Source organism: Alosa sapidissima, chromosome 6 (genome assembly GCF_018492685.1).
Source record: "Alosa sapidissima isolate fAloSap1 chromosome 6, fAloSap1.pri, whole genome shotgun sequence".
NCBI lineage: Eukaryota > Metazoa > Chordata > Actinopteri > Clupeiformes > Clupeidae > Alosa > Alosa sapidissima.
Window position 1 is genome coordinate 12639180 of NC_055962.1, and position 144179 is coordinate 12783358.

At 42.3% G+C, this 144179-nt stretch overlaps 6 protein-coding genes, 3 long non-coding RNA genes and 1 other non-coding gene across 13 annotated transcripts in view; 3 read left to right on the top strand and 7 right to left on the bottom strand.

The window, feature by feature from the left end:
- Window positions 1–5621: 5621 nt before the first annotated feature.
- LOC121711954 lies at window positions 5622–14537 on the top strand. The gene is made up of 3 exons (XR_006032490.1): window positions 5622–5632; window positions 13180–13182; window positions 14444–14537. It is a non-coding gene; the product is annotated as an uncharacterized LOC121711954 (long non-coding RNA).
- Window positions 14538–17579: 3042 nt separating this feature from the next.
- Window positions 17580–21490, top strand: LOC121711952 (mannose-specific lectin-like). Its single transcript, XM_042095851.1, has 3 exons — window positions 17580–17644; window positions 20944–21041; window positions 21134–21490. The coding sequence occupies exons 2-3, from the start codon at window positions 20952–20954 to the stop codon at window positions 21380–21382; spliced, it is 339 nt and encodes a 112-aa protein (XP_041951785.1). The 5' UTR covers window positions 17580–17644; window positions 20944–20951; the 3' UTR covers window positions 21383–21490.
- On the bottom strand, window positions 18087–24573 carry LOC121711953. Its single transcript, XR_006032489.1, has 3 exons — window positions 24562–24573; window positions 24418–24419; window positions 18087–18221 (listed from the first exon to the last, which is right to left on the bottom strand). It is a non-coding gene; the product is annotated as an uncharacterized LOC121711953 (long non-coding RNA).
- Window positions 24574–39426: 14853 nt separating this feature from the next.
- Window positions 39427–54930, bottom strand: blk (BLK proto-oncogene, Src family tyrosine kinase). Of its 3 annotated transcripts, XM_042095698.1 has the most exons (16): window positions 54755–54930; window positions 54084–54143; window positions 53640–53691; window positions 52031–52138; window positions 51722–51811; window positions 51545–51590; window positions 51074–51167; window positions 50442–50540; window positions 49798–49901; window positions 48862–49011; window positions 47491–47643; window positions 46412–46591; window positions 45435–45511; window positions 43062–43212; window positions 41692–41823; window positions 39427–41351 (listed from the first exon to the last, which is right to left on the bottom strand). In XM_042095698.1, exons 5-16 carry the CDS (start codon window positions 51797–51799, stop codon window positions 41149–41151), a joined length of 1467 nt encoding a protein of 488 aa, XP_041951632.1. In that variant the 5' UTR covers window positions 51800–51811; window positions 52031–52138; window positions 53640–53691; window positions 54084–54143; window positions 54755–54930; the 3' UTR covers window positions 39427–41148. The 3 variants fall into 3 exon arrangements, with proteins under 3 accessions (XP_041951632.1, XP_041951635.1, XP_041951634.1); XM_042095701.1 differs by lacking the exon at window positions 53640–53691 and having other exon boundaries at window positions 51557–51590; window positions 54755–54928; XM_042095700.1 differs by lacking the exons at window positions 53640–53691; window positions 54084–54143.
- A 20373-nt stretch (window positions 54931–75303) lies between these two features.
- Window positions 75304–82236, bottom strand: LOC121711974 (retinitis pigmentosa 1-like 1 protein). The gene has a single exon (XM_042095874.1). It carries the CDS (start codon window positions 82234–82236, stop codon window positions 75304–75306), a length of 6933 nt encoding a protein of 2310 aa, XP_041951808.1.
- A 3296-nt stretch (window positions 82237–85532) lies between these two features.
- On the bottom strand, window positions 85533–95581 carry LOC121711975 (retinitis pigmentosa 1-like 1 protein). The gene is made up of 4 exons (XM_042095875.1): window positions 95120–95581; window positions 90330–90507; window positions 88761–89816; window positions 85533–85591 (listed from the first exon to the last, which is right to left on the bottom strand). Exons 1-4 carry the CDS (start codon window positions 95579–95581, stop codon window positions 85533–85535), a joined length of 1755 nt encoding a protein of 584 aa, XP_041951809.1.
- Window positions 95582–107821: 12240 nt separating this feature from the next.
- On the top strand, window positions 107822–111659 carry LOC121711836. The gene is made up of 3 exons (XR_006032460.1): window positions 107822–107921; window positions 108167–108344; window positions 110986–111659. It is a non-coding gene; the product is annotated as an uncharacterized LOC121711836 (long non-coding RNA).
- trnal-cag lies at window positions 109074–109156 on the bottom strand. Its single transcript has one exon. It is a non-coding gene; the product is annotated as a tRNA-Leu (tRNA).
- Window positions 111660–120741: 9082 nt separating the features above from the next.
- On the bottom strand, window positions 120742–124886 carry sox7 (SRY-box transcription factor 7). Its single transcript, XM_042095912.1, has 2 exons — window positions 124245–124886; window positions 120742–122788 (listed from the first exon to the last, which is right to left on the bottom strand). Exons 1-2 carry the CDS (start codon window positions 124474–124476, stop codon window positions 121767–121769), a joined length of 1254 nt encoding a protein of 417 aa, XP_041951846.1. The 5' UTR covers window positions 124477–124886; the 3' UTR covers window positions 120742–121766.
- Window positions 124887–129191: 4305 nt separating this feature from the next.
- pinx1 (PIN2 (TERF1) interacting telomerase inhibitor 1) overlaps window positions 129192–144179 on the bottom strand; it is a 35941-nt gene continuing 20953 nt past the window's right edge. For both annotated transcript variants that reach the window (XM_042095779.1, XM_042095778.1), the window contains one exon: window positions 129192–130550. In XM_042095779.1, coding sequence (XP_041951713.1) covers window positions 129750–130550 — 801 coding nt within the window. In that variant the 3' untranslated portion in view covers window positions 129192–129749. The remainder of the gene's footprint in view (window positions 130551–144179) is intronic.

Below are 144179 nucleotides of genomic sequence, written 5' to 3' on the forward strand. Positions count from 1 at the left end.
GCACACTTCAGGTGTAACATGTGACTGAACATGTGACTGATAGACATAATATTGATGCTTTTTGTTTTTTTACAGTGTTAATTAAGTAACTCCTAGTGTGTTTAGTGTGTGAGGCTGTTCCTCAACAGCAATAGTGATTCTTCTTACAAAGTGAAATGTTGATTATGTGATAGCAATACCAGCAGTAACTATTTTAATACTCCTTGTTTAGTCACATATGTAACATGCAGCAAATATTATTTTTGTTTCTTTGAATGCTCCTAGAACATTTCAGATGAAGACTACTAAATGTAAATGTAATCAGATTTCTAGGCCAAGTACTCTATACTTGTGTATACAAGGAATTTGGTCTCTGCATTTATCCCATCTGTGAATTAGTGAACACACAGAGCACACAGTGAACACACAGTGAGGTGAAGCACACACTAACCGGGAGCAGTGAGCTGCCTTGCTACAACGGCGCTTGGGGAGCAGCGAAGGGTTAGGTGCTTTCCTACTGGTCAGGGATCAAACCCTTCGGTTCCAAGCCAGAAGCCCTAACCAGTAGGCCAAGAATGCCCCTACTATCTTTGAGTCCACTAGCACTTAGATGTGACTGGTTCTGGGGCAGGAGCTGTGGCTGGTGTCCTTAACCACTTTTGGCCTTAGTGACCCACAGTCATTTCCTGATCCGATTTCACATCTCTCTCTCTCTCCCACCCACTTCCACAGCAAAAAGGCTGGGAAAGCCCCCACCTCGCCCATAGTAAAAGAAAAAAAAAAAAAAAAAAAAAAAAAAAAAAAAAAAAAAAAATTCTGTGATTCTAGTGGCTCAGACTAGAGGACATATACTGTATCTGCATCTTCCTATTTTAATTTCATGATCCAGCTCTATGACCCGTTGCTCACTGCGGTCCTCTGATGAGCGCTTGCTATGCCGACCTTCCAGAAGCACTAAGATGTCACAGTCAAGACTTTTTCACTCTGTGATTCCTCATTGATTGAATAATTTAATGCACTTCATTCTAGTGATAGATTTGGGATCTTCAAAAAACTTTGAAAGACTTATCGGTTTAAATTATTTTTTAACGTATTAAATTTCACTTGCAGAGTTGTGATTTGTATGTTTATGGTTACTGTTATTATATTCAGTGTATTGATAATAGTGGTATTTTTGGTATTTTTCAGGCTATTTGATTTCACTATAAACTATCATTTCTAATGTGCATGTATTGTTTATTAGTGTCATTGTAACTCACTTGGGACAAAAGCGTCATAACCATAAACATAAACAAAATCATAGAACTAAAGGTTACTACCCTGTGTACGAAGCTGAACTCCTAGCTGAACACATGTTGAAACCATAGGCTATTGAGGAATACATAACCACTGGTCAACATTAATAGCTGACCATTAATAGGATCCTTCTGTGTGAAATCACCCACATTCTAATGTTTCCAGATGGCCATCTCCGAACGTTCTGATCTCTACAATACAGCAGAAGTGTGATGAATACAAGCCAAGTTTCCCCCTCTACTTTTGATTTGACTTAATATATGGCTGTGTCTCAAACCGCCTACTTGAACACTTCAAATACTTAGTTAAAGTATAAGCTTATAATGCAGATATTGGGACAATACTAACCATCGAAAAGTGGGCACAACGCAAGTAAGCGCTCAGTGCACACTAGCAGTGTACTGACGCATGTATGCCGTTTGAGACACAGCATATGATTTCAGCATATCAGGCAAGCACATTACTCTAGATCTGAATCAATGTGACATGATGTGACCAAGAGAAAATACAAGGTTGTCACTTTTCTTATGCTCTGGCCAGCGAGTCAGATGCACCTCATTACCGGTAAAAAGAATAAAGTTCTTAACTCTAGCATCTCTTGATGTGAATCACACACATTAAGTGCTGACCTTAAAAAAGACTAAAGGAAAGTTACAGGGCAGCAGAAATAACAATTCTCATTTCACTGGAATATCTTGCCCCACATAGAGTGCATGGTGCAATGTGTGGTCTCAAAGTGGATTCCCTGCAATAATGTTGTCTAATTGGGTCACACTTTTCTATTCATGTATTCTCACAGATAAGCATTTCCCCTCAGATGCACTGGAGCCTCTTGGAGATCACAACACAGGGAATCAGAGCTACATACAGTATAATCAGGGGCCTTGTCATATGGACAGCGTTTGCTGACCACATGCATTCATGTCCTTCCGTCATGGATAAAAATATCAAAAGGATAAAAGTAGATTATGAGTAAATTACACGCACAAGACCATAGCAAGCCAAACAGGCAATGAAAACCTCCCTTTTTGTCTGTTTATTACGTGTTCATTTGTGTGCTGTGTGGGCTCTTTGTTTGTTGACCGACTGAGATAAAGTGGAGTCATTAATAAACGTGGCAGAGAAGAGCACTTAGGGTAACGATGCATTAGTGGAGTGATGCTTAAACAACACGAGGTGGAACATCAGCACAAACCGAGCCAATTCGTCACTATACCCTGATTTCAGAGAATAGATGGCGATATAGATCAGACCATGACATCCTGTAAGTTGGAGTTAGCCAATAGCAACTAATTCTCAAACAGATCTGACCCTGTCAGGTAAACCACTGGTCCAGCAGATCTTAGCCCAACCCAACTCAGAAGGGGGGAAGGCCTAGTTGAGGGGTAGAAAAAAAGAGACAGGGGGGTAGGAAGGAAGAGAGCGGAAACAGAGAAAATCAAAAGGCAAGCAGATGATTCGCCCACATTTCAAATGAGGAGTGTGCATATCATCGTAAATGACGCATACAGTTAAGCCCATAATTACTCATAGGAAAGGTTTGATATTATTATTTGACCAAGAAAACAGACATTTTGTATTTATTTATACAGCTCTGGAAAAAAATGACAAGACCACTGCACATTTTTCAGATGTCATCCTACGGTTGCTGAGTGTCAACCCATTCAAATGTCAATCAGCAATCGTAGGATGACATCCAAAAAATGTGCAGTGGTCTCTTCATTTTTTCCAGAGCTGTATATATATACAGTGCATATGGAAAGTATTCATGGCACTTCACTTTTTCCACATTTTTTTATGTTTCAGACTCATCTTAAAATCTACACACAATACTCCACAAAAAGTGTTTGGAGTGTTTTGTAAATTTATAAAAAAAACAAAAGACTAAATAAAATATGCCATTTACAGAACCTTTGTTCTGACACTTGTAATTGAGCTCTGGTGCATCCTACTTCTATCAATGGTCCTTGAGACGCTTCTACAACTTGTGTCACACCGGCACTGGGCCCAGTTTCCCGATAACGACGGAGACATGCTCTTACGAGGGTTTTCTACGATTCATCTTACGATCGTTCGTTTGGTTTTTCCGACTGTTTCCCGAACATGCTCGTAGCATGAACGCGCGTGCACTGCTCTTAACATGCTCTTAAGGGGAGCTGTCCACGTTAATAGTTCTGAAATATCCTCTGATTTGACGGTGATGTCAGGTGACTGCACGTCACAGCTATAGGCCTACCATTTAAACTTCGGATCTACACATTAATTCACATCAATACGAAAATAGAAACACTTTGACATCTGCATGTAAGCATTCCAAGTAGGTTATATACCACACAGAGACATAAATAATTGTAATTATTTTAAGATTAGATTGTTGCACCATGCAATAATTTTTCGCGGTGTCAAGAACACGTCTGAAGATAAGAAAGAAGTCGAGTAAGAAAGAGAGGAAATGTGTAGGCTTAGATTTTGATGCAGTAGGCTACAGACTAAACCACATGTTGCTTTCTCTGCTTTAGGCCTAATAAAATATAGCCTTCACTTAGCAAAGATAATGTATAACTATTCTGGCAACGTCTCGTTTAATAACTTGCATTTTTGTCCGCTTTTCATCACATTATTATGACCATTAAATGTAGGCTATTTTGCACACTAAAATCTGATTCATCACAGGTAAACACAATAAAGAATGGGAACGTAAGTTGGATTATGTATTCTAAGTTGTAATTCCTCTGTATGTCCTGTTGGTGACCTCAGTGAGAAGTACTGTTAAGACGCTCTTAGCCGGTAACGAGTACTCTGGAGCACTCGTAGATCTACGAGTGTTTTCACGACGCTCTTAAGCTACGATGGTTTCGGGAAACAGTCGGCAAATCTTAAGATGTTCGTAAGAGGGACTTTACGACGCTCTTAGGCTTAAGATGCTTTCGGGGAAGTGGGCCCTGGGCTCTCCCTCGGCCACGCCCCCTCATGCCACTCCAGCACCTGACTCTCCCTCGGCCACGCCCCCTCATGCCACTCCAGCACCTGACTCTCCTAATGCCACACCCCCGCTTTCCCCAGTCACATGGAATCTCACACTCACCTGCCTATTAGCTCTACTCACCTGCAAGCAATCACCGCATCATTAACTCTCCTACAAAGGTTTCCCGCATTCTCCAGTCTGTGTCTGGCCTCGTTGATCTTGGACTCAAGGACTTATGCTGTGCTCCTCTGTTTCCTGCCGCTTCCAGTTTGCGTGAGCGCTTTTGTTAGAATTTGTTCATATTTCCTTGGATCCTCTGTTTTCCCTTTTTTGGACTATCTTCTGAGCTTTTGAAAGACTGAATCTTTTGAGTGTTTAATCCTGTATTCGGCTAAATTATCCTCTGAACCAATAAAGGAACCTGTTTATCTAAGGATCTGTTTTTACCAGTCTGAGTCCGTGACAACTTGATTTGAGTCCACACGTGCCTAAATTAATTCACTGGACATTATTAGTAAAGGCACACATCTTTTTATATAAGGTCTCACAGTTGCAGAGGTGGAAAAAGTACGAAAATATTGTACTCCTCAAGTAAAAGTACCAATACTTTGATGAAATATTACTCAAGTACAAGTTAAAATACCGATCTGAAAATGTACTCAAGTAAAAGTAAAAAGTAGTTAATTTAAAATGTACTTTAAGTAAAAGTTACTTAGTTACTTTTTTTTTTTTTTTTTTTTGGGGGGGGCGTTACCAGAACAACCAGTTTTACCAGAGACTAAATGAGGAAATCTAATGAGGAGATACAGCACTCAAAAAATCCTCCATAGTATATAAGTAAGTATAAGTATTTATACACTTTTGATCCCGTGAGGGAAATTTGGTCTCTGCATTTATCCCAATCTGTGAATTAGTGAAACAGACACAGCACACACTAATCCCAGTGCAGTGAGCTGCCTGCATCAACAGCAGCGCTCGGGGAGTAGTGAGGGGTTAGGTGCCTTGCTCAAGGGCACTTCAGCCGTGCCTACTGGTCGGGGTTGTGCTAAACAGTAGGCCATGGCTGCCCCCAATAATGCATAGGGTTAGTTTGTAACTAACTCCTCGCAATATTTCTGACCAGGGAGTCCGAAGGATAGTCAATTCCAAGAGCTAAGGACCACTCGGAGAAAGCTCCAGAAAGAACTGAAGGCAGCCAATTCAATTAAACAGTTTTGGAAGTAACTAAAGATCAGGATTCACAAGAGGGACCCCTGGAATTTGCTTAGAACAATGGGCCAAAATCATACCTGATACTGCGACTAATACGTTTTATCATACAGGAAATGTCTTGAAGCTGTCATTACAAACAAAGGCTTTCCCACAAAGTATTGAAGAAATTTCAGTAGGCACGTTCAATACTTTTTCATTCCACTTTATTACTCTTATGTTTGGATTTTTTATGTGTGTTAATGTGTGTGGTGAAAATTTCGAATAGACTGACTGGAAGTTTAGGCTAATTACTGAAAAAAAAAAAATTAAGCGTTCAATACTTATTTCCACCATATATTTGTTTTACCTGAATATTTTTACCGAAATTTAAAGTTTGACTAACTGGATTTTGTATACAAAACATGAAAACTGTCTAAGGTCACTCTCACTCTCCCTTGCTAAAGAGCCGCCTGCACGATTCATAAGATAGTTGTCTATCTTTAGTTTATTAGTTGAGCATCGCTAGTAGTAGACCGCTAATTGTTGTGCTGCTGGTGCAATGTCTTTCTCCAAGAAAGCCAAGTCAGGTTACCAAAAACAAAGGGCAAAACAGGAAAAAGAGAGACATCAAAATGAGGGGAAATAGCCTAATTTTGCAAAATGTGATGACGGCACACAAACTTAAGCAAAAACGTTTAGTATAGGCCTACACTTGTGGTGATAGCCTACAGTTCACTAGTTCGCCCTTCTATATGATTGCTTCAGCTAGACTAGAATGTATGGGAGAAGTGCGTGTTTGGCAAGGTAGCTGTCCGTGGTCCTGGAGTGCCTGGAGCGGACATCGCGATAGAGCGATGACCGCTTGCACCCCCCTGTGTAAGGAGGATGAGTAACGGGGCAATTGGTGAAATGGAGGAGTAGGGGGAGGAGGGGGGATGATTTCGCTAACGTCGGAGCGTGTGACGTATGGAAAAGGAGGTCGGCTTAAATAGGCCTACCCTGCGGCGGCAGTGGGTGAGTTAATTGCTGTCAATCATCCCGAAGGCTCCACCCGAACTTTGTTTATAAAACATCATTTCACTAGTTCGCCCTTCTATATGATTGCTTCAGCTAGACTAGAATGTATTGGAGAAGTGCGTGTTTGGCAAGGTAGCTGTCCGTGAACCTGGAGTGCCTGGAGCGGACATCGCGATAGAGCGATGACCGCTTGCACCCCAAAAGATCACAGAGAAAGCCGCTACCAACTACATAAGTGCTTGCTGAGCGAGTCGTAAATCCGCTAGACTGGAGCGGATATAAGACTGGTAGGCATCCGAGGACCAACGGCCCAGTATTTTAATTTGTTGCTCCGATAAGCCGTTGAGCGCAGCTGTTGTGGCAGCTCCTATCCTGAAGGAGTGTGCAGAGTAGCGATCCGCGGGAAAACCAGATTCGACTAGAATGTTTTTTAAGAGTGTTTGGAATCTGTGGCGAGTGATGGGTAGCCCTTCGTCTGACACGAAGAGCGGGCTAGTAGACGAAGCTTGAGCTGACCGGTATGAGATGTAGTGAGACAGGTATTGGAAAGGCTGAAGATCTGAGGCGGAGTTAAAAATGAATATGGAGTGTCCTTTTCGGAACTGATCGGTTTTACTCTGTTTGATGGTAAATCGAATGGTGTCTTGGTCTAGCTGCTCTAGATCTGCGATGCACGGGTGGACATCGGGAATGAAGAGAGACGAAGGGCATGTAAACTCGCTACATCTCAGCAGCCCAAAAAAGGCCAGTATAAACATAACGGAGATAGTGAAATCGGAATGTGGTGATATGAACCCTTTGAGAAGGGTAGCAAGGCAGGTGGCGAGAATGCTTGAGGTAATGGGAAGGCGGGAGTCTTGGGGGACTGGCTGTTGCCTACGGATACCTTTGATTAACAAGCCTATCCTGGTGTCGGAGAAGGAAGGGCATTCGGAGCCGTGGAGGAGTTTGTAGACGAAATGAATGCCAGCTAGGTAGACTCTAATGGAAGAGACTTTGATCCCGAGTGAAGTGTGGGCGTAGGTGATAAATGATGATATGGTGACTGCATCGAAACTGGGAAATGGTAGTGAGTGCTTTGCATGGAACTGTTTGAAGCACGACCAAGCAGTCCAGTAGGACTGCATGGTCCTGGGTGCGAGGGCTTGGAGGGCTAGGTCGGCCGTGATGGGCTGAAGATAGCTGAGGGGGTGGTTTATAGGAAGATGGTCTCCGAAAAGCTGGGGAGTGGAGTAGGGTACGGGTCCGCCTCTGGAGCCAAGCTTCTGAATCTCTGGAAATTAAGACGAGAAAGAGAGTCAGCAATTTCATTGTGGCAACCGGGGACGTGCGCGGCTCTTATAATGAACTGGTAGCTGGCTGCTATCCAGATTAGACGCCTAATAAGAGGGGAGAGCGCAGGCGATTTTGAGTGCGAGTTATTTATGACGTGCACTACGGCTTCGTTGTCGCTGTGGATTAGCACGCTCTTGGAGGTCCACTCCTTCCCCCAGAGTAGGGCCGCAATGACTACGGGGTAGAGTTCGAACACGGCTGACGATTCGTTTTCCGTTATTAGCTCTCTGAACTCTAGTGGCCAAGGGGATGCAAACCAGCGCCCTTTGAAAAAGCCTCCGAAGCCTATTGAGGGGGCTGCGTCTGTGTACAACTGGAGGTCTTCTGGAGATGATTGGCAGTCGTCGTAGAACATGCACAGACCATTCCATTCGTCTAAAAACATCCTCCAGAGTTTGAGATCGGCCAGGCACTGGGCATCTAGATATACTACGTCTTCGAGAGATGGGGTTGCTGAGGCACAGTTTAGGAGATGCGAGATGAAAGGGCGGCCCTGGGGAATGATTCGCATGGCGAAATTGAGGTGGCCTAGAAGGGAGAGAACTTCTTGTTTGGTGTGAGATGGTGAGGTTATAAACTCGTTCAACAATAAAGAGATTCTGTCTTTTTTCTCTTTGGGGAGAGATGAAGAGAATTCTTCGGTATCTAAAATGATGCCGAGGAATTCGAGTCTGGATAAGGGACCGCACGTCTTCTCTTCTGAGAGTGGGACTCCCAGTTTGTTGAATACGTCAATTAGCGTAGAGATGCCTAGGGCCGGTGGGTAGGAATGGGGGATAACTACTAGAAAGTCATCCAGAAGATGAACGAGAAATGGGAGCTTATAGTTATTTAGGAGAATCCAGCACAGGGCTTCTGATAGCGTATCAAAAATTTTGGGACTGCTGCGGCAGCCGAAGGTGAGGCGAACTGCAAAATAGTATCTCCTATGCCATTTGACTCCGAAGAGGTGCCAGAATTCGAGATCAATGGGCATGACTTTGAAGGCTGAGGTGATGTCTGCTTTAGCTAGCCAGCAACGTCTACCTGCCTTTTTGATCAGAGCGATAGCGTCGTCGACAGAGTGGTAGTGCAGCGAGAACTCTTCTAGTGGAATCAGACTGTTAATGCTGGGAGTGGTACTATTGTGCGGAGCTGAGAGGTCGATGATAAGTCTCTTTTTCCCTGAGTATTTGCGCGTAGCTACGCCTATGGGGTTGATCCTGTAGACTGGGAATGGAGGCTTGGTGAACGGACCGATCATAAAACCAGATTCGACCTCTTTGCTTAGGAGTGAGGTGACTACCTCCGGATCTTTGACGGCAGATTGTAGGTTTTTACAAACGAAAGACTCTGTAGGTCTTGCTAAAACACCTGGATGGAACCCATGCTTCAACCCCAAAGTCAAATAGTCGCAAAATTCCCTATTTGGATTGGACTGAAGTTCTGAATGGAGAGCAGAAACAATGATTGGAGTAGAGAGATACTTTTTAAACTTTTTATTTATGTTCTTGAGTGCGGAACAGACTGACTTGGCATGGGCGCCTGCGCAGTAGCTGCAAACATGGAGGTAACGGCAGGAGGATTGGCGACACTGAGCGAAGTTAAATTTTCGGCAGATTTCTCGACCTTTCCAGGAATGCTCGTCCTCTTCCCTGGCTTCTCCTGCCGTAGCATCGGGGATGCGGGGAACATAGGATGAGGATTTAGGGGCTGTGGAGCTGGTGCTGGGGAGTTGATGGTCGGGGTTGACTAGTGGACACTCGGCCGCGCCGTGACTGGGGCTATTGCAGAGGGGACAAGATGGCTTAAGTCCTAGAAAAACGCGGTTATGGAGCTCCATATCGAGCGCGCCCCAGTAGGGGTTTTGGTTCCAGAGGCCGACTCTGGCAGCGCATTTAGCTGAAAACAGGCGGTGATAAGTGTAGAAATGAGCTCCCCCGTAGGATACGGCTAGACCGGCGATGATGGCCAGGTAGTCGTTCAGCTCTTTGCGTCGGCTGGGGAACGCGAAACAGATGACCTCCGTGTAGTAAGTAAACGCTACGGTGAACTCGGGAAATGACAGGGTTTTTGATGCTGGGCCAGAATTTTTAAGAGAAAAAACCAGTTCGCCGCAGACTAGATCCCGGTTATGAGAGGGAATAGGAAGGGAGGGAAGAATGGTAGAAAGGTCTACGTCTGCACCTGACAAGATGAGGTTCCTGGTGGACGCTGTGACGGGTGGTGGTTCGAATGCTGCAGCGTGAGGAGGCGGGGGCAGGGCCTGTGCTGTGGCTAAAGAATAGTTATGCAGCCGGAACGGGACGTCGTGGTCCGAAGCACTCGCTGAGTGCTGATGATGACCCGCTGCTGCGGGCTGGTCTAGCGCGGGGCCGGGGAAGAAATGGGAAGGGAGAAAAGGAGGGAGGGAGGGAGCGGTCGCTGACGCGACCGGAAGTGGAGCAACCTGTGACCGGGTCGCGGGAAGTGGGACGGGGAGGGAGAGAGGGTTAGGGGGGAATAGCGACGCTGTCGCTATCGGCGCCGGCTGAGACCAGGTGCTCGCTAACTCGTAAGGGAGATGGGGAGCTAGCGAGGTGAATCTTCTAACTGACGCTTGTTTAGTTGAGGCGTGCAGTACAGACGTGGCTCCCGGAATGGAAAGGGAAGGGGGGAGGGAGGGAGCAGTCGTCGGAACGACTGGAGGTGGGGCAGCCCTGGACCGAGTCCTGGCTAGGGGAGGTGGATGGGGGAGGGAAAGAAGGGGTGGGGGGAGTAGCGACGCTGTCGCTACCGGGGCCGTTTGGAGAAGTGGGGTTGGACCCGGAAATACGGCGGAGATGCGGCGGGAAGAAAGTCGGCAGGAATGGGCCTGAGCCGCTGACGTGGCAGTGGCTGTGGCTGAAGCAGCGGAATGATGCGCTCTGAAGCGTGTGGTGCCGGAAGGTTCTGTCGGCGAGCCCGGTTCGCGGGGTGGCTGGTGGTGTGTGCTTCGTCCAGCTGAATGGCCGGCGGAAAGAACCGCGCCGGGATGCCAGAAAGAGCAGCCTGCTTCCTGGTCCGGGGAGGAAAACAAAGTGAGGGAGCGGGAGGGCGAACGGACCGGGCTATCCGACCTATGGAACGCGATGCCGCGGGAATGGAGAGTGCTGCGGATGCGAGCCACTGTCCAGTGGGTAGGGTCATCGCCTTGCTGGCGCTGGGTCCTGGTGCTGCCGCGAGTTGAGGCTGCTGAGCGGGAAATACTGCCCCGCACGGGGGCAGGAAAGGAGCACCTCCTGCGACCCTGTGTCCTGGGTTCCCTACGCTGGCGGCGAGGGGAACGATAAGGATTATTTTCGCCCGGCGGAGGGCCCTGGGTGTCGGGTGTTGGCGGGACGAAGTTGTCCTCCAGATCGCTGGAAGAGGCGTGGATTTCTAGTTCCATGTTTGTCTTTGGCAAACGATACGCGGACTGGTTGATTTCGCTAACGTCGGAGCGTGTGACGTATGGAAAAGGAGGTCGGCTTAAATAGGCCTACCCTGCGGCGGCCTAAATGTGAGTATGGGACCGCCAGCGAGTGCAAGAGAGTGAGTGATGTCTCAATCCAGTTTCGTGTATTTAAAACGCAATTGTATAAGTGACTAGGCTATTAGGCTACGGGAGGAAGTGTAGTGGTTGCAGGGTGAAGATGTTTTTCACGGGTGTGGTTAAAGGTGTGAAAACGGTAATAATACAGTAGGCCTATGTACAAAATAATATGCCTGACGTTTTCGTGGTGTAGCTGAGGCCAGAGAGATATACAGGTAGCCTACGTGGAATGAGGAAGCCTACGGTAGAATGAACGGGAGAAAGAGCGATAGGTTGGCCATATGTTCGAATTTAGGCCGGACATATGGATTTTAAAAGCCCTGTCCAGCGTCCGGCGTAGCCTCAAGCCGGACGCTCATTTGTTCTCCTTTTTGGAGTTGCGCTTGGCATCTAAAATCGTTGCTCGAACGCAGCATCGTTTCACAAACTATGGACGCGAGGACTGCTGGCTTATTAAAATATGTAAATAGCTTAGTCTAACTTTGAAAAAATATTGAAGGGAATCCAGTCCAGTGCACATGCCTTTGGCAAGTAGCCTAGGCTACTACAGACACAGGTGAAGAACAGTCAGCCTCAGCAGTAAGCAAAACCAAATATGTACAGCCAGCTTCTAAAGCAAGCAGCCCAGACCCTAAAATTGGGCATTTATAGCTTTGAAGGTAATTCACACACAATTATTTTTCTTTCGCCAAAATATATTTGGTAACTTCTGTAGACATCCAAAATGGGGTGGGGGTTAAAATTAGTAGGAAAAAAAAAACTATTGCATAAACAGCAGGGCTTGAAAACGAAATTATTTTTCAAACGTTCCGTTCCGAACGGTTCAGGTAGGCCTATGTTTAACGTTTTCGTTCTTGCATGCGTTCCGCCACCAACATATCGGTCCTGAACCGGTTCGGAACGCAAAATATCGTTCGTTCTTAAAGTTCCGGCAGTGTTTGGCGGGCCTATCAAGTCTATTTTTGTGAACTTTACCTTAGAATAGACGTACTCTCCCCTTGATTTAGCCTATACCGTAGCTATGCCCAAAAATAATAAGTCACAGGCGGCATCCAAAAACATTCAGATGGGCTATCCATCCCATAGCCTACAGACTTACTGTAAGCCTAACCTATGCCTATAAATAATTTCTTATCAAAAATATTTCTGGATACGTGCTAAACTCCTTACCTGGTTTTATCCATATGGATTTCTTCAAAGTCTTGCGCTATAATTTCCAACCTGTCTGTTGCTGACAAGGCCTATCTCAAATTTTCCGTTTAACTCTTCTACATAGAATAGGCTATAATTGCGCAAACATTTCAAATCCCGACTTTAAAACGACAAGGCGTGGACAGGCAAAATAGGCTATTATGCATAGGCTACAAACAATTTCCAAATAAGTTTCAGTAGCCTACGCTACGAGCTGGCCTAAGATCCGAAGTGGCAGACGGATAGGTAGGCCTAGTTGGCTACATAGCGGCTTGTTAGCTCACATTAACAGTGTAGATGCGGGCTTGTTTTTCGCACAACCGGAAATAGTCTCCCTGACATAGGATATGCTTTTGTGAAATTTTATAAAATATATAGAGAACGAAAAAAAAACGTTATTAACCGGTTTTGTGGATTTCAGAATAACGTTTCTGTTCCGGAACAGTTGAAGACCATTTTGTTTTCGTTTCCGTTTCTGCTCCTCGTAAAATTCCGAAAAATTCCGTTCGTTTTCGGTTTTCGTTTTCGTTCCTTGAACCGGTTCGGAGCCCTGATAAACAGTCATATATATCTTTTTGCCGTGGTATAGTCTTAAGTTTCATTTAGATGTCTTGAAAAGGTCTTAAAAGTCTTTAAATTTGCACTTGAAAAATGTGCAGATACCCTGAGAAAGACAGTTGGTTAGCTAGCTCATTTAAAATATCCTAAACTTTTTTTGACCCTGCCTCTTAAAAAAATCAAGAATCGCTAGGAACCGGAATCGAAATAAGAAATCGGAATTGGAATCGGAATCGTTCAAATTCAAACGATACCCAACCCTAGTAATTTCAGTCAACTATGATGATGTCCATGTTCAGTAGCCTATATTTTTCATTTAGTCAAGCAGTGACATGTGGTTTAATGCATGGGGTAACATGACGTGAGACAGGCAGAAGATGAGCCTAGTAGTCTATCCCGGAATCGGTGGGCTTGTGTGTGTGTGTGGGGGGGCGGGGTCGGTCCAGTGGTGGGCCGGTCCAGGAGAAAATTGCCAGGGCCAGATTTTGTTCCCAGTCCGACCCTGGAGTGAGGTTTTACCAACGTTCCACAAGCACAGCTAAGCTAGCTGGCTTCCGTTACACTCACCCCCTTAAACCTCACTCCTGATCCGGGTCACGGCACAATGTAACCTGTGTTGTGTTGAACCCTGCGAGATTCAGCCCTGCACATGCCCGGACTCGAACCCACGAACAGCAGCAGCTCGGATTGGGAGTCGAGCGTGCTGACAATTGAGCTAAAAGCCCAGGCTACTAGCTCGCATGCCAGCAGCACTCGAGGAGTCGGGGACTGAGGTTTTACCAACGTTCCACAAGCACAGCTAAGCTAGCTGGCATCCGTTACACGTAGACCTGCAAGACAGGGTTGTTTGAAGACACAGATCTGGGGAAAGATACAAGAACATTTCTGCAGCATTGAAAGTGCCCAAGACCACAGTAGCCTCCGTCATTCTCAAATGGAAAAGTTTGGAACAACCAACAGCCTTCCTAGATCTGGCCGCTCAGCCAAAACTGAGTAATCTGGGACAAAGGGCCTTGTTTAGACAGGTACCCAATGGTCACTATGAATGAGATCCAGAGTTCCTTTGAGAAGATGAGAGAAGCGTAACTGGTTTCTAATTGTGTGTGAATCACCTTCACAGCATTAGGCTGTGGACTGCTTGCTTTTGTGCTACTGGCTGAGGCTGACTGTTCTTCACCTGTCTGTAGGCTTGCCAAAACGTGTAGCCTACTGGACTGGCTCCCCCTGATTTCTTTCAATACTTTTCAAATGTAGACTATTTAACCTATCATTTTAATACTTCATATAATTTAATCAATAATTCAAATAATAATTTTATTTGTCCAGTTATTTAAATAGTCATTTAAATATGCATTTTCTTTCTTCCAAAATGTAGCCAGTCGCTGGCATTCAAAAAACGGAATATGTGGTTATATTTCACAACTTTTGCAAAGTACCCTGACTTGGAAAGGCTGGCAAGCAAGCCACAGACAGATCAGGGGATTCACTTTCCTGTAAGGCCAGCAACACATGCTAGATGGATGCAAAAAACAGAACAACATTAGGCTACTAGACCTGCTCAGATTATTTGCTGACATCAAACCAAGGAACAAAGATAAGTTTACCCGACTGTTCATTCTCATGAAGTTTCTTCTTCCGTTTCTCATGTCCTGAAGGGTAATTCATCAGTTTCATCTTTTTACTGTAGGTTATGAGACACTGTCACTATCACTGTATAGGCCTACTTGTCGTTAGGTTGATTCAAGGGGAGATGGGGAGGGGGCCTTGATTAACTTGCGGGGCCCTATGCAACTTGCGTATAGGCTACTGTGTGTATAGGACGATCCGGCCCTGTTTGGTCCCCCTCACTTTGAAAATATCTCCTGTGCCCCTGTTGTCCTGTATCAGAACAGGCCCACGAAGTTCAAGTCAGATGGCCTTTCATATAGCGTTCCTTGGGGAGTATTGTTTTGTCCAGACCAGGACAGTCTGGCCTCTTTTAATTTGCTTTGCAAACGCAGACTCTGCAAACTTATTTTAACATCATGCAAGGTGGCCATCATGTCAACTATAACTTCATATGAATGTTCTTCATTGTTTTAGATTGTAATTTTCTTTTATATTGTAATTTTGTGGTTGGACATTGTATATTTGCACCCGCATTATTAAATTAATACACAGGATTAGATGTTAAAATCTCTTGTGCCAAAATCCAAGGTAAAAACACATTCAGAAGCCCCTACTCAAATTAACTTTAAAAAGCACGCTACCCACAAATCTGCCAAAAAATGGTCACAAACACAAGACAAATGGCCCATCCCATCCAGCAGTATATAGTATGCGGCATGTCATTGGGGTTATCAAGTGGGCACCCTTATTCACCAATGTTTCGTTAAGTTAGGCCCACGACACCTCATGAAGGCTTAACAGTGAAACCAGCGTCCTGGAGACACTCCCCTCCATGCTGCCACCATATTACCACATTGAAATATCCAATACCCAAAATACTCTTAACCAGCCTAGGCATGGTCTAGGTTGGCTAGGTTGGTCCGTCCCGTTGATGTGGACTGAACCATAACCATAAAAACCCTAGCCAACCACCATCATCCTAGGCACAGCCCATCACAAACACAAAACAAATTAGCCAGTTAGCTTACGCCCCATGTTGCCACCATATTACCACAGTAAACATCCAAATACCCTTAACCAACCTAGGGATGGTCTAGGTTGGTCCGTCCCGTTGATGTGGACTGAACCATAACCATAAAAACCCTAGCCAGCCACCATCAACCTAGGTACAGCCCATCACAAACACAAAACAAATGTAAATTTTTTTGCAATTTGTAAATTTGCAGCCGCAAATTGTTTTGCACTTCTTGGCCACCGTAGGATGCGGTGCAAGCGAACATTAACGATAAAATCCATACAATTGGAGTGTCCTGACTGCAACCGACGTGAGCACATGATGCAACACTACGTTCTGAGAAAACTTTTGTCGGACGCCCCGTTTCTAAATTCTTTCTGTCGCTCATGTTGCTCTGCTATTTTGAATGAGAAACATGAGGCAATAAAGCTCAAGAGTCCCATCCACTGCCGATTACGGAAGTAAGAATTCAATACAATTCTCTATTGACAACTGGAGTATAAGCCATATAACAGTCCATGGTAGACTTGCAACCAGCTATGACATGACTAAGAGAATGTACATGCTCATATAGACACCAAAAGTTCATGGGGCATCAAGCTTGTTTTGAGAAAAAATCTTTTATTCGCGATTTAAAGATGGAAGAGTACTACATTACCCATAATCCTAACATGTAAAAGCCGGTAAAACCAGAGCCTTTGTTTGGTAAAGATCACCGTTGCTAGGGATGCTCCGATCAGTGTTTTTGGGGCCGATACCGATTACCGATCACAGGATATAGGCATAGAAAGAAAGTGCAGAGCTCTACACTAACTTTTTTCCAGGAGCACTTGGCCCAAGTTAGCAAATTTAGAAGCAAAGATGAAAATTTAGGCGCACAGTCCTGTACTTAACTTACAAATAATGTAACATTACACTGCAGCCAACAGTTAAACATGCCAATGCACCAGTTGCAAAGATTAAGAATGACTGACAACATTTACAGGAAACAACATTTAAAGAATATTTTGTTTTAATAATATCATGCATTGTCATATTTGTATTTAGCCTGTTTATCAAGTATCGGGCAAAATGTAATTTGTAATATTTCACAAATTTTGCAAAGTACTATGACTTGGAAAGGCTGCCAAACAAGCCACAGACAGATCAGCGGATTCGCTTCCCTGTTAGGCCAGCAATACACGTGATGGATGCAAAATGCAGAACAACTTAAAAGTCCACTGTGTAACGGTTTCTGTTGTTTGTTAACAAAATCAACATTTCCCATTCATAAATGTGGCCCCATTCATTATTCATTTAATTGTTCAAAGCATACCTATTGGCTTAGAAATCCTGATTTTTAGATAGCTGAGGCAAAGATTATAAATGGCGGAGCAAGATATTTCATCATTAGCCACTTCCGGGAACCCTGATCGCACAAGGGGGAGGGGGGGGGGGGTCAAAATTCCCCTTGATACCTCACTGATGATGCGTAAAGCAACATGCTTGACCCTAGGTACTGAGGGGACCACATGAAACCTCCAGGACTTGTGCCACTAAATCAAAAATTATTGAAAAGATTGTGGCAGCATCAGCTACATCTGACTTTCTCCAACTTTTGCACATCTCCATAGAACTTTTTATTTATTATTTTGTATTATTTATTATTTACCCATGTCCTTGATGTGATGTGTATGCATGTGACAATAAACTTCCTTGTATCCTTATACTGTACATTGCCAAGTCCAACACCCGGTCCCACACATGCTGGAGAAGACAATAGACAACAGACAATAAACAGAATTTCTTTGTGTTCATTCTATTCTACCAACAAAGTATTTTGTGAATGTCTTCCACACCCCCATCACAGTCTCAGCCCTCCCTTTAAACCCCTCCTATACTTTTAAAAGGACCTACAGTACATTGGCTGTGGATTCCACATTCAGAGGCTGAAGCTTACAGGGACCATTGAACTCCTGTGAGTATCCATAATCAAATGTAACTTAAAAAATATGTCTGGTTGCTTACAATAGTATAGTGCATAACTTTAAAAGTCACAAGGGTTCTGTTTATAAATAGCAAATTAAGCTCAACCGTTTGGTAGAGGACACTTTAAGTCACCATATCTTACCAAAAAATCCAACTGTTTTGCATTTAAACATATGGAGCCATATCTACCAATTGAGTACTATGTTAATAACAAAATATTTGCTCAGTACCCCTGTACTGTCAATTTATGGTTAGAGGTCAGGTCTGTATAAATAATACTATAGAAAACATGACAAAGTGTATGAAATGTATACTACTACTGTAAACACAGCATATATGTTTAAAAAGCATGCATAAGCATGAATATCAAATAAGCTGAATTGCACTTGCTATGCAATTCAATAGATTTTGGTCTGTACTATAAAGGGAAAACTGATTCAACTATATAAACCATATATTTTCTGAAAGCTTAGACCCTCAGGATGTGATCTAACATGACATGAGACATGTCCCAACCTCCTCACTAGTATGCTGCCCATGCATAATACATTGGGTATTGGTAAATACTAGTGTATGGCAGAGGTGTGGACTCGAGTCACGGTGAGAAAGGAAAAGGGATGAACATCACTGAACATGCTCTCGTTTGTCGTCTGACTTGGATCATGTGATATTGTGATGGATCCTCTGATCCCTTTGATGTGGTTTGATCTATGGGTTCGATAGCCTAAACAATTTAATTTGCTCTACGGAGCTAACCAAAACTATCACAGAATCATCATCAATGACTGATGGCATTTCAAACTTACACGCATATCAGCGTTATCAAGCTTAAATAAAGCATAAATATCAAGAAATGTGAAGGTAAATAAATGTTTATACACCTGGTATTGAGCAGGCTAGGCCTTGATGGCATCAAGATGTTCATTAATGGTAGCCTTGTTATTGTAGGCTAACTCCTGCGGGCATATTCAGTATATATCCATTCAGTATATAAACTATCAAACTATGGCATAAAATGTAGGCTATCTGAAGGCTACTTGGACAGGAGTAACATATAGTTTGGAATTATGGTGGCGGATCCTGATGTGCACAATATGAGCGCTCGCAGGGGGTGAAATCACAGTTTCATTTGCAGTTTTCTATCGCTCATTTGCACGTCAAGTCAATCATAATATGATTAGTGTGTGGAGAGTGGGGCTGTATATTCTGTACAGCAGCATGTGCTTTCTGCTGAGAAGGTCTCAACAACAGAGGTTAGAAGGAAGAGGAGGGGGGCGGGGATTAGCTGCACGTCTCCCTAACAGGGCTGGTTTTAGCCTATAGCCTACATAACATTTTGAATGACGTAACAGCTTAGAATGGCTTAGTGCAGCCAGCAGCATATTTGGGGACATTGAGCACTATGGCTCCAGGCATCCCAAAGTGCTTGGAGGAGAATGCACTGTAGTTTCATGGACTTGCCAGGGACCAGTTGGGGCAGTTTTATGTCTCTGTTGCTGAGAAAGTTTTGATCTTCAAAAGGTCAAAATCGTCAAACATCTTGTAGGGGCTGTTTTTAAAGAGTAGGCTAGAGAAATTATCTGTGCTGTGGCGAGTGAGACAAGGTACTCATGTGTTGCGTGATATCTCATAGCAGAGATTTTTTAAAAAATAAATATTTTATTCTCAATGATCCCTTCTTTTTAAAAACACCAATTTGACTTGTCTTATGCAAATCTTTCTTTTTCATTTTCTACCCTGAACATGGGCAAAATGCACCATTGAGATCAATATGTTTTATATAGAGTTACCACAGTGCCACCTGTGGTTGTATAGAGTAACCTGTGGTAAGCCATATGGGCCATGGTCATTTGTTTTAGACCTAAGTGCGTGGGCCCTGGTTGAATTGACGTGAAATGACCCATATTGTTTAGGTGGTTTAATTAGTTTTCCCTTCATGGTACAGCCCAAAATGTATCAGCCATACACTTATTTACCAATTTACCAATACACAATGTGTTATGCATGGGCAGCATACTGATGAGGAGGGCAGGACATGTTTTATGTCATGTTAGATCACATCCTGACAGTATAAGCTTTCAGAAAATATATGGTTGAACCAGTTTTTCTAAATGGCACAGACCCAAAGGTATCAGCCATGTACCCAATTTACTCATACACTATGTATTATGAACGGGCAGCAAAGTAAAGGGGAGGGTGAGAAAGGTCAAAACCTATGTTAGATCACATCCTGAAGGTGCTTTCAGAAAATATATGGTTTAGGTGGTTGAATCAGTTTTCCCTAAATGGTACAGCCCAAAAAGATATTAGCCATAAATTAATACTATTTACCAATACCCAATGTATTATGCATGGGCAGCATACTAATAAGGAGGGTGGGACATGTGTTATGGCATGTTAGATCACATCCTGAGAGTCTAAGCTTTCAGAAAATATTTGTTTTATATAGTTGAATCAGTTTTCCCTTCATGGTACAGACCAAAATGTATTATGTGTACAAACTGTATATATCCATAAAATCATTCATTTCAATGGGAAATTTACTTAACCCTTTAACTGGCACACTATGTTAAAAGTGATGAAAAAATTATGTTTTTGTTTTATCTTGCTCTATTAGGCTGTAGTATGAAAAATCTGGGATTTATTATTTCAAAGGACCCCCCTCAATTTCTTTGAACCTCTACCAAATGGTTGAGGCGCCAGTTTAAAAGTCAGTTATCTGACTTTGACATGAGATACTGTGTTCTACTGAAAGAAAAAAGACCCCCCCCCCCCCCCCCCCAACAAAAGTGGCATTTTCTTGTAGCCTTGGTCCCAGAAAAATAATTAACAAAAAATAAACTCATTCCCACTGTACCTGGCTGGTAGACCACTTAAGAATGTTTTTTTTTAGGTATCCTTGCTGAATTTAGCCTTGAAGTTGTACAAAAGTTAACATAGAGGTTTATTCTGTGCAAAAGTGCCGCACACTAGCACCAAACAGCAGAGCTTTCATTACAATTAGACCTGTTGCACAGCAATTTGAAATCTTCAACTGACAAGCATTCAGTCTATCTCTAAAGTGGCACCAACATAAATAGAGCATATCATAGTCGTCATTACTGTTGATAAAGATTTAATGAATAGCCTCTTATATTATTATTGTTGTGGTTCAGTTGATTTGAAATGCATTTGCAAAGAGGTTTCATCCGAATTACACCTGGTTTGAGCTAGTGTCTTATTTGGGAATTATTGATTCTACTGTATTTTTTTAAAATAGCCCTGAGGTAATTGTGTTCCTTGAAACAGTGAGCATCATGAGCAGGAACTTTCTGTCCACCAATGATGAGCTCCGTAAGGGTGACTTCCTGATTTCTAACAACCAACAATACAAGGCTATCTTTCAGGTATAAATTTCAAATATTGTGTTAACTTCAATCTGCTAATGTAATGCAAGACGGGTGTTTCCTTCACAAAGGGATATTTTCTTTGTCTGTAGGAAGATGGCAACTTCGTCATCTATGGCTGGCGTCCAATCTGGTCCTCAAAAACAGATGGTAATCAAGAGGCACACCGCCTTGTTATGCAGCAAGACTGCAACTTTGTCATGTACACAAAGGGTGACAAACCTTGTTGGTCAACTAGCTCTTATAATGCGTGTGAAGATTGTCGTTGCCGTGTATTTTTGCGTGATGATGGTGTCCTGGAAGTTGATCGGAATGGAGAGAAGAAGTGGACTTCACATTAGAAGTAGTGCACAAGATGTGAGAGAAGAAAGTGAATGTAAATGTGATAATGAATATGATGCTTTATTGTCTATTGACTTCAAATAAAGCTACAATTAAATAAAGTTCAAATAAAGCTACAATTAAATCTACATCCATTCTAAGTTTGTTCTATTAATATACTGCAATATGAAACAAACTGTTTTTATTAGGTGCAGCCTATACTGCATGGTTAAGACCATCACGGCAGAGCCTTTTATAATACTACATTGTTAGTCAAATCAACTCAGAAGGTTAATTGTCATACATTTAAAAATCTTCAGAATTGTCCTGTTAAAGTTCAGTAGGAAAGGGCAAGATTTAGTATTCAACACGTATACAATCAGCACCATTCAAAGTACCTTGAAAGCAATAAAAGAAGGTTCAATCAAAAGTGTAACATTTTCAGTGTTCAAGTATAGATTTAGAATAGTAATTTCAACTCACGCTCAACTGTTTACGCTAATTCAACTAGTTTTTTAACAAAAAGAGTTGGTGTTTTTGTTGGGCTTGTTTTTTTGTGCGGTAGCTTCTTTTGGATTGCTCAATTTCAGCTGCCTCTCCCTTGCCTTTACCCATGCTTCCCCTCTGTCTAGAATTCAGAAGTTTCTCTTTGCCAAGTCAGCATGATGGGGTAGCTCAGATTTAAAGAGCTCACAAAACCTTCGGGAGTGTATCTATGTTCCCGGGGAACATAGGGATGACCCCAAACCTTTAGGTTTTGGGCTTGTCAGAGACCCGTTTGCTTGTGTTTCTCGTGAGATCTGGCAATTCTGTACCCCAGTCACCAAGCGACCATTCAGTTCAATGGAAAACCTGGGGAGATGTCAATCTTCAGGCAAACTGAACAGATTTATCACAGCTGAGAGCTGAATGAGATGAGTTGAAGATCAATAGGCCTTTATCACGGCAGCCGAAGTAGGAAGTGAACAGCCCTGCTCCTGTGTGAGCACAGGTGTTTCTAATTAAGTGAACAGCCCTGCTTCAGCTGCCGTGATAAAGGCCTATTACGAGAATGAAATTTCAAGTACAAGAGACCGGAGTATTTCATCTTGTTCTGTGATATTAACATAGAAGGTATGCAACTTTGGCCTGCAGATGTTATTTAACAAGCCCATTTACAAACCTATAATTACTCTGGAGAATAGAATGCTCTGTTTTAGCAGATGTTTAGCGCCCCCTCATGGTTTTTTGACATCCACATGAATAGCTAGATGTACAGCATAGCGTTATAAAATATGATCGCTGCTCAGTCCTGTACATCCTCTCCCACTTTTCACGCTTGTCAATTTGTCTCCATCTCCTACTCCACCCCCTACTTTTGCAACTTTTGTGTATGCTTGTATGTGCGTGCCTGTGTGTGTGTGTGTGTGTGTGTTTCTAATAGTTAATAGTGTGGATGTGTATGTGTGTGTGTGTGTGTGTGTGCATGTGTGTGTGTGTATGTCAATTTGTCTCCATCTCCTATAGAGCCTGACCAGTATGGGATTTTGAAGGCTGATAACCTACTGAATTCGATATTTGAGTTATTCAAAAACTGATAACCGATATATCGGCCGATAGTCATTTTTAATACATTTTTTAACATGTAAAAATGTTCTCCCATAACAAGGTTCTAATTAAGGTGGGGCATTACATATTTGAATAGGCCTAACTATCTAGATTCCTAATGAAAGGCTCTTCATATACAGTAATTTATTTGTATAAGAATAAAATAGTACTTTGTTCTGTGATAACCACATTGCCATAAACTACATTGTGAGCAGTTTATACTTGCAGTGCCTGTTCAAACATGCTATTCCTGTAGAAAACCCATAGACCAATTTCATGCCTGCAGGTAGGCATGTTTTAAAAATAAGATGATATGGAAAAGCTTCATCAGCTAAGCATTCAATAATGAACACTGAATATTATATTATAATACTTTAGCCATTAATAAATGTGCAGTGAGCAGAATTTGTGACGTGACATTTTTTACAGATCAAAATGATAAGCCTAAAAGCAATTTTGGGTTAAGGCTATAAAATGACTTTATGATAGAGAAAACAAAGCATTTTGTGGAATGATGCATCATATGAAATTTGCAACGATGTGACTTAAAAACAGTCTCTGGTAGGCAGCATAAGTGACATCTCGCTCCCTGTCTGACAATCGTTGTCTGTAGCTGTGTGGTCCTTAAATTCGGGACCATTAATATATCGCTCATTTTAATTTGGGACCTTGCAGTCAAAATTGTCATTTGTTTATTCAAAGTCTCAAGTCTAAAATAGCCTGGGCTAAATTGTCAGTTTATTTCACATCAATTTTTCGAGGTTTTGAATAGACACTGCCCATGTTTGTTGGCGTGTCGGAATCATTTTATGCAAGCAAACTGCATACACAAAGCCTTAATTGTTGATGGCAGACATGATAATCATCCAAACCTTCTGCATTTTGACCCGTGATGATTCGGTGCTGCCAAAACTCTGCTACCCCCTCAGTCTCCAATGTGTGCTACTTTTACTGATATATTTAACGATACATTAGGCCTACTAATCCAAGCAACGTCAAACTTGGCACTGCATGTATTCTAGTGAGTGTTTGGGAATGAAAGCTTAGTTGCTCACATTTATTTCGTGTAGACTTTTTGTGGTCTTAATGCAACATTTTACAAAGGAGCTGACAGGGCCACCAAGGACTGTGAGGGAGTCAACAGCAGAATACCCTAATTAGTAAGCATAAATGTCCTAGCCGGTGTTTAGGATGCATCGTAGACAGGTGTCCTATATCATTCATCAGCAAACCATCACATTAGTGAACATTAGTGTTTTGGCTAACTAACTTAGCTCCTGTCAGTATGGTCAAAACACAATGGGATGACAGTCGAAAGAGACAATTACTGTGCTGTTATCAATTTGCTCGGTATAACCGCGTTTATGTTTCACAACTACTGTACACCAACAAAAAAACTAGTCTCCATCACCAGGGGCGTAGATTTGCGTGGGGACCGAAGGACGTGTCCACACCAATGTCACATTACGACTGAAATGCAGGGGCGTGCAGAGACCTTGTGCAGAAGGGGCAGGGGCTCAAATTTTAAAAAAGGGCACATGGAACAACATTTTCAGAAAACGTGTTAACTTTATTTAAAACTTAATTTTGATTACAACCCAATAGAGAATACATAGGCTACATGCAAATTATATCGACATAAAACACTGCCTTTTGCTGCCTCCCGCAGCTCCTTCTCCCTCTGCTTTCGCTTCCTGTCTTTAGTGGGCATCTTTGCACTGCAGAATATAATATCATGTTTTATAGAACATAATGCATACGAAAGCTAGAAAAGATACACACAATTTGAATGGTGTAAACTGGAACTTAAGTTTTACATTCCCTTTAATCATCTGAACTTGAGCTGGACATTTTTTTTTTTTTTCATTTAAATTCTAGCATTATGCTATTTCAATGATGATGGTGGGACAGACTATTATATGGTTTAGCAATTTGCAAAGTAGTCTAATGTACTGATAAACATTTTATAATTTTTCATATTTATTCATTATGTATCAAGAAGAATGGGTGTAAATAGCAGACACACTCTTAAAATGACACATTGCTGTGTATGCTCAGGGATGCACACTGCAATTATGTGGAGATAGGCTAATTGTGTGGCTGTCTGGGTGGGTTAAAAAGTTAAAATTGGATCAGAAATAGCTGAAATTTGTCTTTAACCTTTCACCCAGCCACACAAGTGCTGTGTTGAAATTGACACAAAAATGTGTTGTCCCTGAGCACACACAGCAATGTGTCATTTTAACACATCACTTCTTAGAGTAGAGAATTGTCCTGTTAAAGTTCAGTAGGAAAGGATTAGGGCAAGATTTAGTATTCAACACGTATACAATCAGCACCATTCAAAGTACCTTGAAAGCAATAAAAGAAGGTTCAATCAAAAGTGTAAAATTTTCAGTGTTAAAGTATAGATTTAAAATAGTAATTTCAACTCACGCTCAACTGTTTACGCTAATTCAACTAGTTTTTTAACAAAAAGAGTTGGTGTTTTTGTTGGGCTTGTTTTTTTGTGCGGTAGCTTCTTTTGGATTGCTCAATTTCAGCTGCCTCTCCCTTGCCTTTACCCATGCTTCCCCTCTGTCTAGAATTCAGAAGTTTCTCTTTGCCAAGTCAGCATGATGGGGTAGCTCAGATTTAAAGAGCTCACATTTTTCTCATTTTTCTCTGTAACACATTTCTCATTTCTCTCCTTGGTTCTGAAAATTCAATAGGAGTGCATGTACTGTAGGCCTACTGTAGTCAGGGCACAGACAGATAGGTCTTTTCAGTTTTCATTAGGCTATTGTCTACACAGAGATCATAGGCTATAAGGCTACATCTTATTGTCCAAAACACAGATGCCCTGTACAAGAAGGGCCAAAGTCACTTGCTGAGAAGACTGAGGTCTTTTGGTGTGTGCAGGTCATTATTAAGGACTTTTTATGACACAGTTGTGGCATCAGCTATTTTTTATGCTGTAGTCTGTTGGGGTAGTGGGTTTTCTGAGAGGGACAGGAAGAGAATAAATAAGCTGGTGAAAAGGGCCGGCTCTGTCCTGGGCTGCCAACTAGAGCCTGTTGAGGTGGTTGGGGAGAGGAGGATGTTGGACAAATTGGCATCCATCATGGCCAATTCCTCTCATCCGCTCCATGGGACAGTGGCTGCGCAAAGCACCCATCATGTAATAAGGAGCGTTTTCGCAGGTCTTTTATTCCATCTGCCATCAGAATGTATAACACTATTGTCATGAAAGTTTGTAATGTTAATGTAGTGTCTGAACTTCATTATTAATATGTGCATTTTCCACTGTACATGTGATGTGAAGCTTTTTTTATTCACTATATTGGTTCACTCTGCCTCAAAGTATTGGTGAAACCCTAAGGCGTGTTGCAATCACTGTGTGATTTTTTGTTTTTTAGGTGTGCTTGTATGCTGGGCATACTGTATACAACTTTCTTACTCTCTATTTAAATACTACTGGGCTGTTGTGACAAGTACATTTCCCAGCTGTGGGATCAATAAAGTCTTATCTTATCTTATCTTATCTTATCTTATTGATTAAATTCAAAGCTAATTTTAAAGGGACACCAGGCAACGTTTTCGTGTTAATTAATCATCTTCGTAAGTCGGTATATGGTTAAATGACACATGATTACAGGGCGAATGAAGGGTCTCTCGCCCGTCCCTACTGCCTGTAGGAAGAATATCCCACTTGCAAGTTCGGTGTATCCTACCCGCCGACCGAAGCAGGATCAGTTTACAGCACAGAGGCAGGCTAACGAAATGCTAGAGATTGTTGCAAACGTGTGTATAATGGCAGAGCCGGCGAAGAAGCAGCGAAAACCCTTGACGGAAGATGCAAAGAAAAGGAAAAGAGCTTCAGACCGAGCGAGGGGGAGTTTCGTAGAGAAAAAGCATCAGGCTTGCCTGGTGTCCCTTTAATAGCCTAGAAATCTAGACGCACCCTAGCGGCAGCAAATATGTCATTGCCTAGTCTGGCTTGTCAGGCTATAATTTTAATGTTTATCACAGTGAACTACCACCATTAGCAAGCTGGTGTCTTGCAGATTCACGTGCTGTGCGTGTGGCCACCGAGTGAAATGACGCGTAGGCCTAATGTAGCCTACTGTAAACAGAACGACGTGTGGAGTTGGGTTAGTTAAACAACTACAGTAGCCTATGTCGTCGGCTTATGACGATTTAGAAAAGGTTTGCCTACTCTGTTTTATGAACTAGGTCTACTAACCTAAGCAACTATAAAATAGTAACCTAAACAGAATATGTTATGAACGTTCAGCCTTAGATTTTCGAAGCCAGGTTATTGAAATGGATGGACCATGACATGGTTAAAACGGGTTTGATAGCCTAGGCTACTTCATTAAACATGAAACAACTTTAAACATTTTATTCTCTATCTCTAAGCTGAATACTATTGCATGTTCAGATAGGCTAACTGCCAAGTGACCTTACCGTGCTCCCAAACGTCTTCTGCAGCACTGTGCCTGCGTGCACCTTCTGAGAGTTCACTGAATGTATTGGTGGCCGTGAGGCATTTCTAATTTCACAAACTATTAATGAGACATTTTAGCGAATATTCACGTTGGAACTAGCGGAAGTATTACAATATTTAAAAAGTAAAAAACGGGTCTTGTCAAAAGGGCACGTGGACATCAAAGGGGCAAAAGGGCAGGTGCTAGAGTCCCTGTAGCCCCCCTTCTCTGCACATGCCTGCTGAAATGTCCCCACCAATATTCAGGTTGAAATGGGGAAAAAAGCACTTACATGCGCTACACAAAGAGTTAAATAATGTCTCACTTCAGTGCTGCGGATCATCTCTTACAGATCTTGTAATGTGAAGTAGCCTATAATAGTCCAGTGGACAGCCCATAGAGCCCCATTGTGGACCCGGAAATGTTGAGTACACCAAAGTTTTATGATGGAAATACATAGTATGGGTTCCCAGCATGCAGAAACTGCCGGATGCTAATTTGAATATGTTGGGCAATTTGTGTAATTGAGCTCATTAGCATAAATTAGCATAATAGTATATTGATCATATTATAAGAGCTGCTTGGCCAAAATTGACAATGTTAGTATGTTTTTAGGGGTTACTGGAGATGCTGAGTCCATATCTGACATTATCAAGATTCAAAATCACTATTTAAACTTGGTTTGATCACATTTTTACTCTCATTAAGCTGATTTTGCTGAGTTTTTTGGTATTTTTGGAGGATAGGTCTGTAGCGATATACAGTAGGGCTGTAACGATACACCAACCTAACAATTCGATTCGTATCACGATTTTTGACCCACGGTTTGATACAAACCTCGATTTTTCTTTTTTTGGAGGCGGGGGGCTAGACATTTCAATAGCCTACCTTAGAACACCAGAGGATTACAATATAATATATCTGTATTATTTTATATCCTGATAAAAAAAGAGAGAATACTGACTGTCTGATGACTGTATGATAGCACACTTTATGCATATTAGCCTATAGTTTAGGCCTACTATTTCTATTACAACTCTACCACATTCAGCTGTCTGGTTGATGCCTGGAAATATTGTAAACAAAGTAGCATAGTTGGCTAGCTTATCGTAGTCTACTGATTGGACTGTTCAGTTTCCTCATGTGTGTTTAAGGTAATACTGTTCTCCTTGGGACAAGCCTTTTGGGAAACATTGGTATTGAGATGATCATTCAGTTCTCCCAGAATCCCCAGCACGAAACATCGTGGGAATCTCAAGCACAGTCCAGCACGCTGGCGTTGTACAGCTCCCCCAACAAGCCATTGCCATCCTCGGCGCGGGCGTTCCCACATTCAGTCCAGCAATTAGTATCTGGCACTGCCACACAGCAGGTGGGGTGCACACACCGCAAGAGCCCTACTCACCCTGGGGAACCACAACCACCAGCTGCCCAATGCGGAGCGTGCTAGCAGTCACCTGGTCTGTCGCCTCTCGTCCCCAGCTCCCTTCAGAGAACGCCCTCAGATCGCACTTTCGCAGTGTGCACCACTGCAACGTTCCTCCAACACCTGGCGGGGCCTAGCCTCCACTGCCACAGACTCCCCGGCGCTGAGCACCGTAACTGGCACTGCACCTCCGATGCTCCACTCTGTCGTCTCGCCAGTCGGGGCAGCAGACTCCAGCTCCATCACAGCCGGACCACGCTGCGCAATCAGGCTACAGCTACCGACGTTGGTGTCCCTCCTCTGCTGCCTTGTCGCAGAGCTGTCCTCCGCTGTTCCAGCCGCTCCACTCCGCCATGATCACGCCAAGGCCTAGACCTTCTCTCTGGCTCGTGGCATCAGATTTCACACAACAAACTTTTTTTCCCCCTTATTTTTCTAAAGAGCACCGGCGAACAGGCCCGACTCGAACAGGCTCCGCCAACCGTCCGTCCTCAAGGCACCATCTCCTTTCCGCTCAACCTCTGCTCTGCTCCGCAGCCAGGGCCACCGCCAACTCCAGCCTAAAGCCGCCCGGCAGGGGCAGGGGCTCCAGGTCTTCTCTCGGTGAAGTCAGCGCCCAGGCCAGCGTCACTACCTTATTTTCCAAGGCCGCTCTCCCAGTCGCGTGAAGTCCTTCTCCGCCATGGCCACTGCATCAAAACCCTCTTCAGGCAAGCATTTCTCCCGTAGCTAGGCCCAGGCGATGGCTGGTCTCCTCCTGCGGCTTCTACTGAAGGCCTCTGTAAGCTTTTTAGTACCCCTTACAAGGGTTCTCTTCGGATCCTTTTGCTTGGGCCTCCACCTAGCGGTAAGGATACAAGGATACAAGGATAGGATACAAGGAAGTTTATTGTCACATGCATATAGTTACTGGAAGTAAGAAATGCAGTGAAATTATGTCTGGTGTCAGCCTATTTGTGCATTAATGGGGGGGGGGGGTAAAAAGTGCAGTAGAAGAGGGGTTTAGTAGATTAAGTGGCAAGGGCTGCATAAAAAAGGTGGGGGAGGATTGGGATTGGGTGGGGGGCACCAACAAGGAGCACCCAAGAGCAACAGGGGCAAGGAAAAACTCCCTTACCAAGGAAGAAACCTTGGGCAGATCCACGGCTCAAGGGGCTAACCCAACTGCCAGGGGTCTTGGTGTGTGTGTTGGGGGGATGACAGGGGAGATGGGATAGTGTGCTGTGTATGTGGGGAGAGGGCAGTGTGCAATATGTGTGTTGGAGAAGCTTCCTCATGAGACAATGTGCTGTGTATTGGGGGGGGGGGGGGGCAGTGTGCTGTAAGTATGTTGGGGATGTGTGTTGGAGAAGCTTCCTGATGAAATAATGTGCTGTGTATGTAGGGGGGGGGGGGGGGGGGTGCAGGGACTTACTATTGCAAGCAGAGTACTGTATGTAATGTATGTGAGTGATGACAGTGAAGATGTGTGTGTGGGCGGGAGGGGAGTGGAGCAGTGACTGTGTGTGTGTGTGTGAAGTGTGTGTGTGTGGGTAGGTGGGGGCAGTGTGCTGTAAGTATGTAGAGGATGTGTGTTGGAGAAGATCCTGAAGACAATGTGCTGTGTATGTGGGGGGGGGGGGGCAGTGTGCAGCAAGTATGTAGAGGAGGCTTACTGTAGCAAGCAGTGTGCTGTATGTATGTGAAGTGATGACAGTGATGATGTAAGTGTGTGTGTTGGGGATGGGGGTGGGGGGGGGGGGGGGGGGGGGGGCAGAAAGGCTAGGCAATCAAGGACATGGGTAGATGGAGGAGAAATCAAAAATAATAAATAAAAAGTGTGCAAAAGTTGGAGAAAGTCAGATATGTGTGTGTGTGTGTGTGTGTGTTTTGACGTGTGATGAAATAAGAAAATAAATAAAAGGTCTGTAGCATAGGGAGAGGGATGTAAAAGTGCTAAAAGTCTTGTAGGTGTGTGTGGGTGTGTGTGTGTGCGTGGGGGGGGGGGGGTCATGAGTGCTGAGGAGTGAATGAGTGCAAAGTCAGTATAGTGTGAGTTCAGAGTTGGGAAATGTTTGAGAGTAAGCATGGACGGATTATGAACTTTTGGGCCCCTGGGCCCAGATGTATTAAGGGCCCCCCATTAATTGTTGCATATGTTTGGGGGTCCTCCCTCAGAAATGTTTTAATTTGTTTGATGTGATTTCCTGTATTCTGGTGCATTTTGGGGATGGCCAATACTAAATTCAATCAGATTCATAGCCTACATCCTGATGTGTTGATATTGAGGCAATGATTTCATGCAAAGGCTTGGGCTTCAGGGCCCCCTGACCCCTTGGGCCCCTGGGCCGGGCCCGGTAGGCCCGTGCAGTAATTCATCCCTGGTGGTGAGGTCTCCCACTCCCGGCTCCTCCAGCACTGAAGACACTGTCTCCTACAGAATGCAACTTGCTCCTCCATGGAAAACGTGCCCATCTACAGGTGCTGCTTTGGAAAGCAGCAGACCGTCCTGATCCACCGGCTGTGGATATCACCGCGTTTGGAGGGAGTTAGAAGACAGGTATGAAGAAAGGAGAGGAACTTGCCCACCCTCGATTCAAGTCCTGTTGCTCCTCCTCATTTGTTAGATGTTATCAGCTGTAACTGCAAAGCTGGGTTAAAACTGTGTTATGTATCTGGAAAGTGCAGCTGTAGGCCTGGCCTGTACTAATTATTGTTTCTGCAAAGGCAGTGATGTTGTGGCAATATATTTACACAGCAAAAAGAGCAGAAGGACAGGGATGAAGAGTCTGGAGAAGATGGCGTCAGGACAACGGATGAGGACAGTGAGGAGTAGTAGAGGCTAGTTCTTCCCTTTGTTACTCAATTGTGAGTCACAGCAGAGGGCCAGTGAATAGCTATTTCCCAAATTATTGTGGAATTCAGAAAAACATTTTTGTCCTTCAAAAATCCGTCTAAATCGCCCCCCAAAACTCAGCAAAATCAGCTTAATGAGAGTAAAAACGTGACCAAACCAAGTTTAAATAGTGATTTTGAATCTTGAAAATGTCAGATATAGACTTAGCATCTCCAGTAACCCCAAAAAACATACTAACATTGTCCATTTTGGCCAAGCAGCTCTTATAATATGATCAATATAGGTGATTGTGCTAATTTATGCTAATTAGCTCAATTACACAAATTGCCCAACATCATAAAACTTTGGTGTACTCAACATTTCCGGGTTCACCTTTCTGTCCACTGGACTAAGGGTAAATCGCGCTGATTTGAAGTTACCTAATACCATGAGCCGCAGTGTCCTGCTCAGCGCTTCAGCTTCACTTCACTACAAGGCATATGAAATGCGTCCAAATTCACCCATTCTTCTCTGTTGAACTCCTGGAGAAGTAGGCTACTCATCACACGTCACACGATAGAGCCTTTTCTCAGCTTTTAAACGGTGCTAGCTAGCCACTATTTTCTGTGATAAACAGTTCGCGAGAAAAATAACTTAATAATAATAATAATAAGATTTAATAATTATTCTCTGCGCCCATCTCCACATCCATTTATCTCGGTGGAATATCGTAGGCCTACACACTCTTCACGCAACACATGACAAACCATATATCAGAATAAATAGCAGACCTTAGGCCTACTGAACACAAAGGTGTAATGCCCGTGTAGGCTATTAGACGTTTCAGAGTAATCCGGTTTTGAAATAAATTGTAGCAAAATTCAACATGGTCTTTCGGCTTTAAGCATTTCTTAAAACTGAGCATTTCTTAAAACTGAGCTGTGCTTACATCGCCTAGATATCTGTAATTATTAGAATCAGAGAATATACAGGCAGCTCACAGTTAAGAGTTTGTGAATGTAGCCTTAATGATTTCTTTTCACAAAAAGCTAAGCATGCATACACGTTTCTTAAAACTGAGCTGTGCTTAAATGGGTCAATGCATGATTTCATAACAGACCAAATAGAAAATAAATGTTAAATGTTAAACATAGCCTACATATCTGTACATATTAAAATCAGATTATGTAGGATACACAGTATAGTTAGATCAAGTTGGACAGTACATTTTAATCATGGATAGTAGTTGGACAGTAGCACATTTTAATCATTTCATCTACAGTATAGGGGAGACCGGGGCTGGTTGGAACACTTTTCACTCTCGGTTATATTTCTCCGTCTTACAATGCGTTGAAATGGTCAAATTGTGATTAACTGAAAGCTTGGGATCTCAGCTACAAAATGTATACATTCAATGTCAACAAATGATCCCTTGTTTTGAGTTATTTATGATTAAAGTGGTGTTGTGCATGTGTGCCAACCTGCCCCATGCACGGGGTTGGTTGGCACATGTAGTCGGGGTTGGTTGGAACACCTATGTTATAGTCCTTTGCAGTACTCCTTTTGGTTTTGTTTGAAGTGCTCATCTATATCACTGCCTGTAGGGCTTTGCTGATGTCTTTCCTGTGTTTTTCTTCAGTAGGGCCCACCGTCAAGATCAATTTGCTCCCTACCGATTTTTTTTAACTTCAAATGTTTAAATTTGTCTGAAAATGTCTGAAATGCTTCCAAATGTAAAACTATGTTCAGTAATTACAATAACAATGTTAAAATAAAGATTGATGATGTTTTTATGCATAAAATACAAAGTTTATAGATTTGTCACAAAATAGCCATAGGGAATGTAGGCCTATGTGCCAACCAACCCCAAAATCAGTGTGCCAACCTGCCCCGCCCACATTAGGTCAAACTTTTTTGCACAAATGCTGTTAGCCTGCTAATATCAGTCACCTCAGGTTTTCAAACTTCATTTTAAATTATAGATGAGTCCCCTAGCAATCAATTATAATCAATCTTTTTTTTATATCCCTAACTATTACCCTTCTAGGATGTATTTAGTGGGAGGTGCATATTCTAAGTTTTGATTAAAAAGTTGTTCTCACCTAAAGGGTTAATAACCTGGAGACCAGTTACATACGTGAGTTTACTCTACTCAATAAGGCTGTCAATTTAGTGTTGGAATTTTGTTGCAGCTCCCTCTAGTAGCCTGGATATTAACAGTGTTTCAACCTGCCCCTGTTCCAACCAGCCCCGGTCTCCCCTAGTGGCTGGTGAAAGAGTTGAGTGGCTTTTTTTCGGGGGCGGGTGGGGGTAGTGGGTGTCCCCACCAAAGTTCAGACCAAACCTACGCCCTTGTCCATCACTCAACTTATGCAAACGTTAACATTATTTTACCTATGGATATAACATTAAGCTGGTGAAAGATTAGTAGGCTAGCCTACCTGCAATAAAAACCAAGCATGTTCGATAAACATTGACTTCGGTTCATCGGTTTATTTCGACTTCAAGAAGAAATAGGAATCGCATTTCACTTGAAAATCATCCTACTATGAATACACAAGTCACAATTCTGTGAAACCATAAGCTATCTATTGTGGTTTCGGAAGTGAAGTGGAGTAATGAATGTGTCTTGCAGCAGAGCCATATACAGCTCTGTCATTGCTGCGCCATCTGGTGGACAAACTATGTAATGCCAATACTGGAAATAAAATGTGAGTGTGTGTACACGTGTACATGTGTGTGTGTGTGTGTGTGTGTGTGTGTATGCGTGCATGTGTGTTTATGTGTGTTTTTGTGTGGGAGAGTGTGTAAGACAGTTCTTGTAGCTTCTCTCATAATCCTCTACCAGCAACCCTTCGCTCAACACCACCATCTTCAGGCCGATGAGTGTACAGTCACTAAATGTACACATAAATTCATAGTAGTGTTAATTTTGTCACCTATTTTTAATTTAGTCTTAGTCTTAGTCTTGTGACGAAATGTCCTTTTTAGTCTTTGTCATATTTAGTCATTCAAATATCATTTTTATTAGTCAAGTTTTAGTCGACTAAAAGTCTCGTCATTTTAGTCTAGTTTTCGTCAAAAGAAAACTAAAGGTATCTTAGTCTTAGTCAGTTTTAGTCAACACATTTTAGTCTTTTTTTATATAACAAATTATTTCTGATTACCATTTGAGTCAAATAGTGTTTCACACATCTCAATTTTCCAACAATATTGTGTGTCCACAGGGCTACTCGTCTGTTATAATTACTCATTCTGATTTTTTGTCAGTCAGTATGTTTACATGCACAGGTAAGTCGAGCTACAGTTATAGCTCGGCTGGGATTTGACCATAGACAGTAAAAGATTTGACTGGACCACTGTCATATTCGTAGACCAGTGTTTCTCAAAGTGTGGTCCGGGAATCACTGGTGGTCCACAAGCTATCCCAAGTGGTCCGCGAGCAGACGTGGTAAAATATAATATAGATGAGTTGTTTGCAATATTGAACCAACTTGTATGTAAAAACAGTTCTGCAACACTGTCTATGTAAGATATGCCAGTTTAAATCCACACAATAAGCAAAGTGCAAAGACAATAAGCAAGGTGGTTCAGTGAGTAGGTCTATAGTGTAGACTAATTATAGGCTACTGTTGAAGTAGGTCTAATCTTTTTTTTTTTAGCTAGGGTTAGTTAAGTGGTCCTGAAACTGAAAAAGTTTGAGAAACACTGTCGTAGACCAAAGTATTAATGTTTTACTCCGCCTCGCTAGATGGCGATATGCGCCCAAACACAACACATTCCCCAAACAGACTCTCCATCTTAGCCATAGCTAACTTGCTAGCGAACTTTCCATATTAGCTTACTTGCTAGCAAACTTTGCATCATCAGTCTAACTAGTTAAATAGTTGACATTACATGATGAACATTTTCGTATGGACATTCTGGTGGATGTTAATTTGTATGAGAGAAGCTTCAACTTCTGGGTATGTAGCATTGTGGCATAAAGCTTAGGTAGTTAGTTTGCTAACTCTGGCAGAAATCTCCAGTGTTCTTGTTCCATGTAGTTTCGTGTTGCAGCCACAGGGTTGCAGCAACAGCACGTAGACTAGCCTACAGGAAAGCTGTTGCGTGTGAACTCATTTGGAATATTTTGAAAACGTAACAGCTAGATATTCTGTCTTCTCATTTTGTAGACGAAAATGAAGAGAGATTTTATCTTAGTTTTTATTTCATGCAAAACATTTTAGTCTTTAGTGTTTCAGGACATTACTGCCGTCTCGTCATCGTCTCGTCTTAGTCATGAAAAAAAAGGTTGTTGACGAACATATTTCCTCTCGTCTCGTCTGACGAAATTAACACTAATTCATAGATAGATAGATAGATAGATAGATAGATACTTTATTGATCCCCATGGGGAAATTCAAGGGTCTCAGTAGCAATTCATTTAGCCGTCACTTTGACATCAAATAATGTTACATCTGAAGTGTTTTAAGCCTTTCTATGAACTTTTTCTATTTTCGGAGAAATACAACATTGTGTGTAGAGCATCATAACTCACTTTACGGCTGAGTAATAAATGTTTTTTTTTTTTTCGAAAACAATGCTAAAATTATGTATTGAGCATGCGACTGCACGTCAATTTTCTAAGCACAGCTACCAGAAGACTTACTGTGTTTTAGTCCATTGCTTAACATAAGATGTTTCTCACTCACCTGGACTGAAGATGTGCAAAACCGAAGTCGACCAACAGGAAAGGAGTTCAAATTGACTTCACTTGACTCTATCGAAGTCTATGGGGTGGCTCTGTCCATTTCTTTTACGGTCCATGGGCATTTTAGGCAGCTGAAAAATTTAAAAACATTTAAAACGAGACATTGAGAACTTTGAAAAAGCACTGGTAGTTTACTTACAAGACGATTTATACAGACAGTATCTTCACGAAGTTTAGCGTTTGCAACCATCTTGAATTTAGTACCGAGTAGTCAACGAGTAAGAATGAACAGGTATGATAAGGGATCAGATTCCAAAAATAATTCAGTGGAAATGCATGGATTCCAGTTTCTTCCAGTAGCAGCAACTGGAATGGCTGCAAACGCTAAACTTCGTTTAAGATACTGTCTGTATAAATCGTCTTGTAAGTAAACTACCAGTGCTTTTTCAAAGTTCTCAATGTCTCGTTTTAAATGTCAGGGCCCTCGGAAGTCTACCAATGAAGTGTGGAGAGACATTGAGCCTCGTAAATGGGTGTAAAACAGTGATTTATTTGCATGGCTAGCCCGATGCCGAAGCACCACTATTGAAAAAGCTGTTGGTAGCATCGGCTAACTAGCGCCAGATTTTGGAGTGCAGGGGACAAGCCGAGATGGGCTATGAGACATACGTTCACACTCGGTATCATGTTTCAATACACTTTAGGTCAATATCACACCGGAATTCTCCTTTAAGAAATGCTTGTAGGTGTCAATGGTCACGTTAGATATTATTTCAACAGAGGCACAGCGATTTTCCCCAGAAAGTAATTTTGACAGCTGTGGTACAAAATTGTGCATTGGCCAGGAGCACTGACTAAAGCAGTTATGCCACTGGCTAGATGCCAACAATCCATGGTGGCTTTGTTAACGGAAATAGGTAAAAAAACAACGAAAAACATTTTTTGTATGTGTGCCTAATACCCTCTTTTCAAACTCGTCATTTTCTCTGACTTTCTGCGGAAACTCTATATCATGCACCGCCCATTGAGGGGAATCTGGCCTCCCTCTGTCAACGTGAGGTCACTGCATGCATTCCTGTAAGCCCTCCTTTGATGCTACCACCTTCTCTGCTTCCTGAGTAGGCAACAGAGACACCAGAGAGAAGCTGAAGAATGTGTGTCAGCTCAAACGGACGCCCGTCGGCGGCATGCATGGAATGCTGACTCACCCACTTCCTGTTTCCTCTGAATGGGGGGCCCTCACAGATAGGCATGCGACTCCGGCCCAAACCCAGTCCAGATCTCAGGCGGAGCTGGAGCATATCTAGCGGAAGCGGGCAGGCGGCGGGCCATGTCCGGCCCAGCATCGGAGACTATCTAGCGGGAAGAGCGCCAGTGGCACAGGAAACCTCTGCATCAGCTCATGGGGTGTTGGTGCCACTTAGACGTCCTTATCTTAAAGTCATGTGCCAACCCCTGGGGTAAATTACTGTAGGGGAGACAGCAGAGGCTGGGGGGGGGGGGGGGGGGGTGGTAAACAGTTTCTTGTCTTTCTTTCTTTCTCTCCCATGAGCCTAAACTGAAAAAAGTGAATGACACAGTCTGGCCTTTGACGAAGGGTTAGAACTTCATGAGACTGGAAAAAAGCTCCCTTTTGGGCCTTTTCTGCAGACAATGCTCTGTTTACCAGTCGAGAGAAAAAAACACCTTCAGTATGAAGAGCTGATTCAGTTTTAAAGATTTTATTATAGGTTGGTCGTTGGGGTGATGATTTTGTGCACAAGACTAACTAAATAACATTGAATCCAGTTCCAAATAGGTGTTTAAATAGCAAGCTAATTTGTAGTTGGGTGATTACAATGTCAGTAAGTGACAGCAACTGTAATGATCAGTAAGTTGTGAGCAGCCCCAAGCCTGATAATAGGGAACATATTGTATCTACTGAACATCAAAGTGAAACTAGCTAACAGGAAACTTTCCTCTTAACGGATACATTGTGGAAGGACTTCTAATCACATAGGGTTGCGGTTTTTACCTCAAGATAAAAGCCTTTTCTGATGTTCCAGTGAAGACTGTCAAGACATCTTGATAAAGCCTCTGATGCCTCAGATGGTATCATCTCTTACTAACATTGTCCTAACTGACAGCTGATACTTATACTTAACTTTTATTCTGGCAAAATCCTTTCACAGAGGTAAGTAAAAAAATAATCCAGTTTTGAATATATACCAGTATATTAATGATGGGGACAAGACCGCCTATGCCGAGTCCGAGTCAAGACCGAGTCTTTGAAGGGTCGAGACCGAGTCGAAACCGAGTCTGTTGGTTTTCAAATACAGTCGAGTCCGAGTCAAGACCGAGTCTTTGAGGAAGCAAGTCCGAGTTGACACCGAGTCGAGACCAAGACCATAAAAACATGTCAGTTTTCATATTCCTGATTTAATATCACCCCAGTTAATGATCAACAGTTAGGCCTACAGACAGTATCTTTGCATTGCACCATGGGATGTCATTTTCAAATAATGCCCATCAACATTGCATTTTATTATTGTTGTTGTTATGTGTTGTGTGTTTTTTTTATATGAACATACAAAAATCCGTTGGTCTCGAGGACTCGGTCTGAAATTACGAGTTCTTCTCCTCCCAACTGTGGCCCGAGACTGAGTCTTTGAAGGAACAAGTCCGAGACGAGTCCGAGAAAGCAGAAATCGGTCTCCAGACTGGACTTGAGTACTACATCACTACAGTATATACTGTATATAATATTCACACAGCTCCATGCAGCTTTTCTAATCATGACTGTCTAAAGTTTGAATGTCACATGCAGAAGCCTGCTGAGTCCAACTCAAATGTGAGCTTTTGAAGTTTTTCGTAAGTTAACCATGCAAAGGTGTCAGCCATATCCCTACACCAACCCACAGCTACCTTATTTATTTAACACTTCCTGTCAAGTTGAGGCAACGTTTAGCCTTCCACATTCCTATTTTCTGTGGGCTATTTTAACCACCTTTATCTACTTTGTAATGTGTTAATTTCAGTATAAGTTCATTGTGTAAACAGTCATATATTTATACTTTTATGCAGAAACTCTGAAGTTAATATGAAATAACAATTTATCGTGCACATCCATGATACATCACATACACATACAGATACTTAAATATGCATGATTTATATTTACAATAATAACTTTAAGCAAAAGGCACATCTGTATACTATTGCAGTAACATTACTCCATACCAGACATGTTTTGGCACAGTTTTGGCACATTGTGTCATCTGTCCCCTGTCTGAACACTGGTGTCTGTTTTGAGAGTCTTTGTGCAAACAGTGCATCTGGGGCAACATGGTACCTCTACGCCAGCACCAGAGTTGTGCGCACCAATCAAATCGTCTGGACGGGCTTTATAAGATGATGGACAGACGAGCAACGGCCCCTAGTCATTCACGTCACCTGAGCGTGCTTTTGGCTGATTTTGTTGCCCTTGGCTTTAAATTGAATTCTCACTTGAGGAACAAATCTGCCCTGTTATAAAATATCCAGATGACACAAGTATAGAGCATCTTTTGTGGTTAAGGTTAACACTGTGGTTAAAGATGCAGCCAACAGTCCATCCTTTCTCTGTATTCCATTTTTACTGATAGCCAGTGTTCTCCCCTAGCATCCCCTACATCCAATATTCCATACAGTCATTTCTACAAAGTCTAGTATGTTCTCTCCATAGAATTCTCCAACAGACTTCTGTGTGGAATTTTTCCAGAGTCTCATGGCAGAACCTGTTCATTACTAGCCTGAAAAGCCAGCCCGAACTTAGCCACGGCCACAAAATTTGAGGTCAGGAATATCGGTCTGGAATTGTTTCATTGACAAGCCTCTGAATACTTGAGAATCGTGCGGACCAATCAAATCGCCCGTGCGGCATTAGGGTAAGCTTTATACAATGATGGACAGATGATGAGCAACGGTGCGTATTCATTACTGCGACCTTAGCGCGTTTCGGTTGAATTTGTTTACAGCAAAAAGCTTGTCACTAGAGAAGCTACATGTTTATGACACTATTGTGTCGCTTGTACAAGATATTAACGGCGCAATAACTTCAGAAAACAAACAGAAAACAGTGATTAAGACATTTGTCAGAAGAAGGATGTTCTGACTGTTCTCTGCAGGATTTCACGATAGGCTATTTCGTTGCTCTGATTGGTTAGGTCTATCTAATTGTGTGCAGAGGCTTTTTTCCCCTGTATCGGTTGGTATATGACCCATAATCACGTCCCAATGCTTTGGGTCCAGACTCAAATTCTGAATAGAATTTTGAGTATGGCTACGTCAGGCTAGTTCATTACAGTATCAAGCATCTTTAAACAGAGTAAATCCAGTACAGTGATTCGGTCTGCATAGTCTGTCCCAATGAAGACTGTCCAGCTTGGGCTTTCTCAGAAGAGTCTCACAGCAGAGTCTGTCCCTAAGACAGTTTCTCAGTTCACAGACTCCATCTCATCAAAGCCTCAAGCCTCATCATGGTGGGTGCCAATGGTCATGTTGAACACTATTTCATCTTTCGGCAGATTCTCTGAGACTCTGTGGTGTTTCTCTGTAAGATCAGAGACATTAGGTCGTGCCTTAGTCTCCACCAGGTCTCTACTTTGCCTCGCCCAGATCTTTCTTTGTCTCTGTTTGGGCCCACATATGTCCCTGTTCAGTCTCTTCTTTGTCTATTTCAAGTGTTGATGTTGTGCCTGGAAGCTCTATCCATTGTCTCTGTCAAGGCCTCTGCTTTGTCTTCTCCTCTGTCTCTCTCTCCTCTGACAACCTTCAGGTTAGGGTTGCATCTCGTACTGTCCCTCGGTGGCGATGAAGAAGTCGCTGAGCAGGTCCTGCAGGTGCTCGAACGTGGGCCGGTCCTCCGGCCTCTCCGTCCAGCATTTCTGCATCACCTCGTACAGCTCCTGCGGGCAGCCCTCTGGACACGGCATCCGGTAGCTCTTATCCAGGTTGCGGATCACTTCTGGATTCGTCATGCCTGGACATAAATGCACAAGTCAAATGGTCAAGTCTCCTGCTGGGGAATTTTGGCCATTTGATATTGGTGACCCGAGTATTCAGACGTGATAACAAACATTCTCAATGTATGACAGCAGACTGTGTCTTCATATACAATATGTTGCTTAAAGGAGCATGCCAACTTTTTGGGAAAGAAACTTATTTGCCCTCTACCTCACAGGAAGTGGGTTAGACCAGTTAGCCTATAGTTAAAAGGGAGCTATAGGCTAACTGCTCTAACCCACTTTCAGTTAATTATTATGCTAAGCTGGTTATTGCACGCATCATTGTCTTAGCTTGGAGATGAATGTTGGCGCTACCTGGGTAGGGGATCCTCCCATACGTGACTATCTCTGTCAGGAGAATACCAAAGGACCAGACATCTGACTTGATGCTGAATGTCCCAAAGTTTATTGCTTCAGGGGCAGTCCATTTAATGGGAAACTTTGCTCCTGTGAATTAGGAGAAAGAAAGATGGAGAGTGATCATAATGAGAGGCATGTGAGAACAGTTCTCTTCACAGCTTGGATGAAATGATAAAAGTTAGTTGACATGACAGCAAAAACAGGAAACAAATGTGATAGACCAGGCCTCTATGATCAGATTACGTCCTAATCATCCCTTCACGTAGCTCAAATTACATGATTTTACCGATACAAACTCCAGATGGTTGTGTGTACTGTGTCGAGCTCCCTACAGGATTACCCGTTCAATTCTTGAATTTCGAACATCCCATCAATAGGATGCTATGTCAGCAATGGCAGATTTTAAAATTCTTAAACAATGTGACACGAGTGGGAGTGGGGTTTTTAAAGGATATCCCCACAGCTGTAATTTGGCCGTATTACGAGGCCGAAGGCCACTACAGCCTTGGGGATATCCTTTACCAACTCCACGACCACGAGTGTCATATTGCTTCCACGAGTGTCATATTGCTTTTGTACAACAGTTTTAAGATACAAAATTGTGTTTTCTATCATTTATTTAAATTTTTGTTCGTTCATCCTCTACCCACAAAAATAGTTCTAATCTTTAGCCTTTTTGTTAACCGTTGCCAAGCAACATGACACCATTCAAGAGATGTACTGTACGTTGCTTGAATGTGACCTCGAAAAAAATTATCCAACATGGTGGATCTAACTCTAAAATGGTAGTATTTCTGTATTAACAAATACATTCAGGGTTTGTGCCCTTATATTTTGTAAAAGTTAGCGAGAAACAAGCACTACTAAATCTAAAAATACAGGTTTTGTAACTAAGAAATACATCAGAGCTCATTTACGACCTATCTGACAGCCACCTACTTTGCGTTTTTCTCTTTTAAAGGTGACATTATGAAATAGCTGTTTTCTCTCTATGAATCAATGGAATGTTTGTGTTGGATAATTCAATGCAATATGTGGAGTGATTACTAACAGTAAATAAAGTGGGGTTGTGCTGGGATACCCCTACACATGATGACTCATGGAATGCCTCTCGATCCAATCGAAATTAATAAATAGTTTGACCGGATCTAACTGTGGTATAATATGTAATATCCAATGGGCCCAGATGTTCTTTAGATCATTCAGCATTCCTACTGAAAGCATTCTAAACACACCGGTAGGACAGTTAGAAGCAATCTCAGTGCAGATTATAACCATAATGATGTCTGCAAAACACTATTTGCATACACTATTGCATACTCTACCTTCTTTGGCTGTGTACTCTGTTTCGATGATTCTTGCTAAGCCAAAGTCAGCAATCTTGCAAAGTAACGTCTCAGACACCAGAATGTTGGCAGCCCGCAGATCTCTGTGAATGTAGTTTTTTCTTTCTATGTAGGCCATCCCCTCTGCAATCTGTTCCCACAAAGAACAAGATGAGAGAGAGTCAGAGAACGAGAGAGAGAGAGAGAGAGAGAGCGAGCGAAAGGGCAATCATCATTTGTTTGTAAGAGTAGTGTTGCAATTTCTTTTTTTCAAATTCCTTATGAAACAAAATGAAGAAAAAATTACAGCTGTAGCAATCAATAGATTCCCAGATATACGTAAATGACTCTTAAATATCTTTTGTAATGATAAATAGAGTTTTTAAATAGAAATGTTTTCTGAGGTTATATGTCTTCTGTTGAAGCAAAATTCAAGACATTACTGTAACAGTTTATAATCTAAATTTAACAACACCACTTCTAAAAGCTGTGATGACACATTCATATCAATTCATATCATTCATATTCAAAATTCAAGACATTACTGTAACAGTTTATAATCTAAATTTAACAACACCACTTCTAAAAGCTGTGATAACACATTCATATCGACATATTGACACATTCATATTTACGGTAGCCTAACAAAATTAGGTTAAGTTCATGAAATTGAAAACAATGGAGCATTTTTTTCACTTCTCACAACTAGACAATGGACAGTAGCAGATAACAGTGTCATCAGCAGGGAAGACATGGACAACACATTGGGGTAAGAAAGCCCAAACTGAAATCTACGGACATACACAGCAATGTAGTAATCAAGGCTAAGTCCCTCCTTCACCTTGTCCTTCTCAAACCTACTAATCAATCGACTTGGGTTCTCACTACTGTGTGAGAAGATACTGTAAGTGTGTCACAAGAGGAATGATTACTGATTCAGACAGTTTTTGCTATCAACTTCATTCTCACATCGGTATTGTTAATTTACCACTGGAAAGCTGGGTTTCCCCTTCTGTGAGCATGGAGGGTTTAACTCTAAACAACTGAATTATGTTAACTTTAACCGTTTGTTTAGGATGACTGTGAGCATTACTAGCGTGACACACTCATGGTGTGAATATAAGATGTGAAAGCACAACTTCAAGAAACATTTCCCAAATTATATTGGTATTTTAGTGTGAATAGCACTGTCAAAAACATAAAAACATATTGAAAACACTAAAACAGTTGAGCTACTCTTTAAAGTATTTATTTTTGAGTTAAAAATAATACTTATTAGCTACTTTTTTCAAGTTAGTTTGACTTTTCAGTTTAACAGTAGCACACAGCACATGTAAATGGGGCCTGTTTAAAAATACATTTTACATTTCTGTTCTGATGGAGGATTAAACAGGATGCGGATGGTGTTGGGGAGGGAGGGGGGGGGTCTATGATGGAAAAAACGATGTCACGTCCTGTCCGGATGTTAATGATCAACAGTGGAGTGAGGTTTGAAGAAGCAGAAGTGCACAGCGCGACCACAAAACCACTAAAGGCAGGGCTGACATTTTCCACACGATGCAAGGCTTTTCACACACCACGGCGGTCTTAAAACAGTGATATGGACGGATGCCTATAAATAGAACTGTAATTTGTTTCTGAACTTAACATTTCAAAATTAGTCTTTTATGTGGAGCTGGAGAAATATTGTGAATGAATTAATCATTTTGATGAATGAGGCGAATTTGGTGCTGCATTTAAAGGACAATATAGATGGAGTGACAATAATATATATATTTCTAAATTGCACAAAGGTCAAAATTGCACTAGCAGCCAAGATTGTCATGGATACCTTTCTAGGTTCTATACAATTAGATTAGATTTTAGTTCATGTGTATGCATCATATTTCATGCATGTATTTTAAACAGAGGAGGTAAAAACATTTCAACAGATACAAATACTTTGTGTCCTGGAATATATTGAGACAAAAAACGACGTCTAGACGTCTGAAGAAGGGTGATTACCCGAAACGTCACGGAAAAATAAAAACAAAGAAAACCCTGGTTGAAGCGGACTTTTTCTCTTTTTTGTCTGGTCATTTGTTTGTCCTGCTCCCAGGTCAGACATTTGGATGTGCGGACTTTAAAACTTACTCTCTGGACTATATTGAGAACAGTGTGATAATATAACAGTGGTTCTGATGACATACACATTCATAACTCACTCTGAATATCAAAGGCCTAATGAATTCCAATACTAAATGACTTCACATAGGCCCTGAAGTAAAGCTAAATCAACATTGAGATTTATTCAAAAAGCGACATGCTGAGGCTTTCTCAATAACAAATCCTCATCAGGGATTTGGCTCTGCAGATGAGTACTTTGTGTCTTACCTGTGCTGACATGTCAATCAGTTTGGGCAGTTTCAGTTGTTTCCCATCTTCTGTTTTTAAGAAGTCCAACAGACTTCCTGCAAGTGACAGAGAAAGATTATTAAACGATTGAGGGAGAAGGAAGTAACCAAACAAATTGATACGTTTCAGATACATATTTTTGAGGGAGAAGGAAGTAACCAAACAAATTGATACGTTTCAGATACATATTTTGATTTTGATCATACTCTTTCAATGTTTTGGGGAATTACTTGATTACTGTACACTACAGTACAACACTCCTATTCCCCAAGAGACCAATGTATCAAAATGCATCTTTTGCTGTGGGCAAGGTAGCCTAAGATTACGGACTAAATTAAAACAAGTCTTTGCCCGCTTCATTCAACCATTCATGTAATGAGTATGCAGAAGAGCTTGGAATAAGAGGCATAGAAAACCAAATGAAGACCTAAGGGTCAGAACATTTTTTGTCTCAGCCAAGTATGAAATAGTAATGAAGAAAAAACACTCAAAAAGAGAAGTGTGTGGATTCTTTTCTCAGAAAGTGCCTGAAGTAATATTAACTCTTAGAAGGCATATCTGACATCAGTGTGTTTACTGTATAAGTCCTACTCTTTGGGTATAGTTTCCAGTTAAGTGACAATAGACCTCTGAAGTTTGCCTACAAAAAGGACCCAAAAGCTGCCATCTTTGTTAATAGATGGAGATTTGGATCTTCTTATATTGGCAAAGATGGCAGTTTGGCGTCCATTTTGCAGGCGAACTTCAGAGGTCTATTTTGGTATTTTGATGCAGGTGCATTATATCATTGCTGAGTAAAAATTATCTGCTTACACCTTCAGGAATAATAATAGTAATTGTGGTAATCAGTCTGACTGACGAATCATCTCCATTTTCTCTAACTTTCTGATTTAAATGTATGCACCATGGTTTCCTCAGAGTGTGTGTGTGTCTGTATGTGTGTGTGGTTGTCTCACCGTTGCACATGAACTCTGTGACGATGAGGATGGGCTCCTGGGTGACAACAGCATGGAGGCGCACAAGCCGTTCATGCTGCAGCTGCTTCATCAGGTTCGCCTCCTGTAGGAATGCCTCAGGTTCCATACTGCCCTCCTTCAGCGTCTTGATGGCCACCTTCAGGTTGTTCTTGTAGTAGCCTTTATACACACACACAAACACACACACGCTCATGATCAGGACGGTGTCTATGCGAAAGACTCATTGTTATCTCATATAAGTATAAGTAAGTGTACAGGTATATATATTTTTTTGATCCCGTGAGGGAAATTTGGTCTCTGCATTTAACCCAATCGGTGAATTAGTGAAACACAAACAGCACACAGTGAACACACAGTGAGGTGAAGCACACACTAATCCCGGCGCAGTGAGCTGCCTGCTACAACGGCGGCGCTCGGGGAGCAATGAGGGGTTAGGTGCCTTGCTCAAGGGCACTTCAGCCGCGGCCCACTGGTCGGGGCTCAAACCGGCAACCCTCCGGTTACAAGTCCAGAGTGCTAACCAGTGGGCCACGGCTGCCACTATCTCATTATTGCTTATGTATACTGTCCTAATCCTGATGGATTAAATAATTTGTTTGTAAATATCATTGTGCCTTGCTAAGTCTTTCTGGTTGAAATGTTTAGCATTTGTGTGTGTGTGTGTGCACGTGCGCACGCTGAAGTGCAGTATTTTAAAATGTCTGTAATTTTGTTTCTTTTTATTTGCTTCATGAAAGAAACAAGCCATTAATAGACAACAGAAAAAGAGTCCTCTTTCATGTCATCGCTGACCGATAAAAGCATCTATTATTGGATAAGCCAGTGAACTTGGCAAACAAACTCTCCCACTTCTCTTCAACTTTGAACCATATCACTATTGAATATTTTGAGGCATCATTTGGGTGGGAGTCTGTAACCAAGAGAGAGATCATCCCACCCAGCCTCAAAGGCACTAAAGATGCAGCCTGTCCGCATTGCCAAAGAGCCAAGCTAATTTCTATGGCAATGAGAGCGCATGCTCAACCGTACTGACGGCACCCCAACACAGAGCCTCTTACCCATCCAGACTTCTCCAAACTGGCCTGCTCCCAACTTCTTCACCAACTTGAGTGTCTCCCGCGGGATCTCCCACTCGTCTTTACCCCAGGGCTGCTGAGGAACCGTTGCCTTGCAGGGGTTACCCAGGCGCTGACACAGCCCATCTGCACTTCCTGAACACGCACAAACACACACACATTAAACTTCCTTACGAAGAAAAACAATAAGTGGAATATTGCACAATACCAAGACAAAAGATTTGTTGAAAGGTTTGTTTTGGAACTCGTATTCTTAATTATTGTGTACAATGTTGTTGTTTAAGTGTATGTTATCAAAAGATTATATATCTATATAATGGCATGTTTAGGACTGGGGTCAAAGAGTTGAAGCAATGTAAATGTCCATAAGAAATATTGTGTTCTAAACGCACTTTAGTGCCCACTGATTATACAGCCAGGTACAGTGTGGTTATATTTTAAAACAACCATGTTATATCACATTAGCAATCTACTGCTGAAAAACACTAGACGGTAGAGGTAGTACAAGAAAAGAGAACTGATTTCCATAGATAGATAGATAGAGATAGATAGATAGATACTTTATAGATCCCCAAGGGGAAATTCAAGAGTTAGAAATTAAGCAACTTCAGTTAGCCTACACCACCACCATGTACTAAAAACCGCAACATGGAAAGTCAGAGACCATACTGGCAAGAAAAAAATAACAGTCTGAGATATTACACCATACAAGCTGACCTTGGCCTGTCTACTATACAGCGCATGTACTATATTTCCGGTGAGGGAAAATTACCTCATGCTTACTGCAAGGTGTTTGTTGGTATGACCCACAAACCTGATTATGCTGCCTTCAGCAGCCCCCCCCCTCGGAGACACGGTGTCTCCTGTCACCGCAGGAAGCTTGCTGTGTTCTGAAATGGTGGGTGGAGGGTCGTGCTCAACAGAAATAAAGTGAGGGCATGCACTGACCCATCCATACAGTATATAGCACACATGATCTTACTCATGGTAGTAATGTATCATATTGATTTATCCCAGTTATTAAATCCCGACCATGCAAATTTTTCCTTTTAAAACCTGTTTAATCACCAGTACAAGGGCCCATCTGGCCCGAAACATCTGTGGGGTTGAGTGAGTGAGTGCAGTTGAGAACTGTATTTAGATTTCCTGAAGGATTCCTGAAGCAGCCAGTCTAACTGAGATTGAGGTGATAAGCATGGTATTCCTATTCCGTTTTTTTTTTTTTTTTTCGCTTAGATAAACCCAGCAACCAAATGTATAAATGAAATTGTGAGCGTACTATTTGTTTCACTCATGTGAGCATGAATGCTGTAAACCCAACGATTACTTTTTTTTACATCAGTCTGGACTTACTAGAATAATGCTTGATGAGTTCTGGCAGGGTAGGGAAGGTCAGAGAGGGGGAGATGTAGAAACCTCCAATGTCCAGGCTTCGGATCTTGTAGTGCTTCACTACGTCCCCATGTTCTTGCGAAGAATCTCGGACGGAGAGTGAGAAGGCCCCTGGGGGGGACATTGTTGTATTAATAAAAATCATTGTTATATTGTAATCATCGATAATATTTTTTTATCATTATTATTATTAGTGGTAGTAGTCTTAGTAGTTGTAGAGGTACAGTAGTAGTAGTAGTACTTTTTCAAGCAGTCGGTTAAATACAAATTATAAACAGCTACATTTACTAAGTATATCACACAGTTCTTCCTGAATGACGAGAAAGCTCTTTGGTGTGCCATCTGCAGAGATGCTGCAGGTGGTTGCGAAGTTTTCAGCAATGATTTGCTATTTTTAATCTGACTGCCTGCCACACATGCATTCTCAAGCCTGCTGTGCAAGGGGAGTTGCTTTCAGTGGGTTAGATGTTAGGGTCTGCAGAGATCTGCAGTGGGTTATATACATCAGGCTCTGCAGAGATTAAATAACTGTAGTGGTTATGATCTTCAACCCACTGCCATCTCTCATAGTAGGGAGGGTGAATTGAAATGTGTGCACAGGTACTTATAATCTGATGAGGGCAATTGGTGGCAAGAAGAGGTTAAGAGATCCGCTGCACATTGAAGAAACTTCAGACATTTAATTCTCTTTTGGTCTTGGAATCTTACTATGTTCTGACAAAATAAACTGATTTGAAAAGCAAAACAAATAAATAAGCACAAATAACAGACATTTAAATAATAATAACAGACAGTAAACTATTGAATAAAACATGGCATCGCTTATGTAGTACAGTATACTGGGGGATGTATTGGTATTATTCAACAGTGAGAGCAGGAACGCCTTATGCCACTGACCTTTAGTTGTCTCGCTCTCACGGACTAAAAAGGAGCCGACTTTATTTCCCGGCGCTAGAAGAAGACGTTCTGTGTCTCTGCGACTCAAGTCTTTAAAAAACCACCTGCAAGAAAGACACATTTGCCATCTTTAATTTATTATTTTACCTATAAGGGAATCACAGGATTAATCAACTATTAAGCTAGTATAGTAAGATACCCTAAGATATAAGTATTTGTACCTGAGATCTATTCTGTACATGTACATATTTATTTCAGTAATTTTCTAGAGAATAATTGTACATTACACATCATTAGTGTTGAGGGCAATTCCGCTCACAACTGTCACATCCATAACGCCAACACAATGCCATGGTATTTAGTTGGCGTTATGGATGTGACAGTTTTGCGTGGAAGTGCAGTTGAACAACCAACTATGAAGATTATTGCTATTCATCTGAATTTAGGCCTTTCAAATGTATGAACATTATATTTCTCTATGCATATACAAAAAATACATTCACTGTTATGTTAATGTCATGGTGTTGATGCGTACATACATTTTTACTAGATATTCTGTGCCACTGCACTGTGCATTAAAATGTTGTAACACACACCAACCCCTGGTCTATACTGTATGTATTCATGCACATATACATACGCACCTTTCCACCTCCAAGGTGTGCACTCTGGCCACATATGTGCTTGGGATATAGCCCTCTTCCCCAGTGACCAGAGACTTGGCCACCCACCAGTCACCTTTGCTGTAATGCAGTTCAAAACAGATTGTGAAATACAGACTGTACATTTAAATGTCAACATGAAGTAGTTAGCTGGGTGGACCTCTTTGGGGTGCCTGTACTGACACCTTCTTTGTAACACTACTGAACCTAAGACGGATTGTGAAATGTTTCCACTTAAATGTGGAATCGTTAACATGGAGAAGTTAACTGTACATTACTTTGGGGCTTCTGTACACATGTGTACGGTAAAATGCTGGCGCTGCTTTGTAAACAGGCAAATCTTAACTTGATGACTACATCCTTTCCGTGGAAAATAAATAGCACTGTAAAACAAGAGTAGTGTGCTCAACATAACCCAAAGACTTAAACATAAACTATTTATTCACACAATCTAACATAATTTAATTGAAGCAGCAAGATCTGGGAACTGGATTCTGTTGAGTGTACTTACCTTTTTTTACAGTTACAAATACAGTATTCTATTTTGCTTTAAAAATGACAGTCTTTTTCTGTACATCGAAGGACAGCAACACTGAGAATGCCATTATACTCACTCTTGAATAACCTTGAGTCGGTCACCCTTCTTAAATGACAGGTCAGTGTCATTTGTTGGTTTAAAGTCATATTGAGCAATAACTACATCAACATCTGCAATCAGAAGATGGCGGAAACAGACATTTCGTAAAATCAGTTCATTAGTGATGCGGAAGTAGAGAGATTAAAACAATACATTCAATTAGGTATTTTGCAAGATTGTGTTTGCAAGACAGCATCTCAATTTTGATCAGACAGTGCTACTTTATGCCTCTTTCTGTTTCTTCACACATACACACAACACCCACGAACACACACACAAACGCACACACACCTAAACACACGCACACACAGACACACACACACACACACACACACAACCACACACACTCAAACACACAACTTTGTGAGTGTGTGATGAACGCCTAAGCACAGAAGAGATCACGGCGATAAGTCTGTGTGACAGAGGCACATAGGGAGGGATGCCTTACCAAACGCCTTACCTGCATCTGCACTGTGCTTGAATCCACCAGTTTCCTGTTTTTGAAAAATTTGAATGCACATAATGTGAATTTTTTTCTTAAATGAAAGACTTTGATGACATCTAAATGCAATGTGAGTTGTAATGTAAAGATGATAAATAACATAGACAGTGTAGCATATCTTACATGGGATCTGTTGCCTGCTGTTCCCTTTGGTCCTTTGTCCTCTTTCTGTTTTTTCTGACCACTGCATGCACAACCCATTCTCAAAAAAACCTTTTAAGAGATGGAAAGATAGGTAGATAAATGCAGAAGCTATAGACATTCATGTACCAGTTAAGGTAAAAATCCTAAAACAAACCAAATTTCTTCGACTGATAACATCATAACACTGTCTTTGCTATAAGCAGAACAAACCTGAATTATGCTGTTTCATGTTGTATAAGGCAGTGATGGTGGTTTGGACAGACAGCTGTAAATGGACTTGGTGCTTACCTGCCACTTGGTTTGGTGCCCACTGAGATGTAAGGTGGGATCAGTGTCTGCTTCCCCGTCACAGAGGTCCTGGCCACTTCACATCGCCCTTTTGGGTTCTCACCATGGCTGTAAGAGAATGAAAGTAATCTGTATGAGTACGCCTGTGTGGTCATGTCTGTGTGTGTGTGTGTGTGTGTGTGTGTGTGTGTGTGTGTGTGTGTGTGTGTGTGTGTGTGTGTGTGTGTGTGTGTGTTGTGTGTGAGTGTGTGTGTGTATGTGTACTGTATGTGTATTTGCATTTTCCATGACATCACAAACACACACTTGTGTGCTCAGTTCTTCGAAAAAGAATATGGAACCACCTCGATAACTGTGTACATAGTCAGCAAAACACACTGCTCTGAAACCAAAAAAAGGGAACTGCACCCATCCTATCACTCTTGGTGCATCACAGCTACAAACTGGTAGCCTTGCCTCATCCAGACCATGCCTACTCAATCTCTGTTATCTCTGTTTACAGTCAATCTGTATGGGACAGAGGGAAATGGCCAGTTTGCAATATGAGTGCACATGACGTGTTTTGTTTGTTGTTTAGACCGTGCCCAAAGTAAATTTGAACATGCATACTTTTTTTTTTTTTAGCAAATATAGCCTTTTGTCCACACTTAAATGCCGTTTTTTCAACACCAAAAAGAATATTTTTCGAAGTTTCTCTCTTTGGTGTATACATTTGAAAATGTTAGGTTTCTATTTCGGCTATTGGTTTCCCCATGCTACACTGTAAAATGCCGTTAATTTACCCCCATATTTCAATATTAGTTACCTGTTCTTTCAAAAAAACAGCACTTAAATGTAAATTAAACGGAAATGTGTTAAATTACTGTACATTTCATTTATTGTTATTTAAGTATAGTATAAGTATAAGTATATATACTCTTTTGATCCCGTGAGGGAAATTTGGTCTCTGCATTTATCCCAATCCGTAAAATTAGCGAAACACACTCAGCACACACTAATCCCGGCACAGTGAGCTGTCTCAGTGAGGGGTTAGGTGCCTTGCTCAAGGGCACTTCAGCCGTTCCTACTGGTCGGGGTTCAAACCGGCAACCCTCCGGTTCCAAGTCCGAAGCGCTAACCAGTAGGCCACGGCTGCCCTATTTAACAAACCTATAAGGTTTTCATTAAATTAACCGTTATTTCCTGTTAACCCAGTCCAATAACATGATCGTCCAGTATTTTTTGCATTCTGGGAAGGCATTTGAGCCCATCACACCGTCACACGTTGCAGGTGGCAAATTTGAGCTTTTGAGCTGTGTTCTATTCAAGATATAATGTTGAACTGGAGTTTTTGCTTGCAGCTATTGCTTATGTCGTGCTTGCTTTGTAGACTTAACGGTGCAGTCAGCGATTGAGCAGGAAGTCGCGTTTGTTTATGTTTATATTTAACACTTTTGTCCAAAACAACATTCATTATATTTTAAACAAGGACCAAACAAAACACACTTTTCAGTATTGCCAGAGAAACTCCACACAGGGTGTCATTTTTGTTTGGGGATAGGCTGCCCCCACTTTGTTTGTAAAGTAAAGTAAACCAGATGCTGTCTTTATCAACTGTCATGGAAATCACCTTGTATTCAAGAGTTATCATTCCAAGTGTAAGGGAGTCCCCAGAAAGAGCTCTGTAAATATACCAAGAAGTTTTATCACTACTTGATATCCTTAATCAATCAACAACCAGCAATCAGTCTTCCTTTCGACTGTTGTTAATGACAGACAAAATGTCTTTTGGACAACCACCAGCACTGCCTGGAAGGCACTAGGGTTAGGGTTAGGGTTAGGGATGGCAGCTCTGCCTTGAAGTTGATGGTGGGGGCCCAAAAAACCATCAAGCTTAATAACACCACCAAAAAGCATCTTCTTTGGCAAAACAGTTTATCCAAACTTATTTTGAGGTAGACGCATCAACATTTTAGTTACATTTTGTTTCACATTAAACATTGAAACATATCTCTCATAACATTTCTCTCTTTTAAAGCACAATAATGCCCAGGAGTTGAGACTACGGCCCTACCTTATTCTCCTGCTATCGCATCAGGTCCTGTTTAATTAACCTTCCCGCGTTAATACGCACCTACAATATTAAAAAGAATGACATTAAAAACCACAGTTGAATCTGAAAAATTAATTAAGGTCAGTATTACTTGAGGTCATTAATTGCAAAGCTTTCATGACCCGAAACACACGCCCATTTGATGTATGGAATGGAAAACTTAAAAAGAACCAGTCAAGAACGTAGACTTTTTAGAGCAGAGAAGAGAGACACGCAAATAGCACGTGTCTAAACACACCATACAAGGCAATAGAATAGGCAAACATTGAATAACAAAGCCTATGGTCTTGTAGGGTGTCATTATAATCACAGAAGTATATTCCAATAGCTGTGGCATGAGGTCAAAGGGGTCAACCTTCAACAGAAGTAGCTTACAATAAGCACTCAAGTCAACTTTACAAACTAACATAGAAATAATCTTATACTTGTCACTCTTCACAGAATGAATTATGTGTCTGTGTCTTACTGTCTTTGCCAAATATATCATGTGTCTGTGAGCGGTGGTCAGTATTTTATCAGTTACATTTGTGGGTCAGTATTTCAACACAAAATACATTTGTGGGCAGCTAATGCTAATGAGAGAGATAGAAGCGACTGCATGTTTTGTATAGTCTATAAGTAATGTTACATACCTAACTTCTTTACGTCTTCTTTGAATGACTTGACTTGAGTAATCCAGTGTTTGAAGAGCCTACACTACCCTTTCATAGAGTCTCTTTCACTTCCTTGATCGTGCTCTCTCTATCTTTCTTTCTCTCCTTCCTCCCTCTCTTTATTTCTGTCTCTCTCTTCCTCTATCAACCCTCTCTCTCTTTCACCCTGTATCTTTCACTTTATCTTGCTCTCCTCCCTCTTCCCTGTCCTTATTTCTGTCTGTCTCTCCTCTTTGATTCTTTCATTCTTTCTCTCACTTCCTCCATCTTCCCTGTTTCTCTCTTCTTCGTTCTCTTTCTCTCTCTCTCTCTCTCTCTCTCTCTCTTTCTAACACACTAGGCTTAGGAGGGATGTCCTGGGAGACCACATTAGTGGATAGCAGATAAATAGACAGCGTTTGCTTCTGTTTATTTAGTGGAGCCCTGCCCTCTCTTTTCCCTTGCCATATTACAGTAGAGAACACCAAAGGCACCAGAGTGCCCATTCAAAACTAGACTTCAATACGTGGTGCCACAAACCCTAGGGAAATAAAATATAACCATGTTTTTTTTGCATCTGAAAGGTTACTGCCTTGTCATTTTTTTGCTGTGAATAACCTGCTCATTTTTGATGCACTGTATGTTTGTGAGAGTGTGTTAGTGTGTGAGTGTTTTTGTGTGTGTGTGTGTGTGTGTGTGTGAGTGTGTGTGGGAGGGTGCATGTTTGTGTGTGTGGTTCTATGTGCTTAAGGCTGTGTTCTCTGAATAGAAGACACTGAAAATATCATTATTGTCATGAAGTTAGAAAAGCTAGAACACTGAATTAGACAAAACGCAAATACACATTTGCACAGTCTGTCTGATGTAATGCTCGTGGGATTTAAACAGCTTTAGGCATTGCATTGGATGTTATTTTTTGTGTTGTTATTTTCTTATCTACTTTGGTATAACAGGCCAAAGTGTTTCTTTTTACAGAGTCATAAACATGATACGTTTGTCAGCATGTCTCACAGTGGTGGAAAACGTTGAACTTTCACACGCGAGGACACAAACGCAGGCGTCGCTTCACGCAATCTCTCTTGGAGTGGCACACCACTGTTTACTTGCCCAGGCTTTTGGGCTTCCTGTTTAGGGCCTTGTGGTCGACTCTAGCTGACTGATCTGATCAGTGAAAAAATGCACATAGACAGTGACCACTTATAAAGGTCAGTAAGTTACTTTGTAAATTTTTTACTTTCTTTCACTTACCATTTTTTTTTACTTTTTACACACTGTAATTTTTATCTCATTGTTGCTGTATCATTCTGTTGTCGTTATTGTTTTACCCTACCGTGGGCCTGAGAGAAACACAATTTCAATCCTCTATATGTCTTGTACATACAGCACAACTGACAATAAAGTTCACTTTCACTTTTGACTTTTGATCTTGCATAATAATATTATGTCATATTGTGTCACATGTTTGAGCTCATGAGCATTTTCCGTAGTTCCTACATGGCCCTTCAGTAGATCATCAAATTCTAGTGCCCATTTAGTAGTGATGCACGATATATCGGCGGCCGATATATTATTAGCCAATAAGTGAAAAAATGAAAATATTATTATAGGTCCGATAACAGAATTCTGGCCGATAATTTGCGCCGATATTTTTAAAGTCCTAATTTAGGCCTAAGTAGCCTACACAGAGGTACTTGAGCTTTGTTGGCTATACTTTTTCCTCAATATAATGTCAGCGGTGTGAATGTATTTCACCACTCTAACAAAATCTGTGGATATGCGTTCATTTGGGAATCTGTGCATCTCAAAATCCTCTTGTGAATGATCCGCCATTTAACCTTAACAGAGCGGAGCTCGGCCCTATCTAGAGCCGTCTTGTGCTGGTGTGTTTGCACTTTACCGCGCTGGTCGGGGAAACAAATAAACAAACTCGTTAGTGGGACGAGTAGGCCTACATAGTAGTACATAAGTAGGCCTAGTTCTAAGTTGTGTTTCTAGTATTATATTTGCATTAGGCTACTTTAGCTTGGGTTTTGTATTATTACCTAGAAATATGCTAACCATTCGTGCTTCACTTCCAGACAGGTCATCATAATAAGTTATTAAAACCTTCGGAGCTAACTCCTTTCATTTCTGCTGCAGCAGGTTGTGCGCAACAGAGACGGACATAAGATACAGTCTAAGGAGTTGCAGCTTTATTCAGTTACCCGCAGTTGAACCTAAACCTAAGTTTCCCTCACAAACTATGATTTGGTCGCTATACTGTAGCTTATTCCAAGCTGAGCCGTTTATGAGCGTTTAGTCCTAAATGAAAACCTGCGTGAAGCTGGCCCCCCATATTATTAAAAAAATATTTAAAACACTGCTATTCGTTTGTGCTACGTTTGTGCCGTAAAAATGATCGTTTGTGCTGTTAAGGGTTTTAAGTAATTCAACTTTTACATTTTCTGGCCAGTGACGTCACTCAGCCCCCCATACTTGTCCAAATTTCCCCCCAAATAGTCTCAATCGTTTGTGCTACGTTTGTGCTGATTTGTGCCGTCAAAAGAAACATTTGTGCTACTTCGGTTTTTAAGTTATCAGGCTTTATTTGTTACACGCATGACGTCACCTAGCCCCCCATTAATGTCCAAATCTCACCAAAATGGTCTCAATCGTTAGTGCTACGTTTGTGCTGATTTGTGCCGTTAAAAGAAACATTTGTGCTACTTCGGTTTTTAAGTTAGGCTATCAGGCTTTATTTGTTACACGCATGACGTCACCCAGCCCCCCATCAAAGTCCAAATCTCACCAAAATGGTCTCAATCGTTTGTGCTACGTTTGTGCTAATTTGTGCCGTTAAAAGAAACATTTGTGCTACTTCGGTTTTCACGTAAGCAGGCTTTATTCACCACAGTTGATAAATTCATAGCCAAACTAGATGTACCGCATAGCGGTACAAAATATGACCGCCGCTCAGTCCTGTACATCCGTTCCGCGAAAATAAATCACACTTCAATTTGTCTCCATATTTGACTCCATCCCCCACTCTTGAAACTTTTGTGTATGCTTGTTTGGCATGCCTGAGTGTGTGTGTGCGACTGCACAGAAAGTACCCTACTGGTGCTGAAAAGGTGAATAGATTGTAGAATAGCCAAAGAAGATGTAGAATTGTTATAAAACCTTTAAAATCTCTAAACAATCACAAGTAGGGCAGTTCATCACAGTTCATCCATTGCAACTGGATTGATGAAAGGTCACTTACACCTGTAGGCTACATTGTATTTGGGAAAAGCAAAAGGTATCAGCATAATGTTATTTATTTTTTTTTTTTTTTTTTTATGTATTTTTAAACAAAAACATCTCTGTCAGTTCCATGCCGTTTTCAACAGCTATCAAAAACAAAGGTCATTTTTGGATGGATGGATTTTTTGTGAATGTTTCTTCTTCTACATAAGATTTTAGTCATCTTTAGTTCATGTAATACTTTATTGTCAATGCACAAATTAAGTAACAGTAGTCTGAAACGTTATTGTTAATGCACAGATTAAGTAACAGTAGCCTAGTCTGAAACGAAATGCTGTTTTACATCTAACCAGTGGTGCAAATAACTGACATGTCCAAATGGGCCTTGATGAAATGCGTCGCTAGACTGTTCATACACATTTTAACGGGCCAAAGTTGAAGAGCTTTTGTCCGTTATTGTTAGTGCAAATATAGGCTGATTCATGTTCCCTTGCATTGTTTAACTGAGGTCCATGGCTAGTCTGGCTTTCATCAGACCAAGCTCAATCTTTTAAGAAATCAAAAAATAAATAGCGGGCAGATCAGGCTGGGTTCACCCAGCCTAGTCCATAGGCACCCGATATTGTTTAATTTTCCGATTGAGATATACACGCTCTGGCTATTCTAAATGCAAAAATGCATCAGGGAGTTATGAAAAAACGGTAACTAACAAACTAGATCCTAATAGAAAGCTGTTAGCTTCCCTAAGCTACAGGTAGGATTATAAGGTAGGCCTATTTACAACATAAATTGTCAATAGGCTATGCTGGCGACACAAATAAAATCTCCTTTGGAAACCAATGGCTTACGCCTTACAGTATCAAGCGGACTTAAACTGTCATATCGTGGCGAAAAGTTGTAATAACATTCACGCAGCTCCATGAGTCAAGGAAAGCGCGAATGAAGTAGCCACTTCTAAATGGGACCCACTACACAGTAGCTTAAGGTGTTTTGCTAAAGCAGCCATAATGAAATGAAGGTGTCATTGTTTGGATACTTCACACACACGTGCTTTTTAATTTCACAGACTACAACTACCAAGCTGTAATCAAAGCACATCGACTCCCCTCTCACACCCTGCACGCACTTAAAACAAAATAAACAGGCGTCTCCGTCTCACGCATGTATAGGCAAAACTGTATCAGACCGGTGTAACGTTGGTAAATCTTCCATTGCACAGAATGATTTTGTAGCACGTGCAATAAATGACAGTCGAAAGATACAAACAGTGCTGCTATACATTTGCTTGGTATAACCGCATTTATAGTTTTCTACAAATGCAATAAATCAAATGCCTCCATCACTCAACCAACGATAACGGTAACATTACCTAGGTCCTTATTGATATTACAAGATTAACGTACCTGCAGTAAAAACCAAGCATGTCCGATAAACATCCTCAGATTTATTTCGGCTTCAAGAAGAAATGGGAATTACACTTCATGTGAACATCGTCCTATCCTTATTAGATGTTCGCTGCGGTAAATTACAGTCCTTGTATGAAGCGTCCATTGTTTTTTCCAATCCACTTTTAACTTCCAACAAAATTACGTCTCACTGCAACGATGCGCCATCTAGTGGACAAACGACTACTTCTCGCCAATACTGAAAATGCAGCCATGATGATGATGATGAATATTTATTTTGGCTTTCTTTTAATCCTACTGATTTTCATTTTTTACCGGGGGGGCAAATCACAAATGAGTGATTATGAGCCAGGTTGATGTGGGCCCTTGAGACCAACATACCATAAAAGATTCACAGAGAACTGTGTCTGCCCTACCCTCCTTTCGGGGGTCCAGTCCAGCGGGGGGGCTGCAGATGAAAACGAAAAATGACGGTTCCATGCTATCCATGTGGGGGTACATGCCCACCAAGTTTTGTGTACCCCGGTCTTTCAGTGTCCCGGGAATCCTTGTTGGTGTACGTCACTAAATGTACACATAAATTATTTTATTGTAAGGCCCCCCATGAACGAAAGTACACAAAACTTGGCATGCATTCAGAGGGTGTCATAATGATCCTACACTTTTAATTTCGTGCAGTTTTGACCTTGTCAGCCAGAGATATTGAGATGAACACACCTAATTTTTTGCTTTTTAATTTTTAACTAGGTGGCGCTATACATGAAATAAGTGGTAATGGGATGGGTTGACATGCCCCCTTAAGACCAACATACAAAAAAAAGGTGGACCTCCTAGGCCCTACGGTTCTCGAGATATTCACAGAAAACTGTCTCCGGCCACCTACAGGCCAGTTGGTGTATAGTAACATAAATTAATTTATTGTGTGGCCCCCCATGAACGGAATTCCACAAAACTTGGCGTGCATACAGAGGGTGTCATAATGATCCTACACTTCCAATTTCGTGCAGTTTTGACTATGTTAGGTCACAGATACCTTCAATTACACCACCTCATTTTTACTTTTTTGTGTTTAACTAGGTGGCGCTATACATGAAATGAGTGGTTATGGAATGGGTTGACATGGCCCCTTGAGATCAACATACAAAAAAAAAATGGTCCTCCTAAACCCTACGGTTTTCGAGATATTCACAGAAAACTGTGTCTGCCCTACCCTGCTTTCAGGGGGTCCAATTCAGCGGGGGGGCTACAGATCAAAACGAAAAACGATGGTTCCATGCTATCCATGTGGGGTTACATGTCCACCAAGTTTCGTGTACCCCGGGCTTTCAGTGTCCCGGGAATCATTGACGGAAATTTGGGCATGCGAAAAAGAAAAAAAAAAAAGAAATCTGACTAAACCTATATGACCGCCGCTTCGCTGCGCGGCGGTCATAATAATATCAACCGTGACCGCATAGCCTTAGAAAAAAAAAAAAAAAAAAAAAAAAGAAAAAAAAAAAAAAAATCTGACTAAACCTATATGACCGCCGCTTCGCTGCGCGGCGGTCATAATAATATCAACCGTGACCGCATAGCCTTAGAGGGCCATGTTGCTACTGCTGTGAACTTGGTTGTCTAACGTAGGCCTACCTTGATGTGTAATAAACTAATTTGCATACATGAGTAGCTTATCTATCTGAATTTAAACTGTGGTATTGATCATGCTAATCGTTGTTGAACACCTGCAACAATCTTGGATTATTCTGATTCAAATAGCCTAGGCTACGGAGTCTCCGTTGTGTGAGAGAGCGGGGCAGATCGAGAGTTTCCCAAGTCAGCCCACACTTCCGATTGCAAGGAAGTGTCAATCAGCTGACATTCAGTGTCCGACTTAATGTCTTTGTGCAATGTTTATTGTGTGTGTCATGCCTATGTGTCTTATCTAGGCTACAGTCTGTTACCAACGAGAACCACCACATCTCAAGCTGGGCCGGATCTGGGCCAGATCAGCACAGAAGTCTCTGGATCCGGTTTAGGCATAGTCTATGTGCAGCTTCAGCAAGTGTCCCAGATGTGTCTTTCTTTTTTTTTTAAAAATCTACAACACTGACTCCACCTCACTCCAACCTGGCAGTTTTTGGATAGACTGCACAAAATATCAATGGCATCAATGTAAAGATTATTTGTCAGCTTTGGCTCTTGCCTTACCATTCCAATGTCTACAATACATCATACCAAAAAGACAATAAAAAAATATTTATAATGCACCTGTCTGATTTGTATTAAGTTAACAATAGTTAGTTATTTTAATATTGGCCCTTACCTATGGCATGTGGCTTTAACCACACAAGTAATTATTATGATTTAATGTATTCAATTACAGTAATTGATCTTTAACACATGGAACATTGAGGGTGTGTACAGTATAATAAAAGGAATCTTAATGAGAGTCCTTGTTTCTATGGGGACATGAAGTGATGCGTACCTACATACAGGAGAAATAAACTTATTTTACCAGACTGCACTGTGTAGACTTGCTGTGTATTGTGCAAAGACAACCACCTGTGCTTTGAGGAACAGCATTCATCTTTAAGAGGTAAGATGCAGCCAACATTACACTACATTATTATTTTGTGAAATACAAGAAATTTGATCAGAAATGGTTAAAATGACAGATAAAACAAGCAAACTACTATCGGCTAAGCAAAAATGGAGGGAAAATCTCTGTATCAATTTTGGGACAGGGAGAATAGGCATGGTAACTACACTACACACCAGAGTGGAGGTAGAATGAGTCCTAAATATCAGCAGGGTTAACCACACAGTCAATATTTCTTAATGCATATCTCAATGCATGGATTCCAGTTTCTTCCAGTAGCAGCAACTGGAATCCATGCATTTCCACTGAATTATTTTTGGAATCTGATCCCTTATCATACCTGTTCATTTTTACTCGTCGCTCGACTTATCGTGACTAAATTCAAGATGGCTGCAAACGCTAAACTTCGTGAAGATATTGTCTGTATAAATCGTCTTGTAAGTAAACTACCAGTGCTTTTTCAAAGTTCTCAATGTCTCGTTTTACATGTCAGGGCCCTCGGAAGTCTACCAATGAAGTGTGGAGATACATTGAGCCTCGTAAATGGGTGTAAAACAGTGATTTATTTGCATGGCTGGCCCGATGCCGAAGCACCACCATTGAAAAAGCTGTTGGTAGCATCTGCTAACTAGTGCCAGATTTTGGAGTGCAGGGGATGGGCTATGAGACATACGTTCACACTCGGTATCATGTTTCAACACACTTTAGGTCAATATCACATCGGAATTCTCCTTTAAATAAGCGCCCCTAAAGGGTGTTATGATCTCAATCAAAGGCATCCAAACCAGGTTTAAGTGAACTTAACACTGATTTATTGAACTAAAATCACACGTTTAACACAAAACAATAGACAAGCAGCATACAAATCTCTAAATCTGAATAACCTAAGCAATAAAAATACATATTCTGTGGAAAAACAGCAAAAAAAATAATTACATGTTTTTTTTTTGTCAATAGATGCCGAGGCTCCCATCTTGTGACAACAATGAGGTCACAAATGTTATCTTGGCAGCCAAGGAGGAGATTGTGGGTGGGCGGGATATTGCATGGCCCTCTCACAAAATTTGGATAGACCTCAGTGAACAACTCGGAGATAGAATTTCAGCAAAAGCCTTGTATACTTTTGTTAAAATGAATCGCCACAATATTTGGGAAAAATTAGGCTCAACCAATGAAGCCCATGAGGAAAGCCAAACCTCTGATGTCGATTTGGATTCAGCAACAACAATTGGCTTTCAACTCACCATTCCTTTTCAGGAGTGGACAGAACAATTTGTTGAGGAAACAGTGTATAAGAGCACAGAAGCACAATCCAATGATAGACATTACACTATTTTGAAGCGAGGCTCTTGGACTCATACCCTAAATCAGAAAATATGGAGTGCAATCAAATGTCCTTGCACACTCAGTTTCAAGAGAGCAAAGGTGCACCCATACAGTCCATCAAGGTGCCTTGTTATCACTGGACACTGTATATATATACATATATATGTATTGTACATTCATGCAGAGAGCTTGCCAGTGGACAATGAACTAGTGATTCTGCAATGTTCATTGGAGAATGTTAATAACAGCCTTCACAGTGGGAAATCAAAGCGCAATTTGTCCAGTGAAGAAAGGGCCAAAGTAAAAGAAAGGGCACAACATACCTGCCATAGCCAACTGGCTTAGCGTGTGGCACAGAGGAGGTGCTCCTGTCCCTAAAGAGGCTGTATGTGACTTCTCACTCGCTATCCTAGGGGCTCTTGTCAAAGCCTTCACACCTCACCCAGACTTAAAAGCTTATATAAATGAGTGCTTTGGGGTACTATTGGGAAATCCCTCATCAACATTACCTCCCTGTTTCCTCCGTGTAGATGTTGCACACTGCATTAAAATGATAACTCAATGGGAATGCCTGAGGAAGAAGGGAAGTCGGGTGAAGCATTTCTATGTCAGAGCCTTGGCACAAGTGGTGCACTGTGTGTCAATTGATGATGCAAGGCAGCTGATTCAGTCGATTACAGTGGTGGCCCTAAGTGAGTCGGAAGGAAACGATGAAAGTGGTGCACCGGTCATCTCAGAGGTCTGCAAAGGCAACCTCAAAAAAATAATTGCAGATGGCAAATACAACCCTGCCCTAGCTGATGAAATGGCCAAAGATGGGCAAATCATGGAAACATCCATGAACTTCCTGGAAGACTGCAACACGGAAGCACAATCTTGGGTTGCCAACATCTGTGGTGAGAGTAAAACACTTGCCTCACATTGTGGTGACCGGGATAATCTGCACTTCCTTCCAGAGCTTCTCCCTAATATGATTAGGATGTGCTCATACCTGCCATTATGGACTGGTGTGATGGTGCCACAGTACCCTAACTGCTAGCTCTGCTCATGTGGAAGCAGAATTTAAAAATTTGAAACGTGGGCTGTTTAAACATGATAACTTGCCCATTCGCCTAGACCGGTTTGTCAGCAGACACCTAAATTATATTGAAGGGCAGATGAGACTTTCTTCTGCAGCTGTCTCAGCCAACAACATAAAATCAGAAAAAAATTAAACTGAAATATCTTCTATTAACTGTGATGATGGCAAGACAGAAGACGACCCAAAAATTCACGAACCCGTGGTAAACTGGAGAGGCCTGGGTGTACCACCAAAGAAGAGAAAGTCATATCTAACTCCACAACCAGAGTGGCTTCATGTTGACATGGCTCCTAAAAATAGCAAAACACAAATTGGCCTGCTACAAAATGGCAATTTATCAAAGCCTATAAAGGTAGGCAAGGCACTTGTAAGTCTTAGCAATACATGTGCCTTTGACTCATTCTGTCAGTGTCTCTGGTTAAATACAAACGATTCAAACTCTCTAGCCACTCACTCGCAATTCACTGACGTCAGGTTCACTTAAAGGAGCCACACATACTGAAGGGCTATAGGCTACTGTTATGTTGTTGACTGCCGTACTATTGAGGACTATTATGAGTTCTGTCCATCATTTGGTGGTAGGTAAAATTACTGCAATAAAATTATGCTTATTAAATGCTTTCCCCAAATCACTTTTCACAATTTTTTTTCAAGAGTAATATTATCGGTTATCGTATCGGTATCGGCCACAACAAACCAATAAATATCGGTTATCGTTATCGGCCCTAAAATTCCATATCGGTGCATCTCTACCATTTAGATATGTTTCCTAAATTAGTTGTAAGATCAATTATGTTTTGTTTTGATCTAAGAAGGGATGTGTTAAAATGACAGATTGCTGTGTGTGCTCAGGGACAACACATTTTTGTGTCAATTTCAACACAGCAATTGTGTGGCTGGGTGAAAGGTTAAAGACAAATTTCAGCTATTTCAGCTACAATTTTAACTTTTTAAACCACCCAGCCAGCCACTTTTTAGATTGTGCAGAGCATCATTATATTTCCCTTGTTGGTTTCAACAAGGCTTGGTTCTAGTAGGCCTATGAAAAACGAATATATAGTATATATTGTATAAGCCCTCTATAAGTAACTCTGGACCTTTGATATATTTGTATGCACAAACAAAGAATAGTAATAATCAGCATCAAGGATTAGTATAATAGCCATGATAATCAAAGTTATAGATTTTCATACTCTAAGAATTAATTATTCATTCTTCATTCCTATAAATGTCACTTTTTACATTTACAATGTTCTCCGTCACAAAAAAATCCAAAGTTCCAAATGATCAAATAGATTTTTCCTTGTCATAACATTCTACAGGGGCTACCCACAGACTCTCACAAGTCAACCATTCATTCTGGCCGAAGGCACAGGAATGTTTGGTTTAGAGAGTGGCTGACCAGAAAAACCTCATTCTCTAATCATCATCTGCATGGACAAACTAGGCTACAAACACAGTCACATATGTAGACTGTGTTGACTGTTTATGAAATCTCTGAAGGTCAGCATTGCTACTGTATGTAATTGAAGGTTTGTACCGCAACCTACTTTTAACCACGTGGTGAGACCACATGATGCTCCACTTTTAACATGAGTTTGTTCAGAATGACCCATCATTTGGGAGGGGTTATGTGCTTAAACAAAATTTCTCCAGTAGAGGGCAGCATAGAATAACGCTACAGTACAAGTTCTACTCAAGACTCACTCCACTCTTCACTCTCTCGCTCTTTCTCCATCTCTGCCTCTCGCCTTCAATCCTCCCTCTAAGTCTGTATCCTTGCTCCCCCTCATTCCCATCATATTGTGGAAATTGACATGCTTAATTGGGAGGTTTCCCACTGCTTACAAAGTCCACACTAGATAGTCATTTTTAGAGCTTCAGGAGAGACTCTAGACTAGGGTGGGTAAATTTTGAAATTGTATTAAAGCTGTAGGGACTTTATCTATGTCATCGAGGAATTTTGCAGTTTAGACGTTTACTTAAGGCACCAAAAGGATACCCAAAAGAGAGAGAATGAGAGAGAGAGAGCCAGAGAGAGAGAGGGAGAGAGAGAGAGAGAGAGAGGGAGGGAGAGAGAGAGAAATATTTCATCTCTATGTGCCCCTTATGTTTTGGCTGTGTTTGACAACTTGTCCTAAATAAGTAATAATAAAAAAAAAAACAATTCAGTTAAACAATCAAACAATGAGAGTAAGTCCTTGATGACTGTACGTGGCAAACTAATTCCATTTCATTTCCTTTTCCTTTGTCAGAGAAACAGAGGAATTATCAGGAAGACATCGATCATACGCATTATGAATACCAACAGCACAATATTTTTTTGTGACACTAATAAATCTCGCAGCAGGACAAGTTTGCTTCCTGTGTGTTTATTTCCTATGGGAAGTATTTCATAATTCCATATAAACCATACTCTCTCTCACTCTGTCTCTCAGACACGCACACACACACACACACACACACACACACACACTGTTCTCAGGGTCTTTGTTTGAACCACCTGTGCCCCGTGTGTGCGTTGGGGTGTGTGTGCGTGTGTATGTGTGCGTGTGTGTGTCTGTGTGCGTGTGTGTGTGGCTCCCAGACCAAGCAGGTGCATCGTGGGGCTTTGATGAGGTTATGTGTCCTGCTTACTGTATTTATCTTTTCCCTGTCGAGACTGTTCCATCAGATGCCGTTTTTCCCAGGACCTGCGGATACGGTGGCCCTCACAGACCAGGTCCCCAGACGAGGCATCCTGCGTCCACCAGCCCCACAGGATAACCTGAATAACGGTGGGAAAGAGGGGGAGTGAATGTGTTTAGGGGGAGGGAGAGAGAGAGAGGGGGGGGGTAGAGGAAGGGTGCCCCTCCACATGTTCTGAGCTGCTGTCATTTCTATGCCAACGCAGCAAAATACCTTTATCTGCTCCATCTCATTGTGTGTGTGTGTGTGTGTGTGTGTGTGTGTGTGTGTGTGCGTGCGTGCGTGCGTGTTTGTGTGTGTGTGTGTGTGTGAGTGCGTGCAGTGCATTACAGGTGTCAAGGGAGAGAGAGGAAGAGCTATTGTACACTAACAGTGTGAAGAAGGTCACTCAAGCCACAAACACTTGTTACCACACAACTACCCCCCCCCCCCCCTCTCTCTCTCTCTCTGTCTATCTATCTATCTATCTATCTATCTATCTATCTCCCTGTCTTTCCCTTCTTAATTTCCCTACCTGTCTGTCTCTCTCTGTGTCTATCTGTGTCCCTCCACCTGTCTCTCTCTCTCTCTCTCTCTCTCTCTCTCTCTCTCTCTCTCTCTCTCTCTCTCTCTCTCTCTCTCTCTCTCTCTCTCTCTCGCTTTCTCTCTCCCTGTCTCCCCTCCATCACCTCTCTCTCTAAGAGGGAAAGCACCCCCCCCCTCCCTGTCTGAGGTAGCGACGCTCAAGCGTTGCGTTCCCCTCTCATTGTGGCTGACGAGTGCCTCGGAGGGAGACCCCCCTCTCGTCCCTCTTCCTCTCGCTGTGTGGGAAAACTCTCTCGACCCTCTCACACACACGTGGAGTGGCCGGTGAGAGACGGGGGAGGCAGGGGAGCGATCATTCATCCTCCTTTTATTAGACCACTCGACAGACAGATTGACTCGACACAATCGACCCAGCGGTGCGGTTTATATGAGTGGCCAGTGCTTCGACGCCTGGGTGAGCGTGGACGAGGAGCCTCTCACGCTGTTTATCCTCCCGGGGAATAAGTCACTGTCAGCAGGCAGACGGCCCAAGGTGACAGACAACCCCCCCCCACACTCCCTTCTGGCATCCAGCTGCACCTCCAAACTCACTAACACACCAACACTAACACATCGTCAGCACTGTCTTATACACTTCAATCTCATAAGCACTGTACACACTTCATACTACTCAATCTACTCAATCATATTGGTGTGCTGCACCTCCAAACACACTAACACACCAACACTAACACATCGTCAGCATACACTTCAATCTCATAAGCACTGTACACACTTCATACTACTCAATCATATTGGTGTGCTGCACCTCCAAACACACTAACACTAACATATACATTCTCTGCACAGTCCTATATGCTTGATCCTTATAAGTACTACACACTTCATATGAATGCCCAATCATATTGGTGATTTTTGCAGAAATAATTATTCATATGAATATCTCCGGCGGGTGCCTCATATGAATTTATCTCTGGGCTTTCTTTCATATTCTGGCAAAACGTTGCTGCATTTTATCACATGAAATGTGCTACTGTATGTCATTCTCAAAATAGGGTCCATACAATTGATCCCATTATTGCTCATAGCAAGTGACTTCAGGGGATGTTGAATCATGTAGGTCTGTATAGGTTAATGTATGTGAGTGATTTAATTATTGGGTAAGTGAATGACTGAGTTGATGACAGATTTTGACAGACAAATGGAGAGTGTCTATTTATAAATGACTGAGTCAGATAAAAGTGAGTGTGTGTAAGTGAATAACTCTGAGGCAAAGAAAGAGCGAGAGAGAGAATATGAGTATGTGTGTGTGTGACACACGTGTGACTAAATGACTAAAAGTGAATAAGTATGTGTGTGTGTGTGTGATAAAGCGTGTGAGTTAAATGTGTATGCCTCATCCACCTGCACAAAGCATTTAATGAAAACCAGGAAACACTGAGACCAAGCTCTTAGCCCCCCCCCCTCTCAATTTCCCTCACCCTCTCTCTCTCTCTCCCCCTCTCTCTCTGTCTTTCAGCCGGCAGCCTGGCACACTTGTTTGTTTAAAAACATCTGGAGCAATAGGCATGGGAGAGTTTAGTGGCAGGAGATGGGGGGGGGGGGGAGTGGAGGGGTCAGGTGGGCGGTCACAGCTGGGCACTGGCCACTGTGACACAGAGAGGTAAACAGCAGGCAAAGGGGAAAGCCCCCTGTTTTCAGCTCCGGAACATTCTTCCACGTCTCACACTGCTCGGGGTGGAAATGCACCCCCTCCCCACCCCCCCACACATCCCTCCACACGCCCTGTAAACACACACACACACACACACACACACACACATGCCACACACATATACACACATACACACACACACACACACATACACACATACACACACACCCACACACACACTCACAACACACACACACACACTCACAACCCACACACACACACACACACACACAATCATATTTACACCACCTCCAACCCTGTGGACTAGCAGGTGCTTCCTTCTTCTTTTCTCCTTATTTGTCTCTATGTGCAGATGAGTTGGCTAATGGTTGCTGGCAGAAGGGTGGTGGAGGTGGAGGGTTGGGGTCAGTAGGTTCGGGAGAGCACCATGGATACCAGTCCACGTCCTGTGCCCTAACAACCGGTTTGTGTTGCGTCTGTGTTGTGGTGCACGCACGGTTAGTCGTCGAGAGGGTCGTCAAGCACTGATGAGCCACAGACGAGGGCAACAGGAGCGCCGTAAATTCTGAAAACAGGAATTATCCCTCAAAAATATCCACCCCCAGTCACACACACACACACACACACACCATGCATAGTTTTTCTTCACCGTGTCTTTCCTTCCCCTGAAGACACTGTGCAAATAAGAAGGAGTGATTTATGAAGGGGGGTTGTTTTTGGGCTGATTAGATTATGTACAGGTCAAGTCATAAACGTGGCCTTCTCATCACACCCTGCTCTGCTGAGGGCTACGAGTCAATGCACAGTAATTCATCAGATGCAAATACACACACACACACACACACACACACACACATATCACATTCACATACCCACACTTGCGACACCCACATCCGCACACACACCCACACACTCACATGCATACACACACACACACACATGCATGCATGCATGCACATATACAGTCACACACACACACACACACATGCATGCATGCATGCACATATACAGTCACACACACACACACACAAACACACACACAAACCCAATTAAGGTTGTTTTTCCACCAGCCTATAGCACTGATATGTGTTTCTGACATGTAACTGATTTCGCCCGCCCAGCTCCCTCCACAACTTATTGAGGTCAGTTTGATTGAGTGCTTCTGCCGCTTGTACGCACGCTGATGTTGATGAATGTGCATGCGCCGCCATCCCAGGTATCCAGGTGAAGCCGGGTAAAATGGCACATGGGTGTGGCCACAGTAAAAACAGCAAAACTCCACAGTGTGTCTCACTTGACAGACATAAAGAGCTCAAGAATAAAAGTATTCAGTTTGAGTTGAGTTGAGATTACATTCAAATACCAAATACTTTGAAAACGATTACCAGGGACACTAGAGTATTATCAAACATCACTTACACAGCTTACAACAATAAAGCAGTACTTTATTTTGCACACTTTTTATGTCAAGGTACGGAGCCCGGGAGAGGTCACTTTGGGCTCCGTATCAAAGACCCTGCTAGGATGTACACAAACTATTCGGTATGGCATAACATACCATGCAAATAATATTAACACACTGATCTCATATTTTACAGTAATGCATAATATTTCTGTTGAGGTGAGACTCAGGATTAGTATCAGGACTGTGTAAGCACAGTGTGTTTTTACACACTGATGAATATTGTGCTGCTCTTTACTTCATAGTATATTCTTCTTATTCCTTTTCTTTTTTAAATGTGTATAATTGACATATACTGATGACTTAGATAGAGCCTGTGTGTGCACACAGCCTATTTACCTGTTACATCAGCGCTGGGCCCATGACCGTACAGGCCCAACGTCATTACAGTACCCTCTGCTGAAACTCAGAGGGGGATTGTGGGATGCTGGGGGACTTGGGGGGATGGGGGGGGGGGGTGATAGGTGGCCCCTTGTTTTGTCAGCTGTTTCAGCTCCTCCTCTGTGTGCGACGCGCGGTCGATGAGAGTGACACCAATTATTTATGTCACCGCCCCACTGGACGCAGAGGAAAGAGAGCTCAGCGAGAGAAGACCATCCATCAGCCTGTGCCCAGTGGGGCCCCCGGTGAACGCCCGTGGCTCCGACCCGGCCCTGTGTGAAGGAAGGGCCCTCGCAATGAAGTCTCGATGGACAGGACAGGCAAGTAGACAAACGCCAAAGGCTCTCAGACCGGTCCTGCAGATCAGACACTGCTGATTGAAATGAATGAGAGCACTGTGTAGTCCAAGTCAATTAGAGGCAGCAGCAGCACTGCCATGCTGATAAGGCTGATAACAGACTTGGTAGCCATGAATTCATTAAAGATTGAACAGAGAGGTCATTTGGGGCTCCTAAACCTTGTATTTCTACTCTCACTCACATTTTCAGTATAGTTTCATCAAAGGATTCATGAGACTTATGAACGAATGGAAGAATTGATTGATTAAAGGCATGATCAAAAAATGCATATTTCTAAGTGTTTCAACACATGTTTACTCTGACTAAGGACCCTTCTCCCAGTGTTGTGGGCTGTGAGTAATTGTGGTTGTCAGGCTACTAGATCCTTGGGCCCTGATTCTACCCAATAAGCTGACCGCTTTTAAAACGACCAGTTTTTGGGAACAAAAACAAAACGCTGCTTCGGGTGTTGCAATGGCCAAGAACTGACTCTTTAACTAGAGGGATTGAGATTGATGGATGAGGTGGGGCATGTTATTAATAGTTTGGTGATTTTCACCTTCAATATTTTTGGTGGGCATTTTTTATTGTGTCATGGACGTCACAACATGATCTATTGAAGGTTCGGAAATAAAAGTCACTTCCTGTGAACTAATTACCATCTAGTTTAAAACTTGTGAAAGACACCGGCAGCATGAAGGGTGGAGAGAAACGTGTCATTTATTTACTTCTATCTCACAGTCCCTCCCAAATCACAGTGGTGTAATAAATGTCCTTCTCCCCTAGAAACAATTCATCCAGCAGCACAGTAACATCGCTGGTCTGGTAAGAATTCCAAGTAAAGAATTACTAGAAGAAGAAACAGTTCTCCCACTTGTATCCCACTTTGTTCCATACAAATATACTATCCTTATTGTGTTTACACTGTACAGTTTACCTGTACTTACATTGTTCAATGTAGCTTTAATTAATTCAGTAATTAGAGCTTCAGTGCACCTTGTTACAAGCTACTTACCACAATCCTTAACAAACCAGACGAACTGTATGCATCCTGTAATTAGATTTACTAATCAGTTAGGTAATTATAGATAAAACACCAGCTACAAAGGGGAAATCTATGCAATTATATGTTTTAGTTGAATATGCTGTCATGCCAAAAAGTGCTTTGCATGGATTGGAATGGATTTTGATCATTAGTATCACAAACCCTCCACCAAAAGGTTGGAGGAAGTCAAGTTGTAATTCATGATGACCTTTACTTTCAATACACAGATTAACTCTGCTTCTTTTAACCCATGGAAAGCTTTCCTTTGATAGACCCGACACCCTGCAGGACCTTATGGATGCCACGTCCATTTTACAATCAGCCCCGCTGTTTCAGTCTCATGGTTAGGAAGCTTGAAGATCTCATTAGAATAGACTTCTCTCCTTCTTTGCATGCTATAAATGTAAGACCCCAAAGAACATCTCTCCTGCCATGAGAAGTCGGCGCCTCTTTAGGCTGTTACATAACAGGCAATACCACTTCGTTCAGACTTTAAAGCTAAAGATACCCGTGGTTCATACAAGTCCAGAAGATTACGGCAGCAATGACAGATCCAAATAATGCTTAAGAATAGCAGAGGTAGTGGTAGCAGAGCTTTGACAAGAAACATAAACAAAGTAAACCGCTCAGAACTCAGAACTGTGATAAAAAAAGACCTATAAGGTGGGATATTGCAATATGTACTTTACATAAAGATCTTGCATGAAGAAAAAAATCTTAAACACTGTGACAGCATGTATGGTTAAGATCTAAAAGCTCTTTTATAACTTTGTCTCTTTTCTAGTTATGCACATATGTACAATGTATGCAAATGTAAACTTCATTGTTGAAGCCTAACATGTTGGATTCGTGGCTCTTGAAAACACTTATGCTGAAAGTTCCCTGCATTTATGGGACTGTGACATCCCCCAGGTTACAGTATCTTTCCATTCATGTGCCTCCCTGTGTCAAAGGAATGCACATAAACTCACTCGTCAAATTAAATCCATGTAAGCCTAGTCCATTGTATAATCATGACGATATAGTTCAGACAAAAACATATCAGCTTTCTTCTATCTTTTCAGCAAATTCTCCTCTTAATTTAACACATATACTATATTTTATTTCTGTGATAATACAGTACATTCAGTTTTCTCCACATTGTGAATTACAGTCATTCAGTGGTTTACACAGAGATGATCTATAACAACAACCCAAAAGCAATGGAGCAAAACCCATGCCTCCAAATATTTACATAAGATATACATGATGCATATAAACAGTTTAAGGATTGCAATAAAAATGCAGCAACTTTTAAATTATGATGCATTATAGGATTTACCTTTTGTCTGTTGTTTTACTGTATAGTGAAGTGTTCTAAATATGATCATGATTTGGTTTTCTTTCAAGTTTGTATCTGTTATTGGTGGATTGTGTAGAAACAGATCCCATGTGGTGAAGCATCTAAGGCATGTCTTTCCGATAAGATAAAGGTGTCCTTTGTAGAAGATTAGGGGTCTCTCTTTATGCCTCACAGCTCATTAGAGCCTCATATTTTGATGCTTACAAGACAAAACATGAGTGCCTTGGATATATTAATGCCATATAATAACATTATCAATGACATACAATACAAACATAGAGGAAAATGGAAAAAGTGAAATTACCATTTTTTAATGAAATATCATATGAGGATAATTGATACAACTATAACATGAATATTCCATTATTATTACATTCATTTATGTGTTATATACACATCTTATACACACATATTTGCCTTCCCTAATAGTCAACGCATGTCTTTTCTCCTCCAGGAGAAATCAGACACAACTACAAGGAGGAATGGGTTATGTTCAGTCTTTGAGCCATTAAGAGTGCAAAGTGATGTTGGGCTGGCTTAGCACATGTGAACAAACACACATTGCCCCCACAAACACCCATACACCCCCCACACACACATACACACCCATGCACACACAGACAACATATAGACAACACACAGTGTATGCTTCCTGAGTTGCCCCGCATACAGTGGAAGAGGATGCTCTTGTCCACATTATATTTTCAAGTACTTGTAGCATTTGCATTGCATATTTGTCTTAGCGGGTCTGGGTCATCCCTTTCCATCATGATCACACTTATACATACATTCATATACATAAAAACTAGTGCAAGATAAATTACTCCCTGTTTGGTTTGCCGTTTTTCCCCACATAAATTCCAAACCACTACAACTGAGTACACTGCTGTATATTCTTTGGTTTAAATACATCTTTGTAAATGTTACTTAGTATTTGAAATTAACTTTGCTAGTATTTGCCTTCAATATAAGTATTTGCCTTCAAGAGCACAGAAAGAAATGTGCATGTTTATGTGCATTTTCAACTTCGGCCAGTTCCGTTTTAGAAATTATATGACTGTTCTACTGTATGTGCATAGATAGTCACTATTGCAATACTGTGATATAAAGTGCATGATCTGGACAGTGTCGTCTGTTAAACAGAAGACCAGCAATTCTGTCAACATTCAAGATTTAATATGAGACAACATGCCTCATGGTTTTCTCCAGTAAAATGCCCTTATGGGGGCCTTGAAAAACATTCACGGTTTTAAGTTATAGGCTGTTTATTACAGTCCATCAAGATAGTTCTGTTCATGTTTTGTTTTACTCTTCATGAAATTACTTTTCAATTTGTCTCTGTGGTATCTTTTCACTTAATAGGACACTCTCACCCTCATAGGACACTCTCACCCTCATTTTCTCCGTCTTCCACAGAGTTCAGTTCTGTTACATATTGTTTGAGGGAGCTCAGACTCTGGATGCTCCATCGGAACACTTTTTAGGTCTGACTCAGGGACGTCGCCTGCTCCTTGGACCGCTCCTCCTCGGGTTTGTCAGCACACTCCGAGTCGCAGCTTGCAGTCGCCGAGGTGCTGGTAAAGTCCGTCTCGGAGTCCTCCACATCTGCGTCGGCTCCATCCTCCGACTCGATGCATGGTTTGGTTTGGACGACAGTTTCAAAAGATGCTGACGTATCCTGTGTGTCATAATCGGTCTTGTCCTCTGCTGAGGGAGTTGTTCGCACTGGCTCCCCATCATCTGTGTCAACATCGGGCTCTGTTTCATCCTCAGCCTCATCGCCTCCATCAGCTGATAAGCCCAGATCACTTGTGACAACTCTGTCGTCACTTTCAAGAATTTCACTCTCCTCGTTGGCTTTTTCGTCAGTGCTTGTTCCAACCTCCCTCAGGGACTTTTCATCTTCGGTCTCACCGTCTGCTTTTATTTCTGACACATCATCGGGTACTTCTTCTGTGTCGTCTGCATTGTTTTGCCCTGTCTCTGACTTTTCATCCTCTTGTGCAGCTTCATTTCCTGTTTCAGCTTCATCAGCCGTTCCAGCCTCTGCAGTGCCCTCGGCTGTCTCACCTGCTGTCTCGCCATCTTCAGTTGTCTGGGCCCCTGTTTCTCCATCTTCAGTTGTCTGGGCCCCTGTCTCTCCATCTTCAGTTGTCTGGGCCCCTGTCTCTCCATCTTCAGTTGTCTGGGCCCCTGTCTCTCCATCTTCAGCTGTTTCTCCATCATCAGCAGTCTCACTTCTAGCTGTCTCACCTTCGCCTGTTTCTCCATCCTCATCCGTCTCACCCTCGGTTGTTTCACCGTCAGCTGTTTCTCCATCTTTTGCTCTCTCGCTTTTTGCCGTGTCACCCTCAGCTGTCTCTCCAACTTCAGCTTCAGCTTTTTCATCTTCAGCTTCTTTCCCATCTTCTACTAACTCAACTTCAGCTTTTTCATCCTCAACTTTTTCGCCATTCTCTGTCTCAACTCCAGCTTTTTCTTCTTCAGCTATCTCATCTCCAGTCTCCCCATCTTCAGTTGTTTCACCTTCAGCTTTTGCGTCTTCGGTTGTTTCTGCTTCAGCTGTTTCCCCATCTTCTGCCGTTTCATTCCCTGTTTCTCCATCATCACCTTTCTCATCTTCAGCTGTCTCTCCATCTTCTACTGTCTCACTTGCTTTTTCTTCATCTTCAATCTTCTCAGATCCCTCCTCATCTTCATCATCACCCTCCTGAGAACATTTGAGGTCATCTGGACCCTCTTCTGCAGTAAGTCTTAGAAAGTCTTCCTTTTCAGCCATGTCAGCTGTCTTACCATCTTCTGATTCAGCAGGCTCAGCTTGATTATCTTCAGTCGCCTCAGCTTCAGTTACTTTTTCATCTTCAGTCGTCTCTGCCTCAACTTCTTCTTCATCTTCAGTAGTGCCAGCTTCAGGTGTCTTTTCATCTGCCGTTTCTCCGTCATCAGCTGTCTCGCCTTCAGCTTTTTCATCTTCAGCTGTTTCTCCACCGCTGGCCACCTCATCTTTAGACATTTCTCCATCTTCTGCCTCTTCATCAGCCTCTTCATCTTCGGTTGCACCAGCTTCAGGCACTTTTTCATCTTCAACTGTCTCATTGTCATCTTTGTCATCTTCATCACTTTCACCCTTTGCAGATTCTCCATCTTCTGGCTTTTCAACCTCAACTTTTTCATCTTCAGTTGTCTCACCCTCATCTTCAGCTGTCTCACCATCATCAGCAGTATCTGCTTCTTCATCATCTGCTGTCTCTCCATCTTCGGCAGTCTCTGCTCTAGCCTTGTCTTCCTCCTCGACTGATTGCTCTTGTTTCAGTTCACCTTCATCAGCTTTTTCATCTTCAGTTGTCTCACCCTCATCTTCAGCTGTCTCACCTTCAGCTGTTTCACCATCATCAGCAGTATCTGCTCTAGCCTTGTCTTCCTCCTCGACTGATTGCTCTTGTTTCAGTTCACCTTCATCAGCTTTTTCATCTTCAGTTGTTTCTCCACCTCTGGCCGCCTCATCTTTAGACGTTTCTCCATCTTCTGCCTCTTCATCAGCCTCTTCATCTTCGGTTGCACCAGCTTCAGGCACTTTTTCATCTTCAACTGTCTCATTGTCATCTTTGTCATCTTCATCACTTTCACCCTTTGCAGATTCTCCATCTTCTGGCTTCTCAACCTCAACTTTTTCATCTTCAGTTGTTTCACCTTCATCATCAGCTGTCTCACTTACAGCTGTTTCACCATCGTCAGCAGTATCTGCTTCATCACCATCTGCTGTTTCTCCATCTTCAGCAGTCTCTGCTCTAGTCTTGCCTTCCTCCTCGACTGAGTGCTTTTGTTTCAGTTCATCTTCATCAGCTTCAGACTCTTTTACTGACGGAGCTTTGGTACAGTCCTCTTCCTCTTCTTCTGCTCCTGTCTCTGGTTCTTTGTCTTCAGCTGCACTTTCACCCGGTGCTGTTTCATCATCAGCAGTTTCTCTTTCCTCAGGTATTTTAGCAAGGACTGTTTCCACCTCGTCTGAAGTGCTTCCTTCTCCAGTTTCTCCATCCTCTGCTGATTCACCCTGAATTGAGACTTCATTTTCAGTTTCAGATGGAGCTGTATCTTCCTCATCAGCCGTTTGAGCATCTGTGGTCTCTTTTTCATCAGCTGTCTCAGCTTGTTCTGTGTCTTCATCAGCTGTTTCAGGAACTTCAGAATCTTTATTGGCCCTCTCTTCTTCATCGGGGTCAGTATCTTTTTCAGCTGCATACTCATCTGCAGTTCCTTCTTCCTCTGCTGGTTCAGGTTTGTCTTCTACAGACTGATGTTTAGCTTCAGCATCTTCTTCCTCATCGCTATGTGCATCTTCTGCTTCCTCTTCATCAATCCTCTCCTTGCCTTCTTCTTCCTCAGAGCTTTCGAGGTCACATGCACTTTCATCTGCTGTAAGTCTGAGGAAAGTGGGAATGTCCATGAGCTTCTTCTTCACAGGTTTTGCTTCCCTTTTTGACTGAGGTGACTCAGTCTCATCTTGATTTTCCGTTTCTGCTGCTTCAGAACACACTTCAGCAGCTGCACCATGTTCACCATTTTCATCCTCCTCTTCTTCATCTCCTTCTTCATCTGCATCAGAGGTTTCAAGTTCACATGGGCTTTCTTCTGCTGTGAGTCTCAGAAAAGTTGGAATGTCCATGAGCTTAGTGACAGGTTTTCTTGGACTTTCTGCCTTCGATATACCATCATTATCTGTCTTTTCATTATCAGTTTCTGCTACTTCATCTGCCTCAATTTCAGCTTCAGCAGCCACTTCAGGTTCTTCATCTTCCCCAGATTCAGCTTCCACATATTCCTTGTTCTCAATCTCTGTTCCCTCCTCGTCATCACCTTCTTGTGAACTTTTGAGATCATCTTGGCCTTCTTCTGCAGTGAGTCTGAGAAATGTTGGAATGTCCATAAGCTTTGTCTTTTGTCCTGTAGGCTTCTCTTCTTCATCTTCATTTGTAGTATCTGCTACCTCAGCAGTCTCAACTTCTTCATCCACTTCAGCCTCAACATCTTCCTCAGGTCCCTCTTCTGTATCTTTGATATCCTCTGCTTCAAATCCTTCCTCATCCTCCTGAGAACTTTTGAGATCATCTGCGCCTTCTTCTGCAGTGAGTCTGAGGAATGTTGGAATGTCCATCAGCTTTGTAGGCTTTGTCTTTTGCCCCTCAGGTTTCTCTTGTTGGTCTTTTTCCTCAGTTTCTGCTATGACAGCAGTCTCTGAAACAGGTTTATCAGCCTCTTCAGCTTCTTTAGTCACTTTGGGCTCAATAGCTTCCTCAAATCCTTCTTCTGCCTCCTCTATTTTCTCATCTTTAATCTCCATTCCCTTCTCATCCTCCTCTTCCTCCTGAGAACTTTTGAGATCATCTGCACCTTCGTCTGCTGTTAGTCTGAGGAATGTTGGGATGTCCATTAGCTTTGTAGTCTTTTTCTTATGTCCACCAGATTGTTCATCATCTTTTTCAATCTCTGCTACTTTAGCCTCCTCTAATTCAGACACAGTAGCTTTCTCAGCCCTCTCAGTCACTTCAGCATCTAAGGCAGGCCCATCCTCTGCAGCTTGTTTGATCTTATCTTCTGCTTCTTTCTCTTTTTTAGCCTCTTCCTGATTGAATATGCGCTCTGCTTCTTCCTGCTCTTCCATGATCTGTTTGAATGTTGAAATATCCATGACATACATGCATATGTTTGCAAAACCTTGGTTTCCCTTTGAAGCCATAAATTCTGCACGGGGCACTAGCTTTGAACCATGTTTCTTCTTTAGATTTTTACTCTCATCATTGCCAACACCTGCCTCACCTTGAGTCACTTCCACATCATCCTTACATTCCTCTACCTCATTGCCAGGCTCCTCAATGACATCTTTGCAAACTTCCACTTCATCTCTCTTCTCTTCATTTGTTAGAGCTCTGAGTTCCTCCTTTGCCTCCTCTGTCTCATCTATCTCTTTCTCCTCTTTCAGGGGTTCACCTTCACTGGCTTTGATTTCTCTCTCACTCTCTTCTACTTTATTATCTTGGCCTGTAGTCAGAGCATTCTTTTTCAGCTGCAGGATTTTTCTTAGGTCAAAGTTCATCATCACTGAAACATTTGTTGGAGCTTTTAGTTCCTCCTTTGCCTCCTCTGTCTCATTCTCCTGTTTCAGGGGTTCACCTTCACTGGCTTTGATTTCTCTCTCACTCTCTTCTACTTTATTATCTTGGCCTGTAGTCAGAGCATTCTTTTTCAGCTGCAGGATTTTTCTTAGGTCAAAGTTCATCATCACTGAAGCATTTGTTGGAGCTTTTAGTTCCTCCTTTGCCTCCTCTGTCTCATTCTCCTGTTTCAGGGGTTCACCTTCACTGGCTCTGATTTCACTCTCACTCTCTTCTACTTTACTATCTTTGCCAGTAGTCAAAGCATCCTTTTTCAGCTGCAGAATTTGTCTTAGGTCAAAGTTCCTCCACACTGGAACATTTGTTGGAGCTTTAAGTTCCTCCTTTGCCTCCTCTGACTCATCCATCTCTTCCTCCTCTTTCAGAGGTTCAAGGAAATGACTTTCATCTTGGTTTTCATTTGCATTGGTTTTGATTTCTCTCTCAGGCTCTTCTACGTTATTGTCTTTGCCAGTAGTCGGAGTATCCTTTTTCAACTGCAGAATTTTTCTTAGGTCAAAGTCCATCATCACTGGAGCAGAGTTGAAAATTTCTGCTGGCAAAATTTCTGCTTTCTGCAATTTTTTCTGCACGCATGTGTCACATGGGCAGTATTCATCATCACTGCGCTGGTCGCTGAAATCAGTCCCAGTGGCAGCACAATCATCATCACTTTTTGCAATCTGTGCATCAACTGACTGGTTGCGCATGACTTTCAGTCGTCTGCGTCTCTGTTCAGCTTGGGCCGTTGATTCTCTCGACAATGCCTCCCTTGGTGGTCTTGGCCTTCCAGCACGTCCTTGTATTTTCCTGAGCTCTCTGTCAATGCTTGTTTGTATTCTCCTGTGAACCTCATCTTCCAGTTCACTGATCATTGAGTCAATTTGCATATTTCCTTCCAAATTCCATCGCAGCTTGAATTCTTTCATAGCATCAACATAATGTGCCATGAACTGTTTCTGTAACTTGCTCAAAAGATTTAGCACCCATATGGGATCAGGGTCTAGAGAAACCCTTTTTGTCAACTGGGCTCTATGGACTGATGGAGGTGAACCAGAACTTGTTTCCTCTTGAGGGTCTGTTTCAGTTTCCTCCTGAGGTTTAGCACTGCTCTCATTTCCTGAGCTTTTGTTGGAGGATTGAGGTGATTCTGGAATTTCTCTTGGGCTGTCATTGCTTCTTATAGTGTCATCTGAGGGTACATCATCCTCATTTTGTTTCTCAATGTCAATGTCTACCTCAGGACTTTGTTGGACCCGAGTGGCTATGTCTGGTGTTGCCTGGTCAGATTTGGTCACTTCTAGTTCTTCTTCATCTTCAGTCTCTTTAGCCTCCTGTGCAGTTGTAGGAACATCTGTGGCTGCATCTCCTGCATTAGCTGGGGAGTTTTGATCTTGAGCAGTAATACTCTTCCCTGAACCTGTGGAACCACTACTGACATCTACACCTGAAGATGATCTGTGATTGAACTCTTCATCTACTGATCTGTTTCTGATTTTACCTTTTAGTTTTATTCTCTGGTCATTGTCAGATGGGTCACAAAGCCAAAGTGACTGAAGGATATTCATCAGCTCCTTATACCTGGCATCTTTTCCAGTTTTGTCACTGGGGTCGAAGTCTATCAGCTGCAGGTTTGCAAGGCAATCAAGGAGTCCCCTAGCAGAGGAGCTCAGCTTCCGTCCATACACTGGAGACACCTCAGGTAAACTTTGGCATCTGTCAAGTTTAGGGCTTAGCAGAACTTTCATCACTTGAACAGAGGAGTGGAACCCCTTTGCAACTTCTTCCTCTCTTGGAGGAGAGGGGACGGTAGTATCATCTTTGGCATTTGCTGTCTCGGACTCCTGAGGTGCCTCAGCAACAGGTTCATTGTCTGCCTTTACAGAACTCTTTGTTTGTACCTCTTGAGCTTCATCTATGTCACTATTTGCCTCAGACTTAGCATTGTCAGCAGCCTCCTCAGCCACATCTACTCTTTCATTTGGTGAGGGCTCATGGGATGTGTTCTGATGTTCTGCATCATTGCCATTTTCATGCAACTCTTCACCTACATCATAAAGAGCACTGTCTGATGGAATTTTCTTCAGCCACTCATTCACAACCTCATTGGGCGATGCATTCGGCAAGTTGGATGGAACCAGCTCAGAGACATCGCCCCCCTTGTGCCGTGAAATACTTTTTTCACTTCTGTTACAATCCAGAGGTCCATTTGACTTTCGGCTTTGGGTTTCTGCTGTTGCTGCTCTTGTATCGGTTTGTTCCATGTTGGGCTCTCCCACTGAAATAGACTGTGATGACACACTATCATAGGAATGTCCAACACGAACAGCAGGTTTTCCAGATCTTGGTGATCCTTTGGGCGGACTTGGGGTAAGCCGCTTCTCTAAGAATCTAGGAGTTTCCTTAGCACCATCATTTCCTGTTGGTTTATAACTTGATTTATTTGATATTTGTGAATCTGAACTCTCATGATTACTCTTTCCATCATCATCAATCTTCGCTTGCAAATGAGCAGAATGAGTAGACACGTTGCTTTTTGGTCTATCATTTACATCTGCTGTGCTGGGGTTTCTGGTTTTGGACCTCCCTGACCGTGCTGATGTAGTTGAAACAGGTCTCTGTGAACTAGCTGCTACACTGCCAGCAGCATCACTAGACTTGCGAATAGGGGAATGACATTTTGGGCAAATACTGGGTGACTTGTTGCCATCAGTTTGTAACTCTGTCTCAAGGTTAGTTTTTGCTAGAGGAGATGGTGATTTACTTTTTGCACTTCTGCCAGAAGTTGCACTCTTTGCTCTGTCACCAAGCACATCTGTGTTCAGCGCTGCTGGCTGTGGCACAGATTTTCTGGATGTAACTGAGCCCTTAGAGGGTTCCACCTCATCGTCTGTAGTATGATCCTCTGCCAGTCCAAGAGAAACTGAGACACTTGATGCAGCAGGACTACTGGAATTACTGCTCACTTTAGACTTAGCAGACAAAGCACTAGCAGATCTCTGTGAACCTTCCACATCTACTTTATCACCAGTAGGGGCATTATTTTCTGTGTCCTTGTTGTCTGTCTCTGTATTTTCCTCAGGTGCTGTAGGGGTTTTAGACTTCTTAGATTTTTCAGAAGCATCAGATTTTGTGGACAGCGCACTTGGAGATCTAAGTCCTGTTTCCTCAGGTGCTACCTCAGAAGCTTTAGATTTTTTAGATTTTGTGGAGACATTTGTTTTGACTGATAATGAACTTGGTACCCTATCCTCAGGGGCACTTTGTTCAGGAGCAGACTCTGAAGTTTTAGATTTTCGAGATCTTACAGATGTATTTGATTTTGTTGACATTGCACTACGGACTCTCTCTCCCTCTCCTTCTTTATCAGACTGCTCAGGCTCTTCAATTGCAGGGATATTTGAGTGCATTGAGAAATTAGATTTTACAGACTGTGCACAGTCCAAAGTTTCCCCCTCGGGATCATTATGAACAGCCCCTGAGCCTTCAGACATTGTTAACATGCCACTAGCTGCTTCATTTTGTTGTTCATCTGGGCCAGCAAAATCTGATGGTCCTTCAGCATCACAAATGTTCGATTTTTTAGATTGTTCAGAAACATTTGATTTTGTTGACCTAGCACTTGGGGACCGTAAATCATCTGTCTTTTCAGCAGCAGGCTTGGACACTTTTGACGTTTTAGACACTTTAGAAACATTTGATTTAGTAGACATGGGACTTGAAGCTCTTTGCTCTGGTGGTTCATCCACATCAGCAGGAGGTTCAGCGTTGGCTCCTGAAACCTTTGACCTTTTAGAAACATTTGACTTAGCAGACATGGCGCTCACCGATCTTTCTTCAGTTACTTCTGGGTCAGGTTTAGCTTCTGACACTTTTGAAGCTCTAGATCTCACAGAGGCATTGGAGTTGGCTGATAGAGCACTCAATGGTCTCTCGTCTGTTGGTTCTTCAGCTGCATTTTCTTCTGGTGCCTTTGATTTCTTTGACTTTGCAGAGACATTAGATAAACCAGACATTGCACTAGGAGTTCTCTCCTCTGACTTTTCCTCAACTACAACAGTGGTGTTTTCGGGAGGGATTTCTGATGGTTTGGACTTCTGAGATCTTGTGGATAGATTTGATTTAGCAGACATGGCACTAGCGGCTCTCTCCTCTGATTGTATTTCTGTTTGCTCAGATTCTGGTGCAGTCTGTGAAACTTTTGATTTACTAGATCTTGCAGAGGCGGCACTAAGAGCTCTTTCTTCTGTAAGTTGCTTCTCAGGTGCCTCTGAAACCTTTGACTTTTTGGATTTAGTTGACATATTTGACTTTGCAGACATCGCACTAGGAGCTCTCTCTTCTGCAGAGTCTACCAAAGCAGAATTTTTATCAGGTTTTTCTACTGAAACCTTTGATGTTCTAGAGGCAGAAGACATAGCACTAGGTGACCTCTCCTCCACTGTTTCTTGAGCAGTTTCCACAGGAGCGGCTTCTGAGACTTTGGACTTTTTAGATTTTGTAGAAACATTTGATTTAACAGACATTGAACTAGGGGCTCTATCCTCTGTTACTTCTTCAGCTGCCTCTCTTTCAGGTGCAGCTTCTGAAACCTTTGACTTTTTAGATCTTATGGAGACATCTGACTTGGCTGACATGGCGCTAGAGGTCCTCACCTCTGTTGATTCTACATCTTCAGGTGCAGCTTCTGAAACTTTAGACTTTTTCGATCTTGTAGAAACATTGGATTTGACTGACAATGAACTCGGAGCTCTCTCCTCTGCTGACTCTTCAGTTACCTCTGCCTCAGGCTCAGCTGATTCTGCAGGGGTCACTGAAGCTTTTGACCTTCTACATCTTGCAGAAACTTCTGATTTACCTGACATTGCACTAGGAGCCCTCTCCTCTGTTGGTTCTTCAATTTTCATTGTTTTCTCTGGTTCTTTGGGTGCTTCTGAAACATTAGACTTTTTTAATCTTGCAGAAGCATTAGACTTAGCAGACAATGCACTGGGAGCTCTCTCCTCTGTTACTTCATCTTGAGGTGCCTCTCTTGCCGTTGACTTTTTAGATCTTGCTGAAACATTTGATTTAGCCGACAGTGCACTAGGAGCTCTCTCCTCGGTTGGTTCCTCAGTTTCCTCTGTCTCAAGCTCAGCTGATTCTGCTGAGGCCTGTGATTTTTTAGACCTTGTGGAGACATTTGATTTCACAGAGATTGGACTAGGAGCTCTCTCTTCTGTGCATCCTTTTTGCTCAGGTGCAACATCTGAAACTTTGGACTTCTTAGATCTTGTAGAAGCACTGGATTTGGCAGACATAGCACTGTTAGCCCTCGGCTCAGTTGGTTCCTCTACAGCATCAGCAGATTCTACAGGTGCATCTCTTGCCATTGACTTTTTAGATCTCGTTGAGACGTTTGATTTAGCAGACATGGCACTAAGAGATCTCTCCTCTGCTGTCTCGTCAATTACTTCTGCCTCAGGTTGAGCTGATTCTTTAGATGCCTCTGATGCTTTTGACACTTCAGATCTTGCAGAGACATTAGATTTTGCTGAAGTAGCACTTGGAGCTCTCTCCTCTAATGGTTCTTCAGTTTCTCCACCTTCAGGTTCAGCTGAAACCTTTGACCTTTTAGATCTTGTGGAGACATTTGATTTGGCAGACATAGCACTAAGAGGCCTCTCTTCTGTTGTTTCTTCAGGTTCTGCTTCTGACACCTTTGACTTTCTTGATCGTGTAGAAATATTTGACTTGGTAGACATAGCACTAGGAGCTCTCTCTGTTGGCTCTGCTGATTGTTTGATTTCTGATGCAGTCTTTGAAACATTTGATTTGTTAGAATTTGCAGATACATTAGATCTTACTGAAGCAGGACTGACTGCTCTCTCTGCTGGTTCCTCGTGCTCAGAGGCAGCTACAGAAACTCTGGATTTATTGGACTTTGCTGAAGCATTGGACTTAACCGACAATGCACTTGGAGCTCTTTCCTCCACTGGTTCCTCAGTTTCCTCTCCCTCGAGTTCAGCTGATTCTGCAGGTGCCTCTGAAACATTGGATCTCTTAGACCTTGTGGAGATATTTGATTTAGCTGACAATGCACTCGGAGCTCTCTCCTCTGCTGCCTCTTCAGTTACTTCTGCCTCAGGCTCAGCTGATTCCACAGGGGTCACTGAAGCTTTTGACCTTCTACATCTTGCAGAAACTTCTGATTTACCTGACAATGCACTAGGAGCCCTCTCCTCTGTTGGTTCTTCAATTTTCAGTGTTTCCTCTGGTTCTTTGGGTGCTTCTGAAACATTAGACTTTTTTAATATTGCAGAAGCATTAGACTTAGCAGACAATGCACTGGGAGTTCTCTCCTCTGTTACTTCCTCTTGAGGTGCCTCTCTTGCCGTTGACTTTTTAGATCTTGCTGAAACATTTGATTTAGCCGACAGTGCACTAGGAGCTCTCTCCTCGGTTGGTTCCTCAGTTTCCTCTGTCTCAAGCTCAGCTGATTCTGCTGGGGCCTGTGATTTCTTAGATCTTGTGGAGACATTTGATTTGGCTGACATGACACTAGGGGCCCTCTCTTCTGTTGCCTCTTCCTCAGGTGCGGCTTCTTCAACCTCAGATCTATTAGATCTAGCAGAGGCATTGGACTTAGCAGACATAGCACTAGGTGCTCTCTCCACAGTTGGTTCCTCAGTTTCCTCTGCCTCAGGTTCAGCTGATTCCATAGGTGCCTCTGAAACATTGGATCTCTTAGACCTTGTGGAGACATTCGATTTAGCTGACAATGCACTCGGAGCTCTCTCCTCTGCTGCCTCTTCAGTTACTTCTGCCTCAGGCTCAGCTGATTCTGCAGGGGTCACTGAAGCTTTTGACCTTCTACATCTTGCAGAAACTTCTGATTTACCTGACAATGCACTAGGAGCCCTCTCCTCTGTTGGTTCTTCAATTTTCAGTGTTTCCTCTGGTTCTTTGGGTGCTTCTGAAACATTAGACTTTTTTATTCTTGCAGAAGCATTGGACTTAGCAGACAATGCACTGGGAGCTCTCTCCTCTGTTACTTCCTCTTGAGGTGCCTCTCTTGCCGTTGACTTTTTAGATCTTGCTGAAACATTTGATTTAGCCGACAGTGCACTAGGAGCTCTCTCCTCGGTTGGTTCCTCAGTTTCCTCTGTCTCAAGCTCAGCTGATTCTGCTGGGGCCTGTGATTTCTTAGATCTTGTGGAGACATTTGATTTGGCTGACATGGCACTAGGGGTCCTCTCTTCTGTTGCCTCTTCCTCAGGTGCGGCTTCTTCAACCTCAGATCTATTAGATCTAGCAGAGGCATTGGACTTAGCAGACATAGCACTAGGTGCTCTCTCCACAGTTGGTTCCTCAGTTTCCTCTGCCTCAGGTTCAGCTGATTCCATAGGTGCCTCTGAAACATTGGATCTCTTAGACCTTGTGGAGACATTCGATTTAGCTGACAATGCACTCGGAGCTCTCTCCTCTGCTGCCTCTTCAGTTACTTCTGCCTCAGGCTCAGCTGATTCTGCAGGGGTCACTGAAGCTTTTGACCTTCTACATCTTGCAGAAACTTCTGATTTACCTGACAATGCACTAGGAGCCCTCTCCTCTGTTGGTTCTTCAATTTTCATTGTTTCCTCAGGTTCTTTGGCTGCTTCTGAAACATTAGACTTTTTTATTCTTGCAGAAGCATTGGACTTAGCAGACAATGCACTGGGAGCTCTCTCCTCTGTCACTTCCTCTTGAGGTGCCTCTCTTGCCGTTGACTTTTTAGATCTCGTTGAGATGTTTGATTTGGCAGACATGGCACTAGGTGATCTCTCCTCTGTCGTCTCATCAGTTACTTCTGCCTTAGGTTTAGCTGATTCATCAGGTACCTCTAAAGCCTTTGACTTTCTAGATATTGTAGAAATATTTGATTTGGCAGACATGGCGCTTGGAGCTCTGTCAGTGGATTTATCATCATTATCCATGGCTTCCACAACTTCTGAAGCCTTTGACCTGTTTGATTTTGCAGAGGCATTTGATTTAACAGACATGGCACTTGCAGCTCGTTCTTCAGATGTTGCCTCTTCATGTTCATCTGTGCTACTCATGCATGTAATAGTGGCCCCTTCTGTCTCTTCAGGCTGGGCAGAACTGTTTGATTTTGCTGAAGTAGTGCTTGGTGATCTATCCTCACTTAGGTCTCCTCCACTCAGAGGCTCATCAGTTTTGACCTCTAAAGCTTTTGACTTCCTCGAGCTTGTGGATGTGTTTGACTTAGCTGACATGGCACTTGGTGCTCTTTCATTCCCTTCTTGTTCTGCTTCAGATACACCAGATTTCTTTGACTTTATAGATATGTTTGACTTGCTAGACATGGCACTTGGTGCTCTTTCTTCTTTCTTCTCCCCAGCATCATCCTCAGCAGACTTCTGTGATTTTGCAGAGGCATGTGATTTGGCAGACATGGCACTTAAGGATCTCTCCTCTTTCTCCTCATTCCTGGATTTTGAAGATTTAGGACTTGATGCTCGTTCTAATTCCACTGCCTTTGCCACATTTATAACAGTTTTATCTGAGTGCTCTGGTTCTTGTATGGCCTCTATACCTGGACATGTATTAGATCTAGCTGAATGTTTAGAGGTAGAAGACAGTCCACCCTCAGATCTTTCATCACAGTCGTCAACTGAGCTCTTATCCAGCTCTTTTCCATCATCTACATCTGAAATTGCTGACCTGCCTGATTTCTCTGACCTTGCGGACAGGCTAGATGTTTTACTTGGAGATTTAGGTGTCAAGCGCTGCATAGGACAAACCTTACAGATCATGTTGGAACAAGAGCTTGGTGCAGCACTTGCCACAGTCAAGTCTTCGTCGGAGTCATTGCTCTGACTGCATGAGGATGCTCTTGACACACTTGGCGGTAGGTCATCTTCCTCATCGTCTTGGTCTTCCTTCAGGGACGCAAGGACCTGGGAGGAATTGCTGACTGCAGACGTTGATCGATCCTCCTCATCTGAGACTTGAGTGATGTGAACACTCACTGCATCTTTCTGTGAGTCTTTTGAAGGGCTGGTAGATCCACTTTTGCACGACTCGTCACTTTTGTCTACATCGTTGTCAGATGCTTGAGTGTTTTCTGGACTGTCATGCTTCTCTTCTGTATTTTCTGAAACTTCACTGGCCTGACAAGTGCAAGTGACATATTTCTCTTCAACTGTCTGTTTAACACAGGTTGCCTTTTCAACTATGTGCTCTGTAAACTCCTCACTCGACCGAGACATAGTGCGTATGCTCTCCACAGATTCCTTTTTGCATACTATTACACACGCGGATGTGCTTGAGCTCGACGACCTAATGCGTCTGCCAGTCTCTTGGTCAACAGTGGGATTTTTCCAGATGTCATACTCTTGACATTGACTACAACAGTGAGGGCAATGAGGCTCTTCCAAGTGTTGTTGGTAAAATTTAGTGTACGCCTCCTCAGCATCTCCAACTGACATGGATTCTTCAGAGCAGCTCTCTGCGCTTTCATGGTGAAGGTAACAGGGCTCATGATATCCCATGTAGTATGGGTTGGTGTTAGGTCCAGCTGTCTTCTTTATCTCTGTGGACCAGTGCAACGTCTCATCGTTGAGCAGCCGAAAACGCACTTTCATTTCCATGGAAAGGCTACCGTCTTTGTTGACAAGAACCCGTTTCTCGATGTCATCATCCATCATGCTCTCCCTTGTGTGCGGGCAGGGACCTGGATGTCCCGCATTGTGGAGTCCATTTGAGGATGACCTCTCAGATGACAGAGAGAGCCTTGATGCCCTGTTGCTGGACTCAGGTCTTGGGTGAATGATGCTTTTCTTTGTCTCAAGCCCAAAGTTGACTATAAAGAAAAAAGAAACAAAACAAAAAAACAAGTTTTAGTAATATATACTTACAATGAATACATTGCCATTGCAGATTCTACAATATAAATGTTTAATTTAACATAATTACCAAATAGTTACATATTCACATACTATTCAGTCCTTGGACCACTATACTATGCTAAACAATACACTCATAAACCATAACAATTTATACAGACATTACTGTCAACATCAAATGAACTGTGCACTCAATGACCTACAGCATGTCATTACCTTAGAAACTGTATCTATTATTAAATACTAAGTTATCTTTCCTGCAAATAATCAAGATGTTGTGCTATATCTAAATCTGTAATATCAGATAAGATATCTTTGGCAAGATCCCAAACTCTTTCTTTTGGCAGACAAGTTGTTTTGCTAAACTTATTGGCACAGCTCCCCAAATAGCATCCTGACAAATACAGGGATGTCACCTAATGTCAGAGTCACAGATCACTTTGCTTAATACAGACATACTGTAAACTTACAATTCTTCCTGTCATCCAGCCCTTGAGTGCACAGGTTTACACGTGATTTTGTGTTCACTGGAGGCAGCTTGTCGTCTGAGTTTTTCTGAATGCTGTCTAGAAGTAGGGAATGAAAGGGCTCCCGTCCCACAACGACTAGCACACTTGGGCAAAGCAAGAGACTCTGAACGCTGTCAATCTGAAATGGGGACAGGAAGAAACAAAAAGGCACAAAAATATGTTTGTGAATCACTTTAGACATTTTCAAAGTATCTGATAGCAACATTCTCCTTTTCTGACACTAGGGCTAGGATTTTCCATCAGATGAAATGAATAGCCAGTTTAAAAAAACAGGCATTGGAAAGGTTAACTGATGTTACATGGCGCCACCACTGGAAAGGAAATGTGCAAGAGTGGATTACGTCCACATTAAACCTAAGGAGGTTAATGGCAAAGGGAAGTATAGCCATCTGCGGTACTAATTTTCCCACGCAAGTTTTAATTGTGAAAACAGCTTTCCTAATAAATAATTACTCTGTTGTCGGAGGTGGCTGAGTCTCGTGCATAAGATAAGGTCATGGTATGCCCATAAAAATATGTCTATAAAGCGTATTGTATTACATTGCATAAATTACTTGTAGAGTTCACAAGGTCATAGATACAGTGAGATTATATCCAGGCAAAAACACACAGCAACTATTCTTACACCTTAACTAAACACCACTTCTGGATTTGGCATTAATCGTCTTAGATATTAAACTGTGTTGCCTCATTTCACACCTCACAGAGTGCATGCATGCATAGTTGTATTTAAACACATTGGTTAAACAATACACAGTGAGGGTGACAGCACACAGCAGTGTATAAGTAATCATGTGTTTTAAAAGGACTTTACTGAAAGCTCTGAGGGGGGAGGGGTGCGTGGATGTCAATCTTGCTGTGCTAATTACTCAGCCAGTATACTGAGACAGGGATTATACCGGCCCCATCTTGGGTGACAATGCACTCAGCGGATTCCCTGTCCTGTCCCTGCAGCTGTATCAACCATGGCAAAGCAGCTCAGCGTTCACAGAGCTTGCTGACCACAGGGAAAGATGACCAGAGGGATATTCAGCACCTCAGAGGTCACAGCAGTCAGTTGCTGAAGGCATGCTTACTGCAGGGTTTAAGTTAACCATCAGAAGTAATGGCAAGTATAGTGAACATCTAGAACATTTACATTACATCTAGAACATTTACATTACATCTAGAACATTTAATTTTTTCATTTGAAGTTTTTTTCCTGCCTTCTTGTTCTGTTCAAAATAACAGACAGAACATATGATTACATCATCATATCCCCTTTAAATGGACACACTTTAAATGAACAAAGGAATCTATGACTGTTCAAATTCACTATAACATCCTTAAGTTTCGTGTTCCTATATAGCAAAAACCACAGCATAAATCTATAAATAATTTGTGTGCATAAATGTACCTAAAGGTAACACACATTAATCATTTGCATTAAATGTGACACATTAAATGCTAAGAGGCTATGCTTATGTAAAGATACAAATGCAAACATTTGATACAAAATAGCATCAATGTCAGGCTCAAACTATCAAACCATGTGAGCCTCACAACTATCACACCACAGAGAATACACTTGAGAACTGGCTGGTAAATTGAGCAGGGGTGAACAGTAGGCATGCTTTTTCCACACCTTGTTAAATCTGCTGGCTCTGCAGTTTTCAATCCTAAAAACTTCTCAATATTCAGCCAGTCTAAGACAGATATCTGGCTATTTCTGGGTTGATAGGGAAAAACGTTGAAGATAATTAATTGCGGCCATGGGAGATGCAATTCTGAGTTTCTCAACCCAAACGTGTGTTTTCTCACAGTTGACCTGTTTCTGTTGGTTCAAAATAGCTCTGATTTGAGCAAGATTAATAGTTATTCCAGGCCGCGAGCACATCACCACAATGTAAAGTAGCGGAGGAGGAGGAATATCCCGATTGCACCCTCCAAGAACAATACAACAGGGAAGACCAGTTCCATATGGCAGCTCAGTCTGCTACTGATCTCAGCCAGATTTCAACCAAATCCCAGCCACAACAGCGCCAGATCGGTCCCTACATTAGCCTCCATCTGGAACCCCATATGTATTAACTTCTGTATTTGGAGCCCTAAACTTTGAAAAACTGACAACAGTTTTGGGGATGGAAGGCATTAATATCACTGAACATAGTTAATAATATTTAATTCTAACTTTTTAAAATAAAAATGTAATAAACATTACTAACTAAATGCAATAAACGCCTTCACTCATGCAGTGCATCAGTCTCAATGGAATATCAATACCCCTGTATATTTATCTACTTCTCTATCTTGAGCCCCATAGTTTCAAAGACTGACAGCAGTTTTGGATGGCTGATGGAAATATTATTGATTGAGTTAACAGCCCTCACACTTAAATGTTAATGTCTATTATATATGATAAATGAAAAGAACATGCTATAACTGCAATAAACAGCTTTATTTGTGTAGTGTATCTATCTTGGTGAGGGAACATCAATTCACCCTGTATACATATGCACTATGATGATAAAAAATAAATTCTGGTCTGTTCCAATTCCAATCTTTAGAATACTTTCTATGTGCTATATACCCCTCCTTGCATAAGATGCAAGAACAGTTGTGAGGTTCAGAACAGCTTATCATTCGTTACATAAGCTTCGGAGTGTATTTAGATTTACACTTTTTTTCCCCTGACAGTGACCTCACAACAGATGTCTGCTTGCCGTATGTGGTCATAAGGGCAAGAACCATTCCCTGGTGTTGCAAACCGAGCATCTTTGCAGTTAGTCAGAACTTCTATAGTGTCACGTACATACACACGCAAAAGCGCACACACACACACACACACACACACACACACACACACACACACACACACACACAAAAAAAACTTCTTTTAAAAAGATAAAGAAAAAATTCTTTATCCATAAACTTTAGCTTTGCACTTGCTAACAGCACTTCCCAAGGACCCCTCTGTATCAATCCCCAAGACAGTCCCAGCAATGGGTGTGTGCTGACTTAGAGCATGTTTTCTCAAGGAAGTACATGCCTGGGGCAATACTAATAGGATGTGTGCTCCAAACGGCTGCTCACAGCCCGGGCCAGAGGGGCCAGGACTCTGGGCTCTGACGGAGAGGAAACGCCTGGATGCGCTCCAGGACAAGACGCAGATGCTCAGCCAACAAAACATTCCACCTTTTAGGGACAGCGATCGGTCAAGCCGCAAATGCCCTACAGAGTCCAGCACGGAGCAGGTTCACTGGCTAATTCTGCGGAAGCCTCTCGCTCAGCTTATCGTTTGGCTTGTGTGAACGCACACGTTGGCAGTGGCTTAACCTGATCCAGCCTGAAACACAACACATAATCCCCATGTCTCTTCTGACCTTTAACCGCAAAATTAGACGATTTCCAGTGGGGCCATTTCCTACAATCAATCTGCCATCCGTCAATCTGTGCTGCATAATCACACAGAGCAATGCACCGTCCTAAACATGGTGCATGTGCGGTGCAGGTGCATGCATTTGGTTTTTTAGACATTTGAGCATCTAGGCATTTGGCCACTTGTGTCACTCTAAGTGGCTGTTCGCAGTGAGATGCTTTATTCACCTCCGGGCTCTCAGTTTAATTGTTTCTCTATTGAATTACATGGCCAGGGGAAAAAGCTACTGCCATGTTGTCATGCATGTCGTGTTTGAGTGAGGCGTTCCCTTGGCCCAGTTCCCTCCAGAGACAGAAGACAGACATGCTGATGAACCAGCCAGGCGCCCAAAGCGCCGCCCCAGGTTGATGCCACTTTACTGGATATGACCTCCACCACGCACCAGACACGCACACACACAGACCAGCTGGAGCCTACTTTCATGCCATGCCAGGCGGGCCTGTGCTCTCCATCTCCTCCATGACGCATAGCGCATGGTGGTGCCTGCTCATCTATGACCACCTCCCTCATTTCCCGAACTGATTTTTTTTGGTCAGTTCAGTTTTTTTTTTCTACTTCTATTTGTTTGAACTGTTAGATGAATTAGGCTCGTGGTGCTTTAATTAAAGTTTAGAAAAAAAACTAAAAAATATCTACCTTTATAAAACATTAATAGAATGTGTTCCTCAGTCTTAACTGACATTTAATTCATCCCTTCAGAGGACTCATCATTTAGGGCTATAATGTTTTCAGTCACTAGAGGCCTCTGTATAACTGAAAACAACTAAGAGCTTTTGTACCTTAGATTGTGATGAAGCTCACAAACATACATAGCTCATTTAAAGCAAGCACATAGTCAGTATTCCAACAGTTATGCTTAGATTTATTTTTTAATACTTTTTTATACTTAGATTTTTTTTTTACCTGGAAAAACTATGGAATAAAAACTTTATATGTTTTATGTCACCGCAAAACTTTTTACTTTATCTCTATCTCTGACACTTTCCGCTTTCTCTCTTATTTAGCTCTCACTATTACTTTCTCTCTCTTTCCTTTATCACACCATTCGTTCCCATCATCAATGTTCATGCTCGGAGAATGCTGTGGTCCAACTGGCTAAGGTGCCCATACCACACTTGGGTCCAAGTGCCCACGGGGACCTGGGATCAAATCCGACCGAAGTCATCTCCCGATCCCAACCCATCTCTCTCTCTCCCACTCTCTTCCTGTCACTCTCTTCACTGTCCTAATCAATAAAAGGTAAAAAGTCCAAAAAATATATACTTAAAAAAAAATGGCCAATGGCTCTTGAAGTAAAAGCAAGCCTGCTCACCTTGTGGCCCTCCATGGTGCACAGCTTTCGGACGTGACACTGCATGAGCTCCGCGACCTCGTCCAGGAAGACCCCGAGGCTGCGCACAGCCCTGCGGTGCAGCACGATGGTCTTCCGCACGGACGGGTCGCTGTTCTTCACCAGCATAATCCTCTTGGAGTGCCTCTGGAAGTGGTGCTCCCTGGGGCCCTCGCCGGCACCCTCTTCAGGCCTGGTGGGCCTCCTGGGGGCAGGCGGCTGCTGCTGCATTTCAGCCTGCTGCGAGCTAGAGGCCTGGCCACCTCCTCCCGCCTCAGCCTGTGCCCCAGACTGGCAGGTGTTGCATCCACCACCACCGGCATTACCATCCTCCAGCGTCTCCTGGCGGGTGCTTTGGGGAGGGACGGGTTGCCGGGAGGGCTTGCGGGAGGGGTCATCCACAATGGCGTCGAAACAATGGTAGCTGCGCTTGAGTGCGGCCATTTTGTGCCGTCACCCCGGCGGTCAGCTGCAGCTGCAGCAGCAGCAGGCTGATGCTGAAAGATGTGGGTTCTGGTTTATCCAATCAATAACAAATTTGAGGTCACATGGGAGAGGGCACAGCGTGTCGCGAGGTCAGAGGTCGACTGCAGAGGGTGCCCAAATCACCCTATGCATTTCTGTGCCACCGATCCACACGCTTTCTGCCTGGTCATGCCATGCTGCAGAGAGAAACACACACAAACATTTGTCATGCAAAATGCCCTGACATGGCTAAAATGTTGATTTCTGGAAACGAACCACACATAAACATACACTATCTGCAAAATAAATCTGATCTCATCAAAAGGAAACATTTTATGTTAATGATATTAAGGGAATATTACGATTTATGCAATGACTCAAGTCTGTTTGTGTCCCTCCAAGATCCCCCCCCCCAAACAACGTAATTGCATGAGCCACAGGCACAATGTACAAAACAGAGTCAGGAAGAATGGAGGGAGTCTATTTCAAAATTAAAATAAATAGATACGTTGATTTATTAGGAAATTGAGACAATAAAAAAAGTATAGGACTTTAGGATGGCCTTTAAATTGTACTTCCTAATGGCATATATTTACCACAAGTGCAGACTCGCCTTTTATTTGCTAATTACAGTGAAGCTGATGATGAAACTATATAAATAGCCCATTAGTTCAAGTCATTGAGTGGTCACAAGTCACTGAGTGGTCAACCAGTCAAGTGATCACTGGTGGAGTGGGATCAACAGACCACACTTTCCTTCTGTTTAATTTAAAGGGATTAACTGATTAGGTGATAATCTTAGCAAATGTAAAGCACACTCATTTCGATCCTTTATTTAAGAGAATTTTGATCTCTGTGATTTAAAACCCATATGGTGGAACACCATGTGTTCAATCAGACACATTTGGAGACAAGGAATCTGGTGACACCATCCCACCCTTGAGACCTGCACCTTAAAAGCACCAATTCAAAACAATCCAGCTACGAATTCCACACATCCCTCAGGTTGCTCAGCCTTCTAAACTTAGCGGTAAAATACATGTGCCGTATTATTCAAGACATCCACCTGACAAGTATTAGCATCACCGGAACACTCACATGAGCGCATAATTATAGCCCTTCCAAAGCACGTACTAAAGGAGACATATAATTCACAAATTAGCTGTTGAGATTCCATATAATCCTCATCTGATGCATGTGCTGATTAGACTCCAGTTTCTGCCTATCCAGAGACTAGGTTATAATTTGCATAAAATATATCCATTGCACTTGTGCAATAATGTTCTTTGCAATCCCCCTTTCCCCATTTCAAAGACACCAACAAATTAAGTTGCATTGGATGCAAAAGAAACCAACAAATTAATAAATTACTTTTAAAAAAACAGTTTATCTCATTTCCTCTCTTCATCTGAACTGTGGGTAACCACAAATTCATAGAGAGTTCAGAGACGATGGAAAGTAACACAAGTTTAAACATACTGAAGGCCATCTGCCTAAATGCAATCTCATTTAAGTTAAAGCCTTACGTTTGCCCTGGTTTTTGATCTCACACGCATACCTGGGGCATGCCCTTAGTCTCTCTCTCTGTCTCTCTCTCTCTCTCTCTCTCTCTCTCATTCACACACACGCACACGCACACAAACACACACAAACACACACACACAAACACACGCACACACAAACACGCGCACACACACACACACACACACACACACACACACACACACACACACACACACACACAGAATTCCACACACATATTTTCTTCCACACAAAAGGCAGTCTGCCGATCTGCAGTGACACTCTGATATCAAGCGATTTTGGAAAGGCTCTGTTCATCTGGCCATGGTCCAGCTGAGGAACACATCTACTCCAGATCCAGTGAAGCCAATTCTGAGACCACTACCATTACACTGCAATTCACTTTCACAAACAGTTGTTGATATTTCAGATAACCAGCCAGTAAAAAGTAAAGAAAAATCCGCACACTCAAGTCTTTGCAAACAAGTTTTTTACTCTATGTGCAAGCTTTCGGTCAGATGACCTTCTTCAGGCAGAGTAAAAACACATCATGAAAACATCATGCACCTCAACAGATGAGCGGTGATTTTTTTGACCTGATAACCAGCCAGTCAAATGACATCAATTACTCTGTTAAGTGCTCCTGGTGTGCTGTGTTGATTGGCTGGGATTGCTTATGATTCTTTTTTTCTTTCCAAATTACATGACTATGTACAAACACAGAACACAAGCCACTTCTTTAACACAAATACCGAACAGACAACTGGATGGCACGTCTGGATGTCATTAGATGGTCAGGAGCAATTTGCTGATTGCCCAATCTTACAGCATCTGACTTCACACACTCATGCATCTCTTCTAAACTAATCTTAAAAAGGTAATAAATGAACATTACTATACTGTATAAACCACCCTGTGGACTCTTTTAGTATATTTCCAGGTGGGATTTGTGGCACTTGAGTGACAGATAAGGTCTGTGTGTAAAGGATATAAACATATATAGAAATAGACTTTGCCCGTCTGTCAATTTAAGGCTAAGTACATTGTGACTGAACACTAGGGGAGAGAGCAGATGAAAGGGTATAGACATGGAGGAAATAGACAGCAGGGTCAGAAACAGTAAGGACCAAGGGTAATCTTCAAGAGACTTAAAAATAGACAGCTTAGCGTCCATTTTGGAGAGAAAGTGGGAGTCAGTAAGCATCCTGAGTTATGGCCTTAAAGTAAAAATAAATGGCTGCTCACAGCGTTTCACAAATACTGATTCATGTTACAATAAACATCAGAGTGTTGCTATTGATTATCACAAAAGCTAAGATTATTAACAGCTAAAAATCACAAAAGCAGAAACATTAAAGAAAATTGAAATCAAAACTCATGAAAAAATAAAGACATGATTTCACACAACCAATGCATTTTTGGCCATGACAGTTTAATGCATAATGCCAGTGACTATGTGGTAGATAGGCAGTCAATAGTCGCACACGCATAGATATGCATGATTCTATCAACATAGAAAGTATAATGCTTGGGTATTACAAATTGCAGTTAAGATGCTTGATTTCATTGCTTAGTTCAGATCACACAGCACGCTGTTGGTGCTGAGAGAATTGCATGGTCTGCAGTGACATCCACACTTTAAAAAAAGGAGATGCACTTAACCTTGACAAAAAGATGGCCAGATTATCTAATTTAGCCTCGAGGTGTCATGGCTGCCACAGGGTGAACTGAGGAAACTCAAAAACCGCATCCTCCTGCCTGGCAAGTCCAAAATGCTGAAATCGTGTCCAAGCAGCCAGCGGCCTCTTCCGACTCTGCTTCACATGAAAGCTTTGCGGAAAAAGAGGTATCAACAAATAAGGCTTGCGCATACGAAATCCATTAACGCTGTCCAAACAAGTCACAGCCACTGATGATACCAGACAGTGAGCTGCAAGCATCAGAACTGAATGATACAAAACATGCAAAGAAATTGGGGCCAAATAGTGCTCTCGATGATAAATAGCTATAGGCTTCATGTTGGGTGGTTCAGCAAGGCCTTTTCCTTGCACAGCATGGTTAGAATAAAAAACATGCCTGTTTCCAACATTTTGCAGATCTACATACACCTATTATGTCACCCCAGCGGAGACATTTCAAATCTTGTTTGAGGTATGACCTTGTAACAGAAAAGTCTCACTAAACTCTGCCTTTACATAGTTTTATAAAGTGTTTCGAGTGATGCTGTTCAGCTTTTACAACAGACCAAGTAATAAAACACAGACCGCGATCTAATTTGATCTATTTTCAAGAAGATGCATGCATGCATCACATGCATGCACTGATACACTGCAGTTAAAGCACTTAAAGCCATACCAAACATGAACCACCCTGCAGTCAGCTTCCGAAGGGAACCTGTCACAAACACAAACACATACACCAACCAAGACACATACACAACAAACACTGACCCAAGCAATAAAAATACTCACCCTTTCAAAAACCTTGATCTACATGATAAGCCAAACGTTTGTTTTCTCAAGGGGGGTTAAACCATCCGCAGACCCGAGGCATACACTCCACAGGGAACAAGTGCAGTGAAGTGAAGGTTCAGGTTCAGAGTTAGAGCTGGCACGAGAGCGAGTGTGAGAGAGCGGCCAGGCCAGTTCAAAAGCCCTCCCTCCCTCTCTGAGCAAGGGCCTACCTGCTAATCAGGTCCCGGGGAGACTAAGGATAGAACGAAAAGCCTCCTTAATCACCCTGAGATCGCATCGAGTCTTGCTGAGGCTTTCAGACACATGACTGGGCCTCCATAGCCACACAGTGGAGGGTTGAGGGAGGTGGTGGTATGGAGGGTGTCAAGGAGCAATCTTCTACAATCTACTAATGACATAGCAGTATTGACAAAGGATGAAATTATGTGTTATGGATGGATGAATGAGCAATTCTCCAAAAACGACATGGGATTTTCATATGCCAATGGCTTTTTAACCTTTAAAGATAATAGGACAGTTTGGGAAAAAGCCAAGTTTAACCATCTTGGGATAAAATCAATGAAAATATCTGTTATGTGTGCTACTTAACACAAAAGAACTTTAAGAATGTGCTGCATCTGTGCACATAGCCGATGACAAGGCCTCCTCTTTAAAACACATGAATTAGGCACAAGCCACCTTTTTTGTGATATGGTCCTTCCTGTCCTCTTTTTCCTTTGGAAAAATTGTCAGTAATGTACCCTGAAATTCCACGACCCGTTCCTTGGAAATTAGCAACCCACTGGCAGTGTAACAGCCTATCACTGACATGTTAGACAGCCCAGAAATGGACACTTCCTGGTTTTGATTAATGGGGATTGATTGTGAGTGACTGGGTCTGTAAATAGAGCTTAGAATCACGACTTACTCTGAGGGGCTAACTTATGAAAGACTGGATGTCAAGGTGCGACACCACTCTGAACTTTGATCTTTGACCCCAGAACAAATACAACTGCTGCAGCAGGAAGTGGCTGCACTGCTTATTTTCCTGCTCTGGTTATGACAGTTCTGTAGATAAATGTGGTGCCTCATCAAAAGGTTTTTATCTAAAAAAAAATCTGACTTTGTGACATTTCTGCAGTAAAAAAATGTAACACCCCAATGGATTCATGTTTTAGCATGTTTTACACAGAACATACAGTATAACACATAACATGTATAACACGTGCAGTACATACTTGCAATCAATGCAAATGGCAAAATAACCTCAGTTGAGAGTCAAATTTATTCAAAATTATTAAATATCATGTTGCCAATAACACATTTTTTGAACCTGTTCTATGATAACAGTGGTCAAACATGAAATAACACTTGATGATTTGTAAATATGGTATTTATGGAGGGATATACCAAACAGAATAGAAAAGCAATTACAAAGGGAAAACTGACAGGTGTGATATCCCAGGTAGAGGTAGTCAGAGGAGGTAGGAGGTATAGCAGAAGAGCTAACTTGGTCTTAAGAGCTTTGACTGGATGGCTCTCATACTTAACGATTAATGGCCATCTTATTTAACAGTAATCCCAATGAATCCAGTATGGCTCTGCTTACCTCTCCAACTGGGTTAAGTAAACCAATGGTGAACCTCAGACAAGATGGTGTTGGCAGCTTGATGAGGTTGAAGAGATTGAAGTTTGTTTCAGTGAGAAAAATTGCTCAAATGATGGGAGAAAACTCTTCCAGGATAATCAAGGCCAAATTTGTAGATACACTTTTATAAAAATAGAATTACCCAATTATTTTCTCTGAAATAATTTGAAACTGACCAAAGTATGTGCCATTATTCATTTCATGTTTAATGTAAACAAGACTTGTGATACTAATTAAGATGAAACTGCGAGCTGGAAACCAGTATAGTCCAATAATTTATCAACAAATTTGCCATGGCCATTTCTATAATGTCTTTGTAAAATAAACAATAATGATCTATTTTCAAACTTCCTTTTCTTTACTCTATTATACCAAAAGGCATGCAGCTATGAGAAAATTGCTTTATTTCTTTTCAGGAAGAAATTAAGCGTTTTTTCAACAAACTGTAAATACACAAGCAAATTTGGCCACGACTGTATATTTCTCAATGTCTGATTACTTCTTTGCTCAAATGCTGGCCTAATGCCCATGAGAATCAGCCAGAGTGACAGAGGCAGTCACACACCGTATTTATTTTTTTCACTGTGGGCACATGAATGCGTCTTGTTTTTGCTGATGTCTGACTAAGACGTAAATGCTCCGCAAGACTTCCTGGTGTCTCCCTTATCTTGGAGCTGCAGCCGGGAGCTCCTTTTTTCCGATCAGGCGGAGTTCTGGTAAATCAGGTATGCTTACTCACTAGGGAACCCCTTCCCTCACAAACACGTAGGCCATTAGGGCACGCACGCACGCACGCACTCTCTCTCTCTCTCTCTCTCAAACACACGCTTAGACACAAGCTACTTTCAGACATGTCCTCCATAGTATATGCATTTTTTTGTCAAACAGAGGTCCAACCCTTTGGGTGATTCAGATATGATACTGCGGACATTATGTGTGAACGACACCGACGCACATGAACAGAATCTCCGCGTGGTTGAACAGTTTGAATGTGGTTGAACACACACATGAATAGAATCTCCACATGTTCTTTGCTTCGTTCAGACTCATTTAATGCCCGTCAGAAATACTAGGAGGGGAGCAGTAGAACTGCCGGCTAAGTTCGGAGTTCCATATGTCCGGTTATGTTGTTCAGATATACGGCCCAACCGCTTGACATCCACAAAACATGTAGACACTTACACCTATGTCTGAAAGCAGCTACACTTTTATACACTATACACACACAGTCGTATAAGGTATATAGAGAGAATGCAAATGGGTAAGATCAAGAGAACGAGAGAGAAAACTCATGTGTCATAAGGATGAGTAAGCCAACTGGGCTGACTAGTTTTTTCTCCATGAGTCATAAGACCCCCCCCCCCCCCCCCCCCCCCCCCCATACACACACACACACACACACATACATACTTAACCCGCTGCCCTGTCCCGTCTGCCTGAGTCAGACAAACTACAGATGACGTCACCTAACCCTCCCACTCCTCCGCCTCTCCCCCCCTGAGGGGGAATACTGGGGGAGGAGAAGGGAGTGGAGCCCCCCTCCCCTTGAGATAGTTGCGTATACTCACAGAGCACCATCCCCGCTGGGGCAAAGAGGAAACCGAGAGAAAGAACACAGTAGGGTGCCGCCTGGTGCACAGTAGACGACCCGAACACACCCGAGGGGCACTACGGTCTTCACTAAGCAGAGTGGAAAAAGTGAAACTTGGTTATGAAGAGAATGTTAGTTATTGCCAATTTTATGTCATTTAATATCATAGTGTCTTGCATCATACGTCAGACTTTCGGCTTTCAGCTCTGTATCATGCATTCTGTAATACAATATCGCAAATACAAGTTGTGCCATCCTTTAAATTCATTGACTATGTATTATGGGATGGTAACATAACAGGTGCCTGGCAGACAGTGTGTGTGTGTGTGTGTGTGTGTGTGTGTGTGTGTGTGTGTGTGTGTGTGTGTGTGTGTGGACAGGCCTTCCTGCTGAGGAACGCCTTCACAATGACTAATGATCTACTGAGCAAAGCAGCAAGAACTCAAAAGCCAGCATGCAACCAAAACAGAACACAGCAGCACAGCACAGCAGAGCCGTGCAGTGACCAAGCCCAGCCAGAGCAAGTGACCGTTGGCTGCATGAGGCCACCCTCCCAGCAGGAGCCCGAATGCCTGCTGCCCACATGTGAGCAACTGTGTTGCTGAAGCTCCAGCTTAACTGCTCCCTCCCCCACTGCCATGTCAGAGCTGATTACAGTAGAACCCTCTCCGCCACAAGCGGTCGCCTTCCTTGCCAGAACTGTACAGCTCCACTTGAAGGTTGAGTATGTTTAAGGTGTTTAGCGATGACTTATACAATATCATAGAGCAATAATATCAGGGTGCTTGGACTGCTGATGGGATGATGTATGGAGGAGGTTGTGGTTATGTATGTGTTCTTAAGGTCCAAATATCCTTTTTTTACAGGAGGATATTTTAGACACTCACAAAAACTTTGCACTTAAGTCCAACAAACAGATGTTGACATGTTTTTTTTTTGACATGTTTGAAAAGTTTGAAAAGATTGTTTTTGCCATAAAGATACATAAATACATTGCTATGGATTCCTTTGATTTTATAACATTTCCTCAGCCAGAAAAATACATATTACATATTACATATTACAACTACTCTCAATAAACTAGTATGTCATCTCTCATATCAAGTAAGAATGCCATCCCATGCTTTTTATGTCACTGACACAATTTGAACATTTCTGGCATACCATATGATCTTAATTCCTGAGAACTGCAGTTAATTTTTACAGTTAATATGTAAGTTTGTAGCATTTGGCACAACATCCCATCACACATCACTTCAAGTCCTTTGGATATCATGTTAAACAACAATAAGGCCAACCCTTTGCACAACCTACAGTGTTTCCCATACATTTACTTATTTGTGGCGGCCCATCACAATATCAACATTGACCACCACATAGTGATTTTCTAGGTTGTACTAAATTGTGCTTAAATCTGGTTAGCATCATAACCACACTGTGCTAATTGTTAAAAACTGTTGCATTCAAGTTAATTTCTGCAAACCAACCACCACAAATGGAATTCAATTCTCTGGGAAACACTGACCTAACTCATAAGGCGAACAACAATATTGTGTTCCTGGAACAAATCTGCTTTATGGTGATGTACAATGCATGTTGGCCTGCACAAGATAAGGCTCCGCTGTTGTAAGAACTTAAAGCTGGCATAGGTGTGCTATTTTTACATTCTGATCCAAATCCATGCAGCTCTATCACATCCATGGAATTTATAATTTTCCTATTGTGCGCAAAAGCTGTGCCTTCAACAACAAACAGAACCAATACAAGCACATCTGCATGTTTGACAAGATTTGCTTTATACTGCAGATGAGCGTGTAAGAGAAGCACCATAACAAAAGGGGGGCAAGAATAGGCAGAAAAGGAATTTAAATTTGCAAGTCAGGATCTTCTTGGTGTGATTGTCCCTGTAAACCAGACGGGTAATGCAAGAACCGTCTTTGCAGACTCACAAATCCTATTACCAGTAGTCTTTAATTGCCTCTACCAAGTTTATGGGGTGCCCTGGATTAGCTATGAGATGTGACATCCAGATCCCTGCATGCCCTGGATCTGTCAGTTTTTAACATGTCTCAGCAAAAAAAAATTCTAGATCAGAGAAGGCATTGTAACAAACCCATTCAGTACAATAACCAATCCATGCATTGAGTGTATAACTGTTTTTTTTAAAGTAGCTTGAAACAAAAGTTATTTGAGAAAATTATAATAATGGAGTTATCAGTAAACAAGGTGTGTAGCCCAGGGATGTGCTAAGAAACATCAACATTTATTTTAATATAAACTAAATACAGTAACCACGCAATATCAAAATAAAATACTGTATTTTTGTTTTTTCAAAATACTAAAAATAATCTTTAAAGGGAGCGTGAAATCACTTTGCAAACCTTCTATATCTGTCTGTTTAATCTATTCCTTCTTCAGTAAGTGCACAGTGTTTGAGAGCAACAGCTTTTCTCTGCCTATAAGACATGCCATAAATCTGCAAACAGTCAACAGATCAATTCTGCTGACCTGCCTGTTACATCTCAGCCAACTGAACTTTTCAAGCGATAGGCCTACAAACTAAACACTGAACCTATTTGAAAGCCACAGAATGTGGGCTTAAAGCAACCCAGTTCTATCCAGGGATCGCCACTCGTGATGAGTCATGGAATGCCTCTTGCCCAATCAGAAATGTATAAATAGTTTAAATGGATCTGTATAATGTTGTATAATGATTGATATTGATTTAGGTGACACATGCAACTTTTTGAGCTAAGGGCAAGAACGATAAAAAACGATTTCAGAACGATAAAAAGCTAATAGCCAATCAGAACCCATTGAATTTTAACCGTCACATTCATTAACACAAGGAGAGACTTTGTTTATCGTTGTTCAGTGTGAACGCTTTTATCGTTATGGTTATAGTTATCGTTATCATTATCGTTCTTGGTGTGAATAGGCCTGGGCCCACTTCCCCGATAACGACGGAGACACGCTCTTAAGAGGGTTTTCTACAATTCATCTTACGATCGTTCGTTTGGTTTTTCCGACTGTTTCCCGAACATGCTCGTATCGTGAACGCGCATGCACTGCTCTTAAGATGCTCTTATTAGGGGAGCTGTCCACGTTAATAGTTCTGAAATATCCTCTGATTTGACGGTGACGTCAGGTGACTGCACGTCACAGCTATGCTATTTATAAAGTGGGTATTATGATAAATATAGGCCTAGGCTAGAATAATGTAGCCTAGCGATGCCCTAAATAGGCTATACGGGCTGGCACACAGCTGTTTTTGCATCAAACCGTAGATTATCCCAAACTCATCAATGCACAAGTAGTGTCTGTAATAAGCTATGTTTTACATGATTCTGTGGTGTATGCCCGTTCGTGTAGGGCCACATATGTCGGACATTGTACTATAGCCTGAACCATATCGGCCCGAGCGAGAAACAAAGTAATCAGCCCAACTGCTAGTGTGTCAGTCTTGGCCCATTCAAGAGAAAAGTGCTTCAGCCGTCCCGGATCAGCTGACAGTGCCATCATTCAGCCAGAATCGGGCCGACAGGCACTTTACAGAATTGGGCCATGTACGTTTAGTGTCCGTCTGCTGCTTAATGTTTCATTTTTTGCCGCCAACAGTCACGATATTGATCAATGTCCGTTCTTAAGGTATCGGGCCACACCCGTCTGTCGAACTTGCTTCGAACACTGGCAATAGCCCGTCAAACCACAAACGGGCCAAGTAAGAAACAAAGTAATCAGCCCAACTACTGCGTGTCAGTGTCGGCCCATTCAATGGGTAACAGTGCCTCAGCCGACCTGAAACTCCGCCGACAGTGGCAGCACTCAGCCAGGATCGGGCCGACTGTGTTTACTGTGCTTCAGCCGACTCGGACCTCAGCCGACACTGCCAGCACTCAGCCAGAATCGGGCCGACTATGCTTGCTATCTGGGCTACCATTTAAACTTCGGATCTACACATTAATTCACATCAATACGAAAATAGAAACACTTTGACATCTGCATGTAAGCATCCCAAGTAGGTTATATACCACACAGAGACATAAATAATTGTAATTATTTTAAGATTAGATTGTTGCACCATGAAATAATTTTTCGCGGTGCCACTTAAGAACACGTTTGACGATAAGAAAGAAGTCGAGTAAGAAAGAGAGGAAATGTGTACGCTTAGATTTTGATGCAGTAGGCTACAGACTAAACCACATTTTGCTTTCTCTGCTTTTTACCTCATAGGCCTAATAAAATATTCACGTAGCAAAGATAATGTCAAACTATTCTGGCAACGTCTCGTTTCATAACTTGATTGCATTTTTGTCCGCTTTTCATCACATTATTATGCCCATTAAATGTAGGCTATTTTGCACGCTAAAATCTGATTCATCACAGGTAAACACAATAAAGAATGGGAACGTAAAATGGATTAGGTATTCTAAATTGTAATTCCTCTGTATGTCCTGTTGGTGACCTCAGTGAGAAGTAGGCCTACTGTTAAAGACGCTCTTAGCCGGTAACGAGTACTCTGGAGCACTCGTAGATCTACGAGTGTTTTCACGACGCTCTTAAGATACGATGGTTTCGGGAAACAGTCGGCAAATCTTAAGACGTTCCTAAGAGGGACTTTACGACGCTCTTAGGCTTAAGATGCTTTCGGGGAAGTGGGCCCTGGGCAAATTACTCAGCACTAATAAGAGGCTACATTCATTGTTTTGCACTTTCATGATGTCATCACATCACCAAAGGATTGTTTTAGGCCTCGGTGCCACCATTTCTTTTTACCAAAAATATTTGCCACTATTTTTAAACTACAAAAATACACACCTATAAAGTAGTTGACACAAAATGTGCAGCCATTTTCTTCAACCCGATAAAATGCAAATATGTATTTTAAATACATTATCATAAATACTGCCCATCCCTAGTGTAGCCCAATTCAAGCAATCCTGCAAAAACAAACTCAGTTCCAAAGTATAAAGAACTTCAATACATTTCCTTATTAATTTACTTAGGGCCTACAATGATGGCTAGAACTTGTGAACTGCGGAGCTTTACCATCCTTCATGCAGAGCATCAGTGGGGAGGACACAGGCCTCACAGGCCTGCCTTACAGTAGGTTCTGTTGCTCACCTTCCTCATGCTTTTACTGTTCGCTTCACAATCAGTAGGCTATGTTACTAGTGTGCTCTCTGTGAGAAAACATGACATGTTTTACAGCCTATTCAACAGTAGGCTAGATCCACATGTGGCGTTGCAAAGTTTTGGAAGCACTATACTGAAAACACACCACTGTTCACGTGTGATCTTTATTACAGGCATTGCTATACCATTTTTCATTCATGTCTGCATTATTTCAGATCGTAAGCTTCGACAGCTGAAGAAAAATGTGGGATACACCCCTATACACCATGACTTCCAAGTGACTCTTACCAGTGACTCTTACCAGCACATTGACACACACTTTTGAAATGTCAAACTTCATCAACTGCTGCCTTGAAGAAATGGAGATGGCACTACTGCGTAATGGAATGAACTGTAAGACACTTTTGTTTCCCTCTGTTTTAACTTTGCTCTGTAATTTTGGATATTTGTTTTGATTGTCCAGGCAGTGTCAAAGTTAGCTACATGTAGGCCTATGTTTGCTAGCTAACGTTATATGACTGCCAAATGCTAGTCGTTTCCTTGGGGTGTTAAATGATTTCAATACGAAGTAGGCTATCCGCATCGGCTGTAGGCTAGGCTATCACATAACCGTATGATTTTTAAACAGTGAATATTGTGTGAATACTTTATCTGTGCTTGATAGTGTTTATCATAAAGCATGGTTCCTATGGCACGGTCTCTAACTATGCATATGCGTGTGAATAATGGGCTAATTTGGAGGAGGCGGGTGACTATGTCCTCATATTTAAAAAAAAATGTAGCCTATCCTCTTAATTAGCCACAAAGACAAAAATTGTAGCTATCTATGATAACTAAGACAACATCCTAGATATAGGGAGAACGTAGCACGACATTCAGTAGAGACTGTATTTTGCTTGCTAAAGGTAGATTGCATGCTTGAAAGAGTTTGATTAGGCCTACTTTATTGTTGACCGTCCTATGTTATAGCCTACCATGTGTGCACCAGTAGGCCTACCCCTTTTATTTATTAGCTTTTAGCCAGGCAAATATATAAGACAATAATCGGGGTAGGAGCTAAGGCAATATGCGCACACAGTTGTAGACCTAAGATTCCTCAAAATAACGGATGTGAAAAGTTATTGTCAGAAGTGGGATTCGAACCCACGCCTCCAGGGGAGACTGCGACCTGAACGCAGCGCCTTAGACCGCTCGGCCATCCTGACATAAGGAACTGAAATGCATGACGTAATTTAAAACGGAAATGGTAAAGTGTTGTTTCCGTTCTGATTCCGTGTGAAAATACGATTTTACATATTATTTAATGTACATAGTAATAGTAAACTACGTTCGAATCATAGTACGAACGAGTCGCTGTTTGCGATGTCTTTATTTTCCGTTTTTGATGCTTGAATGCAGCGTAGTTGTAGGCTAATGCTTACTATCACTATGGGACATCTGCCAGCCAGCCTAGACTCCGTCAAAGAGTGTAGAAGTAAGTTAGCCTACTTCTGTTATTTTGACAGACTTGTCTGTATGCTATAGGTGCTTTGAAGCGCATGCAAGTTCTAGGTTCGAGCCTGCCCTTTCTGAAACGCATCACGTGCATCAATGACACATTACGGCAAGTTCTAGGTTCGAGCCTGCCTTTTCACTGGACGGAAAAAATAGTAGCCTACACATTTCAAGGGACAATACACATATAGGTTTTAAAACGTTAAATAATATAGGCATATAACATAGATGATAAACAACCATTTGGTATCCCAGGGTCCAAATGTTATATATTTTTTCATTTTTATTATTTTGAATATTTTAGGGCCTTGTTTATGAGTATGTGTGAAATCCGAGGCACCATAGATTCTAAAACTGATCAGACCCCAGTCCTGGCCCTACTGGCTGTGGAGAAACGTCCACAAGGTAGCTCAGCTGAAAACAGTGAGCTAGCGAGTCTGTCAGACACAGACGTGAAAGTGAATGGTTGATGCATGTGCAATGTATGCAGCATGTCATTTTCCCCACTGTCAACCTGTTCCATAGATCCACAGAAATAGTTAATGTGCTAACACTGACTTCAAAAAGTTTGAATGAAAATTGTGGACTGCTCCTCTTTGTCCTCCCCATTGACAGTATAGTGTAGGCTATGCACCACAGTAGAACATAACTTTTTTCTCAGTCGTTTTGGTACGCAGATCAGAATTGTAATTCTTAAAACTGCTTGTTCAAACTCTAAAACATCTTCTCACTTGTGCATATCATAAAAGCAGTTGTCATTGCTTCGAGCAAACAGCAAATGTTTCAGTACATTCATGCACTTGAGTGTGTGCAATAATGATTCATCAACATGATTCATCATTCTATGTTTTTTTAATAGTAATAGTGTTCCATAGCCCTGCTCTTCCCCTCTTTGTGTTATTCTATGTGTCTTATTGTATGTGTGTTATTTCTTGTGCTATCTAATGCCATTGATTAGGGATGAATACATTACAACCATAATAATGATATGAACAAAAATATATGCATTGCTTTAGAAAAATAAGTCCAGAAATTGGGGCAAAGTTTGGCAAGTTGTATTTTTATGGCCCTTTTGGTAGGCCTACTTGTAGTCAGATTACCATGGCTCAGTGTGATTGTGTAAATAGTATTAAAGCCAAAACAACTGCATCCTACTAAGCTATGACACTTTTAACTGGATAAGTCCTTATTTCCTCCTTTCCTCACTCAACTATGCCACCTTCTACACTACCCAATTGGCATCATGTGTGCTCTCTCTCTCTCTTTCTTCCTGCTCTGAATGCACCAAAGTGAAACATTAGAAATATTATCAATAAAAAAGTTTCTTGCGTGATGTTCAGGAATGGACAACTAGTCATTTCTGATCTGATAGCAAATCAAGAAACTATTGACTAATCTTTTGTAGGCCCTCTACTTTGCAGATACTTTGCAATCTGCAGTATTTTGCAGATTGACTTGCTTTCACTAAAAGTGTTGTTCCGTCTTCATGCAAATAAGGCCTTGTTTGGTAAATTTAGCTATATATTATTTGTCTCTACAGATACGGTGCCGGTTGTCAGCCTGCCTGCATGAGAACAGTTACTGACATGGGATCTGGACATCACCATGAATAAACCTACCTATCAGATTTTGTGTTGGTTTTTCTCAGAAAGGCTACAAACAGATGCCTTAAAAAGTATATATATATCTATTGACAGAGTATTTTCATATTGGGCATCTTTGACAACATGACACAGTTTGACTATATTGTTGATAAACAATGGTGTAAGGACATGTCATTTTGATTGCACTGACAGATTAAATTCCATTCATATAAATACTTGCTTTTGAGGCATAGTGTTTTGAGCAAGATGCACTTTTGCTACTAGTGCTGTCACAGCTTTGCCAGGTTCTTCAGCAGCACCTCACTCTGCACCAGCCACGCCCGCTCATCAGACTCACACTCCTGTCAGTCATTCTCTCTCCCCTGCCCACTGAAGCCTTACACCTGCATCTGATCAATCAGCTGATCAGCTGCACTATATCAGGCCTACCTCCACACACACACTTTGTCTGGCCTCGTCAATGCAGCATCAAGGACCCAGCCAAAGACTGTATCTCCTAGTCCTCCTTCTGTGTACCGTGACAAGTGCAGTTTGTTATTGTGAGAAATGCACTAACTGTTGATTGTGCAAACATTATTGATTTGTGAAAAGCACCAAATTTTTATACAAAACTGTAAATCTTTTCAAAACATATTTCAAAACAACAGTCTTTTAGGGGTTTATGGTTTTATTTGTCATATGTAGGCTGATAAGTAGATCAATAAAACTAATCCTAAAGATTAAGGGAAAACAGTTATGTTATTTTACCATGATGGGAAACACGAATAATCCTTTCTAATATAATACTAAGGTTTTATGTGACCTGTTCAAGGTATGTGCTGCAATAATCATACTTTGTAATTGGTATGTTTTTTTCACAGCAGGTGCCCTGAATCTGTTGATGGTTAGGTCATATTTGTAAGTCTCAATTTGTCCATTTCCACAAAATCGGCCAGAAGTCATAACTTAAGGGGTTATAAATGTTCTAACAGGGGAACATGCCCCTGAACCCCCTATCTAGCTGGGTTACGAACTGTCTGCAGCTAACAGTACCGCTGCTGGAAAAGTTTATAGGGGAAACACTAAAAGTACCAGATTAGTTCCAAACCTTCATTTAACTCAAAATCAGCCAAGCCATTCATTCAACTCTTCAGCCAAGAACACCTTACAGTAATTACCTGTGTTAAGTGATTTTCTAAAGATTCTCTTTAGTATACTTTTCTAAAATAGAGTTTTCTACCTCTGATAGCAGCCTCCCAAAAAATCTCTGTGGCCCTCCTGTTACTATGAACTGGATCCGGGCCTGCCAGAGCCTCTTTGTATGTTTTTCTACCAAATTTGATGCTTTTAACACAAAGTGATGAATTTTTGTGCTTAACGGCCCCACTAGTCGCCTCGGATTTGGTCCCTGGGCTGACAAATATGGATTTTATTAGAGGAAAAAGATGGAAAACAGAAACTAACAACTATACAGTTACATATTTCATAAATCAATCAAGTTATTTTTTTAAAAAGTCAAAAGTTATTTTTATATTGATGTTGAATTGTATATTTATTGGGTGGGCGTGTGGTGCAGCTGGCTATAGCGCCCATACCACCAGTGTTGGGCAAGTTACTTCAAAATCGTAATGTATTATGTATTACTTATTACTGTCATTTCAAAGTTATTTGTTAGATTATAATATTACTGTCTCTGAATTGTAAGGCATTACACTACTATTGTATTACTTTTAAGTTACTTTTACCAAAATATCTAGAAATATGGATTTGGCATTCTAAATGCAGTTTATTATGCTCAATGCAGCTCACTGCACTTCCAGTGGAGGATGATGTGGTATAGCATAATGACTGAGCTAGGCTTAAACAACCAGACGTGCAAGGCCATTTGGGAAAAATCAAAGTACCGCTCTCGTCTGGATGTTATCAGACATGAGTTGCGTTCTCTCTCGCTACACGTGAATTTGTGCTCTAAAGTCCCAATGGGGAGCAGGCGTACTGGTAGGGAGGCAGGGAGTTTAGGGCCCTGATTGTAAAGCCTTGTGATGCGGGTCCTGATGGTGCAGAACTGCCTGATGGTAAAGGGAAAAACAGGCTGTGTGAGTGGTGGGTGGGGTCCTTCACAATAGCAGAGGCTGTGCGTATGTGTACGGATATGGCTGTGTGTCACTTAAGTTGCTTTATCTTTCTTTAAGATAGCAGCAAATTATGTGTCATGCATTAAACATTATAAGGTATTTTTAAGGAGACAATTTTAAATCAACAATATTGAATTCATTCATCAATATAGATAATATAGATAATACAGGTCAGAATAAACCCTTGCTTCGCATGTTTCTAAAGAATCAGTGATTCATTGAGATTTTCTTGTTTTCCTCCATTGATCTCCATCTATTTGATTATGCTATTGCATTCCCGCACCAAGCACTGTGACATATGTGATGTTCGTCATCTTCCTTGAGCAAGCATCCTGTTTTTGCACCTGTCAAGATGCTCTCGTGTCATCTTCCCGGACTGCGAGGGATACTATGAGTCATTTCCACCTGTCCCCAGTCGATGTGCAGTCTTGAAACAAGGGGGGAAACGAGATCGAGCGCTGAACCAGGAAAGGATTCCTTACAGATGCAGACATCAACAACATCCCTCCAAAATGTCTGCACGTTGGAGGAAGTCATGGCACTTTGTGCAACGGCCAAGGTCAAGGTCAGCCTCGCTACCGTTCCTCCACTTGTTGTCATGCTGTTAAAAAAAGGGGGATCAAGGCTGAGGAAATCCTCTAGGTCTGAGTGACACAGCTCCCAATAAGCTGAGCCCCCCCTCTGTAACAGTTTTTGTTTGTTGTTGTTAAAAGAGCCAAGGTTCTAGTCTGCTTAGCGTTTACATTAAACGTGGAGTCGTGGGGTGCTGCAGAATGGATAACGGAAGTTATGAAATCTGCAGGAGTTCTCAAGAATCTTGTGAAAGGGGGATTTGAACCATCTGTGAAGAGCTGTGTCTTTTTTGTTCTGCACTCTTTGATGACATGAGAAAAGCAAAGACAAATCTGCAAACACACAGTTGCACACACACACATACACACAATAACACGTATGCACATACACACAATAACACGCACAATCACACATACACACAATAACACACACATACAGTACACACAATCACACACACACACAATAACACACGCACACAGTACACACACACTTTGCTTTTAACCGTCCAGACGATCTCCATGTTAGATATGTTTAAACCTGTCATCATGGTTGCAGTATGCTGTGTCTAACTGGTAATGTGTTGTTTGAAGATTACATCCCTGGCTGAACTGTTTGTCACTCAGCATGGTCATTACCAGTAAAGCTATTTGGATGAGACGTTGAGTCAATCACGGTAATTACTGGAACCCTACATTACGATTTAGTATTATTAGATTATTATTACATTATTTTTTTAGTTATAGGCCTATTAGTTTATATATTTGGTGTCATGTCATTGGTGTAATACATTCATAATATATCACAATTTGTGGATTGTTGATTAATTTAGTTCAGTCTGAACAATTTAATTAACTTTCACAGCATTTAAAGATAATTAGTCAACATTAGACATAATTATTTTTGCCCAAGATTCATCTGATCTGACCAATAATTTCAAAGGAGTTTTAAAATCTCTATGTAAAAAAAATGTGGATGGGTTGTCACTGCATGCTTCCCAAGAGACAGCCGCATTAAGAGTTGTGGTCTGCAGTTTTGTTTAGAGTATGTGCCAAAAGTGATTTAACAGCATGTCTAGGTCAAAGATGACTTCATACGTAATGAGTTACTGTGCAGAAGTAGACCCAGCGCAGAGGCAGGAACTGACCAAGCTCTAGCATGGGCTAAATGAAAGAACCACATTGCAATTAGGAAGCACAATAGGAACATCCTCCTCCACATTCGGCCGAGGAGTTATGGGACCCCAGAGAGTTGCTGCTGTGGTCAAAAACAAGCTTGTGCAGTTACTTGCTCAGACAGCATGGTAGATTGGGCACATCAATATTACTTACTTACACCACATTACATGCTAAATCTAAAGTCAAGGCAATTAATTTGCCATGCGTCGTCAAAAAGATTGTATTGTAACATAGCTAAAACCTAAATCGGAATGGAACCTGATTTTATCTAAAACAATGTGATTGTTTACATATCAGATCCAATGCAAGAACATATTTCCTGAGGTGTATGTGTGCGCATGTGTGTGTGTGTGTGTGTGTGTGTGTGTGTGTGTGTGTGTGTGTGTGATGAAGTGGGAACAGAGAGGAGGCATAGGAATAATTTCACAATAGCTGGCCACGGCCATGGCAACGCTGTTTACAAATCATAAAAATGGTGGAAGCCAGCCACACCACTGAGGATGCTGGACCATCTTTCCTCTGAGAGTTAAATGAAGAGCTACACCCTCTCTCATGGTGGCAGGACAAAATTAAAAAAATGAAAAGAATTTACTTTCACACACCATTTCTCTCTCTCTCTGTCTCTCTCAGTTAATGGTGCCTGTCTGTATCTTCTCAAAACAGGTGCCGGACCGGTGTTTCAGATGGCGCGGTAACACACAGGTAGAGATGGGTGGCCATTGGCTGTGTTTTTTTCCCACCCCCCCCCCCCCCCCCCCCCTCCCACACACACACACACACATACATACACCACACCACTACCACCTCCACCACACACACACACACACACACACACACAAAGTTTTCCAGGGGTCCCCATCTGCGTCGGTGAGCTGCCTCTGCCACATGGCACGTTGCCCCCAACCGAGTCTGGTCCATTCTTCGGCCGGCGCAAGGCATTCTCCAGTCACCGCCCTCCCCAGTCACCACCCTGCCCCCAGCACCGCATCCCCCATCCCCAGCCTCGCCACCGAGCGCCACGTCTGTTGTCTCACCACAATGAGCGAGAGAATAGTGAGACGTATAATCCCCAGTCATCAGAGAGAAGGTGCCAGGTAAAAAAAAATAAAAAATGTAAACAGTTATTATTGTGCTGGACGGAATGTGTGAGACCATCCACACTGTGTGTTTGGAGCTGGACCATCACAGATGCTGGGCCTCTCTCCTCCGCGGTTCTGGCCGGGCCTGCCCATATGTGATGAGCATGCACCAGTGCTGCCATTGTAATTATTGTTCTGTGGAAAATATGTTTGGTCCACTTTTTCTTCATTTCATTTTTTTTAAATGTCCATGACTTGCCTATTCTAGTTATATGTATAGTTATATAAACTATACATGGTTAAATAAATTTGTTTTACAGTAATTAAAACAATTAAACCTATAACCTTTAACCCTAGCTATAATTAAAACATTATAGGTAGGGCCTGTGGTTTCTAGAGTTTTATTTGCATTTTGTTGATTGCAGTATATTTTTTGTTGATTGCACTGCATTTTTTTTTCTAAATTAAAGGAAAATGTCACCTTCTTAAAATAACATGTATGTGTTCCTGGGGAAATCCCTTAACTTGTTTATTATACTGTATGTATGGCCAATAAGCAATTTCCCACCAACATGTTTATCAGGTGGTGCAACGCCTTAATCAGAAATTCCTTGGCTCGATCAGTGACGTGATGGAGCAGGCCACTGTCCTCGTCCACACAGACGACGCCTTTGGACGAGACACTGAGCCGCTGCATCTCCGGAGGGAGCTTCATCGGTTACCGCCCTCCTCTCACCCCCTTTCCTCCCCAGCATCGGCCACTAATCCTTAAAACAGCTGTGCTAATGCAACATGTCCGCGCACCAGTGGCCGTCTTTATTAATGAGGGCCTCCCGCATGACCAAATCAAATATTCTGTGAACCAAAAATGTAAAGCCAAATCCTCATGCGTGAAAAACGTATTGATGAGGGTGCACGTTTCAGGCAGGCAAACCAAGGTCTACTTGTTTATTTGGACCGAGGTTGTGACGTCACTGCGGGGGAAACAGGAAACAGTGGAGACCACCTAACGGCCTAGTTCCACAAGCCTGACCTGGGCCTGGAGAGAGTCCAGGGAGTAATCACAGAGAAACAACAAGACTGGAGTCTGTTAAAAAAGGGGGAAATTAGTTTGCTCAGCCTGCATCCTTGAAGGGTGAATAAATATGATTCTAATGGGATTTGACCAACTCCTGAAGTTCTGTGTCTTCTTTTTTTACCACAGGTACTCCAGACAATTACAGAACTAAGCAATCCAAGTAAAAATCATATTGACAGAGAACCCACACAAAACAAAATTCATAAACTCATCATAATTCAAAATTCATCATAACTAAATTAACTCTGGTAGAAAAAATACATTAAACCATTAAAAGCAATATCTAAATAAATATTATATCTAAAGCAATATCTATCTAAAATAAAATAGTTTGGCATCACAAATATAGCATGAATTCTATATGGAGATCCTATAAAGTTTTTTTTTTTTTAATATACAATGTGTAAATTGTTTGCCTAATAGTCTTATAGTGAAATGGGCTAGACAAACAATGTTGTATTCATCTTGGTTTTGCCAGGGAGTATTTTGGACCGCGCATATCAAAACTGATAAATCAGATAAATGTGCTAAGGGATAAACATATTTTTTCACATACATACATTCACATGTTTATTTTATTAGTTGGTCAAGCTGCAATCCATGCAATTTTACGACCGGGTACTTCAAATAGAGATAAGCCTAACCTTCAGCCAGATTTCAGCATTGTCTGGCAAAGGTCTTTGATTGTGGGCTAAAATATGAATTAGCTTTTTGGAGCACCGGATAAATATTTATAAAAATTTCACCCAGCTTCTTAAGGCCACAAATATACTGACCAAATACCATGTTCAGCCACTCACAATGGCCATTATTGGCTATTGAATGTTGATTGGCTCTTGGCAGAGATATTTGCTGATTGGTCCAAGTTTTATTTTGGATAACTGGGTCATATGCTTCAGGAGGAGCATACAAAGTTCAGACGGCAATAATGGTTCCGATTTTTTTTTTTTTTCTTTTTAATGGAGGAATATCTTCTGAATGTGCAATTTTCTCTTTACACCCACATTCTGAGGTAATTCAATGATTTCTAAGTCACCAATACAGTAGAGTCTTCTCACCAAATCTTGGAAGCCTCTAACCTCAACCAACCAACCGGAATACTCTTAAGAGTCGCTGACGCTCAAATGACTCAAAATGGAAAACGGAAAAACACAATAGGTTTTGTGCAATGATGAGTTGCAGAATATTTTCAGCACACAGACGGCGATTCAAGTTTCACAGAGGAAAGAATCGAGGCAGATGAGTTGAATGGTCTGCCCTCACTTCCTCTGGCCATGCAGTCTCCAGAGTAGCCTGCTCTAAAACAGCTGGGCCCTTCCCATGTCAAAACAGAGCTTATGGATCAAACTAAAAATAGCACATTTGAAAACAATGCTCTGGTTATTGAGAGATTTTATGACTCAAGGTTTCAAAAAATTCTATTTATTCAACTGAGGAAATTGCATTTTGAATTTGAAACTTATTTTGGAACCTAAAAAGTGTTTTTGTGTAATTCCCCAAACCTCATATTTCAAATTAACTTCATTAAATCATTCATTTGTTAGCAAATGCAACCTTATCTGCCTTTTCACTGTTCTTTAAAAATGTTCTGATTTTTTATTACCCATGTATTACAGATTACTATATCACTTGTTTTGTGCTCATGTATTCAGTGGTGTTTTCATGGGACTGAACTCTATTTACCAGGTTCCTATGCCCTTTCCCTAAGGCTGTGCACCAGAGTAGTGGGGGACCCATGGAGCCTTCAGCACAGGAGCCTGCTGCCCAGATTGGGGCCTATTGAGGTCTCCGTGATCTCCGCCTTCACCCTCTGCCTGGAGCTCCAAGACCCCTCCGAAACCCCTATCAACACGCCACCTTGTGCACGGCCACAGGCAAGAAGGGTTAATGATCTCGCTGAGAGTGGGTAAGGCCGCCCAGTGCCATTGTGAGTGCAGGCGCATGATGGATGTTGTCACTTTAGCTAGTTTAATCAGAACAACCCAGGGCGATAGGAGGTGCCTCAATCGCAACCAGGAATGGGACCACGTCATGCAAAAATGCACTCGGACAAATATGTGTTGGATAAGATTTTCCCCCACAGGAAAGATTGTCCACTGTTCATGGGAAAATAGATGGATCAAGTGATGAAGAAATCTGTGTTAGGCCATGTCAGTGTGTGTGTGTGTGTGTGTGTGTGTGTGTGTGTGTGGGCTGATGCCTGTGCGGGGTCAAGCACGAAGCCCTAGAAAACGGTGGGGTGTGCGATTTTAATCAGCGAGAGCCATGTTTCCTCCCTGCTAAAACGAACAGCAGGTTCCCTCTTCCCCCGCGCCGCCACGGCCGCTTCTAATGCGGGGAGCAGCCGGGGCCCAAACATCCTGACGGAGAGAGGCTTTCCTCTTATCAGGCAGGAAACACCGCTCCTCCGCCACATCCTCTTTACAAGAAACGCGACTCAACCGTTCCCAAAAAACGCAGGAAGGCCGAGCCAAGCACCAGGATTTGTCAAATGTTCACCCCCCCCCCCCCCCATACACACACACACACACACACACACACACACACACACACACACACCTCACCCCATCACCTCCCTTTCCAACCCCCCATCTGCCACCTCCCTATTCCTTTTATCGAAAAAGAAGAGGCATTTGGAGGAAAAGAAAGAAAGTGGTGGCGGTGGTGGTGGTTGTGCGCTATAGAGAAAAAGAAAAATGATGAACGTGTAACACAGTTGATGGGAGCCAAGGTGTATTTATTTATTTCGCGGAGATTATGAAAGTCTGCATCAGCAAGATAGGGGCAAGGGGGGAGTGAGGTAGGGGGTGGGGGGTGGGGTGGGGGGGCGGTGAAAGGAGGGAAGCTGGGTTGGAGGGGGGAGAGGGGAGTTCCAGGATTCTGCCAAAGAAAGGGGCCCAGAATGAGACGACAGGAGGACAAAAGGGGAGTAGGGGCGGAGGTGGGCAGGCAGCGACAGCAGCGCCTGTTTTACACTAATCCGCCGAACCGCAGCGCGCTGAAATTGAGCGCGCATAAGCGTGGTGGGTGTGTGTGTGTGTGGGGGGGGGGGGCGGTGTTGTGGTAGTGGTTGGCGACTGCGGTGGTGGTGGTAGTGGCGGTGGTGCTTCTGCTGGAGGTTGGCATGGTGAAGCTCTGGGATCCCTCCATCGCTGTTCTCGTCAATACGGCGTGACCGTGGCCACAAATGTGTCAGAGACGCTGGTGTATGAAGTTGTCAAAGCAAGAGACATGACAGCACCAGCAGACATGCTATCCAGCTTGTGGTTGGTTTAAAAAAAAGCACATGTGGTTATTTTGTAGAACAGAGTTGCCACAAGACAATGGAAAATCAGAAACATTTTGCTTCAGAATTGACCAAATAGGGCATAATTCTATTCTGGCAGTCAGCATGCACTTGCCACATAAAAAAGTAAATAAATCTAAACTAAACTAACTGATAATTAAAGAATATATAAATGAGATTAGATATTTACAGAATATTGTATTGTTGGAGATAAAAAATAGCAAAGGTTAAGTTTAAAGAAAACAGACAAAAAGATAATAGTAACCTTTGGCATTTTAGGACAAATGTCTTGCTCAAATGTCAACCAAACGGCTGGAACACACAAGAATGTGCAGCAAAATTTAGACACCTTACAAACAAAAGAAGAAATATGAGAAACATTTTACCTTGGTTTAAAATGACTTCTTTATTACATTGCTTCAGATCTAATCAGGTCCTTGAAGGGGAACGGTCCTTCTCACATTTCTACATACAATCAGTAGCACTTATGAAATGCTTCATTTCACCCTTATACTATTACAGATGGTGCCAGCCAGATATTAACTGTGACAATGCCTTAAACACACAAAAAGTTATCTGGGATCCAGCTTTCTTCATAATTCTCACTCTATGTTGGTCCTACAGAAGTACAGACATTTTTAGGTTCATTCCAAAGTCATTTTAGATTTTTTTACTTTTGTGTGAGGGTGGGTGTTCAAGGGGGTAGCAATAATATCAATACAAAAAACTGGTGCGTAATTAAATTAATTAAATTTCACAAACCAGCATAGATCAGCATACCATAATATTTATCATTATTATTCTCGGCCATAACGATTATGAGTATAGATATTTAAGTAAGTATTCATATAAATGTTTAGGAACTATGTGGGGGGAAAAGGTATTCAATGATCTTCCTTCATTCACTATTATTATGTCATTTGGGATTCCTGCATTCTAAAATAGCCTTCTTTAAATACCAATTGCTGAGGTAAAAACAAAAACAATTCATGAGGTTCATACAAATGTGTATGAAGACAATTCCAACTAAAGAAGAACTTAAGACAGCAGTACAATGAAAAATATGCAAAACATAGAAATACTTAAATAAGCCTAAGGGCACATAGGTACATGCTTCAGTGACACACTCTGAACTATATGATAAGACTTTAAAAAATCAGCTCATTAGATTGCTTCCTTTCTTTTTTTCCTTCTCTCTTCACTTATTCTTTTTTTGGAACAATAACATTATATTTGAGAAACTGTCTGTTTATCCCTGAGATGACCTTCGACCTGTCTTTGTCCATCTCCCCCTCTGGTCTCCACGTCCTCGCCTCGTTTGTCAGCCGTTCAGGCTGGTAGTCTCATATCTGACCTGTCCCGATGAACCCACTGCTCATGGTATTGAGTCCAGTGTTGTGTTTTGTTTATGTTTAGGAGATGCCGTAGTTGTTGTAGTACGCAGCGGTGGCGTCCGCCAGCACAGAGATCAGACTGCTCTCTGTGGTGCTGCTAGAGCAAGCGGAAGCAGCCGTCACCTGGATGTGTCCCGTCACAGTCATGGCGCCCTGCTCCCCGCCGTGGTGGTAGCCACCGCCAGCCACAGCAGTGGCGGCAGAGTTGGAGTTCAGGTACTGGTCGAACTCGTCTCTGTCCACCTCGCCCAGGAGCTCGGCCTGGCTCAGCTGGTCCAGGCTCTCCAGCTGACCCTGCTCAGGTGGCGGGGAGAGCTGGCCCAGGTGGTGGCCCTGCAGCCCGTGGTGGTGGATCTGGATCTGGGGGAAGGAGGAGGCGTAGTAGGGGAGCTGGTGGGACATGGACATGTGGTGGTGGTGGCCCATGTGGGGGCCGCAGTGGTGGGGAGGGGGAGGTGGTGGACCCTGTTGGGAATAGTCTGGGTGGTAGGGCGGCGGGCTGGTCAGGTGGGCCGGGCCCAGGCGGCGGTCATCGGAGCACGGCGCGCCTGAGGAGGACGGGGGACAGGAGCCGCTGGAGCTCACGGGCACAGAGGCCGGATAGAAGGATGGGTGCTCGGAGTGCTCCACCGCATCCAGGGGGGACATCTCCGGAGGCGTGGGTAGGCCATAGGGGTAGGTGTCAAAGCTGCTGTTAGAGCCGGCCGCATCCCGGAAGACTCTCATCCCGGGGAGGGACGGTGACGAGAACCCTCCTCCCACACCGCCGCTGCCTCCGATGACACCACCGCCACTTCCGTCGTCGTCCTTGTCCAGCGGGTGACAGCAGCTGCGCGGGTCCGGCAGAGCGTTCTGGTCAGGGGCAAGGCCGCCCAGGAGGAAGCCGGGGTCCACGCGCTTGCAGATGCGCTTCAGCTGCTTCTTCCGGCGTGGCCGGTACTTGTAGTTGGGGTAGTCCTGCATGTGCTTCACCCGCAGACGCTCTGCTTCCTCCACGTACGGCCGCTTCTGCGGTGGGGTCAGAGCCTTCCAGGACTTTCCTGCAGCAACACAAGAAGCAAAACAACTCTCAGTATTGCACTGTTACAAACTAGAAGCAAAACAACTCTCAGTATTGCACTGTTTACCAAAGAGCTCTAAATTTGACTCAGGATGTGGGCTTGGAAGTTTATATACATTGTTTTGTTAGAACTGTCTTCTTTCTTGACAACTGATAAAAATATGTTGAATATTATTGATTGGTGCAGTCATGCTGAAGGAAATGTTAGCCGGGAGTGTGTAATAATTTATTTCTTGTGCAAATGCTGTTTATATTAACCGGTAACGGCTGCTGTATTGTGATACTATCTGGCTGTACACACGCATGAAATACCATGTATCTTTTGTCACTTATCATCACTATGGAGACGCGTTGATTGTCACAGGTACTAGTATATGAATATTCAAATGATTATATTATAAGAATTATACAATTAAAATATTAGAGCTTATTGCTGTTCCATTGCTTACTTAAAATTTATTCTCTAAATATGTGGGATACTTTTCTTTTATTAATGCACTTTATATTATATATATATTACGCATCACACAGATTATTACAGAATGGAATTTGGTGATTCTTTTTTTCTTTTTTCAAATAAGTCATTTGAAGATTACTTTTTTTATTTCATCTTAGAAAACCACTTTCTCATCTCAAATAAGTTTCATTTCATGCCACAATAACGGAAAGAAAACTCAATTTAAAACTCATTTTAAAAAGCAGGATATTGGTATTTCTTACCGCATGGAAATTTGTACTTTCTGATGGGCAAAAAGTACTAATTACACTTGACTAGAGTGTTAGTAGTAGATACTTTAATAAAGCAATTAGCCTGCAATTCCAGTATAGCCACTCTGTGTTTTTATTCTGCATTTTAATACTTTAATACAATTTGAACAAGTACTGTCAGGCTTTATCACACAGGTTATTTAACTTTGTCTGCAGAAAGCTCTGTAAAGTTTATGAGCTTATGAATATGACTTCAATCTGACCTTCTTCATCTAAACTCCATCATTAAACTCTGCACTCATCATTAAAGTAAAATCTGTCCGAGGTCCCAAAACGCATGTTGGCAATAATTGCACTTAATGAAATGGACTGATAATAAAAACATCATCAAGTGTTTAACACTTTTCTATTAATGCCAACAATGTAACAGCAACAATGTTACAAAGCCAACAGATAAAGTAATACACAAAGTACAATAAGGACATTCCAATTATTTCCCAAAAGACAAATAAAAGTTTTTGTGATGTTTTTCATGTATCACTGCATTATAAAACAACTGAACTGATTGCTACCACTTCATCCAAAATTGGTAACTGGCAAAGTCCTTGAGCTGACTTTGTGGCATGACGCAAATTAGTTTCCTAAATTAGTGCAAAACAAACGTTTTGATAAAGCTATGTCTGAATATAATAATAATAATAATAATAATAATAATAATAATTTCTTACCAAGCATCTTGCTAAGTTCTGCATTGTGAAGGTCAGGATTCTGAACGGCTAGCCTCTTTCGCTCATCCTTGGCCCACACCATGAAAGCGTTCATGGGTCTCCTGATGCGCGGTTCCGAGGTCTTGTCAACAGAACCTCTGTGGGAGGTGTGTCCGTCAGGGACGTCTCCATCTCCCGCAGAGCACTCGAAGCTCTCCGGCCAAGAAGAGTACGCACTAATTAACGCCGCCATTCTTGAACCCTGCACTGGAGCAGACTGTTGGCTGCGGCGCTTAGCTCCCCTCTCTGAAACTTTTTTTTTAAAAATAACTAATTCTACTGAGTCAATTACAAAACACAAGTATAGGTCTTATACTCAGGTGAACTAATACTTTTTAAATAAAAAAAAGTAATTTCCAAAAAAAACTGCAACAGAACATTTAAAATCATGTGAGACCAAATTGGTTTCCAGTCTACTATGCTAAATGATATGAGCTGCTGTCCGTTTTTGGTGTGTGCACGGTGCGCTCCTTTCGACTCCTCCTCGAAACCTGTGATTCACTCTTTCCTTGTTATGGAGAGGCAGCTCTTTATATTTGTGCAGCAGGTTCCAACACGGGCCCCGAAGGATTCTCAGCTCCTCCTTGATTGCAACTTGAGACCTGCGACAGAAAAAAAGAGGGGAAAATATTTTAACACTCTTTACTACAAAAGGACGTCACTAATTTGTAAGCTTTAGTTGTTTCCACCAAAACATAGCTCAACGTGTCTAATATGACATATATTTGAACACAATAACAGAAGGCTGACATTACATCTATTTGCATAATAATAAACAATAACTGTATATGATAGCTTAAACGTTGACAATGTTTGAATAGGGCTGGGCTGGGGAAAATTTAGCCTACTTGTAATGCACCTGCAGTTCAATTAGTTGGGATAAAAGAGTGCTGTGATTTGGAGAAATCCTATATTATTATTCATTATTAAAATTAATTTGACTTTGTTGTCTTGTATAGATTTTCATAACGCCTTTCTTTGGGGAAGTCCCGTCAAGTTATGACATCTTGTTTGGGATAGTTCCATACACTGCAAGCATGACTTTGCTGAAGTCCGTTGATGACATCACAGAATTTGGCTTGCGTTGAATGTCAATCACTCAACAGTTTGGGCGATGACAGGACTATTGTGAAGTAGGCCTTAATTCCCAAATTGTATAATTTCACTGTATTGCTGATACAGAATCTGCCATGTAGGTCACATTCTGTCCTTCAAAATGACCTCGGAGATGCAGAGAAAACAGTTTCAGGTTAGACAGTGATGTATGGTGAGACAACAATTGGAAGAAATTTTCAAACTGTAATAAAGTTCACCAGCGAAAGTGTGCTTATCTTATTAACATTTAACACGTTCTTTATGCACCTAAATTAATGTGCCAATGAAAAAAATGTGTGTGCCCTGAATGCAGCCCCCTTAAGAAGTAGGTGAACTTTGGGTGCTTTGGGTGCAGTGAGGTCCCGCAACTTGTTCTTTCTTACGGACAGTTTCATCTTTTCACCATATAAAATTGCACTTTCCCCACAGTCAGCAGAGGAGTCCCTATCAAACAGGGAGGTTCCTGTTGACAGTACATTCCTCTGGCAAAGGCCTCCCACCCCATGCGACAGGAAGTACCCCCCCCCCCCACACACACACACAAACCACCACCACCACCTCCCATCCCTTGTAAACCACCACCGCCACATGAAGGAGTCTGAGGAGACACTTCCCCCTTTTCCTCTGCCTCGGACCAATCACAGTGGAGTGGCGGCCATTTAATACTGGGATTAAGCCCCCCTGTCCGCAGGAAGAGGAAATGGCACTTGATGCCCCAGAATGAGTGAGCGCTCCACAAAATACCCTCCACTTCCTCCTAGTCCCTGCCACTGCCTTGACATGGGAGTAGCCATGTCGTAGTATCAGAGTGACTACACTCGGAGGGAAATTCTGCATGTGTGTGTGTGTGTGTTTGCTTAGTGTCTATGGTAACCTACGAAAGAGGACGTAGGTTTGGATTTTATTCTCTCTCTTTCTCGCTCTCTCTTTCTCTCTTCTGTGTTGTTTAGGGGATTACTTCCTCTTCTGTTTGTCGGATTTGATCACCAACAGACCCAATTGTTTCCCAGCGAGTGTGGGAGGCATGGATATCTGCCGGCTATTATTTATTTGGGTTCCTCATCCACTTGGCCCCCGTAATGCAACACACGTGGCGCACAGAGAGAGAACTGGAGGGTGGCTCCATCAGAATGGGATCAACACCTTCTGGAGACAGAAGATAATGGCACTGAAGGTGGCCTGCTTGGCCTATGAGTGCTCTCCTCAAATGCCTCCCCCATGCACTGATGGAAAAAAAAAAAAAAAACACAGATTCTGATAGAGGATTTCAAGGGGTGGGTAGGCGTGATTGAAAATCTACAATTAAAATGATGAGAGTCTCTTTTTTTTTGGTGTGCGTTTGTGTGTGTGTGTGTGTGTGTGAACAAATGTACCCTTTGATCAGTCCCTTCCCTGTGTGTAGGGTAGGGGTATTCCAGATAATCCCTCATCAAAACAATGCCAGCTGTGTGTGTGTGTGTGTGTGTGTGTGTGTGGCTATATGAAATCATGAAGAATATCAGTGAAAGCTGTGTGGTCTCTTCCTGCATCATTAAAAGGGAAGAGGTGAAAGCAATACACTGATGCTGAGACATGCCCCCAAGACCAACACTACAGGCTTAATCTTATGGTCTTGCACTTAATGGTCCTGATGGGCCTAAATAGCATTATGCATTGGGATGATGACTGCTCTTTTGCCTTGTTTTCCAGTCCACCATGTAGGTTTAAAAAGAAAATGGAAGAGTGACGATGTGGTGTAACTGATATGCAACCTTCCTTCCACTGGAATTATACAATATCAGTTAATCTACAGAAATTGTAGCATGTCTTGTACACATAAGAAATGTGAAATGTAAAATTGTGTTAGTGTATCGTACTGTGCATGATAGCCAGTAAATACCTAGTTGTTGTTTTCTAGTGTTATACCCAGAGACATGGTCTGGTTATACCCAATTTTTTCCAGAATGCAGTCACAATTGCACCCATGACAGCAAAGTGTGGTCATAGGTTCTAGAATACCCTTTGGAAAATTAAATGGAGCCATTTGTCTCCAAATTTCTGGTGCAACCAATGAAAGAACCCTATTATTTAAAAAAACAAAAACAACCAAGAGGTTATGTTACAAGGAAGTGTAATGCAGACGGGCAGACATCATGACTGATGTTATCTAGAGATGAGTACTGTATATCATATGATCCTTTGTAGTAAATCTTTTGCAGTGACCCTTTCCATCATTCACATATGTATATAGCATTTTGGGTTAGAACTCCTGCTGTTTAAATATGCTATATGCATAGTAACTAACAAACATTGATGTGCAATACCTTCTCTCGTTTATCTCCAATTTCACTTGTAATTTGTCACCATGATTATAAACATTGTTACCTTTAGTCTTTAGAAACATCTCATCTTACCTCAAATGCCACACAGAATAAACCCAGCTGGCTGCAGGAGTGGCAAAACAAACATGTCAGTCAAATTGGCACACCGTATAATTTCACCAGACACACATAAGGTGTAAATAATGCAAAGCATTAGTCATATGTATATTGAATTGACAGTTGTCATGTACAGGGTTTTGCAATAATTGTTTTGAGTAATTCAAGCAGCCAGTCCTTCCTTTTCCTCTCTTACAGTCATAACGCCCACTCAGTCCAAACAAGATTAGCTTGTTAGGTGTTTCTGCTGTCCTGTCAAAACAACATTTCACACTTTCAAGCCATCTTTATTTGAAGACAAATCCTAAAGAAAAGCCACTTTCTCCAGCTATTTTATTTTCCAAAACATAACTTGGGGGAAGGGCGGCTTCAATGTCTCAGGTACACTGTATGGAACCACCTCTTTAATTGTTACATTATGAGTGAATGTGTTAATATTTGTTCCATTTTAGCTTACAAACAATATCTAAACACGGCCACGGGAAGGATGATGAGACCACAATGCCCTGATCAATAGGACACTCGGCCAAAGGCCCATTAGCATTCAAAACAATGACTTCATATTTGGCGTGGCACAATGACCCTCGCTGTCCACCATCATAGATCAACACTGTCACACGTTATATCATGCAGCCCAAAATTACAGCTGCCCAGAAATAGCCATCGGCTGCTCATGCTTCCATAGTTTTGTTGTCGTTAATCACTGTGCAAACTGTAAGAGTTGGTGTTCTAGTAGAAAGTTTACATCACATTTTCAAATCCATCCCTTTATTTCAGGACCCCCTCGAAAATGAGATATCGCATCTCAAGGGGTTATCCTCGAAATAAATAAATAAATAAATAAATAAATAAAAATTTCCAATTGAGTGTAAATTGACTTGGCAGTTAAGGAAATTTAAAAGAGAAAGGTAACGGATGCTTAATAGTTTAACCCAAAGAAGAACCTAATGCGTGTTCGAAATTACTCCTAATAATATACTAAATAAGGAAGGACTGGATTTAAATGGCAAGACAGCAACTTGTTCTATATGTTATACATACACATCAATCACAGTCTCATGGCAAGTGTTCTCCTATTGAAATGGAGGCACGGCCAGTTTCACACAAGCGATTGCACAAGCCATCCGTGTGGTGAAAAATGAGGTGTTTTGAGATTGATGGAGTTGAGGCGTAAGCTCAGGCGACTGTCGCCGTCAACTGGTTTCACAATTGTGACGAAGGAGGAAAAAAAAAAAGAGGCAATGACAAAGACTTCCTTAATCCATCTCAAACTGGCCTTCAGGTACAGCCTTTTGCAGCTACCGCTCCATTTTTGCACACGATGAGAAATATTCTGTATGCAGACTAATCACCTACGATCTTGGAAACACTGTTGCAAGGAAAAATGACACTTCTACGCCACTAAAATCTTTATTAAGTCAAGTTCAACAGATCACCATACAGGCTACATGGTAGTCATTTGGTTGAAGTGGATGGGGCATTAATAGCAAAGATTTCATAGGAGAGTTGGTCTCCAAATTGGAGTAATTTACAAAGTCAGCTGTAATAATTACAACTGTCAGACAATAAAAAACAGATTAAGAGGTTTAAATGATGGTGGAATCCTGTCCAGTCTTTCTTGTATAGTCACAAACAGGTTATAAATAAAGCAGTGGCATTCTGAGAGGAGAAATACAATGGATTAATGATGAAAACACTGGGGAGTCAAACAACTGGCAACTGGGGCAATTATACAGTCAAATGTAACTAAATGTTATCACTCAAGTTACAATTACAATTAAGAGGTCCATCCTTGTCCATTGAAAATAATGGGCTGCAAAGCCAAAGTAAATTCATGAATTCATTGCAACCCTATCTGAAGACCTCAAGGTTCTTTTCAAGGCTCTCTGATGGGATGTAGAAGAGAAACCACATTTACTTGAATGTTAGGAAAGACATTTCTAGGCCAGCATCCCTAGTCAAGATCTTTCTTTCTCTTTTTTTTGTCCTTTTTAGACTTTTTCTGTTCAACTGCGAGCACTTCCTCCTCTTGCGGCTCCTCCTTGTCCTCTCTCTTCCTTTTCTTTTTCTTAGTTTTACCGCCCGTCTCCTCCGCTTTGGTCTCTCCACTGCCCTGACTGTTCCCCTGGTCTGCCTCCACAACCTCCGCCTCCACTTCCTGCTCCTGCTCCTGTTTCTTCTTCTTCTTCTTCTTCTCTGTGGAGATGTTCTCGGTCACCTCAGAGTCCTCCTGCACAGGTGCAGGTGTGGCACACTCCTCTACGGCCATCTCCTCCTCTTCCTTTTCTGTGTTTCGCATCTTCTTCTTCTTCTTTTTCCTCTCAGAGGAAGAGGAGTGGTTTTGCTCCGTAGTCTCCTCAGAAGCAACGACAACAGTCTCCATAGCTTCCACACCTCCAACTCCAACGCTCTGTTCATCGTTCTCCCTCTTTTTCTTCCTCTTTTTCTTCTTCGTCTGCTGCTCCGTGTCGCTGATGTTGGGGCTGTCCACTGGGGTCTCAGAGGTAGAGGGTGTGGGTGTGTGGAGGCCGTTGGTTCCGCCGTCAGTTGGACTCGGCGTAGTGGACTGGACCGCCGCTCCTGCGCGAGCCTTCTTCAGCTGAGCCATGCGCTGGGCAAAGTACTCCTGCATGGTCAGAGTGCTGGTGACCGTGTTGGACTCGGGCTCCTCGGGTTTGCTACTGGTCACCGCTTCTGGTTCCACTGCCTTGCTTTCCTTCTCCACCTCCTCCTGTGAGTCTTGACCACTACTGTCCTGCAGATTAAAAAAAGGACACTCGTGAGAAAAATGCTGTGTCTGTTTCTGTTCAACAGAAATTTCATTACTTCAACAGGAATTTACAAAGTGATAATATCAGCAGTTGAGGTACATGAACTTATTAGCATGATATGGCTACATTATTTTAAGTGCTAAGTTTGGCAACACTAATAGTCATGCAAACATGACTATGACTTTCCTTCCATTTAAAGTCTGAACATTCATCATAAATCTAAAACACACACACACACACACACACACACACACACACACACACACACACACACACCACAGGAAGTTAACATTGCATAACAATAGCAGCAACAACAACGAAACTTCAGAACAACGTGTGGTGCAAGACCCCAAAACCAACACAGATGCCAGAGAAAGCATAGAAATGTTTCAAATTAGCGGCGCCTAAACTGACAAGTGCTGAAATGACAAGCTTGGAATGGAGGAGCCTGTCTGAGTGAAAAGGAACATCAGCTACTGCCACACCTCTCCACACAGACGCAAAAGGCCCTGTAGCATCTCCTCCCACGTACTGACACCCGTGCGCGCACACACACACACACACACACACACACTCACACACACACACACACTCACACACACACACACACTCTCACTCCACGTACGAATGTGCACTAAAGAAAACACAGGGTGAGAAATAAATGACTCAGTCAGTCATCGACGGCCGCCTGCTGAGATTTGCTTGAGGCATAGTGTGACATCACAGCTTGGCTCAGGTGTGCTGAAGCTTAACGCCATGCTGAGATGGCAGGTAACGATTGCTCTTCCCTCTTTAACATGAGGGAAGCTTGGTGTCCGACAAGTTCACACAGATAATGTGATGATACCAACATAAACAAAGAGACTTAAATGGTGTGGTGATGATTTTGTTTAGTGATTTGAACGAAGACGAAGTTAACATGAAGTCATTCTGAAATAAGGACCTAACAGGAAATACCTCTAGACGCAAGAACGAAAAATTACTGAGGTGCATTTAAAGGATTAGGCTAAATTAATGATTAATATAATCCAGGGGCGTAACTCACAAATCAGGATTTTTCAGATACACGGATTACTATGTTATGTCAAGCCTGTAAACAAGTTAGATCTTGGCCAGAGATTATACATAAAAGGTGGCATTTTACATGTCACTTACTGCACACATCTAGACTGGTCATGGATAATCCATCTTTGCGAGATCCTGACCAGCACCACCCATACCCTCCATCCTTTGTTTTAATGATGAGATTCAGGTCTCCATCTTTAGAGATGATTTGTAGACCCATGTTTCCCACCAAGCAGGACTCCTCCCAGCAGGAGCAACGGCAGCGACCCGCAGCTCGACGTGACGCCGCCGCTCGGAAGGACCACAGAGGCTTGCTTTAGATTAAACTGCGAGCCTCCAAACGCTTTGTCACGCTGCCCCACGCTCCCATTTGTCTTCCATTTGCTAATAGCCTGCTCAATGCATAATGATTTGCTGTGAAGAATACCCACGCCGCAAGCCCCTCCGAAAACAAGCCGGGTGCTCTACATTACATCGCTGACAGGCCAGAGAAGAGCATTTTTCACATAGAGTGGGGGGGGGGGATTGGGGGGGGCGGGGTACGCATCAAGAGCACCTGAATAATAAGTGTAACAGAAAAACACGGTGAGGTCCTATGCAAAACACAAAGAGACAGAGGTAAGATGATAATCATCGACTTGGGAGTGGCCTGCAGCCAATACAGAATAAAATAGTTTCAGTTATAGAGACAAGCGGTCACACGGGACTTCCAGGGGTTCTTTGATGTACATTGTTTGCTTTGTGAGTGCCTTCTGTTGGTAGTGTTTTATTAATTACCAATTACTGCCTATTACTCTGGCACCTGGTAAGCCTTTTACTGGTTTGGGGTTAGGTGGGTGTGATAAAAAAAAATAATAAAAAAAAACCTGTTAATGTCAGATGTCTTTCGATGATGTAGAGGTCCAGCCTACCAAAGCATATCTGTCCAAAAGTTTTCAGACTCTTTTCAGGCTTCCTTCGTTAGAAAGATGTGGAGAGGCAAAAGAGAACTGCAAAAACCGCAGATGTAGGCTCATTAGAAGAAAATAAAAACTTTCCAACTTTTTCTCTCTTCCCCCCCCCCCCCCCAAGAAAAATCCATACCCCTGGTTGTTGTACAATAGCATTCCCTCTGGTTCGGCTAAGGGGATAGAGGCTTTGCGACTGATGGCATGGACAGTGCATCTCTGGGATTTGGCGTAATGGCCGGAGGGCATTTTTAGGAGTTGCCTGTGAAATTACTCTCTAGAGAGGGCCAGGGAGGAGACGGAGGAGACGGGAGAGAGAGAGAGAGAGAGAGAGAGAGGAGAGAGAGGAGAGAGAGAGAGAGAGAGAGAGAGAGAGAGAGAGAGAGAGAGAGAGAGAGAGAGAGAGAGAGAGAGAGAGAGAGAGAGAGAGAGAGAGAGAGAGAGAGAGAGAGAAGGGAAATCCTCCTCATCAGAGTGGAGGTGGTGATTTTGTGTGTGGCTCCAGGACTGTGTGCCTCTGGGAGCATCCATTAAGACTTATCTCTCTAATACACAGTAAGAAGAGCTGCCACACACACACACACACACACACACACACACACGATCAGCCAGTTAGTAGGTCTGAACCACATAGGCAAACCATGACTGAGATGTACAACAAACATCTGAAAGCCTCCAAATCATAGAAGGTCACAGACAGAGGACACAGAACAACAAAAAACAAGATGACAAACCGCTGTAGCTGAAAAGTGCTACAATATGCTGAAATTCACTCAAGATGGCAGCCTACTAATCAGGTTTTAGAAGCCACATATCCAATACATCCAACTTTCTAGAGGTCCAGGCAAACTCAGGTCTGACCCAAAAGTAATTGCAACAGAAGTTATTTTCACATTTTCAATTTGTGATCTAAACACCATAATTAAAATTAGGCACGAACTCTCGCTGTTAACCTAGCCAGGTTAATTTCCCTCTCTTCTCAAACTGACTATTCAAACATGTTTATTTAAGATGTGGGCTAGGCTATATGAAATGCCTGAATGTGGTTGATGTCTGTATAGAGGCACGCATGCTCCCTGATCTTGGCTTCAAGCTCATCCTAGTCAAGCTCATCCTGCTTGTCACGCGCATCTGAAAAAAAATCTCCTGTGCACGACCTGCCTGCTGAAATTTCTCGTGCGACAGAGGAAATGACGCAATTTTGACGTCACATTGTCGCGCTACCGGTCGGGTGCGGCGAGTATGTAGTACGCTTAAGTCAGAGGCTATATTGATTGTTTTGCACTTTTATGATGTCATCACAAAACCAAAAGTAGGCTTCATTCCGGTTTAACCAAAAATATTTGGCGGTATTTTTAAACTACAAAAATAGTACAAAGTATTTATACAAAAACCGAAGACATTTTCTTCAACAAAATAAAATACAAATGACAAAATACTATTTTGTATTTGAAATACTTATTTTAAATACATGTATCAGAAATACTGCCCATTCCTGGCTGTTGGCTGCAACAACTTGAGCTAGATAGTACTGATTTATTTGTGTTTTGTGTTTATGTCAATTTTGATCCAATATGACCGCTTTGCTATGTTGCCCATCCAAAATTTCTACCAGTCCATCCAAATGTAGTAGGCTAGAACCGACCCTGGTTGTCATTCACATCCACTTAGTAAGTCAACAGTATAGACCAAAGATTCTAGAACAGAGCAAGATAGATTACTGGCAGGAGAATACGTTGGATATGTTGAAGTACGTTCTATGACTCTATGGGCGCCATTTTGGTAAGCTCAGGTGTCGTCACAGACGCTGGCTACCGTGGGAATCCTATGGCGCTGATCCTAACATGTTAACAATATTTATTCTGTAAAGCTGTATGTTGAAATTACGTGAAACCCAATAGACCACACCATGTCTAGACCAGTTAAATATATTGCATAAAGACAATGTAGAATTATTTCCGAGGGTAAATTAGGCTAGGGCACTGACATCTGTCCATCATTCCACCAAAGTTCAATAGGCCAGTGTTGGGGGGTAACGTGTTACTGTAATTTCGTTACTTTATTGGGAAACGAAGTAGTCTAAAGGTAACACATTACAATTTAAATTTCAGTAATTCGTTATAGTTACTGAATAACTGTAACATCCATTCCTGCATTAGGCCTACTCACAATATCTGTCTAGCCTATTGACATGGTTTCCATGATTGTTTTTAAAATATTTAAAATATGGATTAGTCTAGGCTACATTATTTCATAGAGATGTGCGTAGTGTAGAGCACCCATTCTCTCCCTGCACCTCTCTCCCTCAAGCGGGTTCAGCCCGCATCTCCCCTACGGAAATCAAAACGGTGGCTTGTGCAAGAACTTCATGCAGACTACAACTGGCGCGGTGTAGCCTACACAACTTTGTTCAAAATTGATGCATTCAAGTTGACTTTGCAAAAGTTAGAATGCCTATTTATCACAACGTTGTCAGTCGCGTTGTCAATCGCAAACTTATTCAAACGACTACGGAGTTAACTGTAGCTTAATTTGTGGAGGTCGAAGAGATTAAAGCACCTGTTTGACATAGGCTACGCGTAGCCACGGGCGGCCTCCTTGTCAGTCTTGCCCGTCCGGTTAGAGGGCTTTCCTTTGTATACGCTCATCAAAGACGCGCAAGTCAGCACTGCGCTGAGAGCTCAATAAATCAGTCAAATCGCGGCCACAGCCCTGTTTATTTTTCAGGTGTGATGAAATGCGTTCATATTCCAATTTTTGTGTCATAAACGTTGCATGCCTATGGAAAGGTTTTGTGGTAGGATTGGCCAATGGTCAAGCTGTGCGGCTTCAATTTGTGTTTTAATTTATGCGACGCACCGATGCTGGGTTCATCAGTTTTGCGCAAGTTTAAAACGTTTAGCCGACCGCGCAATTTCTCATTTTCGTTCTATAAGTTCCACTTTTCATGTCATGAATATAACATGCCTATGATAAGGCTTTGCAGTTGTACAATATGGTCAATCTATTGTCTCAATTGTGTTTCATGTGACGCGCGCACCGATGCTGGGTTCATGCACTTGGCCAGCCTAGAACAGGAACATTTTGGAGAGGGAATGAGAGAATGAACGCACGCAAGAAACACTTTTTAATTAAACGTAGCCTAATTTACAAAGCCATTTACAAAGACATGTTTTAATTTGGCTCCAGCCTGTATATAGGCTAATGATTTTTAAAACGAACTTCTGTGGTCATATGCATTTTACATAGGCAAGCAGGACAATTTGGGAGTTTTTGACTGCATGGAAACGATAATAATTAGTGTCAAGCACGGTTGTGTTTAGCCTAGGCCAACTATTTGCATTTATTTAAGTTACATCAGACGCTTGAGTGAAATCTTGACCTTATTAGTGATTGATAATAATAGCCTATGCCTATGCTCTGTGTTTAAGCAGGCCGTGAACAAAGGGTTAACGTATAGCCTACAGGTAGAAAAAAGAACAATGGTGATAATATAACGTTAGCTAAGTTAGTTTGCCTGCTAGCTAGCTTATCAGTAGGCTATAGTCTCTCAATGGGAATTTATGTGATCTATTTACCAGTGCAATAGCTACTTCTGTCTAAATAATAGGCCTATTTACCTATCCTTATTCAGTGTAAACTTGGAAAAAGATAAATCAGGCCTTTCACACTGTCAGTTCTTGCAGTTCATTACAAAAAAAACAGCTGGCAACGTTAAAAACAGCTGTTCAGGTGGGCTCATAGAATTGGAACTGTATATGAAATGTTGCGCTGAGCTTACCAAAATGGCGCCCTGTCGGGCTCAGAGCGTACTTCATGCCTATGACGTAACTGATCTATCTTGCTCTGTTCTAGAATCTTTGGTATAGACCCTTTCAAGAGAATTCCATTATCAGCATCATAGTTGGCCCCACAAGACTTCCTTTTTAACATTCCATATGTTATCTTAATGCAGAGGAAGTAGATTGGGGCCCAAATAGAATGTTCAAGCATTGTTTTTGTTTTTATTGTTAAAAGGGTCTATATATTACAAGCAGAGTTTGATAAGTCTGCAGTGATGTAGGAATATCATGGCAATAGAGCCAACATTGGTGCAACATTGGCAAGTGCGCAGTGACAAGAGAGACCATCACCTGGTGATACACAGGGACCGGTAGTTTGCTACATGTCTCACAGTTGCACAAGCATTCGGACAAGCACATTCAGAACTGAGGGTCAATAAACAGTGTTAACTCGCTGGCTTAAAGTAAAGAAAGCTCAAGAAGTCACAACTGAACTTATCTGAAGTGGTACAAACTAACCACCAAACCTACTGAGAGCCACAGAATGTGGGCTTAAAGCAACCCAATGCAGGTCTATTAAAATAACGACTGCAAACTCATGGTACACTGACATATAATACAGAGAATCAAGTCTGTAACATTGTCAATGCATGCCCAGAATGATATTGCACTGTGTAAAGCTGTTGATCAGGTAGGATCATGACCCTTTTAGTTGTTTTTTTTGGGAAGGCTACTGTGTAAGTGCCTAATTGGGCTATATTGATGCCAATGGGCAACTTTTTTTGGGCAATGGCAACTTTTTGAGCAAAAGTTAAAAGTTCTCAAGAAACTGATGGTGATGATTAAAATTCTGAAGGAATTTGAGGTTGGTGTGTGTGTGGGGGGGGGGGGGGGGGGTATGTCACTCATCTTGCACTGGATCATCTTCCTGCATCTCAATATTCCGATCACAAGTGCGGGCAAATTACTCAAATCAGCACCAGTCAGAGGCTACATTCATTGTTTTGCACGTTTATGATGTCATCACATCACCAAAAGTATTGGTTTTACCAAAAATGGCAAACTGCAAAAACTGCAAAACTGCAAAAATACACACCTATAAAGCCACCCTTGGGAGTAGACATTAGGAGTGAACGATTATGGAAAAAAATCTAATTGCGATTTTTCTCACCAATATTGCGATTGCGATGCGATACTGTATGCGATTATTTTTAAGCTCTTTATCTTCTGTCTTATTCAAACAAAGACAAGCAATATATATTATTCTATAGTATGGCCAACACAAAATTAGATAAGTTAAACATAAACTGTTCTTTCCTGGAGCCCAGGCCTGTTATGATGTCATTAGGTCATTGAATAAGATTGATGAATTAAATATTTTTTATTTTAACTATTTTAAATCACAATTAGTAGGCCTATATTTGTTGAACTTCCAGCCTTGTAATCATTTAATGATTCTTATCCGTTTTCTGTTTTGTTTCTATTTCATGTAGATATGATCTTCTTTCGTTAGTTAACAGTTAGGTCCTCCATGCAGTGGCACGGACACGGCTTCTCCTTGTCCTGTGCTCTCCATACACGCGCGCAGACGCGCACAGACCCGCTCCTCTCCTCTGTAGGCTACTTGCACGTGAATCGGAACTACTCTAGATTGTTGCTGCGCAAATAAATGCGGCACCGAATTGACCGTTCCGCTCGGTGTTAACTAAAGGTTAGCATCAACAACACTGCAGCGCAATACGCCATGCATGCAAATTAACTAGTTTGTTCTAAGCCAATCGCGGAGACAAAACTCTTTAAACAGGCAAAGTTATCAGCAGTTACCAGGCATGTATGTAGCCTAAGAGCCTTAGCTGGTAAGCTAATGTTAGAACAGCTGGGTTTTTGGTGGTTAGCTGTGTCAACTACTCGCAGATAACATTTATGCATCAATTAAATTACCTGTAAGATGAAATGTTTACGCCGCCAAACCCCCTTGGATATCGCAAATGCCCCCACTGTCACTGTACTCCAGTAGACAAAGTCCCCAGTGCACAGGTGAATGGCTGCTGTGCAGCCTAAACAGTCAGGAAGTTTTAATCGTCAGCTGGACAAGTGAACGAAGTTACCAGCCAGTAGTAGCAGCACAGGGGAATTATAAACTAGAACCAGGGACATGGCAGGTTCGAGCAAAAGGTAATGAAGAGGTTTGTTTTTAACCAAAGTAGTTTTACTGATCAGACCTTTCTTGACAATGTTAGCTGGTCCTCTTGTTAACGTTTTTTGCTTCTTCATTGGTCGGTGTGAAGATTCGGTGGGTGGAACGTCGGGCAAGCGCAAGTATAAATGCGTTTTGGTGACGTCACATATTACGAGCGTAGGCTAATCGTAGCCTTTGCGGTTTTGAAAATCGCGTTTTCATCATATCGCAATATTATCGCAAATGCAATAAATAGTTCAGCCCTAGGTAGACATCACTTGTTCTGAGTAGGGATCGACCGATATGTTTTTTTCAGGGCCGATACAGATATCAATTTATTACCAAAACAAGAAGGCCGATAACCGATATGTAAAACCGATATGTCAGTTGTCAAAAAGGGGGGGTAGATAGTAAAGGCGATATGCTGCAAAAATGTAATTCAAAAGCATTTAATTATGCAAACTTGTCTTTCTTCTTTTGATACACAATTGTCTTTCAACTTGCATCACTTGCAAGTGTAAATCCTGTGTATCATGTTAATCCAAGAGCTGAGTGATTATTAGCAATTATTTTCATAGAGTATAGGCCTACACAATGGGCTATGTGCTTGTTAAGGGGACCGGGTCACAAAGAGGATGCTTTGCCATCGTGTGTGTAGAGGTGCACGAGAGAGGGAGAGGAAGAGGTTGCATGCGTAATGGCAAGTGTTACGGTTGAATAGTTTAACAAAACAGTTTTAAAATAGTTCTTAGGCTATTTAAGCATGCAATTTGGTGTCCATGTGTAGGCTATAAGCTACACTTTTAAGAGCTTAAAAGGCACGTTAATAGCCAGCTCAGGAAGCGATTTACGCGAAATCACGGCTGGCCCTGGGTGCATGTAGTCTTTTCTGACAGTCCGTTTCAAAAAGGAGCAATTACACTTTTTGGACGGTGTCGCTATCGCATAATTTAGGACTTGTCTGTACTATGTCCGCTGAGGTGTCCTGTTATTCACAATTAACGAACGAGGCGGAGGCAAGAGAAGTCCAAACGCGCAGCACCCGAGTCTGTAGGCTAGTTAAACAGCATCAGTAACGTGCATCAATCGGGAATTCGCTAAATGAAGGAAGTGGGTGCCTTTACTTATTGATCCGGATCAAAGAGACAATAGCTTACAAAGTGGTTGTTTTTTGTAACTTCAGTGTAGATGATTGTGATTCATTGCAACTTCAGCAATGTAGGCTACCTTACTTACCTTTCAACAAAATAGCTCCGTACAGCTGAAGCCCAGTCTACAGTCTGCCTCAGTGAGAATGCCTAAACTCTGTCTGTGTTCAGTCTTCGATCCTGATTGGCTGCATTCGTGCTAACTAACAAATCAGACGGTGTAGTGGGCGGGAACAATGCTCTTGACCACAGAGTAGCAAATGCAGGGAGTGAGAGACGCTTTATAGACAAAGTAGCGCGTTTTCATTCTTTATCCATTTCAATATCGGCTTATCGGTGGAAAAAATGACCGATACCAATTATTATAAAAATGCTAAATATCGGCCCTAATAATCAGCCAGGCCGATAATTGGTCGAACCCCTAGTTCTGAGATCCCATGTTTGGTTCAGCAGTTATGATCCAAATATAGGCTTAATTCAGTTATATTGTAACATGTAATTGTTGCCACTGGTGACCATTAGGGTTTTGATAATGGTTTTATATCTGAAAATGTCCAGGGCTCCAAACTGTACGCGTTCATCAAGGCTCATGCCTTTATGAAAGAATTTGACCTAATTTCCACATATCCCCTGTACTATGAAAGTTCAGTAAAAACTGCCAAAAGGTGCAGCTTTTGGCCATTGACCTATGCACAAATAATTCCAATTTTGACAATGTTCCACTACTTGGATTTTCATGGACTTTTGGTATGTGATATGGGAAGGTTTCATTAACTGAATACAACAAAAATAATTTCTGTTGCAATTAGTTTTGGGTTAAGTGATTTTTTTTCTTTGATAACTTGTCTAGGGCGTTTAGGCTGTTCAGGCTAGCGTCATGTGGGTTCTGAAACTCTAGAATGTTACCATAGAAACACTATGACAGTTCAGACTCAAACAAACTTCTGCCAATGTTCCAATGATTAATGAACCAAAAGAAATCATTGTTTCCCTTCACTGGAAAACAAGTCACATCTAGAGAAGATGACTGTTAAGAAAGGCTTGTTCTCAAAGCATAGGCAGGTATTCTCACTTAAAAGGTGGTGGAGAGTGAAGATCAAATTCACGTTTGCAAAATCACGAGGCCTGCAGTCTTCTGATTTGGTAGTGATGTTTGCTTCGCAAAGTCTTACAAATACCACCAAATGGTTGACACACTCTGAAGGGAATAAATGCTTAAATAAATAAATAAAAAATGTCCTTCACGTAGAATAGCATTTTGGACATTGCTAGGGCTCTAACCAATTTAATCACTTCTAATGCCTAATTCAATACCCAATGCTTCCAATACAACTCCAGCAGGCAAAATGCCACCACCACCACCACCACCTTGCTCTACTACCGCGTCCAACATACAGCTATTGAGTGAGTCGGGTTGCCATCATCCACCTGCCTACAACCTCCTCCTCCTCCACCACCACCCACCACCTCCTTCTCCTGAGTCTGCTGGCAGAGGCCGGGGCCCCAGGAAGAGGATGCGTTCCCTGCACCGCATGCGGCACGCAGATAAGCCTCCTGAAGCAGCAGCCACCACCGGCTCTTTCCTGCCCCGCCCGTCGCTCCCCTGGCCCAGTGAGAGGAGAGGGAGGAGAGGCCGAGCAAGGGGGCCCCCCCGGGAACAGGAGGAGAGAGAGAAAGGAGGGGAGGAAGGGAGAGAGGTGAAAAGAGAGAAAAAGAGAGATAGGGAGGGAAAGGAAAGAAAAGCAAGCGACAGAGAGACGAACAGATAGAGATGGAGGGAGAGAGAGAGAGATACAGACAGAGAGAGAGATAGAGAGATGGAGGGAGGGGGAGAGAGAGAGAGAGAGAGATACAGACAGAGAGAGAGATAGAGAGATGGAGGGAGGGGGAGAGAGAGAGAGAGAGAGAGAGAGACGAGAGAGAGAGAGAGAGGGAGTGAAGAGAATGAGAGAGAGAGAGAGAGAGACGAGAGAGAAAGGAAAGGAAAGAAAAAACAAGCTACAGAGAGAAACAGACAGAGATGGAGGGAGAGAGAGAGGGAGAGAGAGGGAGAGAGAGAGAGACACACACACACAGACAGACAGAGAGAGAGAGACAGAGAGCGCGAGAGACATGAGGAGGCGGAATTCAAAGGGCCCTTTTCTGAAGCCGCTCAAAAAAAAAAAAAAAAAAAGGACATTGTCGCCAGCAGCAGCCCAAAGCAATAAACACTGGGAAGGGAGGCTTGGAGGGCGAGCGGGAAGGCAGGCGGGGGTGGGGGGTGGGGGGTGGGGGGGGGTCGGTGTTGTTGGAGACTGCGTTAACATAAATGTGTCTGGTTTCACAACCCGTTAGCAATAGTAAGGGGGTGGTGGTGGTGGAAGGTAGAAACGTGCTGTGGTTTGCATCGCTGCAGAAATAGCCAATTTCATCAACAGTGTGATAAAAATGTCTCATTCTGCCTTGTGGCATGGTCTCTTGCCTTCTATGCATTGCACTAGATAGGCCTACCATGCTGAGAAACACACTGCACTAAAACACTTCTATGCTGTTTTCTTAGAGTAGGCATTGATGCTGACTGTTCAAGAAAATTACTATTAAAAAAGGTGCCCCATAAGGCGAAAGTAAAATAGATAGGGAAGGACAGACACGCATGCATTGAAGATGAGAAGGGTGGCTTCTCAATCGATCTTAATCTATGATTAAACGCACTCGTAATATGTCTCAAACGACACACTGCACATTATGATGTAGCAACGAGAAGGCCCAGGGAATTAGTGAACAATGACTTTTGCTGGGAAGGGTGGCATGTTAAGTTGAGTGCACTAAACGGCGATGCTTCATTGTTACATGTCCAAACACAACGAGGTCTACTTTGTACGTGCCAGTAACTCCAAGCCCATATCATCCAGCGGAGAATATAACCCATTACAGACTAGAATGCAAAACATCAGCACAAGAAAATCTTAACCCGACGATAGATCACACAAACTATTATCAATCGTAACGATCTCAAAACAGGAGGCTTCCCATCCGTTTTATTTTGATATTGGTTTGCAAGGGCCTTGTGGCTAATTTGGCCCACAGCGAGTTGCAAGCTGAACTGTAGATTAAAAACACAGCCGCACCGCGGCTATTACTGGCTCCCACCAATGGATAATATCGGAGCAATATTGGGCGGCCTGCTAATTACAGAAACCAATGCTCTCATTGTCCTGCCACTATTATAAATTTGGTGGTGGCCAGGGTCTATGGATCGGGCCTCCCGATTACCCAGCTGTCCGTCCCCTGATGAGGGGGAAACTGGCGGCAGCGCCATCCTTCACCAGAGTGAGCGTTGGGTGGACAACGAAACAGGTGGCTCCCGTGCAAGACAGCGCACAGTTCAGGGTGGCTTATTAAAGGAAGAAAAAGAAAAGAGAAAAGTGGGCCCGCAGCAAAAGTCCAAAGGGTTCCCCCTGCAACAAAGACAGCTCTTCAAATCCATGAGTTGGGTTTTTTTTTTTTTTTTTGTTCTTTAAAAAAACATGTGCAACTTATGACAGATTGGCAAGTCACTGTCAAAGAGTGACATGACTCATGCCTGTAATAGCTTTACCCAAGGAAAACAAGCTCTTTAAAACAAAGCCTGTGAATGGGGGAGGCCAAGATTACAACAGTGTATTGTTGCTTCCTTTCACAATACTATTTACTGAAAAAGGTCAAACAGCAAAATCTCAATGTAAGATATGTAAAGCCAACAGATGCGTTGGAAACCTCCTTATCGTTCAAAATTTGCGGGATTAAATTATTTTTGTAGAGGTAACAAATGATACAAGATTATGCAAAGGGCAGACTGAACTATGTTTGCTGTACACTGAAGTCTGCCCCCCCCCCCCCCCCCCCCACCCCCCACCCCACCCTAGAAGCGCTCGCGGTTGTCATCCTGAAGATGGAAGACGCACCGTTTATTTTTCGCCGCCGGTGATTTATTACACTAAAAAGGCAGTGATTAAATGCAAAGCCCAGGCCTGCAAAAACACCGCCATGGCGCTTGGAGATCTTTCGGCGCAGTTTAGCTCAGCTTCCTCAGGCAGTAATTACCTTGCCAGGGCATTCCTGCCTCGGCTCGTAGCTAAGAGACAGCCATTTTCTGTTACTCCCCCACCGCCACACACAACCGCCGCCAACCACCCCCTGCCTATGTTTTTCTTTTTTCTTTAATGCTAATCTGTACATGTCAGCACATTGGCACAGTTTGGGACGACTGTAGAATGACTTGCCAAAGATGAGGACGTGTGTGTGTGTGGTGTGTGTGTGTGTGTGAGTCGGGGGGGTGGGGGGGAGTCATTTGGCTTGTTTCTTTATATTCTGTGGGTGGCGGGCAACGTGCCCTTGTCAACGGGGAGTGTGTGTGTGAGTGTGTGTTGGGGGGGGTTGAAATTGAAGGGAAGACAGGGAGCTGCACTTTTGTTTGAGGCAATTAGGTGTTTACCCGAGAGCGAATTAGAGTTCCCCTGGCTTCACAACAAAC

What these genes read in the sequence shown, in the direction of transcription:
- LOC121711952 (XM_042095851.1), top strand. Translation starts at nt 20,952, where the DNA reads ATGAGCAGGAACTTTCTGTCCACCAATGATGAGCTCCGTAAGGGTGAC. An exon ending in AATACAAGGCTATCTTTCAG is followed by an intron (nt 21,042 to 21,133) that starts GTATAAATTTCA and finishes CTTTGTCTGTAG; the next exon opens with GAAGATGGCAACTTCGTCAT.
- blk (XM_042095700.1), bottom strand. Translation starts at nt 51,799, where the DNA reads ATGGGTTGTGCATGCAGTGGTCAGAAAAAACAGAAAGAGGACAAAGGA. An exon ending in CGACTCAAGGTTATTCAAGA is followed by an intron (nt 50,541 to 51,073) that starts GTGAGTATAATG and finishes ACTGCATTACAG; the next exon opens with CAAAGGTGACTGGTGGGTGG. An exon ending in AGAGTACACAGCCAAAGAAG is followed by an intron (nt 41,824 to 43,061) that starts GTAGAGTATGCA and finishes CCTAATTCACAG; the next exon opens with GAGCAAAGTTTCCCATTAAA.
- LOC121711974 (XM_042095874.1), bottom strand. Translation starts at nt 82,236, where the DNA reads ATGGAACAAACCGATACAAGAGCAGCAACAGCAGAAACCCAAAGCCGA.
- LOC121711975 (XM_042095875.1), bottom strand. Translation starts at nt 95,581, where the DNA reads ATGGCCGCACTCAAGCGCAGCTACCATTGTTTCGACGCCATTGTGGAT. An exon ending in GCTGGATGACAGGAAGAATT is followed by an intron (nt 89,817 to 90,329) that starts GTAAGTTTACAG and finishes TTTTCTTTATAG; the next exon opens with TCAACTTTGGGCTTGAGACA. An exon ending in CTCTTGTTCCAACATGATCT is followed by an intron (nt 85,592 to 88,760) that starts GTAAGGTTTGTC and finishes TGTCTCCACAAG; the next exon opens with ATCTAAAAGGTCAAAGGTTT.
- sox7 (XM_042095912.1), bottom strand. Translation starts at nt 124,476, where the DNA reads ATGGCGGCGTTAATTAGTGCGTACTCTTCTTGGCCGGAGAGCTTCGAG. An exon ending in AGAACTTAGCAAGATGCTTG is followed by an intron (nt 122,789 to 124,244) that starts GTAAGAAATTAT and finishes GTGTTGCTGCAG; the next exon opens with GAAAGTCCTGGAAGGCTCTG.